The sequence below is a fragment of the Accipiter gentilis genome, chromosome Z (assembly GCF_929443795.1).
Source record: "Accipiter gentilis chromosome Z, bAccGen1.1, whole genome shotgun sequence".
Classification (NCBI taxonomy): domain Eukaryota; kingdom Metazoa; phylum Chordata; class Aves; order Accipitriformes; family Accipitridae; genus Astur; species Astur gentilis.
This window is the reverse complement of record NC_064919.1, coordinates 32406856-32536444: the sequence shown is the minus strand read 5'-3', so window position 1 is coordinate 32536444 and position 129589 is coordinate 32406856. Positions and strand designations below refer to the sequence as shown.

The 129589-nt window shown below is 41.3% G+C and overlaps 1 protein-coding gene across 14 annotated transcripts; it reads left to right on the top strand.

Moving 5' to 3' along the window:
- The first annotated feature begins 43885 nt into the window (after positions 1-43885).
- On the top strand, positions 43886-105933 carry PCGF3 (polycomb group ring finger 3). 14 transcript variants are annotated; one of them, XM_049796385.1, is made up of 11 exons: positions 59930-62656; positions 65471-65703; positions 76024-76066; positions 83121-83238; positions 89999-90095; positions 92380-92435; positions 93390-93500; positions 93968-94056; positions 95320-95457; positions 97460-97540; positions 99851-105584. In XM_049796385.1, exons 4-11 carry the CDS (start codon positions 83130-83132, stop codon positions 99896-99898), a joined length of 729 nt encoding a protein of 242 aa, XP_049652342.1. In that variant the 5' UTR covers positions 59930-62656; positions 65471-65703; positions 76024-76066; positions 83121-83129; the 3' UTR covers positions 99899-105584. The 14 variants fall into 14 exon arrangements, with proteins under 14 accessions (XP_049652346.1, XP_049652345.1, XP_049652342.1 ...); XM_049796392.1 differs by lacking the exon at positions 59930-62656 and adding an exon at positions 95976-96013 and having other exon boundaries at positions 62688-65703; positions 99851-105933; XM_049796382.1 differs by lacking the exon at positions 59930-62656 and adding an exon at positions 62690-64006.
- Positions 105934-129589: the final 23656 nt, after the last annotated feature.

Genomic DNA, 129589 nt, shown 5'->3' with positions numbered 1-129589 from the left:
GGAAAGCCAAAGCTCAGCTGGAGTTTCAACTTGCATGTCAAGGGTAGCAAGAAGAGTTTCAACTGCTAAATTAGCGGTAAAAGGCTGAAAAAGGAAAATGGCAGACAGTTACTCAATAGACTGGGTGATTTAGTGAGACTGGACACAAACAAACCTAAGGAACTCAATGCTTTCTTTAACTTAATCTTCACCAGGAAGGTCTCGCAGGCCTCACGGCCTGGGATTCATGGAGTGGAAGGATGACCACCATTGGTATGTGAGTAAGGGATTGCTGGAGAAAACTTGATTCATACAAGTCCATAGAACCAGAAGGGCTGTGTCCAAAGATGCTGAGAGAGCTGGCTGATGCCACAGCAAGACCACTTTTGATCATCTTTGAGAGGCCATGGATACCCCTGCCAACTGGAGAAATTTTGCACCTATATTCAAAAAGCACTCAAAGGACAGCCCAGGCAACTGCAGGTTGTCCAGTCTCACTTCAGTCCCTTGAACCAAGTTCTTTTGGATGATATTTCCTGGCATTATGGTCTGAATATTATGGTTTTGTTGCAAATATTCTGATAAAGAAATCAAAATTTAATCACATAGAAGAGTTAGGTTTGATTAAGAAGTAAAATTGTGAAGCATAATGTATAGGATTGGTAAGTTTGAAATGTAGCCATAGAAACTTTAGGAACTGTGTTATGTGTGACTATAGGAACCTTAATATTGTTGAAGTCTGAAATAGCTAACCATAGAAACCTCACCAGGAAGTTACTGGTTTTTCTATGTTTTGTTTCAAGAAACTAAGGACACTGTCATGGACACCAGTTATGCTGCTTGGAAACCCCTTACCTTTCCCATCTCAATTTGAGTATCAAAGATTCCAATCAGTAGAGCTAAGTGAAATTGGCCAATGATTGTTTTTAAATAAGAATATTGATAAGGTTATATAATCAAAGGACCAATCATTATAAAGGTTAAATTTAAGAGCAAGCATAGTATGCATTTTTATGTGAAGAGCTTATGTAACAATGACCTGACAGAAAAAGTCTGTAAAAACCGATGGATTTTGATACTAAGTTGGACACGCCTTTGGAGGAGGCCTCAGTCCCCAGTGCTGCAATAAATGAAGTGCTTGCTTCTTAACTTCACATTGGTGTTAAGGAGTTTTATTCTGGATTTTGGTAACAGTTTGAACATTATAGTCTGGATGGGTAGCCAACTGGATGGGTAAAGTACTGGTTGGATTGCATCAGAGGGCTGTGGTTAATTGGTTGTACTCTATCTGAAGGCTGTACCAATTCCCTACTGTCCTGGGTTCTGCTGAGATAGAGTTAATATTTACAGGAACCTGGGAGGTGGGGGCATAGCCGGGGCAGCTGACCTGAACTAGCCCAGGAGCTATTCCATACCATGGGACATCATGCTCAGTATGTAAATGGGGAGCGGGCCGGGGGGTGGTCTCTGTTTTCGGTGGGGGAAGTGGCGGAGCGTCGGGTCCCGGGTGGTGAGCAGTTGCACTGTGCATCACTCTTTTTGTATACTTTTTCATTAGTACCGTTGTTGTAGTTGTATTTTCTTTGTGTTTGTCCCAGTAAACTGCCTTTATCTCAACCCTCGAGGTTCCAGTTTCTTTTTCTTTTCTCTCCTCCGTCTCCTCCCCATCCCACCGGAGGGGGGCGGAGGAGTGAGCGAGCGGCTGCGTGGTTGTTACCGGCTGGGCTGAAACCACGACACCTACTTATCCAAGCTTGTCTGCTGATATGTCTCCGTTTTACCTGAATACTGAGATGGTCTGTTCTTGCACTTGGTTGAAGTTTCAGAGACCTCGTCACTTCTGGAGACAGTGATAGAGTGAAAGGCTGCTTGTTCCCCTGCTGTGCACTGAAAGAGGCAGGGAACAAGATGTCCTGAGCTGTAGAACTAAGAAGCCAGATACCTTAGGGGTGCACCTTTGGGTTGACTAGCATTGAGTAAGTTGCAACCTTTCATCATAGTTGGGGCATTATTAATATCCCCCTGCTGCATGGATTATCCGCTTGTTGCTGACACTGCAGGTTTTCTATGCCAGGGAGCTAATAGGTTCTTCTCTCTCTTCATCCAGAGATTTCCGTGAAACTGTAGGATCTTTGCTGGTTTTGAGAAGGCTGTCCCTCTGACAAGTTCCATTAAAACTCACTAGCATTAAAAAAAAAAAAAGGAATGGGAAGGAAATAGGCAGATGTACTAGTTTTGTGCATTCCTTACTATGTAAGGAGCCCAAGTTAAAATGGTACCTGAAAGTGTAATTAAAGAACATGCAGGCTCATTACATGCAGAGTCCATTTAAGAGGGTGGAGGTGGAATTAGCATTGCTCCAACAATTTTAATTCTGGCATTTTGTAATGTTTTAATGTTTAAATTAGCAAGACCTGATAAATTTTAATTCTACAAAAGTATAGTGAAAACTGCTGTTGTTACAGAAATGGGTACACCATCCACTGCTGTTCTATCTCTTGGCCTGGTATTAGAAGCATAAGGAGAATTCCCCAGGGAATCATAGATTTTGGTTAACCTTTTAACGCTAATTAAAGTGTGTAATTTTATGGTTGCTGGCAGAGAGGTCTCCAAAGACATTCTGCATACCTGGAGGCCGCATCCTGTTTGTTTTCACAGTGCACACTGGAAGGTGAATTGGAAGAAACCAGTAAAATCTTCATTTCCAAGACTGTCATGATGCAAGTCTAAGACCCTTCATGGAACAGGAGATCATACATTAAAAAAAAAAAAAAAAAAAAAAAGGAAACATCTGTTAAATGCACAGAACAAACCGGTGCAAAAGATCTCCCAGTTTGCAAGAGACGATTGCGTACACAAGTTCCACATTACTGGCAGGTATGGAGAGGGAACAGGAATGCAGAAGTCACTGCACTGGCATGTTTGCAGACTGTTGAACCAGAAACTTTCCTCCAGACGTAAAGATTAGTTGCTCACTGGGCCAAACAGAGCAAAATGGGCCAGTCAAATTAGAAAAGTATGCATGCAAAATGCATGTCCAAAATCCTGGGTAGCAAACCAGTTGTCCAGGGTCTGATTCTCTTCACAGCAAGGCAGTTCCAGGGAATGGTTACTCTTGTTCCCATCTCTGGCAGTTGTGAGCCTGGAAAACCAAGATGTCCCCTAAGAGAACTGCAAGCAGCTGACAGATGTTGAGGGAGCAAACAGTCATCTCTGCCACTCTGAACACCAGTGAAGACTAAGACTAGTCGATTACGCAGTCTTATCTCTGAGTATTCTACAGCATACAGTTTGTCTACACTTGGCTCACTCCTCCCTGTGAGGATGTTCCTTCTTCCAAGGCAAAGTACAGATTTGTCATTGTAGCTGTAACTATTTCTGCAAATGGGTGGACCCAACTCTTCAATAAGACTTTTCTGGCTACAATAAATTACATGTGCTTAGAAAGTTCTGCTTGTGGATTCCATGAAAGTGAGGTAAAACACACTCCTCATTGCTGCTATCTGTGCTGCTAGTCTTTTCTGAAGCCTAAGATAACTCAGTGAAGGACTTAAAACATTACTTGATATTTTAAAGTGTTTTCTTATTTTGGTGTTTAGTTGTCCTTGAGCCAGGTTTTTTCCATTTATGTCTATAACAAACTTACCCACTCACATAAGACAAGAGAGTGGAATTATCAATATGCCTGCACAAAAATGAATTGTTCATGCACTGACAGCTCCATTAGTGCGTTATAGGATGAATCTTTCAAGAAGAGAAATGGAAATAATATTTTATTTTATTTTATTTTATTTTATTTATTTTATTATTTTCCATATGGAAAACATAATCAATTTCATGGCTTTGCAAACATGGGTAGCTGAAGCTATTTTAGAATCATTATATCTGACCATATTTCATGCTTCACTTAAAATATGTGAGTGCAAAATCCAAACAAAGTAGATGTCCAATTTTCATTTTGAAGCAAAAGGAAATTTTAACATTTAGCTTCCCTGGTGCAAGCATTGTCTTCGTTCTTGTTTTTCAAATATTTCTTCGCCAGCCCAAGTGTGGCTCACCCAGTCAGCAGCATCGCCCGCGCGCTGTGTGGCGGCTCCTTGTCCCGCAAAGGGCGGACCTGTCCCGAGGAAGGGCGGCTACCCGCCTTCCCCCCCCCCCCCCCCCCCCCCCCCCCCCGGCCCTTGCTGCGCTCCGGTCCGCTCCGCCTGCGCCCGGCGTGCTGGAGCAGCAGCAAAACCCACAGAGAGTTGTTGGCTAGCCAAGAAGGCATGGTGGGACCGCTGTGAGACAGGCAGCACTAGCCACTGGTGCAGCATGCTGCTCCCCGGCCGCACAGTCGGCTTTGCTCTGTACCCCCGACTTCTGTTCTTAGGTCATTCTAACCACAAAGCTTTTCTAGCTTCCTCCTCTCCCATTTTTTTCTTTTTTTCTCTTTTTCCTATTGTAAGCTTTTTAAACCATCTTCCTCTTCCACATCAGCAATGAGGGCTCTAGCATTACCGTATTTTCACAGCTCCTGCTCATTCTTACTTGCTATGCTGGTGCACAGCCACAGCTAGTATAACATCCTTGCTTCATCCTCAGTACAAGGATGGTGTCCCATTCTAAAGTCATCAGAGGTGTCCTCAACACACAAGCAGCTGCTGCTATATTGCAGGCATGGTGCTAATGAGGCAAGCCAAGGCAGTCTTTTTCTCAAAAACATTCCTGGATTTATTCTTTGTTCTCTGCACAAAGAAATGTGTTATATGGGAGCTAAAGAATGGAGCAAGGATCCACATACTGTAAACAATATAGGATGTCTGATGGTCCCAGAAAGCAACTGCTGTGAGTCTAGGTGCACTGCAGCCAAGATGAAGCTGAGAAGAGATGCTCAGTGCCAGAAGTAAGCTATCCAGATAAAGCATGCAAGGAACTTTGTTAAATCTGCTTTGCAGGGATGCTGTGCAAGGACCATATGATTACAATTATTACATATCATAACACATCATTGTTCATATTCCCAGAAAGCAGTGATGCCTGTGGACAGTGGCTCCCTATTCTGCATTTCACTCTCTCTTTCTCTCTCTCTCCCCTTCCTCTGGCCTTTCCCTTCTTTCTGCAAGACAAAAAAAAAGTTGGATGGTTTATCTGTGCCTCTGCTGCATGTTTGGTCATCTTAGTTCAATTTCTGGTGTTTGGAAGACTTGTTTTGTGGTAATCGCAATTTCTCTTCAGTGCAATTTACCATGTGATTGGGTGCATACTCTCTTTCATACTCTTTCAGCTGGACGTTTACCTGGAATGGAATTCCCTTCCCAAACATTATTTAAAAAATCAAAGAGAATGTTGCCATTTCTGATTGCTAATAACTACAGAGAAGTTCTCAAAACTATTTTTTTTTTCCTTTCAGTAGTCAGATTCACTAATGCATTCTTTCTGCTTTATACCACTTTGCAGATGTAGAGAGCAGCTACAATACGCAGGCTGCTGAGGAGTATGTAGGCTGACAGAGGATTTTAGACAAGTCTATGCAAAGGACTATAAGCACATTTCCCTGTCTTCTGTTTTGCTTCCATCTCTGCATGCTCAAAATATCCAGCATGGGACTTCTTAATCCCTCTGCAGGACAACACACAGGACACACAGTATGTTCACACACCCACACCCATGGAGGCATGCATGTTTACTTTACTCCTGTCAGTTTGTGTAATTGCAAAAGAGAAAATCAATATTTTTATTACATAGTGGCTGCAGGAAGTGGCACGTGAAAACTTCAGACATGTCCAGACATCCTGTTTAAGAGTAGTCTTGGTCTTTCTTTTGTTTCTGAAATAGCTGTTGACCAGAAGTGACCAGTAAACATAAAGGGAACCAGCTGGGCCCTAAACCAGCCTAGAAAGATGAGAAATGGCACAGTGACTGTATTTTGTCATGCATATTTTCAACACTAATGAAAATGAGAGCTAGCAAGTATTTGGGAAAGAAGCACTGTTTTCCCTAGTACTGCACTAGAAGACCCTACACTTTGCCAGGGGAAAAATCTGTGATATGTATGAGTAACTCTTGAGTGGTCATTTACTGATAACTCTACCAGAGTGCACACTGGGAACAGCGTGTCACAAACGGTTTGTAAAAAGGATGTCTCAAACAACTCGAGCAGAACACCCTGTGAGAGGGAAACTAGGAGAGAGAGACAGAACTAGCTCTGTGGAAGTGGGGTGGTGGGCCGCTTCTCTCTTACTTTCTTTGTTGTTGCCCAGAGACAGAAATTGTCTGACTGTGCAGGTGCAAACCAGAAAAGATGAGAAACTTCTGGAACAACCAATTGTGCAGGCATAAGAAAAACTATATGAAACCAACACCACACCTCTGCCTTTGTTGCCCAATCACCCATGGATGAAGCTTGCTACTCTACAACAATGTGGGATCCAAGGGTGGTGATACTTCCCCTTTCTTTACCCTCTTCTCTCCTCTTTCTCTTCCCTTTTGCTTTTCTCTTTCTCTTCTTTCTTCCTCTTCCTCTCTTTCTCTTTCTCTTTCTCTTTCTCTTCCTGCTCTCTTCTTCTCACATGTATTCATGTATATAAGTTTTATACAAATTGTAACCTGTTAGGAGAATAGCCTCATTGCCAAAGTGCCTTTACTCGCTTGCTAAAAGTTATCAGTTAATCGTTGCCAAGTTGTCCTCGTTCATTCACTAAAGTTGTCAGTTAATGAAGTTACTAGCAAAGTTGTTCCTCTAAGTCATTGTTGTGACTTGACCCACCCCACAGCTCTGCTGAGCAGAGACTGGCTCTTCTCCCTTTATGCGGGCTGTCAGGGAATCCAAAAGATTCACCCCCTTCGTGGAACAAGACACAGTGTTGTGCAAAAAGGGGGCCAAACAGTATACTTGGGACAAAAACCTACTACTTAAAGCACTACATTTCAGAATGAAATTGAACTCAGTTTATATTATTTCCCTATGGAATTATAAAAAAAATCTTTACGGAGAAAATATAGGATAGTTTTGGGGGAAAAGCTGCACTTCATTTTGCGAACTTTGCACACTCGTATAAAAATTTCTTATTCTGGATTTAGTATTTCCCTAATATAATATGATGTTATTCAGCAGAAAGAATCACTCAAGGTTCTCCTTTTGTTCCCCACCTCCCCTGCAACTTATTTCCAAATGTTTTTTGTTACACTACAACAACTTCCTCCTTTCCCCTCTCCTTTTTTCCCTATCAGACATATGTATTTTTCTGTGCTGACTGTAAGGCACAAGAAGTTACAGCTCTGTTTAGCTGGAAACTGCATGCTTCATCTTTCTGAGTAAGGGCTGTCCCTTTGTTGTGTTTTGTTTGTTTTTTTTTTTATTATATGAGGTTTTACTGCAGACTACACTCCTTTTTTTTTTTTTTCATTGCTAAAGGAGTGGTCTCTTCAGTGTTTTAATATTCTTGCATGAGAGGCTGTTCTGAGCCTTTTTAGAAGAGTTTGCTGTGGAAAAGGGGGTTATGCATTCATGCTATCTGCATGTATCCATTTTCTTAGTCCCTCTTTGACAACTTTCATATTTGCTTCAGTCATGCTGAATGGAAGGGTGGAAATCCCAATAAGTTTGATGTCTTATAAATTTTGTAAAACTTGCTATCTAGGAAGATAGAACACTGGTACTGTGTGTAAGAGAAGGCAGAAGGAGGTCAGGTACTGTCTCTTCTTGCCAGCTCCCCAAAGGCTCAGAAGTAGGAGCAGGCTGGGCAGCTGGTACCCTGATTCCTGTTCCGAGCCAGCCACAGCATACACTGCCTCTTGACCCCCTGTCCACTCAACCCAAAAGACCTCAGGGTCATGGGAGGCACTCTAAGTGTTAGAGGGAGACCAAAAGAAGAGATTAATATGACAGAGTGGGCACTAGACAGAAACCCATGGAAAATACAGCTTCTGAAGAAAGAACAATTTGTTTGGATTTTTATTACACCGGCCCAGAAAGTAAAAACCAGCTGCTTAAAAAACATGCCTATTTTCTTCATGCTTTTTCCAGTCTTAATGATTCTTGGTTCACAGGATCACAGAGTTGCTAAGAAAAATGTGTGGGATGTAGTTTAGGTCTTTCTTACTTTATTAGACTAAGATTGTATTTCACTAAGTACCTTTTTTTGTGTTCGCATGTTGAACTTCACAGTTACATCCCACCTTAAGCAAATACCCAGTTCTTGTTTCAAGGCATAATTAACAGATCTGAAGGTGGAATTATTTTATAGAGATCCCAGTTGTTATACTTTGGAATTCCCTTTATGGCCCTAAGGAATCACTGAAGTTTCTCTTGATGCTATAGAGCCTAAACTCACATCAGAAATTAACCACCCAGAGGCTGATTCGTTTTCTGTTCTGTGTTGTCACACATGCTAGTATAGCTGAAAATGCAATTACACTATTTAAGTGTTAAATAACAGCACAAGTTTTTAAATTCAGAATTGTTACAGATAATTTTGAATACTTATAGGGAATAATCAGCATCTGTATAAATGGTGGGGTTTTTACATCCTGTGGCTTCAGACTAGGAAGGTGGAATAATCATTTGACTTCAAAAACCTGATAGACTGCATAGTTTGCAATAATTCTAAGTCATAGACCTGAATGCATTTTTTATGCCAGGAGAAATCTCATTCAGATTTAACTGTCATTATGGTCTTTACACGTGCTCAGGAAATACGTTATAGTGTTACACAGAGACATCATAAGGAGTTGTTCATACAAAGAGCATGGGATAAACTTCATAGCACAGAGGCCAGTAAAGATAATCCATGTAGAACTGATTGCTTGTAAAAAAAATGTAAATTGTGAGAGCAAAGCCAATGCAGTCAGCTGTTCAGGCTGATGTTTCAATGCATTATGCTGACTCATTACTAATGCAAAGAAAAAAAACCATAAATCCAGCTGTGCATTTCCACATGGAGCACACCATCAACTGCATTTTTAGATGGGCTCCCTTGCTGACTGAAAGGTTTCCAGTAAGATCTTAATTTTTTAATGTAAATGGAGAAGTGTACACACGCATTTCATAAAGGTGAGGTTGCTTACTATTCACCTATGCACTCAGAAAATTAATAACACTGTTGGGAAAAAAGCGTGCCCTTATGTTTCTTATGTTAGAAGTACTGGGAATTACAGCAGAATCTCCTGTTGTCTCCTGAGACACCAGATTCTCACAGTGGAAGAGGTGGCTTCCTGCTGACAATCAATCAAGCTGTTCTCCTCTGCTTTGCCTCCAAGAACAGTCAGTATGAGCTGCACAGTAAAACCGTTTAGTCTGCCTAGTTACTGAACAGTCAACAGGGCACAAGGAATTTTGTTCGTCAAGGTAAGCTTTCAATTTGACACTGAAATCCAGAAAAAGGCCCGACAAAAAAAATTGAGTGGTGAAGGCTGCATCTTAAATTTCACTTTCTCCTCCATGACTTCCTTTATTTCTTGCCCCCCAGTTAGGGCAGAGATGATATTTGCAATGAGATGTAAACTATTGTTTTCTACAAGAGGCTGAGAGGCTCCCTGGGACTTCGCTTCACCACAGAATGCTCATAGGCTTTCCTTGCAGTCAGCTGCTGTACACTCAGCACTTATGACACTGGTGCAATTTATTTAGATCCTGGGACTGGGGTTAAGGTCCTAGCTTCTGATATCTGTTTTTTAATACATATAGGCCAGGTTTTCTCCCCTGAGCCCTGCTATATCTATAGCAAACTGCATGTGTTATTGTAAAAGCAAAGACTGTCCAATAAGGCTTCCCTCTATATTGGAATGAATATTTCAAAAGCCAGCTCTCTGCAACTTAGCTATACAACCTTTCTCCCATATTTTCATTTTCCTAAGGGGAGGTATCTTGCATAAGACTTGTTGATATCATTCTTAAAACCAAAGGCATTCATAATTCAAACTCCAGCTCATTTTCTTGTTTGTCCTCTGACTATTTTATAGCAGAGTTGGCAGCTTGAAGGGTAGATCTATTATGCTAATTCTATAGTAAAAAGTCCAATTAACTTTCCTACCTTTGTTTAAGTTCAACATCTAGGTTCACTTAGATAAAAAGGTTCATAGTAAAACAATCACTGAATCTCTCTAGGAGCTTTTCAAACATGTATTTAGGTCCTACATTAATAGTCCATGTTCTTTTCTTTAATCTGGTTCGAATTTGACAGACGAGCACCATTTCAAGTGACAGTGTATTAACTAATTAGGGAAAGAAAAGATTAGGTAGAATAATATCACTGAACAGCTAGATAATGTCCAATGCTTAAACTAGAGTAACTATTTTGAAGTTAATAGTGAACAAACCATGAATGGAGATACCTATTATGATGAAGCTCATTGATAGGGGAAAGTAGATAAAACATAACAGCAAGGACTGCTCCTTACTGAGAATGTGCATGGGGCACAAACAACAAGCACTGCCCAAACCAAAGATTCTCATGCTCTGTGATGTTGGGTAATGCTTTGCCTTTCTTCTGGATGCTTTCTCCTGCTATGGCTTGCTCTGGATCCCAGGGTGAAATGCACTAATGGCTTACCTTGGAAATAGCTTGAACAGCTGCAGAATAAGAGTCAGTCACATACTAGCAGTCAATTCCCCTTTGACCTGTAGCTCTAAGGCACATCAGAAGTACCACAATTTAACTAATCTCACTAATAACACAGGGAAATACATACCACACACACTGGAGGGCAACTGCTAGGCTAAAACTAATTTGCATGAAATTATAGGAATTTTTCCATAGCACCAGTGTGAAAAGAAACACTATTTTATCATGTTTGTCACATGTTGCTGATGTTAAATGTCTGGGGAAAAACATTTGGTGGAATCTGCCCAATTATCAAGGCGAAAACATCTGATAGAGGTGAGTTGGTTTTTATTAAGCCATAGAAGGTTCTGATGGCAAGTTGCCTCCCTCTTTGCTGGAGTACTTTCCATCTATTTGTGCAGACATTGGGAACTAAGGTCTCTAGCCTGTTGCAGGGTTACTGCTTCAGAAATGGGGAGAAAAGCTTCCCAAATCTGCTGCTGCATCCCCTCTGCAGAGCATGATGAAAGGTTTGGCTTGTACTTAAAACCAGGAGCAAAAGCACATTTCAAAATAATGAATCCTTTTGTACAGCAAAGTACCTAACTATCTCCAACAAATCCTCCTAAAAAAAAGGCTTCTAACAAGATAATTCACAGGCCTGGCAGCCAAGTGAGCAAGAACCATTAAATGGAAAAATGCCTATTATAAAACTCTGCTCTATCCTGAGCAAACTGGGAAAAGAGCAACTTTCAGACAATAGCACATCTGGTATGACAACATGGTTCATAAAATCCTTTTGCAGACAATGCAACAATAGCAAAACATGAACAGGCTTTTGGCCTAGTGGTCAGCCCTACATTTGCCTGACCTAAACATTCACTAATTAAGAAGAGCTAATCCCTACCCTGCCCAATTTTCCCCAATGCTACCCAAATGGTAAATCACTCATTTAAGAAAAATAAAATGTGAACTTTATCATTGCCTCCTGGTCTCCAAGCTTTTAGGCTTTCTTCATTTGATTTCCACATTTTTTCTGGAAGACTGGAATTTTACTCCTGCATTTTCGAGAGGTCTTTTCAGTGAAAAGTTGACATTTATGTACAGTCATTCAGTACTGTGAGATCTAGATCTCATTGCAGAGAGATCTGGACTGCAATAGAGTATGGAAACCCCAATCCCCGTTCACAGCAGTCTCTGCATTGTCCAATATGTTTTCCCTTGTGGGTCTTTTTACCCAGACTCACACTTAGCATAAAATTTGACAATGTATAGTTGCCCTACCCACATCTCTAAATCACTCGGTGTTCAGGAATTTTGTCTTTTCTATTTAATCTGAGTCAGCAGCTGAATTATGTTTGTTCAATTTATGTCCAGCAAGAATGACTTGTTAGGCTAATATTTTTTTAAGCATTCTTTTGAACACAGTTTGCATAGAAGGCAGAATGACAAGATATTTTTGTTGCAAGAACATTAAAGAACATAATAAATGAGATCAGCCATGTTCAGATCATTTGTACATATAATCTGTAAAATTGCTCTTTAAAATAACTTCAGGGTAGGAATGTATTTGTTCACATTAACAATGTCCTAAAGGGTATGGAAAATGAACTGAGACTCATGTCAGCTCCTTCTATGCCAAACTGAATGTTCTGCCTCTGACCTGCAGCCTGTTTTTCCTGCTGGTAGTTTGCTGGGGGTGCGTATGGAAGGATGTCTGGAGCATGGAAATGTTATTACAAAGGCAAGTCAGGGCTCCCAAAACCAGGGCTCACAAAGCCTGTGGTGTTTGGAAGGGTTTCTCATGTTTATCACACTGGCTGCACTTGCGCTTCTTGTCAATGGTCCTCCCAGGACAGTGCAGGTAGCTCTGGGCCATGCATCGTGCTGCCTGTGAGCCTGTGGACTTTTATCTTCCCTGCCTTGTCAACATATCCCATGTACTGACAGTAGCTATTTCACTGAGGCCAGCTGAAGGCTGAATCTGTACAAAGGGCTTCCTCCCATATGCAGTGATAGCAAGCAACGAGTTCCTCAAGAACTGCTTCTTCAGCACCAAGCATAGTTTCTCTTGTGCCATAACAATGTAAAAGCTACTCTCATTGCCAGCACAGGACTTCAGAGAAGCAGCCTGTGTCCCCTGAAAGACACCTCTATTCCACCTCAGGTGGGAGCTTCTCAGCTTGGGTCTCCTTGATCCCCCAGGTGAGGCCAGGGAATGCATGGGGCTTCAGCCTGGCGGTGAGCGTCTCACCATTTTCACACAGTCTTCAGCTTTCTTCTCAGTGCAAGCTCCTACCAAGTGACTTCAGCCTGGCAGGAAATGCTTCATCTTCTTCCCCTCAGCCTGCTGGTAGGCTTCTTGCTGGGTTCTGGTGTAGAGCAGGAGCAGGAGTAAGGAGCTGGGACCTCCTGACCTGGTGTTTGACTGGGGCCCTGCCCTGCGTGGGGAGGAGGGCTGTCTCAGGGTGGCTGCTGACAGCATCTCCTTATTGCCACGGTAGGGATCACAGAATCACAGAGCCACGGAAGGGCTGAGGCCTCTGGAGATCACCTGGTCCAAACCCCCTGTTTCAGCAGGGCCACTGAGAGCCAGTTGCTCAGGTAAGTAGTGAGAGTGAGCTGCAACTAATTGCTGCGAGTGTTTATATCACGCAGGGTGTCGTGGTTTCAGCCCGGCCGGTAACAAAGGACCACGCAGCCGCTCGCTCACTCCTCCGCCCCCCTCCGGTGGGATGGGGAGGAGACGGAGGAGAGAAAAGGAAAAAGAAACTGGAACTTCGAGGGTTGAGATAAAGGCAGTTTACTGGGACAAACACAAAGAGATTACAACAACAACAACGGCACTAATGAAAAAGTATACAAAAAGAGTGATGCACAGTGCAACTGCTCACCACCCGGGACCCGACGCTCCGCCACTTCCCCCACCGAAAACAGAGACCACCCCCCGGCCCGCTCCCCATTTATATACTGAGCATGATGTCCCATGGTATGGAATAGCTCCTTGGCTAGTTCAGGTCAGCTGCCCCGGCTATGCCCCCCACCTCCCAGGTTCCTGTAAAAATTAACTCTATCCCAGCTGAACCCAGGACATTATCCACCCCTTATTCTATACCATCTACATCATGCCCAGATCTTACATTTTTTTCCCAATCAACCACTACTACTTTCCTTGTCTGATATATAAGTATATGGACTCCACCCCCCGACCTTGCACACACACACACACGGTGTTCCTTTAGCCTATGGGCTATCCCTCTAATGTGTCCATCAATTTTGGGGCTCTATCTGTTGTAACAGTTCTTCAGGATAACAGAGAGATGGTGTGAGATGTTGGGTTGTTGTATGCTGCCTCTGGAACTTGTGGCTAGTACATTTGGTGCAACTCATGCCCTTGGTCTGCAGGTCGAAGATGTTGATCTTGAGGAAATTGCTGGGTGCCAGTTCAAGTTCTATCGCTGTTGTACTTGGCTCAGTTTCAAAAGTCCATCCTGTAGTCATTTGGATAATTCTCACAATAATACCCTTGATATGGCATACAGACAGATACAATGACATGCATTGGCAGGTTATTTAGCAGTTAAATATCATACAGCCCAATTCACTGGCTATTCTCTCCCAAAATCAAATCTCCCTGAGGTACACATCGAACTTCCCCATCCTTCTGCATCACCCACCAGGTGTACCCAGGTCCTTGAGCAAAAACAACCCCTTGAATGGGTTTGCCTCTGCTTAAGGGAGGACTAACCCAGACTGTCTTTCCTAACATACTCCTCATGCGCATTACAGGGACTTTATCCCCTTCTACAGTATGTGGAACTCTTGGTTGGGTGGGGCCAGCCTGATTGGCGGATCCTCTAATATTAACTAACCAGGTGGCTTTTGTTAAATGTGTATCCCAATGCTTGAAAGTTCCACCCCCCATAGCTCTCAATGTAGTTTTCAGTAGTCCATTGTATCGTTCAATTTTTCCGGAGGCCGGTGAGTGATAAGGGATGTGATACACCCACTCAATGCCATGTTCTTTGGCCCAGGTGTCCACGAGGTTGTTTCGGAAGTGAGTCCCGTTGTCCAACTCGATTCTTTCTGGGGTGCCATGTTGCCATAAAATTTTCTCTTCAAGGCCCAGGATAGTGTTCTGGGCAGTGGCATGGGACACAGGGTATGTTTCCAGCCATCCAGTGGTTGCTTCCACCATTGTAAGCACGTGGCACTTGCCTTGGCGTGTTCGTGGGAGTGTGATATAGTCAATCTGCCAGGCCTCCCACTGTTTATATTTCAGCCATCGGCCTCCATGCAACAGGGGTTTTTGCTGCTTGGCTTGCTTAATTGCAGCACATGTTTCACATTCATGGATGACCTGTGCGATAGTGTCCATGGTCAAGTCCACCCCTCGATCTCGAGCCCATCTATATGTTGCATCTCTTCCCTGATGGCCTGAGGTATCGTGGGCCCACTGAGCCATAAATAGCTCACCCCTACGTTGCCAGTCCAGGTCCACCTGAGACACTTCAGTCTTGGCGGCCTGATCCACCTGTTGGTTGTTTCGATGTTCTTCAGTGGACTGACCCTTGGGTACGTGAGCATCTACTTGACGTACTTTTAGCAATAGCTTCTCTATCCGAACAGTGATATCTTGCCACAGTGCGGCAGCCCAGATGGGTTTACCTCTGCGCTGCCAGTTGCTCTGCTTCCATTGCTGTAAACACCCCCACAGGGCATTTGCCACCACCCATGAGTCAGTATAGAGATAGAGCACTGGCCACTTTTCTCTTTCAGCAATGTCTAATGCTAGCTGGATGGCATTCACCTCTGCAAACTGACTCGATTCACCGTCTCCTTCAGCAGTTTCTGCGACTAGTTGTGTAGGACTCCATACAGCAGCCTTCCACCTCCGATGTTTTCCCACAATGCAACAGGACCCATCAGTGAACAGGGAATATTGCCTCTCAATTTCTGGCAGTTTATTATACAGTGGGGCTTCTTCAGCCCGTGTCACCTCTTCCTCTGGCGACATTCCAAAATCTTTGCCTTCTGGCCAGTCCGTGATCACTTCTAACATTTCTGGGCGACTGGGGTTTCCTATGCGAGCTCGCTGTGTGATCAGTGCGATCCACTTACTCCACGTGCTGTCAGTCGTGTGATGCGTAGAGGAAACTTTCCCTTTGAACATCCAGCCCAGCACTGGCAGTCGGGGTGCTAAGAAGAGCTGTGTTTCAGTACAAACCACTTCTGGGGCGGCTTGAACTCCTTCATATGCTGCCAAGATCTCTTTTTCAGTTGGAGTATAGCGAGCCTCGGATCCTCGATATCCCCGACTCCAAAACCCCAGAGGTCGGCCACGGGTGTCCCCAGGTGCTTTCTGCCAAAGGCTCCAGGTAGGGCCATTCTCCCCAGCTGCAGCGTAGAGCATATTTTTAATATCTTGTCCTGTCCGGACTGGCCCAAGAGCTACTGCGTGAACAATCTCCTGCTTAATCTGTTCAAAGGCTTGTCGTTGCTCAGGCCCCCATTTAAAATCGTTCTTCTTCAGAGTAACTTGGTAGAGAGGGCTTACAATTTGACTGTAATTTGGAATATGCATTCTCCAAAAACCCACAACACCTAAGAAAACCTGTGTTTCCTTTTTATTAGTCGGTGAGGACATAGCTGCTATTTTGTTGATGATGTCCACAGGGATCTGACGACGCCCATCTTGCCATTTTATTCCTAAGAACTGGATCTCCTGCGCAGGTCCCTTGACCTTACTTTCTGTTATGGCAAAACCAGCCTTCAAAAGGATTTGGATTATTTTCTTCCCTTTCTCAAAAACTTCTTCTGTCGTGTTTCCCCATATGATGATGTCATCAATATATTGCAGGTGCTCTGGAGCTTTACCTTTTTCTAGTGCAGCCTGGATCAGTCCATGGCAAATGGTGGGGCTGTGTTTCCACCCCTGGGGCAGTCGATTCCAGGTGTACTGGACGCCCCTCCAAGTGAAAGCAAACTGAGGCCTGCACTCCTCTGCCAAAGGAATGGAGAAAAATGCATTAGCAATGTCAATTGTGGCATACCACTTAGCTGCCTTTGATTCCAGTTCATATTGAAGCTCTAACATATCTGGTACAGCAGCGCTCAGCGGTGGCGTGACTTCATTCAGCCCACGATAATCTACTGTCAGTCTCCATTCCCCATTAGATTTCTGCACGGGCCATATGGGACTATTAAAGGGTGAGTGAGTCTTGCTGATCACTCCTTGGCTCTCCAATTGGCAAATCAGCTTATGGATGGGGATCGGGGAGTCTCGGTTGGTGCGATATTGTCATCGGTGCACCGTCGTGGTAGCAGTTGGCACCTGTTGTTCTTCAACCTTCAGCAACCCCACAACCGAAGGGTCTTGGGAGAGACCCGGCAGGGTAGACAGTTGTTCAGTCTCCTCCGTCTCCAATGCAGCTATACCAAAGGCCCAACGGTACCCTTTTGGGTCCTTGAAATACCCCCTCCTGAGATAATCTATACCAAGGATGCACAGGACCTCTGGGCCAGTCGCAATGGGGTGTTTATGCCACTCATTCCCAGTTAGACTCATTTCAGCTTCCAATACGGTTAGCTCTTGGGATCCCCCTGTCACACCAGAGATACAGATGGGTTCTGCCCCTTTATAACTTGATGGCATTAGGGTACATTGTGCACCAGTGTCCACTAGAGCCTTATATTCCTGTGGGTCTGATGTGCCAGGCCATCGAATCCACACTGTCCAGTAGACTCGGTTGTCCTTCTCCTCCACCTGGCTGGAGGCAGGGCCCCTCTAATCCTGGTTAGAATATCCATTACTCACTTTCTGCACACATGAATCAGAAGTCCCTTCAAGGGCATCAGAAATGAGATCAGCCCATCTACTGCGTCTGGGGGACTGCTCACGGGAAACTGGAGCAGCAGTTTTCCAAGAAGAATTCTCTTTTCTGGTTGCTTTTTCTCGCAACTCCTGTACCCGTGCATCCAAGACTGAGGTAGGTTTTCCATCCCACTTCCTCATGTCCTCTCCATGGTCACGCAGGTAAAAGCACAGGTTAGCCCATCGTGTGTACTTTCTCTCTCCTCTCTCTTGGGCAGAGGAACGCTTACTCCCAATAACTGCGATGTGGGCCTGTACAGGTGAGGAGGAGGACAGATCTACTTTGAATTGCTGGAACTCTCGGGACAACTCCTCTATGGCTGAGACACAGGCCCGTAGGGAGGAAGAGAGACTTCCCTCGTATTGCTGGAGTTGGACAGCCAATTCATCCACCGTTTGTCCGTAGCCTTCTCTCCAGGACATTACTGCCAATGAGTTGGCATAGGTTGGTGGTGCACTTCATAGAAACTTCCGCCACATGGGTTGTGTGCATTGGACTTCATTTGGATCTGTGGGTGACTGTGCATTTTCTGGATCATTATAAATCACCTCCAGCACGGCTAATTCTCTCCTGTACTGGATACCTCTCTCCATGGTGGTCCACTTGCCTTGGTGACATGTAACTTCATCCCTGAAGGGGTATCTTTCCTTTACACCTAACAGAAGTCGCCTCCAGAGGCTGAGGATTTGTGTTTTTCTCCCAATCGCCTTATCGATGCCCCCTTCCCTAGACAGACATCCCAACTGCTTGGCTTCCTTACCTTCTAATTCCACACTAGTAGCCCCGCTATCCCAGCATCGGAGCATCCAGGTAACAATGTGCTCACCTGGGTGGTGGCTAAAATCTTTTCGCATGTCACGCAACTCACTCATGGATAGAGATCGGGTAATTATTTCAGGTTCTGCCTCTACCTCCTGTTCTCGCGATGACCCTGGTTCATCTTCATCTCTTGCTAAGCGAACTGATTTCTTTGTGTGTTTCTTTTTCTGTACAGGGGCGACTGATACTGGCACAGGTTGGTTCTCTGGTTTAGCTGAAGTGTCTGTCACTGGGGTAGGGGTAGTCACGGTACCTGTTGTCGGGGTAGGGGCAGCCACGGTGCTTGTCGTTGGGGTAGGGGCAGCCACGGTGTCTGTTGTCGGGGTTGGGGTAGCCACGGTGCCTGTTGTTCTGTTTTCCATCTTTTCTCCCTGAGGGTGCTGCCTAGTATCAAGCAGTGTTTGGTAGATACTGGCCAGGGCCCAGCACAGTGTAGTGAGTTGTGTGTCTCTGGGTTAGCCACAGCATTTTTCTTTCAAATATTCTGTCACTTCATGAGCGTTCTGTAATTGTTCGGGAGTGAACTTCCAAGTCACTGGCGGTGAGAAGTTCTCTAGATACCTGCCCATATCCTCCCACATGCTGTGCCACCCATGAGTATCCAGCTTTGGGGGAGATCTCTGAGTGGTACTCTTAAAGAGCGTTTTTGTAGCCCTAAACAAGACCTGAAAAATATTCAGGAGGCATAGCACTAACAGCACACTGGCTTGCGCATCCCAAGGATATTCAAAATTCTCAAAAGCTGTTGTAATTAGTCGGAAGGAGAAAAGGGAGGTGAACGGACGGGGGGAGGTATCCCCCCCTAATTTCCCCATGGATTGGGTGTAATTCCCAATAAAATCCGACAGAAGGTGCCCGAAGTATGGAAATGTTATCACTGCCTCATACAGATACCAGCCTAACCTCATGACCAGTGATGTAATCATTTCATAAGTCGACATTGCCCAGTACAGCAAAACGATAATCCCAATCACTTTCCCAGAGATGAGATACGCAACTACAGGCAATACATAGAGCGTATAAGAGCTTACAAAACGCCACCATGTAAACAAATGAAACAACATTGTGACTAACATCTATATATCTAAGAAATGCGTTTGGCAAATTTGTTCCAACACGCTCTGGCCAGATCTGTCGTTATCTCAACCCTTCTGCCCCACGTTGGGCGCCAAAAAGGACTGTCGTGGTTTCAGCCCGGCCGGTAACAAAGGACCACGCAGCCGCTCGCTCACTCCTCCGCCCCCCTCCGGTGGGATGGGGTGGAGACCGAGGAGAGAAAAGAAAAAAAAAACCTGGAACCTCGAGGGTTGAGATAAAGGCAGTTTACTGGGACAAACACAAAGAAAATACAACTACAACAACGGTACTAATGAAAAAGTATACAAAAAGAGTGATGCACAGTGCAACTCACCACCCGGGACCCGACGCTCCGCCACTTCCCCCACCGAAAACAGAGACCACCCCCCGGCCCGCTCGCCATTTACATACTGAGCATGATGTCCCATGGTATGGAATAGCTCCTGGGCTAGTTCAGGTCAGCTGCCCCGGCTATGCCCCCACCTCCCAGGTTCCTGTAAAAATTAACTCTATCCCAGCTGAACCCAGGACATAGGGTCTGCAAACTCTCTGCAATTAAAGGCACCTAGTGGCTCCCAGACCAGTGTTAAACATCTTGCAGACAGTAATTATACGAGGTTTCTCACTTTCCCATCATATGGGAACTGGCACAGTAGATTTGCGAGCAATAATCTCTTGCTGCTCAAAGGAAAGCACCGGTCTTGTTCTCCTCTAGGGTTGTTTGCAAGTACCTCTTATTTAAAATGATTACAGTAGGGCTGAGTTTGACCCTTGGGGTTTACTCTGCTAAAATGGTTGATTTTAGTTTTTCAAATTCAGATCTTACTTAAGCTACTTAGAATGCAATTGTAACTGATCATCTTTGAAATCAAGCTCCAAATCCAAGAAGAATTTATTTAAAGAATCTGAAATAATTTCTAGACATTTTTATGTCTAAAGTTTAATCTGTGTTTTTGAGAGACAAGTTTTAAAGACATATTTAGATAAATTTTTTAGTCCTGAAAATAATTCATTTAAATCGAAATGGATAGCTTTTAGATCATTTTACAGAGGCAAGTCTCTGTGCAGTTTGTGAAAGGTAGTTATAAAAATGTGAACTAAAAGACTTTTAGTGACGTTTAAGAATTAGTACGTTGTGTATAGATGTCCCAAGGTGGCAATGTTAGGCAGCCTTTCAGTTGTTTTCTGTTGCACAATAGAACCCTTTGTCCTAGGCAGACAGGCAGTGGAACAATATTCATTTTATTATGCAAGACTCTGGATCACTATTTCACACATCAGCATCTGCCAGTAACGAAAACCAAAATGAGTAAGTGCAATTATTTAGGGGGTGTCATAGCACAGAATAGGTAACAAGCATAAACCTATCACTTTTTTTCCTCTTATGAGGCCAAAGAGAATCAGACTGAACTTTAGGTATGAGACAGTAGAAAGGAACACATCTACTCCCGCATCCCTTGAGGAGAGTTTTAAACAGCATTCCCCTGCAGGGCTGGCACAGTGTTAGGAGCTCTTCTATACACCTTGTTCTGTGTCATTCACACTTTGCTGTCTCTTACTGGAAAAATCAATGTCTTGTGCACACCAGCTTCTGACCCAAGAATTCCCCTCTCAAACCCAGGGGGGAACGAACGCCACTGCTTCACAAAGCCCCAAAAGATTCAGCTGCCTAACACTGCTTCTGTGCCACCTCATCCCAATTATACGGATCTTTACCCTTGCATTAGCACCACTGAGCCTGACTGTATCTGGGGATCTGTGTTCAGTTTGGGCTTCCCAGAGCAGGGCAGCCATTCTCTCAATGGAAAAAGTTCAGCAGATACCACGGAGATGAGGAAGGTGCTGGAGCACAGCGCGTCTGGAAAGAGGCGGAGAGAAAGGCCTTTGTTCAGTCTGGAGACAAGAAGGGAAGGGAGGACTCTTTTGGAAGTCTTCAACTTCATTGGGGTGGGGGAACAGAAAGGAAAGAATCAGACTCTTCTCAGAGGTGTGGAGCACCAAAGACACCCACCAGAGACAAAAGGAGCCCCGTTTTCCACCAGGAGGATTCTTGACCCAGGAAGAGAGAGCCAGAGAAGCCATGGGATCTCCACTCTTGTGGATCTTCCCAACTCTATTGGACAAGGCCTGTGGCAGCCTCGCACTCCTTTAAGCTCCATGGCTAGTGATGTGGCAAGTGGTGGGTCACAGACCTCCATAGGTCCCTTGTGAACAAAATTATTTTACAGTACTATCTCACAGCTGCCTGAACATTGCTTCAGCTCTACTTATTTTCCTGAAATATCCTCTGCAACATGTTGATGTTCCAGAACTAACAGGGGTAGTACTCAGTGTGCTGGCTGAATCTACTCCTTGGAGAACAAGTAAATATAGGCAAGAGGAGATAATTTGTTGTGAGGCTTCTTTGCTCTGAAGCTGTAGTACTGGTGACAACCACCTTGGCCTCAGGTCATCAAATATATTTCTACTGCCTCTTCTCCATCAAACTATGAACCCTGAATTTATCCTGATCTGAAAAGTCATTAGTTTTAAAAAAGAGACTTTTAACATGTCATGTTACAGCCCGGCAAATAAGGTGGGATTCATCTAGGTATAAAGCTTTAAGAAAGCCTTACAGGAGGAAAGGGCGTCTGGGAACTCTATAAATAAACCTAGATGATGCCTTGTCTACTGGGGAGGGGTGAGAAAAGTTGATGGCAGAAACCGTAGTGGCAGCACCAGGTACCAGCAAGTAGAAAGGGCTAATGGTCTACCCCAGGGAGAAAAATGGGACAAGAAGAAGGTGTTACTTGAGAAAAAAAAGCAAGGAAAGGGACAGAGCTGAGATCTAACATGAGTATATGTATTCAGTTTGTCAAAAAAAGGGAATACTGTAAGCTTGGCTTGCTCAGAACATGAAGGTTCTTCAGAGGAAATCAGCACAGAGCTAAGGGATAATGTGTTTCCCTTTACAGACAGCTCTTCTAAGAAATATTATGTGGTTTATATCTAGATATAGACTTTGGAATTATTTTCTATTTCCTGGGTCTGAGCCTTGTGTCACATGATTTGCCTTTGCTTCCTTAGTAACATAAACTCAATGTGCATGCTGAAAAATATGAGCTGTGATGTTTTCCTAATAAGAAGCTGAAAATACAGCCTTTGTATTCCTCTGGTATCCAGCTTCACAAATGTGCCCACTGTTTCTTCTTCTTTTCTGCCTGTTGCATGAGAAATACTGGGAAAAAAAGTGTTGTAGTCACAGAGCTGTACTTGGGAGTCCAAGAGCCCTCAGTACTTCAGCTCCAAATTTCTACGTGGCTGAGACAGTCTTTCTCTCTGTATTTTTGTTTTTGGGGTTTTTGGGTTTGTTTTTTTTTATATGTTTGAAACACCTTCTTGCTCCTTTTAAAGTATACTCAGCTTCCCCAGAGATCAGGCTGCTTCAGGAACCAGGACTCCACCATTAACATTTCTTATTTCTATAGTCTAAATGTGGTGCTGCACTGGTCACCATAGAAATACCCTATCACTGTGAGTCTTTCATGCATTTCACATCAAGCAAAAACATTTCTCAATTTTCTTTTTTAAATCTGAACTGCAGTAAGCTAATCCACAAATCTCTTGGCATGATCACACTTAATCACTGTCATTGCTTTGTAGAAGCCTGGCACTTTTGTTTATCCTGTGTTTGCAGTTTGCTCCTCGATACTGAGGCTAGCTTGGAATGAGGGAAGAGAGAAAGGTGGAACAGCACCTTCCATGCCCTCAAACTCTTGCCCACTCAGGGTTGCAAAAGCTTGTGGAAGTCCTATGCCACTGAAATAATTCTGCAGCCTGCAGATCCTCCCCCATGTGCTTGGAAATGAGGCACAGATGGAGCTGTTCTGTCAATGGGGATTACATACTGGGGGAGAGTGGCTAAATACAAGAACCCTGTCAGTATTTAAACCCACTCACTGGAGGCTCATGGGGTGAGTGGGAGGAAAAGAACATGGGGAAGAGCTGCGACATCCCAGCTCTGGGCTAGGTCCTGTCCCAGATGAGGAAGCACAGCTCGAGAGGCTGTCTCCTGACCACAGACAGAGGAGTACCTCTGGAAACCCACAGTGGAAATGGATTTCTTAGCATCGCTAGGAAGGCCATAAGTAGATTTTCAGTGAGGGAAAGACAGTGAGGAAAAGAAGTCAAAAGATGCATGTTTTCTGCCTGCACAGAGTGCAAGTTACAACCCAGGGACCCAAAAGGATCAGATCAGGTGGAAGTAACTTCTGTCTTTCCCTACTGTTCCCTGCAGAGCCGTTTCTTCACAGCTCCTGTTTTCAGGGCACAATAACTCCTGCATGCTGCACCACTTGAAGGCTACACATGCTACTAAACCAGGATGTACCGAAAATCTTTGTGTGAGAATTTCTCCTCTTCAAAGGAGAATCATGCACTATTTTGTATTCAGGAGAGTTTCAGGGTTTTCAGTGTCCATCTGGTGTTAGATATGGGGCTAACAAGGAGGAAATTTTGAGGCCACTTACTCAAGCGTAGGTCTCTTAGCTCTTGCAGAATGTTTTTACTGCTATGCTTTTTAAACTATAGTTGAGCACTATATGTATTTCAGATAATATGGTAATTGAGCTGGTATTATTGGCCTAACAGGGTATTTTAACAAAGGGCTGGATGGCTGCTCAGTACGCAAATGCTATAATGACACTGAACTCTGGAAAGACAAAAGCACCCATATGGGAACTGTATATTGCAGCATGCAATAAATCTTTGAATTACCCAGTGTTATACAAGCCAAGTTGAATCTTTAAATAAATGGGTATAGATTAACCATTAGAGATTTATCTTCAGTAAACCACTAAATTCTAACCTGCAGCACTCAACAGAATTCTCTTTGCCAGAGATTTGGGCTCCACAGTGGGACTCCACAGTGCACCCTCACCCGCATCCCACCAAAGTGAAAGGTTCTCCTGTGGTAATTTGCTGCGGGGCCCACCTCTAACTGTGGAGGCTAGAACAGCTGTAGTCCTGTGCTTGGATGGTCCCAACACTGTCCTCAGTCCATGCAACAGCCCATTGAGCAGACTGCCCACTTCAATAGACTGGAGGTAAATGAGAAGATTTACCTCTCTTTACATATAATGAAAATTTAATTTAAATGTCTTAAGCAGAGATTTAGGTACAAAACTTTGTATTCACAAACCTGTTTAGGTTGACGTTAGTGGCTGAACCTGATTTCACAGAGTGGTGGCTAAAGAAGCCATATAATTGGTGTTAGTCCTGTTAACTGCTCACCTTCTCCAAAGTCCTTTATTGTCAGCCTGTTTTTCCCCCAGGTTAACAGTGAGGACTAACTCTCCATAAAGATCAAAACAGTGCTAATAAGCTAGCACTTGAGGTACAAAGAAGGCAGAAAAATGTTAGGGAAAAATTCAAGGTTTCAAAGCAGGCTAGCACAACGCTTTGTAATTCAGAACTGCTTGCGGTTTTATTCAAGCAGCCTAAGCAATCCTCTTTGTTCTCAGAGAAACATGGCACTCTTTCACTCAAGCCAAAAACATTAGGGAACCTAAAATGGGGTTTAAGAATGGTAGTAGGTTGCTAACTTAGTTTTTCTTCCTGTGAAAAAAAATAAATATTGAAGACCAAAATATTTTAAAAGGGACTAAAGGTATTAAAAAACCAAAACCAGATGCCTGACTTTTAGAGTGAGCATGCAATACTTTCTGTACTGCACCTCTTCAAAACACCCCAAATCATTAGTCACTGGTGAATAACATCATCTTCAGAGTGCACAGAAGGGATAAATATGTTCCTGTCCATGACTGGGGATCTCAGCAGACCAAGATTCATTAATCAGCACTGCTTTTTCCTCAAGGAAAATGACAGCACTTCTAAATTTTATCTGCAGTTTTCATAATGTGTGGGTGATTTGGCTGACTCATTAGCCCCGGGGGGAGATTGTTAATCAGTGGATGACTGCTATGTGTACCACAAAGCCATGATTCAGATTTGCTCCTTTATGGGAATGCCTGATTGAAATAAATTGCATGTCTTACATTAAGCTGTAGTATACTCATTTTGATCCTTGCTTTTCTAAGAAACATGGCTTATATAAACAGTCCCTGTCTTTTCTCTGCCTTCCCAAAATCTTTGCTTTCCCTTGCCAATCTCCAAAAAATTCATCAATAAAGTAGTAAACTCAGTCTCTAGTTGTCAAAAGGTTTGTGACAGCAAGTGTCTGGTTCAGGAGACACCATATTACTGCAGCCCTCTTGAGAGAGAGACTTGCAGTCCTTACTAAACCTTCATGGAAGAAGAGGTACAGGAGCCAGGGCTTCACTTTCCCTGTTATATCCAGTGAGTGCATGACAGCGGGAGGCAGGTTCTCCTCCTGTGCACCATTGTGGCCACTACAGAATAGTTTTTACATATGCAATTACAGATCTCCAGAGGAATTACTTGTATTTTTTCCACTCAGAATGTTGATTTATTTCTATTTTTTGTTTTGATGCAAATAGTTCTTCTACATCCCAGTATGCAGTTACAGAACAGGACAGATACTGCAGGTGTGAAGGGGACTAAGAGGAGGCAGTTAGTAGAGTTTATCCAAGTCTTAGGTTCCCCAGTATAAACTACTGTTAAAAAATTATCTTAGTCACGAGCCTGAAAGTATTGCAGGGCTTTGTACACAGAGCTGGACAAAGGCTAGCTGAGTGCCCCAATTGGCAATTCCTTAACTAAAGCTGTTTCAAAGAAAACTGGAAAAGCTCAGCCCAGAAATCTCTGAGCTTTATAGTGGCTGGCTTTTAGAAGATGTCCCACATGCTGAAATGTCCTTTCAAAATTGGATGTAAATTCACAGCTTCAGCTGTACCATAGTGCAGCACTGGGAAGTAAAAAAGAAAGCAATACACTAGTGTCAATTTGGAAATGCAATCCAAATCCAACAACCCGTGTGGCTTTAGGTCATGGCACATAACCTTATGCCACTGCCACAGTACCTCTGGGGCTCAGTCACAGGTCACATGCCAAACAGAAGGGGAAACATCCATTTCATTTCACCTACCAATGCTTTCAAACTGCATGCAAGAAAGGAGTGTGTGTGCAGTATGGATACCTGAAAGTGATAAATAGGGAATCAGCTTTTATGTATAGGTACTACATTTTCTGTAAAACTTAAGAAAAAAACATCCAAAAATCATATGCTGTCTCCTTCACTTTCTCTTTTCCTCCCCTTCTATGGACTTTCACAACCGTTTGTATTAACTCTTTCCCCTTCCTCTCCAATATTCTTCCTCCCTTAGTATTAATTTGTGCTTATTTTTTCCCTGCTTAGTTTGCCTACCAGATCTCAGGGTGCGCATGTCCCAGCCTCCTCTCACACAGCCCATTGCTTTGCTCATGGTTGGTCCTCCTCACTCCCTGCAGGTGTGGGTCCATTAATTTGCCACTCCTCCACATGTCTGCCTCCCTGCACTCCTTATTGTTTGCTTCTTCACCCCTTCTTCCTTAGTCTTCTGTGGTTTTGGCCACTTCTTTCCTTCTTTCTTGTTCCCCATAAGTGGCTGAGGCTCCTGTACACTCCTGATCTCTCTCCAGCTTTCCTCCCTTCTTTCTGGTTAGCAAGTGTTCCTTATCTCCCCTTGGAGAAACCCAGACCCAACTTGTAGGGTTTTTCACTTGTATTGGGTTTATGTGACAAGGTTTTGGTAGCAGAGGTGTTGTAGGGGGGCTTTTGTGAGGAGAGGCCATTGCTGCTCTGTGCCAGACCTACCACAGGGCACAGCTCAGCCCCTCAGTCAAGATGGTGGCACCTCAGGGATGAAGTACTTAAGAAAGGGCCACAAAGGCAAGGAAGGAAAGGGAAAAAAAAAGTGTGAGAAACAGCCCTGCAGACACCAAGGTCAGTGAAGGAGGTGGAGGAGTGGTCCAGATGCTGGAGCAGATATTTGTCTGCAGCCCATGGAGAAGGTCATGGCAGAGCAGGTTGTCCCCCACCAGCCCAAGGAGGACTATGGTGGAGCAGATATCCATCCTCCAGCCCATGGAGGACCCCACATTGCAGTAGCTGGAGATGCCCTGAAGGAAGCTGCTGCAGCCTGTGGAAAGCCCACAACAGAGCAGACTCCTGGGAGAAGCTGTGACCCATGGCAAGGACCACATGCAGAAGCAGGTTTTCTGGCAAAAGCTGCAGCCCTTGGGAGACCCACACTGGAGCAGTCTGTTCCTCAAGGACTGTACCCTGTGGAGAGGATCCATGTTGGAGCAGTTCATGAAAGGCTTTATCCCATGGGAGGAACCCCATGCTGGAATAGGGGAACAGTGTGTGGAGGAATAGGGGAACAGCATAAAGGAAGTGTTATGCATCAACCACAATCCCCATTCCCTGTTATTCTGTGTGGCTGGGGTGAGAGGAGGTAGAGGAGTTGGCAGTGAAGGAATGAAGTTGAGGCTAAGAAGAAGGGGTAGGGTGAGGAAAAAGTGTTTTACTGTTTTCTTTGTTTCTTACCATCCTATTCTATAATTGGCAATAAATTTATACAGTTTTCACCAATTTGAATCTGTTTTGCTTGTGATAGTAACTGGTAAGCAAATTCCCTGCCCTTATCTTAATGCATGAACTTTTCCATCTTATTTTCTCACCCTGTTCTGTTGGTGAGGGGAAGTAAGAGAGCAGCTGGGTGGGAGCCTGGCAGCCAGCTAAGATCAAACCCACACATCACTCTTCACTGGGCATCTTCTCTTGCCCAGTTCCTGTAACTAGACTATCAGCCCTGTGCACTCCTGTTTTTTTCTTCACCACAGCTGTCCTCCACGCTTTCCTCAATGTTTTTCTCCTTTGTCCCCAGCACTTTCTGGTACTTCACTACTTGAATGCTGATTTGCTTTTTGTTTTTGGGATGCTGTCACTGTCCCATCCTGACATGGCACTGCAACTCTAACCATGTGGGTATATCCATGCTCAGCCTGTCTTGCACTGTTAGTTCTCTGCCCTAGCAAATCCAGGAACCAGCCAACTTCTGAAATCTGGTTTGAACTTGACCTTAACATCCATTCTACCTTCTTTGATGTAACAAAATTCCCCTACACTATCCCCACTCACTATAATCCCATGCTCACACCTATTGTTTAGCTTCCTCCTGCTCCCCTGGGTAAGTGGCTGCCTTATTGTGCCCTTAGACACTAACAGCCAAGCACAAGGGAAAAGGCATCACAAGCAGCTTCTCCTAGCCGCTACAGGAGGTGATGTCTATCAGCAATCCTGCTTGATGCTGACTGCTCTATCTGTAGAAAGCAGTTATGGGCAAGCTGACACCACTCTGTGAAGACAGTCTCATCCTGATCATGATTGGGCTGCATTACCTTAGGGAAATGGATGAATACATTCCCATACCACATATATATTCAGGAGTTCTTTAGCATCAGTGAGGCAAGAGACCTAGCTTTACCTCAGCCTCCTTGGCAAAAGTGATCATAGCACATCCACATTAGAAATAAGGGCAGTAATTGTCCTAAGCAAAGAGAAACTTGGTTTGCTCATCCCTCCAAATGAGCTTGCTCCTTTGAAATCCTGTTTAGTGAGTACTACAAACACGTTAGCTTGGCTAGTCCTTTCAGGCCAATGCAAGACATAAATAAGGCAATGCTTCAAGACTTATCTATGCTGGAATGAAACAGTGCATAAACTAACTTGCCCTGCTGGGAGGAGGGATGACTCCTCATAGCATCTTTCCAGGCAAAATGATGTTGACACTATAAAAAGTGGCAACTGATACTCTGTTTTGGAGGAGGGAGGGAAGGTTGATACAGTGGAGGAGAACTGGGAAATTGTGTCTTGTCTGGAAAAGATATCACCTGAGATCTCTCCTACCCATAGGTGATGAAGTTTCTGCTACAATCCTCTGTATTTTATTTGGCAGTTGCCAAGCCCTTGATATGTAATAACCTGTGAGCCTTTTCCATACCTCTTGGCCATATGAGTATCTTCCACCTTATTATGTAAGCTTCCAGGACTCCAGTTTTCAGATCTGTCTTTGGAGACATGGGCTGTCAGTGGAGCCCGGCGGTGGCTCAGAATTCATTTTAGGACATGGTTTCTAATCCCTCCTAACCTTCTGCTTGGTTTAGCAGCTGGTTCTGCTGGACTTCAACCTTCTCCCATGGCTTCTAGTTAGGTCTGTCCCTTTGTTGTCTTACTGATTTGTTATTTCCCCAGAGAAGTCCTCACAGCCATCAATGGAAACACTGATGTTTATCTCCATCGTCACTAATAAATTGTCAGTAAGTCTTGTGGCTGTGGCAGCTTGTCCAGGTTGCCTGTGGTATGCAGTGGATGGTTCCGGCTATATTTCTTCAGTAGCTTGAAGGTTTGGGGAGACATGCATTAGCAGGTACACCTCTTGATGATCAGCCCTAGGTCTCTGTACCATTTGGGGAAGCATTTTTTTGTTCTCCTACATTATCTAAAATCTCACCCAGAGTTGAGGTCTTACAAATTATTTTAATTTGTCTCATTGTCCTAAGGGTAATAAACCCTAGGAAACTGAGGGAAGCCCACCGACAGCCTCCAAAGATAATCTTTTCCTCCTCAAACCCTTTTCTATTTGCAGAACTACAAAGCCTGATGTAGGGTCTTGGAACACATAAACTTATAAAAGCAGACCTGTTCTTTCAACCTGAAATGTACACATTGAAACAGAGCTGTCCTTAAAAGACAATGAGGCTGAAAAACTTCAGCTTGTATTCTGTCTGAGAATATTTCAAAAGCATTTTATGTTGAAGCAGGTAACTTATCTAGCATCTGATCTGTGACCTAACATGTCCACTGACAATTGTGCTCCCATTCAAAAAGACCAGCAAGTGACGACTCTGCACAACTGCTTTTGAGGCTGAAGCTGAAGCATCCTTGAGGAACTGTTGGATATACTACATGTTGGTGCAGTGGCAAGCAGAACTTACCAAAGCTCTGGCTGCAATCAAAGTATTAAACAAACATAAATTTTCCTTAGTTTCAAGTCATTGTATGTGTCCTGATGAAAACATAGTGTGGTGTGCAAACCTCTCACAAAGCAGAATTTAAGTATGAGGAAAATAAGGAAGAGCAAGGAAGAAAGAAGAAAAATGTTTGAAATAAACTTCTTGAGGAAAAGTAAGCATGGCGTTGGTTTTGAGGTGTGCATTACTTGACAAAGTGGTTGGCCTGGTTTATAATATTGTCTATTTGAGTTCAGGGAGTGGATTGTAGGAAACCTGTCCATGACTTTGGTGTGAGTTCTTATTTTTCCAGTGGTGCAGACAGAAAATGTACAACTACTTAATAATTTAAATATAAAACCCACCATGATTTTTGTTGCCTTGAGTAATATATCTTCCTGCAGGGCTGACATGAACAAGCAGACAGCATAGATGGTTCTGCTGAGGGCAAGGTTCTGCAAGGGGTGGCAAATACGGAGATGGATGGCTGTGAGTGTATGCAGATAAAATGGTGGCCAGCCCTGCCTTCCAGCTTCAACCCTGCTTCTGCACCAGAAATTATTTCTCCCTTACCAAGGATGGCCAGCCGACATGCCCATTTGCTTCTGGTCTGCAGGTATTAACCGTACTGACCTAAACTAGGAAGCTGTTCAGAAAGTGGGCAATGTGTACTGTTCCCATAGGTTGTGAGTAGGCACCAAGGTTTAGTACCATTAAAGCCCTTTGTTAGGAGAACAACAATTTTTTAAAACTTTTGTATGGTTATACATAACCTTGAGCCAGCCTTGTCTCCTAGATATAGAACAGAACTGTTATTTTTTTGTTATGTATTTAAATGTCTGAAGTAATACTGTTAAATAAAGAGTTGGGCAGATATAAAAAGGAGGTAAAATGGTGCCAGCTTGAAAATCAGACTACCATAACTAAACTGTATTTAGTACTTTGAAAAGCAACTTTTATTATCTTTTCATCCTTCACTTCTGTTTAGTTTTCTTGGTTGACTGGGTGGTAGGTGGGATGGTTGATATATAGTATTCCCTTGTGGTAGTCACCTGTTTTCTGTTTTCCCCTCATTCTTCATAGAATGAAGCATTTTCTGACTTACAAGATAATTTGGACCCAGTTTCTTGTCTGTGAAATGTGGAGCTGGTGTGATTTCTACCTCTTGCCTGAGCTCAGGAAAAAAAAAAATAATTCTGATGCTCTGGCCAACCCTTCTTCCTCTTAGAAGGGGCAATTGTTCATTTAAATGGTTTGAAGGCATTGCTGGAATCCTGACTCCTGCTTACCTGCCCACCAACCCTGCAAAATTCCTAGGATGGTCTGACTCTTTGGCCCATACTTTTTTTAATCTTGCTGAGTCCTAAAAATTGAAATACTTTCAAAATGTTGCCAAGGACAAAAATGGCATGCTAGAGAGTGACACTCATTTGACTGGTAGTGTTCAAGGCAGAGGCAAAATATTTGTCCATTTAATTGTTAGATCTAAGAATCCAGAACCCCTCTATCTCCCTCTTTCTGTAGTTCAGGGGTTCCCAAATTATATGTCCTAGTAGTGGTATGCAAACCATTTCAGAGTAGCATCCTGCCCCAACAGACTGCAGCCTTCTCCCCCATGGTCACTTAGTAGTATCTCAGAAAAGCTTGGAAACCTTTGATCAGACTAATGTGGTCTCTTCAGACAGGCTGAATGAAAGATCAGTCATTCTTCCTCCTCCTCATCTAGCTGAGAGGTGGAGGCACAGAAGAAGAAGTAGAGCCAGAATGATAGAGGAGATTTGTGGAAATGCTGAGATTTCGATCTGGGTGTGCCTCAATTGCTGATCTACTGTTTCTTTCTTCGGGAGAGACTGTCCTTTCCCTCTTGGGTACATGGCAGCAGGGCTCTACTTGACTTAGCAATCAGAGAACCTTAAATGCAAGCTCCCAAGCATGGTAGCTGTGTCATCTCTGCAAAGAAACTCACCACTGCAGATTTCACCCTGCTTTGTGCTCGGGGCGAAGGCTTCCTCCTGCTCTCTGCCTTCCGTGCCAAGTCCCTGGAGCCCATAAAGATTCAGGGAAGGCTCAAACTCTGCAGGACCTTAAGTTGCAAATAAGTTTATGGAATGACTGGACCTTGTCCTTAATTACCTCTCACTTGTCTGTGTATTTTCAGAAAATATTTTTCTTAAAGAATAAGGAGAAATACTACACAGTAGCAGATGATGGGGAGATGGAGGAACCAGGTAAAGATTTATGACTATGTTCTGTGGTAATAAAGAATAGTACAGTCCAAACACTTCCAGTGTTAATATCTACAAGAGATTTGCCTTGACTTGAGATGTCCAAGACTGCCTTTGCACAATTATCCCACAAAAGTATTGGCTTCAAGACATCAATACCCCATCCCAAAGAAATAGCTACTTTGGGAACTTACTTACACTCAGCATTAAACATTTATCTCTGTCTCCAGGCTACATCTCTTCCTCCTTCCCAGGTAAAGTAGTAAGTATGAACTATTCCAAGTAAACACCATAAAAGCAGGGCACTTTGGTTCCCCTGTGAGACAAGACCATGAGGATCAAACAGAAAGAAATTGACTTACAATAAACCAAAGTGCCTTGTTTTCACTGTGGGAAGGTAGAGTTATTTTTCACTGGGCCACATTAATTAACTGGATGTTAAATTATAAAAAGTGCTTCCTAGGTGTGGTTACAGTTCTTGCTAAGTCCAGGTCACTATCAAGCTGGTTTAAAACATCCTGTTTCCCCTTCACATAGAAACATCTGAATCCTTTCCAGTCCTGGGAGCCTCTGCCTAAAGTTGAGTGTTTCATATGCTCCTGGGGAGCCTTGTGATAATTAGGTGGTGGTGTAAGTAGTTTCTGCTTTGAGAAAGGCTGTGTGATGCAGACCCAGCTATTGAATGGAATGGCTCAGACTATATCCTCTGTGTCACTTAGCACGGAAGGTCTCACAGAATCCCTGCACCCCTTTGGACACAGTCGCAATGGGAAGTCACAGCCCACCCCATCTAGAGCTGCTCCATTTCAGGACATGGTTCCCCAAGCCTGCAGGTGCAGCTTATTCTTGCCACACTCAAGTCCAGCCATCTGATGCAGCTTATCATAACATAGCTATTTTCATAATGGACTATGACTATTTCTTCAGAGTGAGGTGGCTGTTGGTTGTGCTTGGTGTAATAGGAATATGTTAGTCTCACAAATAGGTGTGATTACAAGTTGAACATATGAATTGCTGAGGTCTTAATGGTAGTAAATGAGTCTTCTTGAACTTTCTTTTCTCCCTCTGTCTTTCTCCTGATTCCTAGATCAACAGCATGCTTCACCTCAAAGGCTGCAGCAGCATCCTGAAACATTTGCCTTGTAGTACATCAGCAGAACCTTCTCAGCTATTGACATTGATCTGACAAGCTTTAGCATATCATCAGGATGTCCCCATGTTTTTTTCTGCCACAAGAAAGCTGATCCTAAATTTATAAATCTTGTGAAGGTCTTTCCTGACTAACTGTCTAACTCCATGTAGATGAGTATACTCCAAGAGAGAATACTTACCAGGGAGAATGCCTTCTGATAGTATACTGGACATCATCCAGATAATTCCAGGACAATTTATAAATCTCTTGTAATACCATTGTGCAAAATGCTCTAGAGGAACCTTCAGAGAAATGGAACGCTTAGGGAGGAAAGTCCAGGGAGGCTCAGGAAAAGCCTAAAAAGGAGTCTATCAAAGGCCACAGGAATCCCCAGCCATGCTGGAGATCACAGCATAGGCTATATGTCTTCCCATGGAAGGAAGGATGTGCCACTTCAGTCCACAACACAACAGGTGATACAGATCTCTAGTTATTGTTGAGCATATTGGGGATAAAGCTTCTGTATTAGTAAGACTACTATAATAAGCAGCAAAAATGGTTTGTGCTGACTGAGCCAATGTAACAAAAGAAAATTGGCTGGTTTTATTTTAAAGTTGTGTTTTAAAAGATACTATTAAGAAACCTGAAGCAAGTTTCTCTTTAGAAATGGAGAACCACCTAGCAGATCAAACTGGAATTACATAATCAGGGGAATTCAGAAAGAGAGAAATAAAAAAGGTAGAAGAAAAGTAGAGGGACATTGTACATATTAATCCCTTTACAGTGCAGTGATTTACGCCACAGCAAGGGAAATTCCAGTGAGACCTGATCACATTAAATGTGAAGCTAAAATTAGATGCTTGCAAAAGCAAATCAGGATGCAAGAATCAAACATAGCTGCTGTATATGCAGGAAGAGACAGAAAACTTGACTGGGAGCCGTCACAGATGATCTCTGTGGGCTAACAGGTTTGAATTGTTCACTGAAATTACTTTAATCACAGAAGTAAGGGCTATTGTCACCCCACAAAATATAGTTCCATGTAATTGCTAAATGGTTTCTGTCTTGGAAATCTACGTAGAAGCAACTGGTGATTATACTAAGTTCATGTAAAGTGAAGTGCTGATGAAGGCTGTTTTGAAACAGGACAGTTCCCTGGAGAATGCACTCTAGTCCTTGGAGCGTCCCTTTCCTGGGCCCCATAAGACCCTGCTGTTGTCCCCACTGCATCAGTTCCACTTTCAGGACTATGGGCTCTTCTCACTGACTGAGGTACTTGAGCAGTACTGGCTTCCTTCACTGCATGCAGCCAAGACACTCAGTTGCTTTAAAGACAGTTCCAGAGGCTCATCAGGGCTCCTGAGGGGACATGCAGCACGAAATGCAAACAGACAAGATCAACACTCCCGTATTAGTCACTTGTGTGGACCTGTTCTCACTTCCTCCCTCCCTCCCTCTCTTGTTGTCTGATGTAATTGAAGGAACTTTGTTGACTGAAAAAAATACATATTCAGTCACTCAAGAGATTCCCAGATGACATTATGGCTGATGTTCTGCCTGCTCCTTCATTTATAACTGTTCATTCCAGCTGAAGAGTGCTGTCTGAGGTGTCCTCTTGCCTACATGACCCTGAGGAAACATATTACATGCTGCATGACTGCACTCCACCTGCTCTTTCAAGGGAGACCCAATTAGGATTCATGGTATTCCATTCTGTGAAATAAGTGTTTTAAAGGGGAGAACTAGATATCTGAATATGCCTCTTTATCTCTTAACTCATGCCCTTCTTAGATAATGCAACTCTTTTAAGAACCGTTACTTGAAATTTCAGTCAGGATCCACAGAAATGTCAGTGATCAGTGAACAAGAAGTGACTGGTAACTGTACCTGACTCTATAAGTATATAGTGTACATGGCACAGTTTGTGTAAAGGAATATTTGTCTTATCACAATATGTATATGGTGGAAAAAAATCCAAATCTTAAATATATATGTACATGATATGCTTGAGTTGGAAGAAAAATGAACCTCCTTGTTTTCCTGGGTAATCTTAACAAATAAAATCCATCTGCCTAAAGACAGATTTTACCCCAGAAAAAACCCCTGCAAATACTGGAAATCAGCAAAGCTCTATTATAGGTTGGTTTTGGTCAGCAGTGGATGGCCAATATCCAAGTCAGAGAGGCTACTTTCTCCCTGTTTGGAGGAACCACAGCCAGAACTGGTCATATACAGAAAACTACTTGGAGTAGCAGGTGGACCATGAATTACACACTGTCCTATAACCAGTACTGTGACTTGCAAAACATGTGGAGGGTTGAAGGTATGCATGGGACAACACAGTAGCAGACAAATGTGAGCAGGGTGGATACATACAGCTGCATCCACTTGGTTAACATGGTTTCTAAGCCTGTCAGGTTTATGTGTAGGTCTTGCAGCAACCTGTTGGAAAAAGAAGTCAGGAACCCGAAGAGATGCAAGCCAAGCATGCCTTGTACAAAGTGTGCCTTGGCTCATCACACTAAATAGGTAGCATTCTGCCAAGTTTCATTATGGTGTCATTGCATCTTGCAGCTCAGTTTCATATCAAAGCTGCAACTCAGATTAGAAGAGAAAAATCCCCAAGAGAAAGGACATATGTACTGCATTCCAATAGCCTGGAGCCCACCTGCTTAAAATCCCTTACCCCTGCAATTTAGTAGCAGCACATGCTGGTAAATCAAGAAGAAATTTTCTGAGCCCTTTTTCCAAATGTCCATCACTTCCTCCTGTAGCGTGTTCCTCTTCCCAGTATTTACTTCTGATCTTCCATCTCTGTTTTTGATTTTGTACAGGTTCTCTGGGAGCATATCTGAAACTGAATTGCTGGAATTTAAGTGGTGATGGTTTCTACATGTGCAGGCAATCAAAAATCTCACCACTGTTCTGTATATATATAGTCTGGTATGTTAGCAGCCAAATGATAACTGATGGTCATAAGGAACTGCACTGGTCAGGAAAGCAACTTCCTCCTCAGCTTTAATGCAGTAACTACAGCTGTTGGTCAAAGGGACAACACATTGATTTGCAAAATGCAGTAGGTTCTTGACAGCTTTCCTCTTACTGGAACAAGCTCCAAGTTCTGAGAATGGAACATTCCAGATGCAGAACTTCTGGGAACTGAGTGTGGGTTTTTGTTTTGCTTCTCCCTGCCATCCCCTGCCCCCTGTGTAAATCTCATCATTTAACAGTAAGGATATAGCTGAGGCTTTTTGTGTTTAAAAAAAACACCTTGAAGGGATCTAAGCTGTGTTTATGTAAGCCAGCTAGTGGTAACAGATACTTATTTCCTGAGTCACTAAATCCCTCTCTATTTCCACTTTTCTATCTAATGCTCATCTTTGAAGCACTAGGAGGTCTTCTGGGGAGGAAGAATACATAACCAGAAGTTTCTAATCGCTAGTTAACAGTTGCTGACATGCTCACCAATAGTTTCGCTTACCAGTGGGAATATTTGTAAGCCTAGAACTACATTAAGTGGCTGATATTTGCTAAAATAGTGTCTTTCATCTTTTCCAAATGATTGCTGAATCAGTTTGTCTTGTACAGTTGAGTGGATTTGGCCAGAGGGGTTAATGAACCTGATTTATTTGAGTTTGACACTAGAGAGAAAACCAGGGATTTTTTTGCCATGGGAAATGGAGGAATTTGAAAGCTGAGTAACAGTGATGATCGAAGAGCTCAGGTGGGCTGGAATGACTAAGGGTATAGTTAAATATCTGTCTCTTGGGCTTAAATCTCTATGGGGTTTATGGTATCCTTCAGTCATAAAAAAATGCTGCAGATCAGAATAGGGATAAAACTGTTCAGCTAGAGGCTGAGACAGCATGCCTTGTCAATTCTACAGCAGGGACAACATGAGAAAGATATCAACTCCCCCAAACCCAAAGATTAAAGATTATTGAAAGAAATAGAAGTATCTTACTGCTTTACAGACGAAGGAGGTTGCATAACAGTTACAGAGTTAAAAACTGTTAAAGATTATGCTTAAACTAAAGTAAATCTATAACAAAATGTTGATTAATACTTTGGAATGCATCTGAAATTTGTGGGGCAGAGAACCTCCAAGTTGCCTTTGATTTACAGCTCCCCAGCATAAGATTTGTATGACAGACTGTACTTCCCCGTTTGTCATAGTGTTTCTGGGAGACTGTGGGTCCCAAGTCAGATTTGTGTCAATAAACTGCACCTCTGGGTTTGTACATATTAGAGCAAAGCATCTGGATGGTGAAAGCAGATCTTGTTAAAGGTGCTTTCCTGAAGGAAGGCAAGGTGTCTGTCTGTCTTGGAAAGAAACGGCTGGTCTTTTGAAGAGATAGAAAGGTCTATTGGGGCAGAAAACAAGGAAAGCTGTGGCAAATAAACACAAAAGTCTGCAAGCCCAAAACTTAGGATGCAAAATGAGGGGAAAAGTGGTTACTTAGTCAAGAGAAGACTGACTGGAGGTTATGCCAGATATGTCACAAGTATTTGCAGAGACAAAGGGTATGAACTGCTTTGCCTGCTAAAATCATAGCAGGAAAAGCAAGGTCAAAAACTGGGAAATACTTTCTAACAATTGACCAACAAAGAAAGGCTAGGTTGTCAAACCTATTTGAAAACCTCAGAGGACAGACACTGTATGTCTTCACGGCTCACCTGTCAGAAGCTTACACAATACAGATAGCATTGATCATATCCTTTGGTAGATCAAATGACCTTTCATGGTCTTACCTCATCCTCCTAGCAAATGGTTTGGGAAAGGGGGAGGAAGAGAGCTTGAAGCACATAAAGGGGGCTTAATGGTAGTATGAGAAAGGCCACTTAGCAAACAGTTCATACTGAGCCATCTGGAGCTGCATGACATGGCATACACTGGCTACACGAAACATACCTTTCATCTGCTTCAGCCGTTTCACTACTGAAGCAACAGATGTCCTTTAGTCAGTTCCTCCAGTTGATTGGCCTGTTGCCCATGCAGTTGTGTCCTCAGGAGATGCAAAATTATATCTCCTCCTGTAGAAGACCTCTAGGTGTTTGTTTTTAAATGAGAGGATTAACAGGCTACATGTCTGAAGCCAGGAGTTACTTGTGGTAAAAGTGACATTCAGAAGATTGGTTCCCAGTGGTTCCTCAGCAAGAATGAAGTTATCATTCAGTCATTGGGATGTTCCTGCAGAACCTACAATGTAAGAATGGCAGTGTTTGATCTTGTGTTAAATAGAGGAAGCAAGACAGTCTGCTCTACCTGACCCTCCTTTGAGCAGGGAGGCTGTCCTGGGTGATCTCCAAAGGTCCCTTCCAATCTCATCCATTCTTTAATACTACCATAAAATGCTGTGCACCATCTCTTTATTGTTAAGAGACTTCTCTGGTCATTAGCAGAAGAATGGAGGCTTATGTGGCTGGAAACACCACAGAGTCAGTCAGAAATGTCAGTGGTGTCTCCCCAAGATTTTAAAAATCATTATTCCATTCTGAAAATATCATGACTGACTTAATGCTAGAACAGCATTGGTATATAATTCCGTTGTTATTAAAACACTTGAAGCATGGTCACGTTGTCTAAGCATTTCTCTAAATCTCCATGTTGTACAAGTTTGTAAAATAAATCTGGATATTCTTGCATGAACAGGAACTTGCATCTTGCATCTGCAGGAACTGAAACTTTAAATTAAATGCATGCTAACTTTGCAAAGTTGGTGATGAGGAATGTTTTATACTCTTGATGCAAAGGTTCAGTGTGGGCTAATGCAATACAATGCAGGCCTGTAATATACATGCATTTGAGGGAAATGTGGTACATGTGTGTGCAGATATCCACAAAAGAAACTTGACAGTGTAAAAGGTGTAGAAAAGGAGATGTCAAAATATAGGATTTTACATATGTATCTATAACTATGTATATGTATACCTATATAAATGTATGTATAGTGTGTCTGTTCTGAAGTGATCATTTTGTGCTGCTAATGCCAAAATCTTGTAGACACTTCCCATAAGAATAGGTTACTCAAATGATTAGTGCATGGTATATTCACCCAGAAGACAAACGTTGGTGAATGTTTGGGTTCTTTGATTTTAGGTTGCAGGATGTTTGGAGCCCAGCTCTGAGATCTTTGGTTACTACTACAGTGCTTTGCTTGCCATTTGACGTGAATAAAGAAATCTAAGTGCTGATTTATCACTGGGAAAGACTGAGTGTGAAAGGCGGTGATTAGAAATCATCTAAGTTTTCAGTTGCAACTAACAGGTAGGTACTGTACTCAGAGAGGCAATAATTAGTGAGGGCCTGTTGGGAGCTAAAAGCAGCCAAGGTGAAAGATGAAGCGTGGAAAAAGCAGCCAACAGTTCACTGACAAAGTTTAGTCACCTAGATCAGCCTATTCCTACATCATCTAAAAGGCAATGTTGTTCTTGAGCAGTCTGAGGAGGTTGCTCTGGCTTCCCAGGATGATTCAACCATTTTAGATACTCTTTCATCTGTTAATCTAAACTTTCCTGGACAATTTTGATTTCTCTGCTTGACAGTTAATCCCAGAATTACAGAAACATTTAGATGGGAAGGGACATCCAGATGCCTCTAGTACTACTTCTTCCTTAAAGGAGAGCTTTGTCCAGCCTGGTCTTGAAAACCTCCAAAGATGCACACTGCACAGCCTCTCCAGGAAACCTCTTCCAAAGTTTAACTATCCTCATGTTGATCTTTTTTTGTTTGTTTGTTGTTTTCTGTCCTATCAGAATCTTCCCTGATTCACTTTATTCCCACCGTCTTTCATTCTCCTGCCATTTGCCTCACTGAAGTCTGGCTCCACTTGCCTACAGTGACCCCCTTGTAAGTGTTGAAAACTGCTATCAGGTCCCTGTGGAGCCATCTCTTCTCCAGGCTGAACTATTCCTGTTCCCTCAGCTCCTCCTTGCAGGACGTGTTCTCCAGACCCGCTACTACCCTGCTGGCCTCTGCTGGACTTTATTAAGTTTATTGGTATCTTTCTCATATTGGTGCACCCAAAACTTGATGCACTATGTCAGACTCAGCATGTTCTAACAAGTACCATGTAAAGAGGAACAATCATGTCCCCCAGTGTACTGGCCTGTTGCTACATCCCAAAGTGCTGTTAATTCTCATCAGTGACAGGGCACACTGGTTGCTCATGTTTAGCCTATTGTTCCCAAGAATTCACAAAGTGTTTTCAACAGACCTGCCTTCCAGCTAGTCAGTAGTCACACCCCAGCCTGTACTGCTACAGGAAATTAAGTCTGTTCCAGGTGCACAATTTTGCATTTGTTGAATTTTATTCCTACAGCCTGTTTAGGTCCCTCCTAATGACAGCCCTGTCCTCAGGCGTATAGACTGCTCTTCCAGTTTGGTGTCCACAGACTTATTTCTGAGTGTCCACGTCATTAGCAAAGATATTAAACAGGTCCCAGGGAAAACCACTGAAGAACTTCATGCTGTCACCAGCTTTCAGACAGAATACAACCCATTAACCACAATTCTTTCAGACCAACAATCCAGCCAATATTTTACCCATCCAATAGTTCACCCATCCAGGCCATAATGTCCTAATGTGGGGCAACAATATTGTGGGAGACTGTACCAAAAGCCTTGCTAAAGTCTAAGTATACAACATCCACCACATTCCTAGCATCCACAAAACCAGTCATTTCATCACAGAAGACAATCAGATTGGTCCACCCTGATTTACTTTTGGTAAGACAGGTTATTCTCCTTCATGTGTTCAGAAATGGCATGGGTGGACTTATTCCATGATTCTCTCAGGGACCAAAGTGAGGCTGTTGTTCCCTGAACTATCTTTCTTGCTGTTTCCAAAGATGGGTGAAGTATTTACCATTCTCCAGTACTGGGCGACTCCCATAGTCACCATGATCTTGCAAAGGTAATGGAGAGAGAGTAGCCTTGCAATGGTATCAAGAGACTCTCTCAGCACCCTTAGATGCAACCAGTCTAGTCCACATACCTACAGAATCGATATAGCTCTATTTCACTGGAAAGGAACTGAGCAACTACTCTAAATACTAGTTCTCAACTTTGCTGTTTGTAAACACTGTATTATGGTCAGTCTTAAACTAGAATAATTTTCTCATATATTTGCCTACTTTGTGCTTTACTACTGTTCAAGAAAATATCCTCTTTTATTGGGTTTCTAGCCATTACCATTAATGTGTTCAGGCTGACCAATAACTTTTCACTGTTAGAAGTCCTAAAGAAGACGATGAACTTCTTTTACCTGAAATGTTTGGGGTTTTTTTCCTGTCAAGAGGTCTCAGATAGATTCTCTTCCATGAATTGTTTTAGCTAGGAGATACATGCTTCCAGAAGCCAGAGCTTCAATTTACCTGTGTTCATGTTATGCTTTTGTTTGTGTGAAAACTGTGAGGACTAACACATGTAAAGCTCACAGAAAGAATCCTTTAAATGCTATTTCTAGTTCCTCCTGAGTTATTCTCTGAAATTCTGTAGTTTGATCATAGTTCACTGGCTACAAAGCTAACAACAGGTTTCACTTCTCTCCTAATACTAAGAGCTGCAATTCAGACAAGGCACTCATAACTACTCAGTTATGATCTTAGATACTCTAGCCACTGGCTAAGCTTGTATTTCAGAAATATCACTTATAGGCTAACACATTATTTAATGGCATTGCCAAAGGCTTTAGAACTGATGTTAGGGTAATGAGGTTGGAAACAGAGCAAACTATTGCCTTGGCTCTCAGGGTCACAGCAATCTTGTCACAAGGGGTATATTAAAGTAGATTAATTGTTTGAGTAGGCATGGCCATATCATCTTGCTTCAGGTACCATCTTCTAAAAAATATCTGTAGTAAGAGAAAAGCAAACCCCATAGAATCTGGCCTTAACAGTTAATGGTTTTCCCAATCTGTAGTGTTTGGCTCTGGAAACATTAGGAACAACAACAACAAAAGCCTGCATCCAGAATATAATTTCACGCACATTCTCATAGTTTGTTACTTTTGCTTCTGGCTACCTGAACTGCAACTCCAGAAGCCAGACAGAAGGCCCCATTACTTTCTAGGATATATGTCTGTAAGCAAAGGCCCATGCAAAGTCATTTGTGGTTAAAGTGAAAACAGAATTTAAATTTCTGACAGACAGGATGCATCCATTTAACCACACAACCCTTTAAGCTAAACAGAGCAAATCTACAGTTCTGGCGTATTTCCTATTAAAGCAGGCTTAGCTTCTAGATAACGTAGCTCCTACACACAAGCACAGACCCCAAAGTCTTGGTACATGATAAAGGCTTAGTGGTTTTTTGGACAAGGAGGAAAACATCTTCTAGGGCTGTGCTATGTCAGACAGCTCATTTCCAGTTGCATTCTCAGACAAGGTGGAAGACTGTCTTATGGCTCATTCTTGCTTGTCAGAAGGAAAGAAAGAAGGGAATATGCAGGTATTTTAAAGCATTACATTCAAAATATGTGCATAATTGGGAACATAAAGCTTGTTCTGGTGTCTTAAGCGTTTGGACAGGTGAATTTCTAAGTACTTGTCTTTCCAACCCTGGCATTCAGCCACTTGGTGTGAAGTTGAACTTGGCACGGCCTTCCCAAGCTTTATGCGTGCTCCTTGACCGAAGACCTCACAGCTTTCAACTCTCAGGATGCCAAAATCCTCAGTTACATTTGTTGCGAGTGTCTGAGCCACCTGCAATTTGCCAGCAAGCTGCGTGTCTTGCCACCAGCGCTCCCAGCTCCTATTCAAGTTTCCGTGCTGACTGCTTAAAAAGACACCTGATGTGCTTTTGAGGAAAACCTTGAGACAGCTTGGAGCAACGAAGGGCCTTACCCTGCCGAAAATTCAGTCACCTCCATTAACCTCACCCTGCTCCCAAGTTCAACTCATTTGTCAAGGCTGGGCACCCCAGGGACCCGGCCAGCCCCCCTTGGCCCTGCCTCCCGGTACGGCCGCAGCCTGCTGACGGGTGGCACAGGCAGCCCGCTGGCCACCGCGCCCGCGCCCGGACCCCGCCCCCGGACCCCGCCCCGCCCTGGCACGCGCGCGCGGCGGGGGGTGGGGGTGGGGGAGGGCGCGTGGGCCAGCCCCGCTCCTCGGGGGAGGGGGCGGCCGGAGCCTTGGCCGGGTGAGCCCCCCGCGCGCATGCGCCCGGAGCGCGGCGGCGCCCCCGCTCGGCTCCATTCGGGCCGCACTCGGCTATTTCCGCCTCTTTGTTTTAAACTCCGGGCCGAGCCTTTTAATTTTACTCTCCTTCCTCCCCCCCCCTTTTTATTTTTTTAATTTTTTTTTTTTTTTTTTTTTTTTGCGGGTGAGGAGAAGAAGGGCTGGTGTTTCCCTCTGTCTCGCGTTACCTCGCTCGCATCCTCTGCTTTCTCTCTGCAGTGGCGCCCGGAGAAGGACGGGCCGGGGAGCAGAGGATCGGTGGTGGGGAGCAACCCCCCCCAGCCCCGTGAAGCGACCGCATCCCTCCCCCGCCAACGGACACGGCGCCGCTCCTCCCCCGTCAGGTCAGTCCGTGGCCGCGGCGTTGCGTGGGGTGGTGTGGGGGTCCGCCGGTAGCGGGGCGGAGGTCCCGGCCTTCCCCCGCCCCGCTGTGGGGCTGCGGGCTGGATGAGGCCCGGCGAGGGTCTTGGGGACAGGGCGGGCCTGCCCCCCCCGGTGTTTGCGGCGGGGGGCTGCGGGTGGGCCTTCCGGCACGGGCGGGGGTGGGGGAGGGTGCGGAGCGAGGGTCTTCGCTGCCCCGCGGGCCTTGTGGCTTCCAGGTGTCCGGGGTTTTTGGGGGGTGTACCGATGTGCTATGCTTGAACTTCCCGTGCTGCAGCAAGCACGCTGTATCCTCGGGGAGGGTGGCGGTGTTAATAGGGGAGATTGGATTTTGTGGGGGGTTCCCCTCCCCAGAAACCCCTCCCGGAGCAGGGAGTCTTCCGTGGGCCCGGGGAGCGTCTGTCCTTGTCCTTCTGTCTGTCTGGACAACTGCCCCCCCGCCCCAGGGGAAGGTGGCTCTTGTCTTCTGGGGGAAAGGAAACCGCCCCCCCCCCCCCCCCCCCATCCCTTCCTACCCCCGAGCAGAGTTGGCTGTTGTGTGGAAGGGCCCGGGACTGGCAGCTCAGCCGCGGGCAAGGCCGTGGTGCCTGTGGGGAGCGGGGTGGATGGAGCTGTACCTCGTTGTCCCTGAATGCTTCCTCCCCTTCAGGGGTGGGTTTGCGGACCTCCAAAATGCCACGGCTTTGGGAGAAAAAAGGGTCGCTTTGAGGAGCGGGGTGGCGGTTGGTAGCGGTGGAGATGCCGTTTCCAGTAAGCTAGAGAATAGAGGGGACATGCCCCTGTGCAGGTGTGTGTGGCTTCGGTGCTGTGTATCTAAGTGGCATATGGCCTTTTAAGTCTTGTGAGAAGTAGGAAGTGAAGTGGGACTCGTAGGTAAAATATAGAAAACTTGTGGTCTGAGTTGTTTTAAGGTGTCAGCATATTTATTTATTAATTTGATATTACAAAATTCTGATTGTTTTCTCGACCACTGAGTTTTAGTGAGTTGTCATGCTGTCAGATTTGGTTCTATTAAGTTAGTCTCGTTTAGTCTGAAAGTGTCAGGCATTGCTTCAGAGTGCCCTGTGTGGAAAGTTTAGCATGTCCTGAAGTTAATAAGTCTCACAGGAGGCTTGATGATTATGGTTTATGAAGTACTTGGATGTTCTTTTGTTACTTCACGTTTGATTTTTTATTTTCTTTTTTTTAATTGTTGCAAACTATCACTCTATGCATGCTTTGTGTCAAATTAGTTTAGCTGTTTCCTGCCTTCTGTATGAAATGTGTGCCTCTGAGAAATCAGTTCAAGAAATTCTGTTGTATTATCTGTGTTATATACTCTGGAATGTTCTTCTGGAAATACTTTGTTTGGTGTTTTTCAAAATACTGCTACATAATTGTTTTCCAGAGTTTCATGGAAGAATTAAGTTTGTGGATGAAAAGGTTTGAATTTAAAAAAGACACAACAAACAAAACGGTTGAGATGAACCTTATGTTTAAGGAGCATCCCATGTATGTATCTTCCATTGTAAAATGGTTTCCTTTATAAAGCATGAACAACTAGGCATATGGTGAATAAGTTATTATTGTTGGGTAGCATACTTGTGAACTTTATGTTCATTCTTTTAGTGGCAGATCAGATGAGAATCTGAACTGTGATACTTATCGTGTCTCATAAAGGTCCTCTGCAATTCATATAATTCTTTGGTTGGTGAGAAGGTGAATAGAAATAGAAACCTTGTACCATTCCAGTAGCTCTGCTGTTTCGATGTAAGTTGTACTTGTAGATACTTCATAATGTGTTTAAAATACAGAACCTGTGCAGAACTGAAGGTACTTGGTGAGACCACGCAGGATGCATTAGAAAAGGGTCAGGCGGTTTTCTAAAGAGATACATGGGGTACTGCAACAGAAAGCTTGGAAATAAATAAATTTTAAAGCATTTTGTAAGTCACTTTTTGAGCAAAATCTGTTTGATTTCTTTATGTGGGCTGATCTAGCCAGCTTGATCTTGTTACTCTGCTGTCACCATAGAAAATCAAGACTGAATGCTTCTAAATGCTGTTTTAAAGTCAACTAAGAGATTGTAACTATGGTTGCCTAATACTAATGCCTAGAATGGCAGAAATTAATTACCATGCTATGAAAGACTTCTACTAAGAGACTGTAAAGTACAGATTCTAGTTGCTGCAGCTGCCCGACCTACTCTTACTTCTCCTGACTACCTACATGATTTAGAGGAGGTCATATCTAAGCTTTGTATTTGAGATACAGGTAAGCTTTCTTGTCAAGAACCATTCTACATTTGCTTTAATAGCTTCCATTTTCTTTTGCCCATATGACTGTTTAATCTAGGCAGCCTTTTTAGCTTTTGTCAGGTAATGATCTCCCAGGACTGAAATAATTTCAGATTAAATTCCTAAACTCTCTGGGAAACTCGGTAAGTAGAAGTATTTCCATTGAAGCTCTAAGCTAGATATGACCTACAAAGTGGATGTGGACATGATGTTTTGAAAAGCATGCAGGTTGATAGTGTTCCACTTTTCAGCTACTGTCATAAGAGATGATACCAGTTTACAAGAAGTGTAATGAGATACTGTATGCTATAAAATAAACATTTTCTCTATTTTTTTGCTTGGGAACTACTGTGTACTACTGTTGGTACACATGAGGAAGTAGAGTTACTAAATGGAAGCTTTTATTGATAATGGTATTTGGAGATGCAGTGGATTTAAGGCTGTTGGCATTCCTGAGGGTTTAGTAGTTTAAACTCTGTTCTCTTTTTGTCATTGCTAGTAAAGTTGTTTAATGATGGTTGAAATTACTCTGATTTGCTAGGTTAGGTATGTTTAGAGGAAATGTAGAGAAAACCTCAAAACTGCTCAGGGCAGTTGGATTGGAATAGGTTAAAAGCCAGGCAGAAGCTGTCTGTCTTATAGCTTAGGCAAGACTTGTTTTGAAGCTCTGTCTTGAAGTAAATTTATAGTTTTGCATTCCTTGCACCTCCCTTTTTGAAATGCAAGCTTGCTGTATTAGGCTTTAAGTGTAGCTAATACGTGAAAGTCATAAATACAATAAAAGGGAAGAAAGAAAGGGGTTATCTGCATTAAAAGCAGTCTTTGCTATTGTGGTATGTAACACAGTTTCACTGCTAACTGAAGACACACTGTAAACAGTGTTTGTTCTATAATGGCTCTAAAGAGCCAAGAAAAAACTTGCTGCTCCTATCTGAATTAGATTTTCTCAAGTTAATTTGACTGAATAAGTGCATCTATATTTAAATCAACAGACTATGAAAGTGAAATACTCAGCGTGGTGAGCAGTAGTGAGATTGAAAGCCTTATTTGCTGTTGAAAGTTTAATTGAAGTTTGATACTGTAGAGACCTGAAGTCCTGCAATCGTATTGCAGAGCCAGCATTGTAGGAAGGAATATAGCAGCAGTGAGTTGATCAATGATACTATTTTCCCTTTTTTCTTTTTCTTTCTTTTCTTTCCTTAATCAGAAACAGTACTTTATACTAGGAGCTTCGTATTTTACGTAGGAACTTCAGGGTCTTTCTAGTCCTTTGTCAAACATAGCGTGTATTATTCAAAAGTGGGGGGAATGGCAAAGTATGATGAACTCAAATTACTTGTTCTTTGTGCCAAAAGATGACTGCTCTCACAGTTATGACTGCCTCTTTTTCAAATCACAGTTTTAAGCTGATGGAGCCAGTGGGGGAAATTGTTGAGGTGGTGGGGGGGGAGAACTGGAGATAATAGAGGTATGTGTGTTGGCATTACTACAATGCAGGGTAAGACTAAGGAAGAAATATGCAACTGTGAGGAAAACCATTTTTTTTTGGTAGTTTTGCTGCTAGTGGAAGAACTTATTTAAACTAGCTCTACCATTATTTTCCATCTCTCTGCAAATTGGCAAGAAGGAGACATTATTATCCCTACAGACATATATTTAGGTTGACGTTAGCAGATAACTATTTTGTATCCTGACCTTGTGACTAGCAATAACATAGAAGTATATCTACATTAAAAGGGCTTGTGGTTTGGTGGCAATAAGAATCCTTCTTGTATGAAACTGAGGCTATCCTTATTGTTGGAAACTAAGGATATCTTTGCTTTGTGAATAGCATAAATTAATTTTGATTTAAGGTAGGAAACATTCTGTGTATATTGTATGTTGGCGAGAACGTACTGTGCTGTATTTGCTTAATTAAGATAGGAAAGTTATTTTTTCAGATTGCCAGAATGAGTATCGTGTTATTGCTGACTTGCAAGTGGCATCTTGTCAAGTTTTTCAGGTTTAGTTAAGAACTTTCTTTTCACTCTCTGCATAACTAGATAGTCAGTGATACTATCTTTAGTTGATTATTATATAATCATTGTGATGTTACTGGATATAATGCAAATCTTGTGTGAACTATGTGTGATGTTATGCCAGAACAGGTTGTCTCAGCTATCTTCTCTTGCAACGTGCATGCAAACGTTATATTAATGTTTGTAACCATAAATTTCATTTATTCATGAAAACATGTAAGCATTGACAGTGCAGTGTTTGCCAATTTTTTGTCAGGTAACATGTTGTGCTGTACAGCTTTTTCTAGTTTGTGACCTGAAAGAACAAGTTGAAAGGTACAATACAACTGACTAACTTATATATTCTTTATGAATAATTGTCTATGACATTTTGTTGTATCTGAACTATTAGTTTTAGTACGCAGATTGGCATAGTGAAAGCCATAGGTCAGTTGATTACTTAGTTGAAGGACGTTGCCAAATTTATTTTACTTTAGTAGACAAGATGTTTATTTTTATTATAACAAATCTATTTTTTGTACTGAGCAGTGGCAATCAGCAGAACTTATTTGAGGAATGAGATTATATTTTTTTTGTAATGTAGTGGCATGCTTTGTTCTTTCAGAGTGACTTTTCCCAAAAATCGTTTTGACATAGAGACATTTGTGAGTTAAAAGTTGTGTATGGATTGAGATCTTATCTTAGCTCTGTGTTGCAGATGATTGTATTTCATACTGTTCCATTGTGATAATAATTGGGTTTTGTTTCATTTATATTTTTTTCCGAAAATATAAAGTATGTTCTAGACACAAGAACACTGATCTTGATTTGAGGATTCAAAATAGGCAAGAGGTAAGGGAATTTTTTATATGCTTGTTTAAGTACCGAATCATGCACACAGCTGAAAATACATATGCCCCTGTTTCTAAATCAAAGTATTTATATTTCAGACTCTAATTTTTGTTAAACCTGTATCTATTAAAGATACTTCTAACACTATTTATGCACTTTAAGAGAGTGCTAACACACTGTAATCATATCAGTCCTTTTAATGCATGAAATACTTTTCTTTCCATCTTTGAATTATTCCTTTTTTCTAAGGTGTGGACCCCAAACCAGTGTTTGTCTGATTGTTTCTGTCTGCGCTTATGAAAGCCCCACAGTTGTAGTGCTACAGTGAAGGGATTCCCTTAATCTTTCTTGCTTTAGCACTATACTAGTTGGCTGTTTCCTGACTGTTTTTCAAGCTTTACTGAATCTTTTTCAAGGAAAAGCAAGCATAACACCACCACTTGTTAAATGCTCACTTAGAATTTCTTACCCACAAGTGCAAGTTGCTCTTGCCCTATGCAGAAGCCTGCACTTGCAGAAAAGCTCTTTTGTGTTGCTGGGCAACAGTGTAGTAAAAAATTATGCTCTGTGAGTGAAATCCATCAGGTTTAAAGATGAATATTTACCTTTTTTAGGACCAGTTGCATGGATTTATTTGCATGGATTTATTTCATTTGTTGAATGAAGTAACTAAACTGCCTTTTCCTGTAGCAGTTTCCTAAGGCTGATTGCAAAGTAGCCTTGCATCTTAAATCAATTTATGCTTTAATGTCCTGCTTTTTGTATTGGGTTGCTATAAGATGATAATTAATTCACAGGTGTTTAGTTAAAATCTTGGTAAAGGAAAGTTCTTTGATCTATGCTTATACTGTTCTCAGGCAAATTGTGAAGAAATGCCCAATATTTTTGTATTTTTTTTCCTGGAAAATCCTTTCTTCTTTCCCAACCATCTTTTCTCAGCGTGTTTGGATTTCATAAATTATCATTACCTTACCTTGAATCTGTACTTTTAAATTCTGAAGTTCATTGCTACCATCTATGTCTATTCCTGCAGTGAAATATAAAATCGAGTCCATTTGAAATACTGTGGTAATACCTTATTTTACCAGAAGTTTCAGTCTAACTGTTGCTGAGCAGGAGCAGTTTAATTGAAAGGTGCTTTTTAGTAACATTTATCTTGGTTAACAGTAGCGTTATGCTTGGTGGCACGAGAGTGAGTAGTGTATGTGCATAACAATTTATTATTCTTGTGTTTCTAATCTTCTATTTCTTGACTGGCTAGAATGAGGTAGAAGTCCCTCTCAAGATCAGATCATTCTGTAACAATTTCAGAAGAGACTTGTGTTTATATTAATAAAATGCTTCATTCGTACTTCTTATTTCAACCGCTGTCCATAAGAAAACTAGTCTAGATTTGTATAGGCTTATATCTGAGGTAGCATAAATGGCACTGGACCAGATAAGAAGCCTTCTGGGTAACTAGTGGAGCTAATTTTCTTCGGTTCAGATTCTCACATGTGAGATTCTTTCAAGACTTGACAGAAGTTACCAGAAGCAGTCTGTGTGTGTTGATCGAAGTGGTATTAAATGAATTTTGGCACTTGAAGATTTTATTTTGTTAATATCTTCAAAATATGTAAGTATAAAAAGGACTGTATTAGTTGCAGTCATTTTTAGTGCAACTCTTTAGGCATAGTCTTAGATGCTACCACCAGAAATTGTTTAGCAGGAATATGTTTGCTCTAATCTGTAACAGTTACTCAAATTATGTAAGGTTATCATGCCCAGATGATAATAGCTCATGGGTTGTGTGATTATGATTTTATGACTAAAAATGGCTTGAATTTGGACAAAGTGTTACAGATACAGAGAGGATAATGCCTTGTTTTGTTTTGTTGTGTTTTTTTTTGGACAAAAATATGTTTTACCCTGGCCTTTTTTCTTTTTTACTGAAGTTAACAATGCAATGGGACACAAGAAAGTGTAGGACTAACTCTGTATATAAGCCATTCTGTGATCAAGTATGTAAATGGATTATGGTTTTACAAATTAAGTATTTTTGCTACTTTGGGAAGGGGAAGTACATTCTGTCCCCATGTTTTAGTTCCTCGCTCCATAACTCCTCCACATGGGTCAGATGACTTGCCTAGTGGGACTTGAGGTAGGCTTCCAAAGCCACTGCTCTGTCAGGGCGTTTGTTCTCCCATCACAAGCATGAGTCGACACTGAATTGAATCTCTGGAGGTGATTGGAAAGTGTCATGGGGATTTATTTTCTCTTTAGAATGTGGAAATGCAGAGTATAAGGATAAGTGAAAAGATTCCAGATTCCTCTTCTGTAGCCTCCATTATTAGGCCTGATGTTACTGTAAGATATATTTGCTGGAAGAGTGAAGACAAGGGAAAAATGAGCTGCTTTTGCTTATCCCCAAGATTCCTTAGCCACTTATTTCTTCCCATGATAAGTAACCTTTTTTCAAGTTAACCATCAGTTATCGCCATCTGCAGACATTGACAATTTTAGCATGCAAATGAAAAAAAAAAAAAATTTCAGCTCGCTCTCCTCCCAGCCTTAATCCAAAACCAAAAGAATGAACTTTTTTTCCCCCTGAAATTACTTTTTCAAATGCTCACAGTGTATGAAGAGGTCTACACATCGTACATCCTAAGAGAAAAAGTATTTCAGATGCCCAGGATTTTCTGTGTGGAGTTCACTGTGAGACAGGGTCTGTTCTGTCCTTGTCAGCCAAACTTTTAATGATACATATTTCTTGTGAGGTATTTTATTAAGTTGTGTTGTAAAGAATGGAGGGAAAGAGTGTCAGTGAAGATGTCATCTATTTAAACAACGTATTACATCTTAATTAATGTTTGTAAGTTACTTTCATTGTCCCTTATGCCATAGTTTGGTCTCCAAAAGCAATTCTTGGTGAATTGCAGAGAGGAACGAAATCAAAGCCTGTAGCTACTGCTAGTAGGTTGCAGTAGTTAACAGCTTGCACTGAAAGACTGTTTCTTCCCTTTTTACTCTACATGTCATACATCCACCTAGTGTTTGAAATTTGTTGTAGGTAGCAATAAGGGTCTGTGAAAGTGATTTTGCCTTTAAAAATTCCTGGGAGGAGACTTCACATGTGCCTGGAATGCAATTATTATGATACATAGCAAAGGTAGTGCTTGTTTATTTACTTATTTATTTCTTGCATGGACTGTCAGATGCTGTTTATGCTGAACCTTTTCAGAGAATATTTTCTTGCTACAGTTTGTGTTTAGTTTGTACAAATGTGCAGCTGAGGAGTTTTGTTGGTAATGGCCATCTCTTTAAATGGTAATTGTCAATTATGTGGTAATTCTGTAAGTTCAGTATGTTTTTAATGATCGATACCTTTTTGTATAGAATGAATGAAAGATTGATATAAAAAGCTCTAGCTCATGGATGACTTGCCACTGCTTTCTTTGTAACTTGCTGCTTTCTGATCTGCTGCTGTAGATTAGAAAGATTCTGCAGTGTATCATAGAATCATTATGTCGTTGTGAAGTGCTGTTGTGAATGCCTGACTCCTCACAGCATAAAAGCCACTGAGTGATTACTTGTCTGTTTTCATACTAGTTTTCTACATTGCTGTCTCTTTTAAAAACAAACAAAAAAACCCCACCAAAAAAGTTGGTCTACTGATACATTCGTCTACTGATTTTATTTTTTATTAAGTCTGTTACTTTGTTTCATCTGTTAGTGTTGTCTTTGTTTACTTGAAGTTGGAAAGAGCTAGCTGCTTAGCTATTGTTTTTTGTTTCCATTTCTTTATTTTCACCAACAATCTTGCCATACCTACAAAAGCTGACATCTGTACTTGTTTTAAGGGATTCTGAGGAGTTTTGTGCAAAGATCTAATACAGAGCATGTCTTCAACTTGTTCATGGACTAAAACTAAACTATCTCAGAGGCTGTAGAGTACCATTAATCACCATGACTGGATAAGGGACAGCAATTTAACTTCTGTACAAAGATGTGTCTTCTATACTTATGACTCTGGAGAGACAGACTTGAGCATATGACAAAATGACTATGTACAGATCTGGGAAGGGAAGCTTCTGTTCAGGAGGTAGTTAATTTCTCTTGCTAGCTGGAGTATGTGAAGCTTGTGTTAGTGCTGCAGCAGGTGCTGAGTAAGTTGTAGTAAGGGAAACTGGTAATTGCTTACTTTCTCTAAGATTCTTTTAAGCAGTTGGTATTTGGCAGTTTAGAGAACGTTTTCATGGCTAATTCCTTATTAAAGTGTAGATGTTACTGAACATAAGAAGGGAAATGCAGACCATCGTTTTGGGAGATCTTACTAATGTATGCTGTAAGAACAGCACTTGAGAATTATGGCTGACAGTCAAGTTGATCGATCTAGCTCTCATTCCACCTGCCTTTTTTCTGAAGAGTTTCCCCTTGCTCTTCAACTACATTGAGCCTGTACTGGCATAAAGCTGCCTTCATCCATGGCTTGTGCTAATATTCTATACTGTGAAAATAAGCACCTTGATGTATAAGGAATTTTTGCTTCTAGGTGTCCTTCTCTAGCAAGGAGGGTGGACAGTTGCAGCAAGTAATTTCTAAAACCACAGAAATGAGGCTCTCAAAGCCTTTACACAAGTGAAACTAGTCTCATGGTGAGACTATTTTGTTGCCTTAATTTAGACCTTTCAGCTCCTGCCTACTGCCGAGCAACTTTTCTCTGTTTTAAATAAAATAGCAGAAGCCAGGTCACAGGTCACAGCAGTGATCAGGTCACAGCAAAGAATTCAGTTTTATAAATGCTGAATCTTCTCATGCTATTGTTTGCCACTGGATTTCTCTGTCAAGAATCCTTGTTCATTAAACCGGTGTCGTGTTGCAGCGTTAGGACTGACAGACAAGATAGTGATTTTGTAATGGTGTTGCTCTTCTTTTTGGTCAGAGTTTGCAGAACTCCCTATTAATAATGGCTTTGATGCAAGATTTAGAATGACTGAATGATACTCCATATGTTCTATGAGGTTTTCTTGAACTGTGACACATTATTAGATTATGCAGTGAAAAAATGTCTTAACAATTAAATTTTGGAACATGGCCAGTGAAACATCAAAAAAACCCCAAACAAACAAAACGCACCAACAAAATAAAAAAAGGTTTGATAATTGTAGGTATCTTTTTCTGTGAAGTGTCATTTCTTTGTGGAAGATAATGCATGTTTTTGTATCAGTAGACATTTAACTTCTTCTGTCCCTTCCTACACACATGCAGAACACTGGATCTAATGATGATGATGAGGAAATTAAAATTAATGGAATGTGAGGGCTTTAAAGGTATAATTTTTTCTACAAGTGTAAGTTTTCAAAGACTGTTATGCTGTTGAGAATGTTGTGAACCTTTTTGAGCTGGAAATTTAGAGTGTTCTTCAATCATTTGCAATGGCGTTGAGTGGGAAAGGATGGTTGTTCCAGTTCTTAAATGATAAAAATCCCACCCCCCAGAAAAACCACTAAAAAAAAAACAAACTGTGGTGAGTTAGACAGGTACTTGAGACTGCTGGTTTCTGCACTCTTTACTTGAAAATGTAGTACTTGTTTTACATAAGTAAACATAGCAGTCTAAGGAAATTTCAGAGATACCAGGCTTCGGTTGTTGTCTGAAAAGCAGATGCGTTTCCCGGTGTGCAATGAGCCAATAACTACACACTCAGGAGAGACATTATATCATATTTGCACAAAGATGGGTCCTAGGTGGTAATTCCACAAAGCTAGCACACCACACCGAAGAAAAAGAATGTATTTATTCTGTTACGTGATTACTAAAAACCTGCCTAAATTTACATTCATTGGTTAGTAGTCACCATCTCATCTACTATTGGCCAGTTATAATTAAATTAGCATTGTTTGCTATGTAGATTAGCACACATGCTCCTTGCAGGTGTGTGGGGGGCAAGTTCTTCCAGCCTGGAACTGAGTCGCACATCGTGATCTCCCCCTGCCACCTTTACCTTTCCCCCAGTTCATGCTTCTTTGGCAATCATCTGGCCTTTGGCACCTTCTGGAGCAGAATGTTTTTTTTTATCAGTCACATCTTAATTAGGTGCAGTTATCCTTAACGTTTCTTTTCTCTCTGATGGACCTTGAGTATTCTTGCCAAGTTGGCAGTGCACACACAGAATCCTCAAAACATCAGGGCCTAGTTGTTCCAGGGTGTCCTTACTCTATGAATGCCAACTGTGTGCCTTTCTGATTACAGCCTTACTTTTTAATTTGATATATACAAAATACATCTTGCATAAAATAGTCAAACTGTTTTAAATCTCCGAGTTATTCTTCAACAACGTCACTGTAATGATTTCATTAAGTCTACCTAAAGTGTGAGGTGGAATCTTTCTTGTATGCAATGTGACTGATCCCAAACACAAGCATCTTAAGATAAGTTCAGAACTTCCAGCCTACGAGAAACATGGGTGATGAAATTTAGTTGTGAATATCTTCTCTGTTTTGGTAAAACACACTTTGAAACCTCTGTGCTGCCTGCTGCTTCTAATGGCTGAAGTTATTGTACTTAATTGCTGAAAAGCTGTAAAGGTAAAAAACTGTTAAGATGGCCCGGTTAGAATATCAGTAGCTTAGGGCTACTCTTCATGTTCTTGTTCTTTTTTAGTATGGTAAGGGTGGCATGTCAAAATAAGCCAAGAGCTGCAAAAGCTAGAATTACTGTATTGGAAGAATGTTTTTTGTGCTTATTGCATAAGTGCAGTTTTTTTCTCTGTCCTTATAGTCTATTTCATTATAAATGGGAAAGAATTAAAAAAAAAACAAAACAAACAAACAAAACCCAAGAAACAAACAAAAAAACCCCCCAAACCACCACACAGTAAACTAGATTACACTTTGATGTTTAATTTTCTCTTTTTTTTCCAGGAGAATAACCTTTCTTTTCTTCCCCCTTTGTTCAAACTATTTTTCAGTTTCCTTTCTATTACCTGTTGAATGTTGCCAGTTCTTTCCTAACTCTTCTAAACTATTCATTCTTCTACTACAAGTATACGTGCTATTGTCACTCTAATCACAGTCTTCATTTTAAGTGAGTGCTGTTTATATTGAAGCCTATTCTCAGTCGGTTTGAGTGAAGTTTACACTGGTACAACAGGAGAAAAGAAGAGTTCACCTGAAACACACTTGTTTTGTCCAGGTTGCTGGTTTTTCCCTGCGTTTGTACTCTTGACAAGTGCCTATTCATTGCCTTTGATTCTGCAGAGGGCAGATGGCCCTAAGGGTTTTTTGCACAGCTGTGGAATAGAGGGCCTCTAAGTGTCTTGGCAGTTCAGCTGCTTCATTGCAGGTTGATGGAAATGCCTTCTGGGCCTTCAGCACAGTGGCTGGCTGTCCACTGTCTTTCAAGGGGAATTTGTCATGTGTAATGGATGATACTTGAATGAAAGACTTACCATGAGAAATGTGTGCTGCATGAGGCCTATTGGGCTGACACTAAAGAAGGGTCTGCTAGAGTAAGAGCCAATGCTGCTTCATGACAAGTGCACCTTCTCTAATAAGTGATGATTTTCTTGTGGTATTTTAGTATGGCTATCACTGGTGGAAGGGGAAGGAGAGAGGAAGATAGCAAACAAGCAGCAGTGTAGCTTGGCTTAAAGTTAGGTAACATAACTCGGGCTAGAAGCGTCATGGTGGGATTTGAAAAGTTCCATGCTACTGTTGCAATCAAAATAGTTTTTCACAATATGTTTATCTTGTAAGGCATTAAAACTGAAATTTTTGATTGAAATACTGTAACACATAACTGAAGTACTGTAGATTTCTTCCTAAAAGCACCTGGAAAGATAGAATTGGCTACTTTAGATATTAGTCTCTAGTGTCATAAGCATACTCAACTGAAGATTAATTTTGTTTTAAAAATATTTAACTTTAAACTTTAAAGAGTCCCTAGTATTTCATTTATGCTAAAGATTCTACTCAGCAAAGAAGTAGAAATGACAATTCATGTCTCATGGAAAACTTGAAACTTTTGGCTTTAGTCTGTTCAGCTCAGGACTAGTACATTTTGGTAGTTTACTTGACACAGTCCAAGGTATTTAGTGAAGCAAATAGCAAGTCCTCATAACAGAGAAGTCGGATGTTACTGTGTTGTCTCCAAATATTAGGTCTGTTGTGTTCCTGCTTATTAAAAATAATCAAGCCTTTTGCAGGTAAAATGCTGTTGCATTTGATTAGGTTGTCTTGACTTGTACAGTCAGTTTTAACAATGAGAAGTGCACTGATGCTGGTTTTTATCCCTTGTTGAGTGTTTCTGTACTTTGAAACTTTTTGGCAAGTATAATTGTATCTTAGCTTACTTTTGGACTGAATCATCTCTTTGAATGGGCTGGGTGTGTGGTCAGACTGGTGTGTTTGTTCAAGTAAAGGGGCAGATGTGCATAGCAGAGTGAGAACTGTGGAATAGAAACACAGCAGGCCAGAACTGGTTTGGCACAGGATGTTGTCTGAGTCCTTGATTAAGCTGGTGGAGCTCAGGATGCAGGTAGACTAGACTTCACAAGTTGTTTTGGCGCTGTCATATTCTTCCCATTATGCTGAGCCAGGCAGTGTTTGAAATCCAAAAATGAATGAGAACTTGTCAAGAAAACTGGCTCTGTTCTGCAGTGCTATTTGCTATTGCTCAGAATTTGTCATAAAGGGTGTCAGTGCAAGTGATCTGCGTGTCTCTCCTCTCCTATTGTACTTGAGGTCTTAAAGTGATGATGAGCAGTTGCAACAGGTGTTTCCTATAAAACTTTGAAAATGGTCACTATAAAAACAGATTCTATTTAATTTGTGTTAACATCTAGTTAAAAGAAAGTTGTCATGTGCCTTGCATAATGCCAGAGTTCTCTGCTAGTTATACTCACTGTACTTTGTATCCTCTAAACATAAAGAACTTGCAGAATACCGTCTGCTGTAAAATTAGCAGTGTTGTCTAAATTTGATCCAATGCTTCAACCCTGTACAATTTTCATTTTTAACATCAGTTGGATTTATGCTGTGAAGACTCAAATCTAACTGTTTCTCTTAAGTTCAGAATGTCTAGCAGTGCACACTCCTTCATATTGAACAAAGTGAAATGCTTTTAAAGATAACGAGGGGAAATTGCTTGGTTACTTGAAAAATATGCCACAGTAGTGATGTAAAGTATATTTTTTAGATTATGATGCCAGCCTGTTGCAGGTATATTGACAAAGAATTACAAGCTATTGGAGTAAACTTCGGAGATTGTAATTTTTTTTTCTGCTGGCAGTGATTGACAAGTGTAGCTTTATTCCAACTGTTAATGGGTTGATGTATTATTGAAATGATTTATATGTCTCCTTTTTAAGAAAAAGGAAGTTTTTAATAGCACATTGTACCGTATTTTTTAACAGAGGGAAATCTGGCAGTCTTTGGAAGTAACATGTACAAGCCTCTGGTGCTTTTGTTCTATTGTAACACCTGCAAGTCCCAGCTCTGATGGTTCTGATTTTGTATTGCATTCTTGTATCCCTTCCTCAATGTTTTCACTTTAACAAATGTATTTTGAGAGAGGAAAAAAAAAGAAAAAAGAGGGAAAAACTTGTCAAAACTTAAGTTTAAAGACTTCAAGGTAATAATTGGGGCAATCAAATCCCAGAAGATATGGAGGACTGGTTTTGGTGGAAAGAAGAAAAGCTTTTCTGCTCTGTTGATTAAAATCCTGCTATATAATTTAATACTAAATAAAAAATGCTAACTATTCAGGTTTGTTTTTACATTTGTAGTCAATTGAAAGGCTAGGATTGTGTCTGGGGTAAAACTGCAGCAGCAGGAGTTCAAAGGAGACTAGATAACTGTGCTACATCGTTGGTTCAATTTGTATCTGAAAGGTGGAGGTTAGAACAATAGGAGAAGTGTGAGCAGAGTGCATCTTAAAGCCCTCCTGGGGTTTCAAGAACAAAAGAAGAAGGATCATGCAAGCTCCTTTTAATTTGTGTTGCATGGTTTATGGGTAGCTAACTTCATGTAAGTTACTGGGTGTACATTTGAATCCAGAAAGAATACAGAACACATACTAACCATTTGCAAGGTATGGGGCAATTCTAGCAACGTTTCCTCTTCTTCTGTAGTAGCAGCAGAGAGACAATTATTGGACACATCAGTGAAGTCGAAAGCTTTGATCACTGAATTTTTTTAACCAAAGGCACGGTCAAGTAATTTTTCAGATCCTTTAAAATCTTTCAAGCTTTTTTGGCTTAATTAACCATCAGGTGCTGTAATCTGGGCTTAAACTACGTGGGGATGTTAAAAAGAAAAGTGACTGCTCATAAAATATGCCTTCAGTTGAGTTGTAGCACCTTCCCCGTTCTTACCTGCTGGTAGCTTGTGGCTTCTCACTGCGGATTTCCATTTAAACAGCCACTGTTTATGGGGCTGCCAGTGTGTCTGGAGCAGTAAGTGGAGTCAGGCGACTGAAAACCTAAATTTTTAAAGGCCTTTTACTAAATACCAAGGGGAATTGTCTTTGGTTCCTATATGAAGATTCTTTATCATCGCTCTTTCAAAAATAGGTGATATTTGCATGAGAGTGGGGAAAATTGTGGTTTCCGATGGCGATCTGTAACTGCTTCAGATAAAAGGTATAAAAATCCTGGTACTCAAGTTACCTACCAACAATACCTTTTCTTTGTCTTTGTTAATAAGTTGTTGGTTTCTGGGGTTGTAGAATCACATATAACATTTTATGTAACTAGATGTTTTCATTGTAGGATTAGGATTTTTCAACAGTGGAAGTTAAAACATATGTATGTAAGGGGAAGAATGAAGTGGAAATGTAACAGGATTTCAGAGTATTGACAGATACATTGAATGCTTGCTGTTCCTCACTATTGGAATACTTCTGCAACTCAAAACCAGTGAAAGCAGCTGTGTGAAAATGGTTTCTGTGGAGGGTAAGGTACCAGCTGGCCTTAAATGCAAACTTGTAGAGGTTTGCACATAATAGTCTGGTGAGTTTTAAAAACTCTGTCATCCCTGTTAACAGATGAATGCAAAAATTATGAAAGATACTTGCTTGTCCTATGATTCTTTGTATTTAATACCCTCCCCCCCACGATGGTACTCGGTCTGCTGGGGTGTGTAAAAGGAGGGCATAAAATTCTTGGTAATAAAATTTCATCTTAGCTTTCTCTAAATGGGCTTAGTATTGTGGTGATAATGGACATTGTGGTTAAGTACCACATCTCTAATTTCAGTGATGTTGAGTACAAGCAGAGCAAACAAAACCAGTGAAAGATACCAAATTTTAAAAGAGTTTTGAGGTTTCCAGAACCTTTTTGTCTTGCCCTTTCCCTTCCCTCTGCTTTTCTGCTGCTGATTCCTACTCCATCCACTATATTACTTGCCTCAGAGGTTAAAAGGAGGAAGTGATTGTGAAGGCTGGGTTGAAGATGAGAGGATCCTGCTTCCCTTAATAGCTGGTGCTGCAGGTGCAATGGAACTTGAAATTTTCATGGTGTTGCAGTAGAGTCACCTCATATGCTCTCAGTATGCACGTCTCCAGAGATGCTGCTGCTCATGGCTGATCTTTTGCCAAAGACACCTTTCCTCCAAAGATGAAGAACTTCAGTACTGGTTCTAAAGTTTGGAGTTCTGATGCTGGTGGTTGGCATCTGGTGCTAACAGTGATTCAGTATCTTAGGTCTGAAACTTGCCTGGCTGGCTAGGTGCCTCTTAGTGACTGATGTAGGAAAAGTCAATTAACTCTATCCTGTCTTAAATGATAGAAATTCACAATACTAAATGTTCCTGTATTTTTGTGGTAGTATGTTTACTGCCATTTTAAATGACCATTCAAGAAACCTAGCAAAGTTTAATCAATGTTTTTTTCTTTCTGAGGTTTACAGTCTAGCTTTATGATATTAATACACACAACCAATAAAATTTAGGAACTCTGACTGTAGTACGCTGCTTTTGAGATGGCTACTTTATTTGAGGGAAAAAAACCCCAAACCACCATATAAACAACCTTCCTTCCTCCAATAACTTAATATGCTTCAAGAAATAATAGAAAATTATTTTTAGCCCCTCTTAAAGTACTCTGAGAATTGGATTAATCTTGCATTTTGTACACTTTTGGCTAGTTAAATGAATGCATGATTTTTGTAATTAATGTTTCTTTCTCTGGGGTGAGTGCTTTTGCCAATCAATAGTCAGCTTTTTTGTTTTCCATTTTACATCTTTATATTTTACTTTTATTTTCCCCCTTTTTCTTTTGTAATATAGCCGCAGTCATTTGCATTAGTTCCAATGACTTCCGAGTATTGATTTTAACACATTGTGGTACAATGAAACCTGTATGGAAATTTCTAAGCTCAAGGTAGATCACTGTAACTGCACTTAAGGTAGCTTTTTAAATTAATACCCTGATTGAAAGAAAACTGAAAAGCTATGAAAAAATTCTCATATCATGTATTCTGATCATGTTTTATTTCTGATAAGAGATGCCTGCCATCTGTTGCCACTTGAAAAGCATCCTATTGCTGTATTATGAGAATGTGATGTCTTCCATAATTACACTTGCCAATGTGTCTTGGGTGGATGTAATACATATTTATCCCTTGCCTTACTCTGTATGAAGAGTTGAGGCAGTAGAAAAAGTGAAAGAGAAAGGATGTGGGGAATAACACACTGGGGCTGACCGTTGTGATGGTAGGTGGGAAGCAATCAAGTAAGTAGGCCAGGTTGCATTTAGTGTGTATATACATTTTGCTTACTTTAAAAATCTGCTATTCTCTTACTTTTTACTCTTATTGCTCCTCTTCCTAAACGGAACCTTCTAAAATGCCAGCTCTGATTTAGTATTGATGCTTTATACATATTCATATAAGGCAATTTTCAATCATCATTGTTTGAAGTCAGGAAAACCTTAGTCTTGCATTTCTTTGCACTGCGTTTGCTTTCACCTTCAGAGCTGAAGGCAGCTAATGCCAAAATCTGTCTCCAGCTTGATAGAAGCAGGGTGCTTAATTTCTGCGCTCTTTTGAATTTTCATTTGTACATTTAAAGTATGCTTTCATTTTCTTTCCTTATGTATACTCCTGCAACAAAACTCTATAGCGGGCTTCTACACGAAAGATTTGAAGATGTTACAAGTAGTCTTTACAAGAGGGGATTAATAATGGATGCACTGCAAATCAAAGAATTGAAGGTATGGCGTAGTTTGCATTCATTGGTCTGCAGTTGGCATACTGAGAAGGAAGAACACATATTTATTGTCATCTTTGAGTTTGCTGTGACCTTGCTGTATCAGGGGCTCCATCTTAGAGAAACATTAAAAGTCTGAAGTATTGTCTGGATCATTTAGTTAACTTTGCTGATGTGTCCGCCATCTCCCGCTGTCTCTAGGTAAGTAAACAAGGCTTCTGATTACCTACATTAACTGAAGTGTAAGACTATTACAGATATTTGGGAATGTTTTTCTAAAGTCCTCCTAAACTTAGCTCTTACATAGTTTATGCATGTGTTTTCTTTCCATAGTATGTGTTTAGCTTAAATAAATAACTCTTTCTGCTCTCTCCTTATAAGTAGCAGTCATACTGTCCTCTCAGGCCAGGATGTGATAGGGGAATATAGGAAGGGCAGAGGTTTTTTTTCATTCACACCGTTCTAATTGTGATAACCCTTCCTGGTATTTAGTCCAGTTTCATACCATTCTTCCTTAATGTGTTCAACTAGAATTGAATATTATTTCAGAAAGTGTTTCACCAATGGCTTACAAAATTGCACTGACAGCAGACTGTGGCTATTGAAACTAACCTGTGACACATTCTGGGTTAATATATATATCTGATCATGGCTGCAGTACATATTGCTAATGTTTGAAACTTGTGCTTTCAACACGTTTGGATGGAAGGCACTGTATATGGGGTATTTTATATTACTAAGTCATGGTGACTATGAATTCAGACCTACTATGAACCTAATAAAGCTCAACATTTACAGAAACTGAAATATGAGTCTCAATGCAGGGATGACATCCTTCTTATTTGCAATGTTATATTATGCTAATGGGTAGACAAAGATGTAGATGAGTTTTTAAAGTACAGTAAAATACTGCATATTACAACTCTCTACTCTTTTGTCTTTTTATTGGCAAACTGGTATTTATTGTATTTAGTTGTTGTTATTCAAGGAAAAACAGTTAATTATTTACTTGATTTTCAAAGTGTCTTCCTTAATGTAGTGCTTTATAAGCATCTGTTGTCAGGTGAAAAGTTAAAGAAAATAAATAACTGCCATAATTTGGGTATTTGTATATCTCTCTTGCTGCAGATGCTTTGAGGGATTAGTTGTCTGATCATTTTTAGCTAAAATTTAGCAAGCAGGTAGTAGTTGTTTGACTGTTCAGGACCCTAATACAGTCAGTTTTAATACAGACTCCAAATCTAAGTAATGTATGAGAGAAAATATTTAAATAAAAACTTAGAGTAAAATGTCTTAGTATCCAGCCCTGGTATGACACCTGTGTGTCGGTAACTTTGTAACTAGTAACTTTGATTTTTTTATGATTAGATGCCAAACTGAGATAGAATGCTTTGTTGTTTTTTTTGTTTGTTTGGTTTTTTTTTAATATAGTTAACATTTTGATAGTACTTTTGTGAATTTTTGAAGAAAGTTAATTCCTGTAACAGCTGGGAGGAGGCGGTGTTTGATGTTCCTCATTCTTCTCTGCAAAATGAAATGACGGAAAATAAGGTACCAAAATCTGTGTGAAGAGGCATAGGACCTGGTTTTGAATCACTTGGTTGTCAATTGCATTGCTATTTCTTCTGCCTTGCTGAAGTCCTTTTTTCCTCATTATGTCTTTTACTAATAACGTGCAAGACAGAAATTTTGAAGTGTCATCTTTGCTGTTTTGACAACTTACTCCAGGGCATAATTCATTTTGTGTAGACAGAAAGAGGTGTTTTATGGAAAATTATTGGATAGATCAGTCCCTCATTATACCATAACAGGTAAGTACGTGGGGTGAATAAAGATTGAATAGGTAGATCTAATACTACTATGTCCTGATTATTACTTCTACTTTATCTCAAACTTTTGTGTCACTCTTTACATGTCATTTATTAACAGTGGTGTCTTGTATTTTGCATTGAAATGAATGAGACCTGTGTAAAAGTGAATGTGTTTTGCTTTGGGGTGGACATTTCTTAAGGTACCTTAGTGCAACTGTTAGTAATGTTGTGACTACACCCCAAGTAGTTTAGCTTGTTAGTCAAGTCTCCTCAAAAAAGACCAAGTACTCTTGAACATAATGGATCAAAGAAATGAGTAGTACATGGTCATTTTCAGAGGATGTGTTTATGAAAGTGATGTGATATTAGAGTCTCTTCTTTTTTTTTATTACCTGATGGCTGACGTTGACATTAATCATGATCTGACTTCTCTAAAATAATGTGACAGACTTTATTTCAAAGAAGTTGGCTAAAGATCACTTTATTCTTACTTCGCTTGACTTGTCTAGTCACCAACTACTCTTTGACTTTTGATCATGAATTAAATTCTTAAAAACTTAAGAGTAATGTGTAATGACTGCTGAATAGTAACAATTTCTGACTTAAAAATCTGACTAGTGTAAAACCCATCACGGAAGCAATCTCTAGGGTAGTAATATTGAAGATCGAGTTATACTTACTACATACAGGCAATTTTACTACAGAAATATTCAGGCAGATCTTAGTTTGGTTGCTAGGTGGTTGCAGGGAGGGAGAGAAAAAACATCTCGCTCATCTATCTAGTTATGGAACCAAGATTAGAGATTTAAAAAACCCAACAAAACAAAACTAAAACAACCCTTCCAGTTACCAGCTCACATAGTCAGTTTAAAACTGGGTTCATGAGCTTTGGGGTTTATTTTAAATTTTCACCAGTATTCTTGTGGGGTTAGTAGTACTCTTGTATTAATTAAAACTTCTTAGATGTCTGTCTTGAAGGGGCTTTTACTTGCTGTCCAGAAAGTAAGATGGGGGTTTTTTTGTTGTTCTTTTTTGTTGGTTCTTGAGAACAGTGCTTAAAAGAAATAGACTTGGGAATATTTCAGAGAGAAAAATGTGATAGCAGTCTGGAGCTTTAGGTACTGTTCTGTTCCGGTTGTCCTTCTCTTTTCACATTCCCTTTTGCTTAGTTGTGTGACTCTGGCTTTGTGAATGTCTTTTGTAGGCCAAGTGTTCTTGATGCCAGGAGGCAGTACCTCTGACACATTCAAGATACGGGGAAGAAATAAATAACTTGCCTGCAGCTTATGAAGTTATACCTTCTAAAGAAAGTTCCTGATCTATTAGGGAACAGTGAAGTGTCTCAGCACTCCCATGCTCCTTCTCTCCCCCTCCCCCCCCCAATATTGGAGTATGTAAGAACAAAGGCATGGTGACTTTCTAATCCCTTCATGAAAGGTAAGCACGTTCTGATAATATAAGTTTTATATACGCTTTGTGATATCCTAGTTTTTATCTTGATGGACCCACTTAGTGGATGATGGAAAGGTTGCGGATGTTATCTACCTAGACTTCAGTAAAGCTTTTGACACTATTTCCCATGTCATTCTCCTGGAGAAACTGGCTGCTTGTGGCTTGGATGGGCATATGCTTTGGTGGGTAAAAAACTGGCTAGATGTCTGAGCTGAAAGAGCGGTGGTGAGTGGAGTTAAATCCAGCTGGTGGCTGGTCACAAGTGGTGTTCCCCAGGGCTCAGTATTGGGGCCAGTTCTGTGAAATATCTTTATCAATGATCTGGATGAGAGGATTGAGTGTGCCCTCAGTAAGCTTGTAGACAACACCAAGTTGGGTGGGAGTGTTGATCTGCTGGAGGGTAGGAAGGCTCTGCAGAGGGATTTGGACAGGCTGGATCGATGGGCCGAGGCCAATTGTCTGAGATTCAGCAAGGCTAAGTGCCAGGTCCTGCACTTGGGTCACAACAACCCCATGCAGCACTACAGGCTTGGGGAAGAGTGGCTGGAAGGCTGCCTGGCAGAAAAGGGCCTGGGGTGTTGGTCAACAGCCAGCTGAATATGAGCCAGCAGTGTGCCCAGGTGGTCAAGAAGGCCAATAGCATCCTGACTTGTGTCAGAAATAGTGTGGCCAGCAGGAGCAGGGAAGCGATTGTCCCTTTGTACTTGGCACTGGTGAGACCACACCTGAATACTGTGTTCAGCTCTGGGCCACTCATTGCAAGAAAGACATTAAGGTGCTGGACCATGTCCAAAGAAGGGCAATGAAACTGGTGAAGGCTCTAGAGAACAAGTCTTACAAGGAGTGGCTGAAGGAACTGGGGTTGCCTAGTCTAGAGAAAAGGAGGCTGAGGGGAGACCTTATTGCACTCTACAACTACCTGAAAGGAGGTTGTGGCAAGGTGGGTGTTGGTCTCTTCTCCCATGTGACAAGGATAGGACAAGAGGAAATGGCCTCAAGTTGTGCCAGGGAGGTTTAGATTGGATATTAGGAAAAATTTCTTCACCAAAAGGGTAATCAAGCATTGGAACAGGCTGCCCAGAGAAGTGGTTGAGTCACCATCCCTGGAGGTATTTTAAAGATGTATGGATGTAGTGCTTAGGGACATGGTTTAGTGGTGGACTTGGTGGTGTTAGGTTAACATTGTGTTAGGTTGGACTCAATGATCTTAAAGGCCCTTTCCAACCTAAATGATTCCATGATTCTATGGTCTTTAGTGAAATTAACTTAAACCTGTGTTTTGAAATAGCGATTATGAAGGAACTGAGATTGGGTTGTAATTGGCTAGAAGCTCAACTAGTGGACAATGTTGTGTTGGCTGTAAGAATCAAGTTGTTAAGTCACACTTAGTTGTGGCAGGCAGGCAAGTCCCTGAAAGAAATGTTAGGGTAGTGGCTTACCTGAATAATTATGTGCACTTTGTGCTGTGTAATTGAAATGGTTAGGTGGTTAAACCCATTTTTTTTCTAGTAGTAAAGGCAGCTAGTGTTTTACATGTGATAATAAATAAAGGCTCTTTATTCTAAATGTCATATTTTAAGATAACATGAACTTCAAGAAGCTATATTCTTCCTTCATGCTTCCAGTTTCCAATACACAGAGTAAATGATAGCATGGCTGAGTTAAAGTCTTTGGAGGTTCACCCTATGCTTAAGTATATTTGTTAGACTATTCTGGATTTGGAGGAGGAGGGAGATAGTCTTTCATCTAGCTTTAACTGGATTTAAAAAATACATATGATGACTTCCAGGCATGATGACTGTTGTGTTTTTTAATTGGGACAAACTCTAAATATTAAGGGGACTTCACAAAATGTTAATTTAGCAGATTTTTCCAGTGGATTTCCTTAAGGGATCATCTGCACTATCTTAGACCTGAGCACACAGAAGTAAAGTTACACTACTTGGTCGTGCATGTATGTTTGTCTTCTTTTCTGAACTGCAGCTGAAGTATGTATCTAATTGTCAGCAGTTTACTCTGGCATTCATATGTTCCACAAGCATTGCTGTGAGAGACTAAAAGGGATAACTGTTTCTAAGCATGCAGTAGAATGCCCTATATTGATAGGTCTGGTACAGACAAAATAATACTTGCTCATTGGCAAGCTGAGAAATAACTTCTTGGAAGAAGAACTCCTCCTGGTGAGTGTCCATCCTGTGTTCTGCACCCTCTGATTAAGTATTTCCCTTTTGCAGGGCAGAACAACAGCTTACGCTTACTTTGCTTAGAATCATAGAACCATAGAACAGTTTGGGTTGGAAGGGACCTTAAAAGATCATCTAGTCCAATCCCTCTGCCATGGGCAGCAACATCTTTCACTAGATCAGGTTGCTCAAAGCCCCTGACCCTGGACACTTCCAGGGATGGGGCATCCACAGCTTCTCTGGGCAGCCTGTTCCAGTGTCTCACCACCCTTGTAAAACTTTCTTCCTTATATCCAATCTAAAGCTACCGTCCTTCAGTTTAAAACTATTGCCTTTTGTCTTGTCACTGCAGGCCCCAGTAACAAGTCTCTCTCCATCTTTCTCATAAGCCCCCTTTGAATACTGAAAGGCCACAATAAGGTTTCCCCAGAGAAGTTGCTTCTCCAGGCTGAACAACCCCAACTCTCTCAGCCCTTGCTTATAGGAGAGGTGTTTCATCCCTCTGATAATTTTTGTGGCCCTTATCTGGACCTGCTCTAACAGGTCCATGTCTTTCTTTTACTGGGGGACACAGAGCTGTACTCTACAAACGTATGCGTTACTCAGGGTGGGGTGTCATGAGAGTGAAGTAGGTGGGGAGAATCACCTCCTTTGATTTGCTGGCCATGCTTCTTTTTATGCAGCCCAGGATACAATTGGCTTTCTGGGCTGCAGGCATGCATTGCCGGCTCATGTCCAATTTTCTTCTCATCAGTATCACCAAGTCCTTCTTTCCTGGGTTGCTCTTGATCCCTTCATCCCTCAGCCTGGATTGATATGGGGGATTTCCCTGACCTAGGTACAGGACCTTGCACTTGGCCTTGTTGAGCTTCATGAGGTTCACATTGGCCCACTCCTCAAACCTAGCAAGGTCCCTTCTGTCAAGCTTATCAACTACACCACTCATCTTGGTGTCATCCACAAACTTGATGAGAGTGCACTCAATCCCACTATGTCAGTGATGAAGATACTGTGATGGTCTAACAAATTGTAGCCAATGTCTCAAACATTTGTTAAAGAACTTTGGTGGAGAAGATGGCCTCTGTAAAAGTGCAGGAGTTGTATGAACAGGAAAATGGGGCTGGAGGAGAAGGCCCCATGGGGGGTGGGACTGTGCTTCTCCAAAGCCACACTTCCTTATCTTAAGCAACCATGAGAAGCAGCACAATGTATGTGCCGGAAGGAAAGGTCAGACAATGGTCATGCCTGCAGGGAGGGAGAAGCAACTCCCTGATGATGCCCCCCCAAGCCCACCAACCCCTTTCCAGAGAATCCCAGCAATGTGAACTGTGCATGGCGAGACCACTGACTCATTTCTGGAACGTTCCTGAGCTCACACTGCACTTGCTCAATGATGACAAATCCCCACCTACAGGGGTGGACCCTTTAGTATAAAAGAAGGGAGGAGGAGGTCTTAGTCTGCCCTCTGGAACTGGACCTCTAGGCTGGCTGGACCAATGCTGGACCCAGGACTGGTGAAATCCTTTTCTTTTCTCTTTCTTCCTCTCTCTCTCTCTCCACAGCCCGCTACGCCCCACCCCTCCCAACAGTCCCTACACCTCATCCTTTTAAACATAAAACTGTTGACCAAGTCTGGGACTAGGAGTGGATCTAGCTGCCTCTGGGCTCTTCTTTGAGAAGAAGTCTAGAAGGCAAGGGGGTCCACTCTGAACCTCGTGTCTCAATGGGAGGGCTCTCATTTTCTTGTTCTTTTTTCCATTTCTTTTTCTATACCTCCCTTCTCCTTTCAAATAGTGGCTTAGTGACATGATGCAAGGTTCATATTGATAAGTTCACTTGTACTTGGGCAAGGTTAGCTTGGTTGAATAAATGTTGATTGTTGTTGAACTCCCTGGTGTCATTTCACCTCAATTCTGACAAAGGAAATCCACAAACCTGCGTCATCCCAACCTTGGGATGCGACACACACTGGGTAGTACTGGTCCCAGTACAGACCCTTGGGGGACACCACTCATTACTGGCTTCCACATGAACATTGAGCCATTGACTGTAACTCTTCGGAGGGCCATCCAGCCAATTCTTTATCCATCTAACAGTCCATCCATCAAACCCATCTCTCTCCAATTTAGTTGGAACGTGCTTCGGTGAACATGATTGGAGACACCTATTAGGTTACTTGGTAAAGCTCATCTATACACCCACAAAGGAGTGCAAAGAGGCAATGGTGGGAGAGATGGGATAACGATACCCTGCCTAACTACTTGCAGGAGCTATCAGCTTGTCAAAGGCCCACCTCCACAAGCCCAGAGAAGCACCAGGGCACAATGGCAGGCAGGGAACCCAAATAGAGGACTTGGAGAAGGGCACACCCCATCAGGTGTGTAACCTAACCAGGGCTGCTGTCCTTGGAAAGCCATCAGCCCCATTGTCCAGACATGACATCCATGACCATGACACAATGCCTGAGTGCCTTTTGGACTCAGGGCTGGAGGTGTTACTGCCAGGGGTATGGGACGTATGGGGTGCAGGGGAAGAGCATTTTGGGATTGCAAAGGACTTATGGGATGTTTCATGGAGGAGCAAAAGGCAGGGGAAGAGGGGCATTTAGGTGATTTGGGGAGGAACAAACACAGGAAAACAGAAGGGCAAGGGGCTTTAGAAGACCAGGCATGTGTAAGTAGTTGGCTGGTCAGTACATGTGTCTGGCCATGCCCTGTGTCTCCTCGGTGCAGTCTGTCTTACTTTCTCAAAATCCTTTCTAACTCCTTCCTGGGTGAGGGGTGTTCTGTTCAGTGTGCTTGTGTGTCTGTGGGGGCTTGAGTGTCAGCAGCTGCAAGTCAGACCATGGGTCGGAGGTCCTGGAGTGCCAGCAACTGGAGAGACTGGCATGAGCGGACTTAAATGCCAGCAACAGGAGTGGGACCTCAGGTCACTGAGGCCCATGCGTCCATTGTGCCAGGAACTGGAGCAAGTGAGGGTCTGGGTATTGCAGCTGGAGTGGGACTGCAGGACAGGGGCAATGTGTGCCTGACTGCCAGCAGGTGGAGAGACTGGAGTGAGTGAAACCAAGTGCCAGATGCTGGAGTAGGACCAGGGGTCAGAAGCCTGTGTGTCCCTAGTGCCAGTAATTACAGTGAGTGAGTGAGCATTAGTGAAGAGCAAGCCAGGCTAGCCTGCATGTAGGTGAAGTGGCCAGGTGTGTGCCTCTCTAGTGGGGAGGCTGGAGGAGGAGGTGGCTGTTGGAGTGACCAGGTGAGTCCGGCTGGCTGCCATGGACACTGTAGGACCTGGGGATCTCTAAGGGTGGGAGTCCTGGTGAATGTGAGGCTCTAAGGGCAAGACCACAGGGGACTGGCTACTGGGAGACCAGTGGCGTGAGTCAGCCATTGGTGTGTATGTGTGCCTGGGTGTCTCTGAAGGTGTGAGGCCATGGTGGGGGTAGTTTGAGGGGAACTACTGGGGGAGCAGGAGAGTCCCAGCAAGCTCTGTGTTCGCATGTGTGTGCACAGACCCCAGGCAGTCTATAGCAGCATCTGGAGTGGGGCAGTGGCCTCAGGCATGTATGTCCAGGTGACAGTAATTGTGGAGACTGGGGTCCAGGGGACAGCTACTGGGCAGACTGGGGGTCTGAGTCCAGCTGCTGGGTGCATCCACCTTGCACCTGTAAGTATGTACTCTCACTAGAGGACCTCCATTCTGCTCAGCCATAGAGGGGAGCAAGGTGAGGCTGTTGGTGCTGTTTGTGTTCATGTGTTTGCTGTTTGTATCTGTCTTGGTTGATCTGTTGTCACTGGCTGTGTTGTGTATGTGTTGTATATGTGTGGTCTGTGCATGTGTGCCTACTGGAAATACAGGCTCGGCTTCACTACTAGTTGTATCTGGGGGCTAGGAGGTGCTGCAGCGTTGCATCTTGGGTTGCCAGGTGCAGCCTGATTTTCCCTTAAGTCTGCTTTGGTGCTCTGCCTTTCACCTCCACCATGTTCACCAGTGGAGAAATCAATCATCGCCCTTGAATCTTTTCAGAGGAGAAGAACAAATCCTGTAAGTAGGCTAAAAGGTAAAGTGGCTTTCCTTACAAGAGTATTGTAATAGAGGATGGCACTTATTGGTGTAAGTAATATTAGATGATTTAAAATCCTTCTTTGGGACCAATTGTGTATTAGTTTTTAGTAGTGTTTTAGCCATGTAACAATGAGGCAAATACTCAGAAAAGTGAAGGAAGTAGCATACTATTCTTGCAGGCCATCTCTATTTTTTCTGAGATGATGAAAAATTAATACCCTAATTTCCACTGGAACTGGAGAAACCCAACCTGTTGTTTAGTTCATATGTGATGTGATCTCTGCACATTGCTCAGCACACCCATGAAACGTGCACAGAACTGAAATGCAGTATTCCACTCATCAGAAGATAAACCTAAAATAACCTGTCCCCCTGAACAAATGCATTGGAAGCATGCTGCTCTCTGTATCCTGGGGGTAGTTCTGATTTCACAATGATGTCAAAATACTATGTACTGATTCAAATTAACTGCATGCTGTGTTTGTGCTCAGTAGATCTTTGTTTTAAGAAGACAGAGACAACAAATGTGTAAAGGCTGTTTTTAATTTCTTCTGTTTGGGTGGGGGGAGTGTGTCCTTTTTCTGTGTTATTAAGATGTATACCTGCTTTATTGAAGTTAGGGCACTGGTGCCATCTGGTGGTGTTAGTACATTCCTACAAATGGGAAAAACGATTTGTGAGGAGTTCCACTGAGGTGTGAGAAGTTTCTGGCATGATACTAAAAAGAGTACATGGATACATTTGCTGCCTTACCATATAATTATGTGGTTGAAGTAAGTCATAAAAGCCTGCACATGGGCTGTTAACCATAACTTGGCTTGCTAAAGCAAATTTAAATCTATAGCCATATTTTTTTCTGCTCAACAAAATGGTTTGGGTTTAGTAGTTTATTTTACTAAATAGTGCTTTGCAAACACAACATAAAGAATTTTATTGAAGTTTACAATATTTGAAAGCTCAATCTGGAAGAAGAATTTATTTTGTTATTGCATTTTGCTAAACCCAGCACAACCTTCTCACTGCTAGTATGTTTGAAGTTACTGTTCTCTTTAAGTAGATGGCTACATTAAATTTGAAAGTAAAAATTCAACAACATAAACCTGACAACAGTTGAAATAAACGACTTTGACATTTGAAGCTAAAGCAAACACAAATACTGTTTTCTTTATCCTTCCATCTCTTAAAAAAGGTGTTCTGCATCTTAAGTTGTTTACCTGAGGTAATGTCCTCATCGTTCTGTAGAGTACTGTATAGGCTTTATTGACCTTGTTAGCAATGACAGTAGAACTACAACTACTTCTTCAGTTGTCTTGAAATAAATTTCTAACACTCAAATATCTTGCCTTGTGATGGAAAGATTTGCAGAAGTGCAAGGTACTTAATATTATGTTGGTGTTTTTTTTTAATTTGTTTCACTTCACTATAATTCTTTTGATTTGTTGCAGGTCAGCATGATATTATTCTAATAAGTTACTGCTAAATTAATTTCCTTATGGAGCAGAGGTCTGTCTGTTCAGCCATTAACAATTTATATCTTTGTATTGCAATTGGCTACAGTAACAGGCTATTTTTATGTTTTAATCCAGCTAGTTGAAGAGACACTTCAGTTGCATCATGCTGAAAGCGTGAATGAGATTTCCCTTTAACCAGGCATTAGTTCTCTAGTTACATGGTTATGTTCACCGTGTTAGGAGCCTTTTTTGGATCCTATCTTGATGGAATGAGGTGTTTGCAGGCCTGTTCAGCTAATGTAGATTGTGGAATTAGATGGAAACAGCTGTTAAAATTGAAAATACTTAATAGTATTTAAGAATTTAATATTAATGTTTAAATTAATATTTTAATAGTTAATTTATCAATATTTATTTTATGTCTTTGAGAATAATTAAACTGGCTGCCATAGCAAGGACTGTCTTTTTTTCTACAGTTTAATTTAACTAGCTGTAGACCTAGGTTTGTCTAATGGGTTTCATCTGCATGCAGCTATAAAGAAAAGCATGTGAGGCTTATGCTTGGCATAAACCAGGCCATCATAAGCATCAGATTTGAAAATTTTCTTTCTTACACTAAGTTTCGGGTCTGAGTAAAGTTCCATTGTGTAATGTTTTGTCTTTAGAGCTGTGACTTTCCCTTTAATGACACTGTCCTTGTGAATTGAGGTATACCTGCTGCTTCTATTACTGTTGTCATTAAGCTTTCAGTGCTATATGACCTTAGTACCTTTCAGTAATTATTCAGCAAAATCACTAGCATTTGCCACATAGAACTTTTTTTCTCAGGCTCTCTCCACTGTGACCATTACATTTCTTTTTAATTAATATTATTATGCTATATTCCAGCAAAAGAAAAATATATGTGCTTATCCTTTTAAAATAGAGCAAGGTTGTAATTGTTTGTAAATCTTTCAGGCATTCTCTTCAGTTCTGGATTTGTACCTGGTAAGAGTAACTTCGTGTTTTGCTTTACAAAGCTGGGTGGTACAAACGAGAGTTACAGTTTGTTAATCTGTCAAGTTACCAAGAGCAGTCATAGCAGTTGAACAGTCCTTTGAAGAAAATCCATTTAGGAATATTGGTACTCACTTTGGACTTGTTAGTGTGCAGGATGTAGAGTGGTCCACTTGCCTAGTCTCTAACAACTGTCTAGATACAAAATGAACAGAATTTCCTTGTCTTTAGATTTTATAGTGCATCACTATCTTCCTGTAACCAGAACATGAAGAATATGGTGGTGATTTAGGACCAACTTGGTTGTTGGCTTTTTCCTCACAAGTTGAATGCCACTTTCTTCTTCCAGCTGAACCAAAATGTTAGCTTGTTCTCTTCAGTAACAGTGAGGGAAGATGCATGACAATTCCTATTGAAAGACTGTTACTCAGAAGTTTATGTTCTGATGTGCTTTTGCAATGGTGATAAGCCTCTGACTTGGTTTCTTCAGAAGCAGTGTCATTGACTGCTCTGTTCTCCACATTTTGCTGCAGAAATAGATCTTTTTTTGTGGCAAATGCTTTCTGGAGTTTCTTGTCTTGTCTATATGAGGGGCTTTCCATCCTTAGTGAGGACTTTTTTGTGGGTTCCAACAAAACAGCATCTTGTGCAACTGCATTGCTTTCACTTAGTAGTAATTATTTCTCTGAATGCAGTCCTATGACATTCATCTTTATTTGCATTGTACGGAGGTTCTTGCCTAGTGCTATCGTTAATATCTCGTTATATCATTGTATTTATGATTCCCTTAGCACTGTAAGAGTGAAGTCAGTAACTACAGGCTATGCCTTTGATTTTTTTGGAGCAAGAAGACGGAAGTCGTAGTACTCTTTACTCATCTCTGTAACATCTGAGTATTTCCTGTGTGAATCAACTTAAGAAAAATTGCCGCCTTCTGTCAAGCTAATCTATTCATGTGAGATTATCCTTTGGCTAAAGGTGATGCAAAGGGGTTCTTGGTGTTTTGTGTTGTTTTGGTTGTTTTGGGTTTTTTTGTATAATTTTATTTTGGAAAATATCTAGGGATTCTGGAAATAGGAATTATTTCCTTGAAAGTATTTTTGGAAACTTAAACTACAAAGAGCAGATTACTTGCAAATATAGCTTTCAAACTGAGAAAAATAGTCATCTGGCTATGGATCTCCAATCCCAAATCTTTTCTTTTCTTACAGACTGATCACTATCTAGTCCATAGGTTGTGGTTCAAGGTTTCTGCTTATTTCTTTGGTTATTTTCCCTGTCATTTGTGAAGATAATGAATTTCTTTTCATTTTACGATCGCATTGTGAGAGGACTACTTGAATTTTTTTGAGTAATCTTCCTTGTCTATTTGTGTCCTTTCATAGGAGACTGTATTATATCCCCCCCTCCTCCCGCCCCGAGGATCTAATTTTGGCAGTCTTTTCACTCTTTATTTTTCTTACTCAGAAGTGCCTGTCCCGCTGTTATCTTAAATTAATATAGATACTTAGATACTGATAGGTCAATTTAAGGAGCTAAGTATTTCTTTGTGGCAGCTGCATATTGAGGAATTTTGGATGTTAACTTTCAGACTATTTTTTCTGTCTTTTCAGGTCTCTGGATGGCAGACTTTGAAAAGAAACGCTGTTTTAAGAGGTATGCCTTATGTAGGCCAAAATATTCCTGATTAGTGTATATGTAAATGATAAGGCCATACTTCTAAGGAGTCCCTCTGCTGATCCTCTCTGTAAGCTTGCATGACTAATAGTTTTCCATGCTGAAATCTCTCTGAAAGGTGAAAGCTTGTACAGAGACATTCAGGGTTGTCTTATTGGTGACACAGTTTTAGTAGAGAGATCTGTAATACATTGCTTACCTTTTTGCTTGATCATCTTAATAGAATGCTGCTTTAGTGGATGAAGTAGAGCATGAACAAAATCAGTTGACTATCTGACATGTGCATATCCCCTGCCAACCTCTCCTGACTCTGTGTGCGTGTGGTTTGGTTTATTTGCTTGGGTTTTTTTAATTGGGAATATAGTCTGGAGGCCTCTGTAATTGTCTTTACTCGCTTCCTCCTGGTGTGATACAAGATTTACCAGGTAGTGAAAGGCTGACACTCTGCCAACAGTGTGGTATAAAATAATGTCAGCTGGAACCAAGATGAAGAAATACTGATCTTTGTACAAGTGGTCATCTTTGTGTATTAGCTGGATGTGTGGAACATTTTATGTGTTTGGAGTTTTATGTTCCAGCACTTAAAGGGACTGCCTCTTCTCTCGCCATTGTTGGTATGTTGTTTCTGAATGATTCATTGCTTTATAGCTGTTAGGAAAGCAGACTCTTCAAAAGTGAATTGGAGAGCTCTTCTATTATGTCTCCCATCCATTTTAGGACTCATAAATGGCAGATATTAGGAAAGTAGGCTTTGTTTGTCCAAGAGGAAGATTGGTCTAACCCAGTCTTTTCAGGGCTCTTGTTCTTTCAATCTTTTTTTTTTAAACAGGACCTCTTATTTTTTTTAGGCATGTTTCAGGTCTCCAAAACTTTAGAAGGTTTCCTATTTCTCTAAAGCAGTACAGTGCTGATTTGTTTTGTTCTGACTCAAAAATAATTCCCAGTGTGAAGTACTAACAACTTGGGTTAAAAGTGGCTTTTCAGCTATTGACTGAGATTTGGGTGTTGCTGGTTCTTATACTGTGTTTACAAAGGTCCTAAAGAAAATGATGCTAAGAATAAGGGAAGAGATTGCTATTTTCAACAGACCTGTGGACAGACGTCAAGAAGCTGGTGCTGTACTATACTATTCCTGGAGATACACACTTGTAGGATGAGAGGCTTTGCACTCAAGTTGCAACACAGGACATTCCTATGAGACATAGGAGCACTTTTTGCCAGTGAGGGTGGTCAGACCCTGGAACAGGTTGCCTAGAGAGGCTGTGGAATCTCCATTCTTGGTTTTCTGAATAGAGCAGGAATGGGCCCACAGCAACTCGTTTTAAGTAGGCCTACTTTGAGTGCAAGGTTGGATTAGAGCAGTTTGGAGGTTACTTCTGATCTACATTATCCTATGAATCTATGTAACCTGCTGAGGGGCCACTTTTTTGTGTTTACGTTTCCTGTAAAAACATGTGAGGTTCAGGTTGGTGTGTTTTGTTGTGTGTTGGGGTTTTTTTTTCAAAAAAAGCATCTATATTTGAGAAGTGTTTTGTGATAACGGAACTGAGGAGTTAAGAGTAACTTCTTCCTATTCCAGCAACATGGTTTTCAGGGAAAGGGATTATGCTTTGGCTCTGGTGTTCGCTTGTTGGCTAGGTAAAGTGTGAGAAACTTTAATTTTTTTATCAAATGTCACTGTTCATTCAGTGGATTGAGAATCTCAGAAAGTTATCTACAGTTCTTACAGTTTATTTGAGATTGCTTGCTGTAGTAGGTTACTAATTAAGCAGGTAACTTTGTGTAGAAGAGCTAATGAACTGCTGTGTCATACAGATTTGCCTTGCTTGGCTTTGGCTTCCTCAAAACTGAATAAGGTAGGATATTTCCGTTGTCTGCTAATGTCATAGGGATTTGATAGGAGCTGAAGGTTTGCAGTGTTCAACTGTGGAAAAGGGGCTATTGGATTTGGAAAATGACATTGTAAATGTCCAGTTTCTGGTCTGTCCTCTGAAGTTGCCTGCTTTTATATAGGATGATAACTTTCTTTGAGAATTCTGCTTCTGAAGTTGGCTGCGATCCTGTGAAAGATTCAGAAGTTCTTATGCATGCATCTTCTACACAGTGACTGATAGGTCACATTACAAAATAAGGCAATTCAAATAGTCTGAGTTTATTGTAGAGGTTTGCTTTTCATACTAACTCCTGTGCAGTCTAGTGAGTTTGTAAAGTCTCTGTAACAGAGAAGCTTAATTTGGAGATATGTTTTTGTTTTGTTTTGATTTTTGAAATTTTATGCAAGAAGGCATTAGCCTAGCTGGTGCTTTGGAAAAGTAAACTTATCGTCCCCTCCTATTACTACTTCAGGCTGGTGTGTATGCTAACCTCAACCTCATTCTGCCAGATTTCTTTTTAAAGCAACCAATTTTAGATGTTGAGATCATGCTAACTTCATTGAATTGTTGTCTATGTAATTATGACTGTTGCTTGAAGTACTCAATGAGCAGCTTGAGAGCGGTCAAACAGTAAGAAATTCAGCTTGTCTATCACATGAGTAGTCAAAGGTAGTGTAATAGTGTAGTAAGTTCGTAAGATAATTCAGGTTGGAAAAGACATCAGGCAATCATGTAATCCAACTGCTCAAATCAGAGTAAGGTATGAGGTCAGACCAGGTTGCTCAGTGCTTTATCCAGTTGTCTGAACATTTACGTGCTCTTAAGCTGGAAGCTTACTTGGGAATGTGTATTCAGAGATGGTTTTGGACTCTTGGTTTTCTTTTTAAGGTTAGATTACTTGTTTTGGAAGTTTCTGAATTCACTTTTAGCTTTCTTTTCAATGTATCACTGCTTAAGAGATGGGAAGATGAGATTCGTGGGAGATACCACCTGGAGTTCAGATTTGGGAAAATCTCATTCCTTTTTTCAAACGGACAGTATTAAAGGGAAACCTGGGTTTGCCTAGAAGAGAGAAAAATAGGTTGGTTAAACCAAGCTGGCTAATCTTGGAAGTTCTTAGACAAACTTCATGTTTTGGACATTGTGTAATCTTGCTGTTTAGTTCCAGTTTGTATGAGATTACTAACACGGATTAATTGCATGTGCAGAAACTTGTCAGTAGTCTAAGCAGAAGGATGTCACTTAATTCAGAATTGTTCAGAGAAATCCAGCAGCTGGTAAACATGCTTTTCCTCCCTTCTTTATGTTACTACATGTTAATATGGTAAAAGTAGCTCTTTGAGAGTGCTACCTAAATAGTAAAAACAGATGCTGAGACTTCTGAAGGATACTGAGATTTTCTCAAGATAGATGTCATCTTGATTTCATGGAAGCCTAGCAGTTAAAAAAACCTCAACAACCCTAAACTAGGTTTTCAGTTGCTTGGCTGATAAATAATATTTAAACTGAAATTTGCAAGTTGATTAGAGTGATATACAATCTTAATTTTTAATAAATAGATTTTTAATTCGTTACTGTACTTGTAATGTTGAAATAACGTGTAGCCTTATAATAAGTGAGGTGGAGTTAAGATGATATAGAAATAAGGCTTGGGGTTTTATTTATAATATGCTTGTCAGCATTAATGTCTTGGAAATGCTTTATACTTTCTGTTTGCTTCTAATCTTCAGATCTGATCCACACTTTATCCCCTATAGCAGTGTACTTCAGTGTATATATCGTTCTTTGAAAACTATATTTGGTGTGGTTTTTGTTGGGGTGATAAGAACTTGGCTGTCTTGTATGATGAAAGTGACTTTTAACTTTTGTTTGGCAGTAGGCTCTAGGAATATGGGAGTGTTAGGACTCCTTCCCAAGAGCTGATGTGTGGTTCAAATAGACTAGTACCCTTTCTGAGTTGATAGTTGTTTACATATTCCAGATAGGAACATGGAAGACATCCTGTATTAGCCACCTACCTGCATGGAGAGTTTCTTCCTAAGTGTTGTGAATGGTAGCTTAGCTTGCTATTTTGTAGTATGACTGTGCATCCTTTTCAAATACATTAATAAGGATAAAAAAGTGGTTGATGGTAACATTTGCAATTATGTTATTTATTTCTCTCTGAAGTGATACAGAACAGAGAGGTGATGAATATGGAATTTACATTTTTAATTTGTTGATGCTATTAATGTGAGGCTGTAACATTAGTCCTTCTATTTCTTCTTTATATATATCAGTAGTTTTGCTGCTAATTTTTTTTTTTCCCCTCTGGGAAGCAATTCAAGTTGTCTCAAAGTCTGAGTCGTTAAATATGTTGTCTAACTGAACTGACATCTTGGTAATATGCCATTTTGTTTCTAGCTCCTCCCTTCCATACTAAATAGAGATGAACTGGTCTGGTGGTTTTTGTTTTGTTTTGTTTTTTTAAAATATATTTAATGAGGCTTCCTGTTGTTACAGGTTAACTGTTTTGAAAAATGAGAGGCTTTCCAATTTTCTTGTTTTTCCTGAGACTAGAGGACACAGGTCTCAATTGCACAAGATGCAGGCTAAAGTGGAGTCTGATACTGACAGACTGCTTACAGACCTTAAATGTTGCATTGATTATTGAGATTCAAGCTGTGTTGAAGCTATCTGTCTGGGCCTCTGCATACGCAGAGAAGAGACCATTCTCTTGCTTTAGCAGCTGCAAGATAGCAGTGTGGGCCAGGCCTTCTGGAGAAATCTCCTCCTGTAGGTTTTGTCTTGTTTTGAAACATTGTCTAATGCACTGGAAAAACCTGTTCCCATTCTGCTGCTGCTTCCAATAGTTCCCATTTTCTTTTCTTTAAACATCTAATGAGAGGTTTTTTCTGTCATTCTTGAAAGATGTATAAAATTTTCATAAGATTGATTTGACAGGCTTTCTGTGGATATTCTAGAAGACATGTATTTTTCCATTGCCAAGAAGTATACGATTTTTTTTCCCATTCAGTCAGTGAAGTGTGTATTATCTTTGCTATCCTTTTTTTCTGGCACAATGGGCTTTATTACTATTTTGTAGTATTTCTACCTTCTTCATTGTATGGTTCATTCATTGTTCTCATAGTATTACACCCCATCTGAACTGTTTTTTGTTTGTTGCAGGTTTTTTTTTTTGTTTTTTGTTTTTTGTTTTTTTAGTGACAGTGCTTGTCTACTGTAGTGGGGAAAAACTGTCATGCTTTTTTTAGAAAATAAATAATTCCTTGCTTCAGTTTTCACTGTAATATTTTTGGCTCTTCTGCCTTATTAGTGCTTGGATTCAGTCTGTGGTGATCCTGAACACCTTTTTCTGATTTCCTGCCTAGGCAAGTAACTAGAGTTGTATTGATATTGCTTTTTTAAGCACCTTTGTATCTTAATTTCTCTTTTGCCTGTCATGAATTATGTTTTCCAATATACTGACTTTCTATTTAATTGGTGGTTGTAAGCTGTCTCTTGAACTCTTCTTAAAGAGTGATGTTAAATAGCTTTTCCCCTGTGCCATAGAAATGTACTTCATACAGTAGCTTCTTTAACTGGAGACCTCATGCACTAACTTCCAAAAGTTTAATATGTGGCTGGTTTTCAGTTGGTAGAAATAAATGTAAAATAAAATTTAGAGAATTAATTCAGTTTCCTAGTATAGATTCTGACCTATTTTGTGTACTGCAAAACCAAGTTGTGCTATCATTCTTCTGTAATGGCTAGACACTAGCTTAATTAAGAAATCTCAAATACCATTAAAAAAAAAGTTTTATTTTTGTGTCATTTACTACTTAGCCATGAAAACTGGAAGGCTTCCTAGTCATTTTTGTACAGGACAATGCAGATTTTAACTGGTGGCTGTTGGATGTGCTTTTCCATAGGTTATAATGGAATATAAAGTACTTTTTTGGTGCTGCTATAGTTCAGATTAGTGTGAAAGTTTGCCTTTTGATAGTTCTTTTTGCTTAGTACCACTTCATTAAAGACAGAAGAAGAATCTGACAAATTAAATTGAACATCAGACAACCTTGTTATGGTATTTCTGTGTGAAATTTGGAGAACGTGTGTCACCTTTCCAATTCTGAAATGTATTCCAAACTAAGCTAGATGGAAACTAGTTTTTGAGAGCCAGGGACAGTAAAATCACTGCAATGCAAAGCGTAATTCAGTGACTTCTGCAGTGCAGGGACCAAATGTAATAGGTTGTAAGCCAGTTCAGCCTGCTCTGTTAATGAACTCGAATGCTGTAAACTTCTGGTAACAGTACAATTTTCTTTTCAATATATTTTGAAAAATAAAATATAGCTCTATTTAAAAGGTAACAGTTTGTCTGTGAAGGTATGGGCTTTGTGTGGTGTTTTCTCTAAAGCCAGTTAGGGTTACTGCAAAAAACATTAAATGAGCCGTTTCATTTTTAATTTCTGCTTTTTCTTCCTTTTAATGATGGCTATGCCATCCGTTGCTCTGAAGAGAGAAAAACTTTCTAGTTCAAGTTTCTTAGTAGAATAAACTGCAGCTCTGCCAATAAGACTATTTCAGTCTGTAATGTTCTTTAACTTGAGTTTAAATAAAATGGGATTTCAGAAGGTTTACTGATCAGTTCCATTATTGAGACACGGCTTCAAAATTATGCTTAACCATACTGGCACAAGCAAACACTTAAAAGTGTGGTTAAACCTACTATGCCAAATCAGACCTAGTTATTTTGACTTTTCAATTGTCAAAGTGCTTTCCATTCTCAAATCACTTTGAGGATTTTCTCTCTCCATGTTTTTGTGCATTTTTTTCTATTACTAGACTGAATGTGATGACTTAAACCACTACAATAGTAGGGTTTCACCTTAAACCCAAGTCCCCTGGTTGGTAAAGGAACTTATTAATAGCATGCTAGAACAACTGTTTTCTATGCTATTGAAATTTTAACTTGCAAAATGGTGTGGGTTTTACCCTGTTTCACTTCTGTGAAGTCCTTTAAAAGTTAATGCTATCATTGTGCATGTATGTGTGCACGCGCATATACAATGTATTAGAGCCTAAAGCTGTTAGGGTTAATTCTAGTTAATCATTTATTCCCAATGACTTTTACCTGATCACTACAGCTGTGTTACTTTGATATGTTTTTTCTGCAGACACCAAAGATGCTAACGAGAAAGATTAAGCTTTGGGACATTAATGCCCATATAACCTGTCGTCTGTGCAATGGATACCTGATTGATGCTACTACTGTAACAGAATGCTTACATACTTGTAAGTAGAAGTATAATTAAGTTAAAGAAATACGTTTGGTTTTTTTTTAATTTGATGTGCAACATGTTTTAGTGGTTTTTAGTTGAAATTAAAAAGTGCATCAGCCAAAATAATGCATGCTTTACTAGACATTGCTTTTTTTAACAGATGACTTGCTGTTTTAACAAAGCAAATGAGGAGAACATTAAAGCTGTACTGCACAAACTTGAAGCCATATACAATTAGTGGTGACGTATGCTTTCAAGAATGCAGTCTGTCTTCCTGCTAAAGGAATGTGGAAGTCCTAGTTCTCTTCTTTGACAGTTGACATAGCATATGTTCTCCACCTGGAGCCTTACAAATGTCTCTTGCTCTCCTGTTCCTCTGCAGAAAGCAGCCATCGTTTATTGATAAAGAATAAGTATGTTGTATTGTACCCTAGAAATAAGCTTTTGTTCCATAGTATTGTGATGAGGTAGTTGTTTGTTGTTACATTGCTTTGTGAATTTCTAATTAAACATCAGTAAAGTATGCCCTAGTACCTTGTAGAGCCTTAGGCTTCCAGAAAACTGAAAGTGTAAGTGCATCCTAGTATCTTTGTTGTTGACATTGTGGGATGTAGGAGTGCTAGGGTTTGCATTATTCTGATGGAAACCTTACAGATAGCACAGTTCCAACTAAAGATTCAGAAAGATTCCTTCTGAGAGGTACCTTTTTAGTCCAAAGTGGTAACTCCAAAACTATTTTCTGTCTTGAATCTGTTCTGATCCACAGTTTCCTTTGCTAAAGTAGGTATCAGCTGATGAACTAACATGCAGTTCAGAAGTCGTGCTGTAGTGACGTTAAATACCCTCTGTAGCAGCCACATTGATGGCTTTACTCCTTACATTACAGCGTTTTACCAAAAGTACTTTTTCTAGCTGTGTCTTCAGAATCCCTGCAATTTACCAACATGTCCTTGTCACCCAGGAGCTTCCATTTGTCCAGTTTTATCTGTCCAGAGCTTAGAATATAATTTGTTTTGTTTATATGCACCTGTATTGATCTATTAAATAGCATTTGTCATGCAGCTTCAAACATTGTGTTTTAAAATGCTTCTGTCATGGTGTTTTATTCTGATAAAGCTAGTATGTTGTTTGAATATCTCAATGACTCATAGCCCTAAACGTTCATGGAAGGGAATTACTTGGTGGCAGTGGCTTCATCTCCACAAAACAAAAATTTCAGTGGACTTATTCTTCATCTAAAATGTTTTACAAAGGGAAAATACAATGCTCATGATTTGTCAGAGATTATGTGTTCCACTGTATTTCATTTCACTTACAAGTTCTGTTCATCATCAACTTTAATAAGCTTGTTGTTCTTGTCATGCTTCCATGTCATTTTGATTATTCTCATGTCTCTTCTGCATCTGTTTCACATCTTAATTTCCATAGTGTTCTTTTTGGAGTGTAGAGATCCTTAACCTAGACTTAGTTTTTGCCCCAGGTTCTTTACTGCTGATATTAACAAGATTGTATACAAAACCAGTATTATAACAAGTTAACATTGCTGACATAGAGCTAGTGGGTCATTTTTCATTGTTCTTGAAGAAAAACCCAACAAAGAAACTCCCCAAAACAAACCACAAAAACCCTTCAGCTGACATCTACACCATTCTCATATTTGCTTATGGAGGAAATTTTTAGATTAATCCACAGTGCTATAGTGCTTGCTTGAAAAGCTAGGGAATGCTCCTTGCTAGCTTCTGCTTCTGTTTCCTTTTTTAAAATTTTTTTCTTTTTCTACACCCCCTCCCCCCTCCCCCCCCCCCCCCCACTTGTGGCTTGTCCCTCCCTTATTTTGACAGTTTATATTTTCAGAATACTGCTTCAATGTGTGTCCTGTAGAATTACAGTTTTCTGAGAAGAGGCACACAGCCCTGTCTTTTTAAAAAAACTTTATACATGTTGGCATTGTTTGTATTGTGTACATTAATGCTAATAATATATGTTCATGGAAAAACATCCTTGCGAAATCTATCCTGAAAGTGCCCTCTCTGTTGAGATAGTGAATTCTCTGCTGAATTATATCACTTTGAAATTTTCTTTCTGTTTCTACTCAGAAATGCACAGTTTTCTTATCTTTCTCATTTTTCTTTAATTTCCTGTCCTTCAGCCATTCAGAGGCTCTTCACTTCAGTGGTAAATGTAGTTCTTGAGTCCTTTGAGTGTCATTTGGAGGATCAGGGCCAGTCCCTTGGAGTGACACGGCCAACTTCCTTTGTAAAACAGAATTGAGGGGAAACCAAGCTTTTTGCTCCCTTTCCTACTTGTTTCTTTGTTGTATCTTTAGTTTGTTGAAGACAGGCAGGCCTATAAGTCAGTAGACACAAAATTCCTTAGTAGTAGTAACTCAGTGTTCAGTCTTTTGTGGTTTACATCTGTTTCTTGATTGGAATTCTAGGTTAGCAGATATATGCAGGTCTTGTTAACCTTTCACATTTGTAATTTGAGTTTCATTAGCGTTTATGTGTGAAAGCTGTCTTTGCATGTTATGAAAGGGAAAGCCTTGTATGTTATGAAAGGTATTGAGGGTGCATGGGGACAATGAAAGTCCAACTGTATTTCTTGAACTAGATATAGAAATGAAAAAAGTCAAGAAGAGGGAAACTGTTTTAAAAAAAACAAAAACAAGTGAGGATTAACCTTGTCTGTTCTTTTCTAATAAATGTTCTCTGATACATTTAAGTGTACTGCAAAAGTAACCAGGAAATGTACATCTCAGTTCAGGCTTACAGTCAGTGCCCAAGTATCTGCGTAAATGGAGATTGGAGACTTTGGAAATTCCATGTAATTGAAAAACTCTAGTAATAGTATTGTTTCAGACACTAGAATGGTTCCCATATTGGCTGTCCCATACTCCTAGGACTTCCAGCTTCAGGAGAGTTTATTAATCCCAACTTGACCCTGTGAAAAAAGAACCAATCTAGAAGACTGTAGCACCCTTCATAAGCTATCTAGTTGCATTTATTTGGATGCTGTGCTGATACTAATAAACCTGCTAGAACCTGAGCCGACTAGTGACAAGTTCAGTTTAGGAGTTAGTACATACCTAGTCCAAACTGGAAGGTGTACTGAGATGGGATGTTGTTTTAGAAGGTATCGTAGAATGGTTTGGGTTGGAAGGGACCTTTAAAGGTCATCTAATCTAACCACACTGGGATGTGCAGGGACTTCTTCAACTAAATCAGGTTGCTGAGAGCCTGACCTTGAACATTTCCAGGGATAGGGCATCTACTACGTCTCTGGGCAATCTGTTCCAGTGTTTCACCATGCTCATCATAAACAATTTCTTCCTTATATCGAGTCTGAATCTACCCTTTTTTAGTTTAAAACCATTATGCCTTGTCCTACTGCAACAGGCCCTGCTAAAAAGTGTGTCCCCATCTTTCTTATAAGCCCTCTTTAAGTATTGAAAGGCCTCAGTAAGAGCCTTCTCTTCTCTATGCTGAACAACCCCAATTCTCTCAGCCTTTCTTCAGAGGAGAGGTGTTCCATCCTTCTGATCATTTTTGTGGCCCTCCTCTGAACCCGCTCTAACAGGTCCATGTCTTTTTTGTACTGAGGGCTCCAGAGCTGGGTGCAGTACCCCAGGTGGGGTCTCACCAGTGCAGAGTAGAGGGAGAGAATCACATCCTTTGACCTGCTGGCCACACTTTTATGCAGCCCAGGATACAGTTGACTTTCTGGGCTGTTAGTGCACATTCCTGGCTCCTATCCAGCTTTTTCATCCATCAGAACCCCTAAGTCCCTTTCTGCAGGGCTGCTCTCAATCCCTTCATTCCCCAGCCTGTATTGATACTGGGGGTTGCCCTGACCCAGGTGCAGGAACTTGCACTTGGCCTTGTTGAACCTCATGAGGTTTACATGGGCCCACTTCTTGAGTTTGTCCACGTCCCTCTGGATGGCATCCCGTCCCTCAGGTGTGTCAACAGCACCACTCAGCTTGGAGTTGTCTGCAAACTTGCTGAGGGTGCACTTGATCCACTGTCTATGTCACTGAAGATGACAGTACTGGTCCCAATATGGACCCCTGAATGACACCACTTGTCACTGATCTCCATCTGGACATTGAGCCATTGACCACTGTTCTCTGGACACAACCATGCAGCCAATTCCTTATCCACGGAATAGTCCATCCATCAAATCCATATGTCTCCAGTTTAGAGAGAAGGATGTTGTGGGGTACCATGTCAAAGGCCTTACAGAAGTCTAGATAGATGCCATCTGTAGCTCTTCCCTTGTCCACTGATGTAGTCACTCCATTGTAGAAGGCCCCTAGGTTGGTCAGGTAAAAATTGTCCTTGGTGAAGACATGCTGACTGTCTCTAACCACCTCCTTATCCTCCATGTGCCTTAGCATAGCTTCTAGGAGGCTGTGTTCTATGATCTTCCCAGAGGTGAGGCAGACAGGTTGGTAGTTCCCAGGATCCTCTCTTTCTAACCTTTTTAAAATGGGTGTAATATTTCCCTTTTTCCAGTCACCAGGAGCTTCATCTGACTGCTATGACTATGATAGAAAGTGTCTTGGCAACTACATCAGCTAATTCCCTCAGGACTCTAGGACGCATCTCGTCAGGTCCTCAGGTGGTCATGAACCTGATCATCTCTTACAGTGGGGACTTACAATTCTAGACTTTGCTCCCCCAGTTCCTGCCTTGAGGTCCATCCACTCGAGAGGTGTGGGAAGAGAGATTGCCAGCAAAGACTGGGGCATAGAAGTTGTTGAGTACCTCAGCGTTCTCCTCGTCTCTGTTGTTACCAGTTTGCTGGTCACGTTTATTGTGGAGAGTACACATTCTTTGACCTTTCTTTTCTGGCTGACATACCTATAGAAGCCCTTCTTACTCTTCGCGTCCTTTGCCAAGTTCAGCTCCAGCTGCGCCTTGGCCTTCCTGACACCCTCCCTACACGAGTGGGCAACATCCCTATACTCTTCCCAGGATACCTTTGGCTACTTCCACTGTCAGGTTCTGCTTTCATTGACTTGGTAAGACTGGGGTTTGGCTTCACTTCTGCAAATGGATCTACTGCTCTAGCACTCCACTGGCACACACTGCTGTGCGATACCTGTGCTTAATGTGCAAAGCCATGAGGCTTGGTCTAACCTCTGCAACAGTTAGACAGCAATAGTACTGTTATCCTAAGTGTGTAAATACAATGCAGAATGCAAACTTACTATGCTTCATTTGCTGCTGCACAATTTTTTTGGTATTAACAGGCGTTTATTTAATTGTATTATGTCCTGGTTTTGGCTGGGATAGAGTTATTTTTCTTTCTAGTAGCTGGTATAGTGTTAGGTTTTGGGTTTAGTATGAGAATAATGTTGATAACATACTGTTGTTGTTGGTAAGTAGTATACTAAGTCAAGGATTTTTCAGCTTCTCATGCCCAGCCAGCAAGAAGGCTGGAAGGGCACAAGAAGTTGTGAGGGGACACAGCCAGGACAGCTGACCCAAACTGACCAAAGGGATATTCCATACCATGTGATGTCATGCCCAGTATATAAACTGGGGGGAGTTGGCCTGGGGGTGAATCGCTGCTTGGGAATTAACTGGGCATCGGTCAGCAAGTGGAAAGCAATTGCACTGTACATCACTTGTTCTGTATATTCTAATTATTGTTATTGTTATTGTCATTTTATTATTGTTATTATTTTCTTCCTTTCTGTCCTATTCCCCCATCCCACTGGATGGGGGAGGAAGTGAGTGAGCAGCTGTGTGGCACTTAGCTGCGGCTGAGGTTAAACCATGACATATTATCATCTTGTCTGAGAGGTAGATGGCACTATAGTTACAGAAATAGTTTCATTTTATGTGATAAGAACAAGTGCCTTAGCACCAAGGTTACATGAACTGCTGCTGTTCAAGAAAAAGCCACCCCCCCTCCCCCTTTTTTTTTCTCTCTACATTCTTGAGTTGTAACTTCAAGTAAGTCAGGATATCATGTAGTAGTGTATGTTTTGAGCAGTGGGGTTTTTTTGGGGGGGAGGGAAGCGGGCAGACACGGGACACAAGGAAAGCGTAAATGGTTTACTTTGAAAGAAATATGGGTGATTTTGTGTATGTATGGAAACAGTTCCGAAAGCATGGAGCTTTATAATGAGTGACTGTTTTAGCAACTTCTACCAGGGCATTTTATAAATACTGAAGGTCTGTGCCCATGCAGGTTTTTTCTTCTGATGGAAGTTTAACTGTAGTGTACTCTGTGAAATGTAGAATTAAAATAGCACCTGCATATCCACTTTTTGAAAGTTCTCTGTTCTTTTAAAAAAAGCATCCAACTTTTCAATAATTTTTTTGTGTTGGGTTAATTGCCACCGTACACTTTACTTCTGTATGTCGCCATGGATAAAGCGAATAGGCTTAGTATCTTAATGGCATACAGCTCTTGTAATATCATCTGTGCAAGCAGAACAGTGCAAGCAATATGATGTTGGCCTGCTAGAAATTACTGTTCTGGTGAATTCTGGAGTGGGATTCTGTGTTGTGTGCTTTATTAGGAAGACTCTGGCTAGGTACAGATGCCTTAATTCTAGTGCACTACTTCCCTGTGTCAAGAACATCAATTAAAGATATCGGAAACTGCATTCTGCATGATTAGATGTCATGTTTACATGATGTTAAAAATGAACTTTGTGTAAATTTCAGTAAGGTGCATTTCTGTGACTGTATGAAAACAAACTTTTTTTTATTATGCTTCTTCTATTTCTTTTTAATTATGAATGTCCTTGTTACCAGTCTGTAGAAGCTGCCTAGTGAAATATTTGGAGGAAAACAATACCTGTCCAACCTGTAGAATTGTTATACATCAGAGCCACCCGTTACAGTATATTGGGTAAGTGCGAAAGTAAAAGTGCAACTAGCTTCACTCTAGACTTCTAGCCTCTGTAATACAGCACAGCTTTTTCCTAAATTTTCTTACTTGTTTATCACCGTGTGACCTGGTTTTGGCTGGGGTAGAGTTAAATTTCTTTCTAGTAGCTGGTATAGTGATAGGTTTTGGATTTAGTCTTGAGAACAATGGTGATAACACACTGATGTTGCTGTTCTTGCTAAGTAGTGTTTATACTAAGTCAAGGATTTTTCAGCTTCTCATGCCCAGCCAGCAAGAAAGCTGGAGGGGCACAAGAAGTTGGGAGGGACACAGCCAGGACAGCTGACCCAAACTGACCAAAGGGATATTCCATACCATGTGATGTTATGCCCAGTATATAAACTGGGGGGAGCTGGCCTGGGGGGTGAATCGCTGCTTGGGAATTAACTGGGCCTTGGTTGGTGAGTGGTGAGCAATTGCATTTTCCAACTCTTGTTTTGTATATTCCAATTCTTTTAGTAGTAGTAGTAGTGTAATTTTATTATTGTTATTATTAATTTCTCATTATTATTTATATGTCTCCTATCTCACATTTCTGAATCCTGTTAAATTCTCACCTCTAATCTAATAGTCATGGCTGATTTACTCATTTATGCTGAAATATTTTTGGAGATGTTCCTGCAATCCTTATGTGACACTTGAATATCCCAGCCTGTGCAAATGGCATTGCTACTGGTTGAAATGACATGAATTTAGCAATAATGGTATTTTGATTCTTCTTATAGTGCTACTTGAAAGATTGTAATGGTCCATTGTAAATCTCTTGATTTGTCACTGGTTTTGTACTTGTTCACTGGTCTCCATTGCTGTGAAATGCTCATGTCAGGTGATGAGAAGCCTGGGACTAGTATTGTAAGCCTCTTCTATTTAAATCAGATTCAGGATTTGGTATTGCAAGCTCTATTGGAGTAATGACCTTGCAGCAGCTGAGACAGACATTCAAAATGTTTCTAATTTTATTTATCAATTGGAATTTAGGGTAATACTTTGTTTCTTTTAGTCAGTGACTTATTTTAGACTAAAACAGATTTTTTTCTATGTGAGCTGGGAATTAAAGCTTAGAATCTTAACCAATCCTGCTGCTCCAGTTCCAGTAGGATTATTACCTTTTCTTTTATTTGACCCTATACAGGCTTCTGAGCTACATAACCTTGCTCACAGTTAAAATGTTGGCTTTTAAGAACAAAGTAAAATTTTATTGTTGTGGTCTTTTTCTGTGAACCATTCTCTTGCATTGTTGGAGAAGCCTAGTAAAGATAATGAAGTAGTCTAGTGTACTGGTTTCAGCTGCGATAGAGTTAATTGTCTTCCTAGTAGCTGGTATAGTGCTGTGTTTTTGAGTTGGGTATGAGAAGAATCTTGATAACACTGATGTTTTCAGTTGTTGCTAAGTAATGTTTAGTCTAAAGTCAAGGATTTTCCAGTTTCTGATGCCCAGCCAGCAAGAAGGCTGGAGGGACACAAGAAGTTGGGAGGGGACACTGCCAGGGCAGCTGACCCAAAGTGGCCTATGGGGTATTCCATACCATGTGATGTCACATCTAGTATGTAAACTAAGGGGAGTGGGGATGCGGGGAATGCTGCTTGGGAGCTAACTGGGCGTCAGCTGGCGGGTGGTGAGCAATTCCGTTGTGCATCATTTGTACATTCCAATCCTTTCATTATTACTGTTGTCATTTTATTAGTGTTATCATTATCATTATTAGTTTCTTCTTTTCTGTTCTATTAAACTGTTCTTATCTCAACCCATGAGTTTTACTTTTTTTTTTTGTTTTGATTCTCTCCGCCATCCAACTGGGTGAGGGGGGAAGTGAGTGGGTGGCTGCGTGGTGCTTAGTTGCTGGCTGGGGTTAAACCACAACATCTAGAAATATGAGAGATGAGTCTGTAAGAAACAGACTATCCTTGATTCTTTAGTAATAAAAATGAGTTTACCTCAAAATTGTCAAAGAATTTTGAGATTTGGTGACATACTCTCCTTGATGCAGGAGGCCATGTTCCATCTTTGACATGTCCAAGACTATTCCTCACACTTCCATTGGGTTTTTGTCTCAGCCTGTACTTTTTCATAATTTGTTTCACATTACTGTCCTCTCGTTTGACATAAATACTGATTCGAGAATTGAAATTCTTCTTAGGTGAATTTAGAGATTTTACATCAATTAAGTACTAGAACTTTTTTAAGAGAAATGTTTTGAATCAAGATGGTTGACTTAAACTTTTGATTTTGTTTTTTTTTTGCTAGTCATGACAGAACAATGCAAGATATTGTTTACAAACTTGTGCCAGGCCTCCAAGAAGGTAAGTTGTGGTATGACCTTGTTTAGAGGTCATTTTGCACATACTTCTTTAACACTTAAAAAAAAAAAAAGTTTCAGGTGTTGAAAATGGTGGAGGAGGAAATGAGGAGAAATACAATGGAAAACCGTATTCCTTCATTTGTGTCATTTCTAGTAATTAGTTTAATGTCATACCTGTACTAGCAGCAATTGGGGGTGGCAGTGGTGGGAGGAAAGATGTGATATTTCTTTGGAAAGTAGTATTATGTAAAGCAGAATAGTAGTTCAGCCTTTGAATGCGGGCACACTGTAACTCTCATTTGTTCTTGTTAAACTGTGTACTTAAACCTGTTATGCCAGCATTCTAAAATTCTCAGAGGTAGAATGTACTGCAGAACAGGTTTCAGTTTCAGTGAAGTTTCTGCTACTGTGAGACTCATTTCTTAGCAGGTAACTTTCAATTTGTGTTTTCATGATCCTCTTCGAGACTGGATCTGTTCAATTAAAGAAGTACGTTACAGTAATTGCTCAGTAATTTTTTTGTCTTAATGTATGTTACAACTTTCATTTAAATAGAGTATTTTAATCTATTTAAGCTGCAAAAGCAGAACATTCTCAAACATCAGTAAGATTAAGTAGATTATTTAAAAATTATTTATAGCATATTGAAAACCAGAACTGTAAATAAAAATTCAAAACCAACGGTTTGACTGAAATATTGTGGGAGGAATTCAAAATAAGGAATAGTGCTTTAATTACTATCTCATTCTAATAGGAATGGTGTAGTAGTAGCTATACAGATGAAATCTGAAAAATGAGGCATGAACAATAGCAGAGATAGAAGAGCAGTAAATACTGACAATACCACTACTTGTTAGCAAGCCTGTTTCACTTAAGAAGGAAGGGATTTGGAGTAACTTCGTAAATATTGCATTAGAACTTTATTACAGGGATTAATATTTACAATTTTAAACAGCGGAAATGAAAAAGCAAAGGGAGTTTTATCACAAACTGGGCATGGAAGTTCCAGGGGACATCAAAGGGGAGACATGTTCTACAAAACAGCACCTAGATTCCCATCGAAATGGTAAATGGTCCTTTATTTATTTTGTCTTGGGTGGGTGATGGCTAGTAAATTGATGAACAGACCTGTTGGAGGTATGTGTCTAGTTGGGTTATTACAGTCACGATTGTTTTATAGCACAATACAGCGAGTGTAGGATTGTGGCTTTGTCCCTTATTTGTGTACAGAATCTTTGTTTTTAGTTGGTCATAGCATATTACACTTAGCGGAGGAGATCTCCATAGTAGTGCCTACATGGGGGCTCTGTGAAATTATGCAGCTTCAGGGCTGCTAGCAGTTGAAGTGAAGGTTGCTCTCTGTATGCATTCCTGTCTTTCATGTGTGAGGCTAGTGTTGCCTAAGCAGATAAGCACAATTAGGGAAAAGCAAAGTTTATTCTATATTGCAGTCCTGAACTGTGCTGTTTTAATCAAATTAGCATTACAAGCTGCTGCTGTGTGTTATCCCATATATCTGGTTTCTTGTGTAAGGTGAAACTAAAACAGATGAAAATTCAAACAAAGAAACTTCAGAGGAAAAACAGGAAGAAGATAATGACTACCACCGAAGTGATGAACAGGTGAGCTCATAGTGCATGTTTTAATTTTATCCTATATTTCAGTTTCAGTGCTTTGGTAAGCTAACGAGAAAAATAACTGTTTCAAGATGTTTTTTCTGTCCTCTGATACAAACAATGCAGTGTTGACCAAGGCTTTTGTGTAAGCATGAGTTTCTTCTTTGGGTTTTGGCAGGTATGGAGAATACACTGAAGACGTTTGCCTTGAGATTTGATAATTCTGTTTGTTTATGATTTTCCAAAGTATTATTTGCTTTCAAAACAAAATTCAGGTTATTTGCGCCCCCCCCCCCCCCCCCCCCCCCCCTCCCTGCTGAAGGACCGTATTCCAGTGTTGTTGTGTTACATTGAGCTGAATGTGTATCAATAATTATGAACAAAACCTTTTACACTCCTTCTAACTTAATAGTTGTTTTGTTTTAAACCTCTACACATACCATAAAAATAGTATGAAAGCTGGGAAGTTCATCAGTAAGTTTTAAAGTGAAAGCATGCTTGAAAGTGAAGTCTCCTTCTGCGATAAATAAGCCATCCCTTTTATGTTTTCATGTTATGTGTGTCCAGACTAAATTAAACTCGGATTAATTTTCTTTTCAATTATAATGTAAGGGAACTTTCAAAGGGATTGTACCTAGTACTAGATCCTCTTAGTGCATAAAGTAAATCTTCACAAAAAGCTTAGACTAAGTAACGAATAGCTGGATAAGAAAAGAAGTGAGAATTGAAGCATAGAAATTAGAGGGACCTTTGGGGGGATGATCTTTAGAATTTTAACAATTTGCTATGTCATTTGTCTCCATTCTTTTTAAACTTTAAATTCTCTCTTAAAATTGTTAAAATTCTGTTTTGAACTGTCATTAGCAGTTGCATTAAAAGCAAGAAGTTACGTTAAAAGCAATCATTAAAAAATGGCAATGGTATTCTTACTGTGTATCTTACTCCAGCTTTTGACATAGGGTCCTGTTGAGCTATTCGCAGCCTTTGAATTTGGACTGGAGCAGCCTTGTTCCAACATCAAAAATTCATTCTTGAACTTTTTTGTCTAGATTTATTTTGGTTGCAGTAGTGCTTACCACTAAACCAACAAGATGTTAGAAAATGTGAGGGGTTTTTTAATAGGACTACAGGCATTTCAGTTTAAGGAATACTAACTAGTACTGTACGTTTTCACTTTTCTGTATTAATAAAAACTGCTTATGGGATACATAATGAAGACTGCAGAAAATTGTTCCAGCCAACCCTGACTGTTTTTGCTTTTTCCTGAAGGTAAGCATCTGCTTGGAATGCAATAGCAGCAAATTGCGTGGACTGAAACGAAAATGGATTCGTTGCTCAGCACAAGCAACAGTCTTGCATCTAAAGAAGTTCATTGCCAAAAAACTTAACCTTTCTTCTTTTAATGAGGTAATATTTTAATTTTTTTAAATGATTTTGCAGGTATCAAAACCTTACGAAAAGTGTGGGATTGTTCCTTTGCAAAGGAACATCTTTTTGTCTGATTTTATTTTCAGAAAACAGAAGCATATACTGTTTCTTGAATTACATGTTATGCAGCCATTTTCTTGTCCTTTCTTGGGTCTATACAGGACTTGCCATTTAGTTTGCAGTGCATCTTTTTATGTCCGTATACAAATTGTTGAGCTAAAAGGCTTGGTTATGTGCTTCCACATGTGTTGAAATGGACTCTAGCAAGGTGCTTTGTTTGACAGCTTGTAGTCAGGTACACCCCACCCTTTCAGAGATTTCATGGTCAGTGCCGGGGACAGACAGTAACAAACACTTTAACACTACTGAAGCCCAGTTTAAGAGAAAGCACCACAAATATTTTGTCCCTTTTTATGCTCTCAGCGAAGCTCAATCTGAAGTTGCTGCCTACCATGACCAGAGTGTTATTAGATACCTACTTTTCCCTTCCTTTGCAGGGAATACTTGGAATCATGGGAAGAATTTATGGTGAAAGGTACAGAAAAAAAGCAATTCTTTGCACTTCCCCTAGTTCAGATTCAAAATTAAGTGGCGAACATACAAATGCAGGCTCTGTTTACCACTTTGCTGGCTCTTGGTCATAGTCTGTAGACGTCTCAATTGACTCTCAGCTTGACATCTCCCAACCTCACATTATGTCACTCACTGAATTTAATTAAGACTTTTAATTCAAATCCGACAACTGCTTTCCAGTCCAATATGTCAACACCTTTCTGCTGAAACTTTTCAACAGCCAGTTTGCATCTGTATCACTCTTCCTTCCCAGCTTCTGTACACTTCAAACCAACGCCTGTCTTATGTTTGCAGTATGTCCCCAAACTCTGCTAGTCTTCCTGAAACAAAACTGTATCTTCTGTCTCGTCCTCAGCTAGCTTGGAAGTGGTTGACTCCTGGCTGTAGCCCAGCAGTAACATAGCTACCATCACTGTGTGAAGGGGGTTATTTCTTTGTCTGTTGTGTTTAAGCCCTCTGTTCTGCTGTGCTAGTCTGTGATTTAACAACCTGCTTGGCTTTTACTGAAGGAACAAACTTTCAGGAGTACTGTTTATTTTTTTGTGATCCCTCCCTACCTTCTTAAAGAGTACATGAATTGTGGTGTAATCAGTGTACCAGTACCAAGTAACAGGTACATAGTAGAAGGATTTAAGCTTGTGGGCACTTGGTTGATTGCTATAGACTATTGCAGGTTTGAGTTACTGCCAATTAGATAAGTCATGTAAGTGGACTGCATGCACATTCAGGTCTTTCTGGGCTGTGTGGTAAAGCATTGTTAATATAACCTTGGTGGAACTTACTGTTTTAATGCATGTTCCCTGTTGTAGTTTATGTTCAGCTATTACAGTTCATTTGATTAGTAGTTGTATGATCCTCATGTTTTTGTTTTTATATCCTCACTGTTTCTAATACCAAGATCTTTAAACACTGAGAAAAGTAAAAATAGCTGTTGAGTATCTGCAGAAACCCCATAAATATAATATATGAGGGAGGTGGCAGGCAGTTTTTTAAAAAAATGTATCCTTATAGCAGAAAGCCACCTGGCTGGTGTTAAGTAAAAAATTTTCATAGTATGTTAAATAACAGAGCTGTCTTTGAGATTTGTGAATTATGTCTCCTTAATCATTTTATTTGGCCTTTTTAAAAGCATGGAAAGCTTTTAGGAAGGGCATTAGTACTGTTCAAGAAGCCAACTCAGTTAAGTCCCGTTCATACAATATTTCCTGGTCTTTCAGCATTTTATGTTGAGAAAAGACATTCTCTTTTCTTTCGTTGCTACTGGTTTTTTGCAGAATGACTGCAAGATGAACAGTTCCAGTGTCTTCAGAGAAAAAAAAAATCTTGTCAAACATTTGTAGTATTATCTGAAATACATTGTTTCATGCACTGTGTCCCAATGAATTAACTGTCATCTTTGTTTTGTCAGCTGGACATATTATGCAATGAAGAGATTCTTGGCAAGGACCACACACTCAAGTTTGTAGTTGTTACTAGATGGAGATTTAAGGTATGATACAGTGGTTCTAAGTAAATCACGTAGTGGCCAAATAAAATGTTTATAAAATAGGTGTCATTTGGAACTGTACTGCAGTAACTGCAAACTCAATAAAAAGATACTTTAGTAAATACCTAATACAGCATCCTTAAACACCAAGTATTAATTTTGTTTCTAAGAAGATAAAACTGTTCAGTTTTGGGCCTACTGTGTTCAGTTTTGGGCCCCTCACTACAGAAAAGACATTGAGGTGCTGGAGTGTGTCCAGAGAAGGGCAACGAAGCTGGTGAGGGGTCTGGAGCACAAGTCTTATGAGGAGCAGCTGAGGGAACTGAGGTTGTTTAGTCTGGAGAAAAGGAGGCTCAGGGGAGACCTTGTAGCCCTCTACAACTACCTGAAAGGAGGTTGTAGTGAGGTGGGTGCTGGTGTCTTCTGTCAGGTGGCTGGAGATAGGACAAGAGGAAATGGCCTCAAATTGTGGCAGGGGAGGTATAGAGTGGATATTAGAAAAAATTTCTTTACTGAAAGGGTCGTTAGGCTTTGGAATAGGCTGCCCAGGGAAGTGGTGGTGTCACCATCACTGGAGGTATTCAAAAAGCGCATAGACAAGGCACTTCAGGACATGGTTTAATAGGCATGGTTGATGGTTGGACTCTACTATCTTAAAGGTCTTTTCCAACCTAAACAATTCTGTGATTCTATGAAGGAAAGGGAAATTAAGTATTAACTGCTAGGGAAGAGGGAACACTGCAACTGTCAAATTGTTACCAAGTCTGACAAAGGAAGGGGAAGCCACGAGAAAGTACTGTTTTTAGCTATTTCAGGTAAAACTGGTTTTAATCCACGTAGGTGGGGAAATTGATTGTGATGCAGAAAAGGCAGAAATTTTCAACACAGTTCTCTTCTGTAGATCAAGAAGGCTGTTTTACGTCTAAAAGAGAGGCAGTAATTTAAATGCTTGTCTGCCGTAGTTAAGAAAACTTCTAGCAGCATTTAGTAGGCACAAACAAGGCTGGTTAAAAATGTTTGAGTACATCTTTGACTTGCTTATTGTGGTTTCTTTAAACAACTTCCGTGAAACTGAATAGTAAACAGGGGGGCATTCATTCTGAGTATTAGTTATCACATTAGTAATGGCAGCTCAAGTGAAATGGGTGTAAAAATTAATTGCAAAATGGAACACTCAGGAGGCAAGTCACACCTACAGGGTATGTGTATTTGGGGATATTTGAACTAGGAATTAGTATTCATACTGGACAAACAACACTGTTCAAGCTTACAGTGACTGAAGTAGAACCACTTGATGGCTGTGGATGCATATCTAGAAGAGGTGCAGGTGGGAGTGGGGAAACGTTTTTCTGTCTGTGTAGAAAAATAATTAACTTGCATAAGAGTTACAGGATAGAAGTCAATCATCAGTCTTTGAAATGTAGAGAGGTCAGTAAGGGGATTCCTACTGCAGTCTGTTTTGTATGATGCTCCTGAATGACCTGGAAAGGAATTTGAGTAGTGCAGTAACAGCGCACTGAACTGTGGTTATTTAGGATAGCGAAGACAGATTGACAAAGGATTGAAGAAAGCCTTTACAGTTCTGAGTGACAGGTGATTAATGAGCACCTTAAGTTCAACATAGGTAAATATAAAAGGATACAAAGCAAATGTTAGGGACTGGGGCGTAGGGGTGAGGAAGAGAACCAAAGAGCAGCATCAAATTGATGTGCATCTGTACAAGTCCACTATTCACCTTTATCATGAAAATCTATGCATGTGAGTCACATGGAAAGGGGAACTGTAAATTGACTTCTCAAGTGAAAGAGGTGGGGGATGTAAAACAAAAGTGGGAGGTGGGAGGTCCAGAAGAAACAAGAGAAAGCAGTTCTTAACATGAGACACAGAACTCCTTGGTGCAGGATGTTGAGGATGTTGAAAGTTTACCTATTCATAAAAAAGCAATGGATACAGTCACAGAAGAGGAATCAAGTGAGACCTGTTAAATATGAAATACCACATGCTCTCATGCTGCTCTCTAGACATCATGTGTATTGCTTCCTTACTGGGAATGGGTTTTCCAGGTTAAACAGACCTCGTAGAACTAATCTTAAGGTGATCAGCTCCTGAGACAAACAGGAGAGGGTTCTTCATCTCTTGTTTGAGCTCCACAGATGAAATTGCATCTTGTCTTTGCCTTGGTGAAATTTTGACAGGGCAGATAGCTACTCTGATAGTTTAGTTAAGCTTTTGTTTATGAAACAAAAGTTTTACCTGCTGAACAGATTAGTTCTGGTTTTGTTTCTTAACTTACCTGATATTTCTGTCTTGCAGAAAGCACCTCTACTGCTACATTACAGACCCAAAATGGACTTGCTGTAAGAGAAACTTTATTGTCCTTCTGGACAGAGTTTTTTGCAGAGACTATCATCTGGCACCTTCTTAGTGCATCACTAATCACGTGACACAAACCAGCCAAGTAATTTTGGAAGACTAGGGCTTTCATAGTGGACTGTCCTTCTGAATATTTCTTCTAGGGACGTGTTACCTAGATTTCTGGACAGAAAATATTTATACTTTTTTTGTACGGAAGAAAGAAGTTGCAACTCAACAAGACACTACCAGCACTAAGTTTACAGATGCTGAAAACACTTCACAGTTCCATGTAGCTCAGCCTGATTTATCTCTTACACAGTAATAAGTTAGAATGTTGTGAGGTGATTTAAAAATGTTGCTTTTGACACCAAGTTGCATTTAGTTACTTTTCACATTCTGAATCTTTAAAAACTATATTTTTGCAAAGTGTTCTTGTCTTATATAGTATGCCTGATTGCATTGGCTTTATTCAAGTTATTCTGTAGAACATTGAACATACCTAATGATATAGTGACTGGTGATAATTTATTATGCTGCATTGAAAACTTCTCAAAATCTGGGAAACCAATAAGTTTGTCATTACTGCCCAGTTATTGCTCCCCCTCATTTTGTGGTTTAGTAAAGTTTTGACACTCCCTTATGCATGTTGATTTGGTAAGATTAATAGAAATAATTTCAGTTGATTTTAATGTGCCCTGATATTTTGCTGTGGCAATTGCACCACATAATGACAAATACTCAAAAGAGCTAGATTTCTGAACTTCTTAACAAATAAACATTTCTTATGTAGTTGTGGCTTGCAGAAATCAGTTTTTAATTTAGAGAGAATTTGCTTTCACTAGCTATTGAAACACTGGCTCTTGGGCAACTTTGGGTGATATTGCACAGTTTTAATTTCACTGATTAAAAATTCCTCAGATCATTATAAGCAGCTGTAGATTTCCTTTAGCTGTTTTCTTACAAAACCATAGCATTTTCTTTAGCGCAGTTCCTAGCTGTTGGGGGGGTGGGGAGTGGTGCGGGTCAGACAAGATTATTTTAGCACCTTCTGGCCTTAACTGATAATTCTGCTTGCATCAGCTGTAATGGATGCAAGGTAATCCACACGTGCGTATGTATGCGTGCGTGCATACATCTATACACACATATAACTATGTTGTGTTATAGAATGCAACTTCAATAACACTTGGCAGGGTTCACTGCACTTTCTGTAAGGCTTTTTGAAATAGTTAGCTTTTTAAAAACAGTAGTTGAAAGTGATTTCTGCAAGCTGTATACAGTATAGCATATATAGCGTGATTGTGAGAGTATTTGTCTGGCACAGGTGTCAAGTCACTGAAAACAGGCTATGCCATATTACTGGTAGCTGGAAATAGTTAACCTCCTGATTGTTGGAAGAGTTCTCCAGTCAGCTGAAAAAGCTAGTTGCTCTTCCTGTTATTAAACCCTGTATTTTTTGATAAATTGTCTTTGGATAAGAAAAAAAAGTTTTCCTGTAACTGCCCTGCTTCCTTTAGGTGTGCTCCTTCCCCTTTTCTGCTAGAAAGTATAACTTGTTACTCAGTAACAGGAAGCTGCTAACTGCAAGAGGTTTAACCAAGCATTTTAAATCCTCTTCCTCTTCTTGAGTTTTCAAAGCATCACATTCCTCAGCATGTGTCCCACAAGTTCCTTTTTCAGAGTCTTCAGTCCTCCTTTTTCAGCCCTGCTGCTGCAGAAGGGGTGCTCCAACTTGTGTTTACCTTTGAAAACAGGTTTCCTCATTTTTAATCACAGTCACAGATGTGAATGGGAAGGAAATCAAGAAGTATGCGAGCAGGGAATAAAAGGGAGCATACCGAGCTGTGGAGAGGGAAAGAGCAGCCACACAAAGGCCAAAAAGGGCTGCTGTCCTTGCAGATGAGGGTATAGGATAGCTGCATTTGAGTGTTTGGGTTATGCAGAGCTCTACATCTGGGCTGGGTGGCTGGGTTTGGGGTGGGAGGGATGGTCTGTGTGCATGCATAGAAGCAATGGAATTGAACTTGGCTCTGGTTTTGTCTTACTGTTCATGGACTCAGATGTCTGTATTTAGCTTTTTTTCTGTCTTTAACATTACTTGAACTGGCAGAAGAGAACGAACGACATCATGGGTCTACCACCTTTATAATCTTCTAATGAAACAGTGAATGCAGGTGGTATGGATGTTTACACAAACTGACCTCCTGGGCTTTTCTGGAGCTACTTATGTGGTTGTTACTGTCCTAGTGTAAATAAGTAACTGGCTGTAGCCACTGAGGCACTGAAAATATGAACAGCGCTGTAAGTGTCCACCCTCTGTGCACCCTGAGTATACAGACACTGGCTGCACCTGATGTAGACGTAAAATTAAAGCTGCCAGACAGCATTCTGATTAACCACCTTAATCAGGATATATATATACACACACATAAAAAATATATATATATCTTTATGTGAGATCTGTCTACCTCAGACTGTGTGTGTACTGCAGAAACTCTTTGTATGACTAGATATTGATGCAGTTCTGTAAAAGTACATTGGGGTTTTAGTACTTTCCTGTGTACTTGTGCAACTGAGAAATTAGTTACGAGCATGCAAGTTCAGAAGCCTTTCAAATCTATCTCTTGCTGTAACAATCTACAGTACAGAACATACATTTATAACCATCTTTAGAATCACTTGAATTTGTTACGGTGCTATCAATAGATTGAAAACTCTGTTTATACCTGTATGGATACATAAATTCAAGCCAGTATTAATACCTACAGCTGTTTTTTCTGCTCATCATTGTGTGTAACTGCTTTTGCCATGTGTTTAATCTGATAAAACCTCACCAGTAAAAAGAAAAAAAAAATACAAACCCACCCAGTTATTTTTCTAAATCACATGTCACAACATCTTTGCTACAGAGATTCTTTCCCTCAGGAGGCATGTGACTGTGTCTGGACCATATGTTTATTTCCTTTAGCCTTACTAGAAGACTACGATGCAATTGAATTAAGGTCAGAGGGAGGTCTTCTTTGGGTCAGAGCCTTGTTTCACTTCTGTGAAGCTTAAGAGACAGTTAATTTATATCATTAGTGTTGAGCAAAATAACCGTGATACTGTTCAAAGTTGGACTAAGAGTGGACTCAGCATAGGTAACTCTTAGTCCTAGTGAGATCATGTTAGTTTATTTTGGCTTTCATGAAGATGCCAATACTGTGAAGTAGTTTTCACAATTGCTTATGCTGGTAAATAATTGCAGTAAAGAAGTATCTTGTTGCATTATCCTCAGCAGCAATGAGACTGATGAATCACCCACGCTCAGAGTCTCATTAAATATAGTTTCATTAAAAATAGAGAATTCAGATAGAATATATAATATTGAATTTAAATAAGATTTGGGGGTTTAAATTTTAACTTTATAAAATTATTTATTCTATTTTAATCCTTCTGTCTTATTTTACCATCCAAGTATTTTTGGTTTCGGTGGTCCAGCTTTATTTACGGGCATATAAAATGGAATTGTAAGATGTTTTTACAAGCTTCTTCCTTTTACATTGAGTTTGAGTAGCTTTTATTTGTATGTTTTTGTTTTGTATGGATAAAGAGCATTACACTTTTGTGCAATAGGTTTGAAACATGCATTTATTAGGCATATGTTTAAATTGTAAATGTAGCATCTACTTACCATTAAATTTAAAAGGAACGTAGATGGTTTTTCTCACTGTTCAAATGGGGTTTTATTTGGGGCTATTATTTGGGGGGGGGTGTGTGTTTTCTGATTTGTTCTTTTTTTTTATTATTTTAAGAGTGAAGTGTGGGATTTAAATTTGTCTAAGTACAAGACCTATCTGTCAGCAATATTTTAAAATAAATGATCTTTCAAGAAACCTTAATGTGAATTGTGGAAACAATTGGCAAGACTTGCAGCCTATCCGAAAATGTTTTGTGCCATTGTTATGTCTGGTATATTTGTGTACCATCAAACCTGGGAATATTTATTTTTATTGGTTGTGCAATAGTATATATACACAACACTATCACCTCTGGGGATATGGGACCATAAAAAATATCAGACTACAACTATGATGGTGCTATTTTTTTCCAATAGACTATGAGCCTTGGAAAGTTTATCTGGCTCTTATTGTCTTTATAACAACATAGTTAGTCCTAGAGATTCATTGAGGTTTTTTTTCTACTGGATGATAAACATAACCAGACAATTAGCCTATTTTACAGCATTATGTGTCTTACCATTGAACTAAATATAGTAGGAGAAAGCCAACCAGTCTGTACATCAGCAAGATGAATCTTAATAAGTACGTAAAATGCATTTTGTACAGAAGGCTTGACTGTACAGAAAAATCAAATTTCTGTATTTCCTCAGGTAATCACTTCAGTTTGGATGTTTCACTGGAAATGTTAATGCAACCTACACTTCAGTTAGTCCACCTAAAGTTGATAAGAAGGCAAAAAAATTGTCCCATACACTAGATTCTCTATGTAAGATATAACTAACTGTAACTGAGGTCTTGAGATCTGTTGTTGAAATAAGAAGTTGCAGAGAGAACAACATTAAGGAACATGGAACAATGCTTCAATCTCTGCTTTAATCAAGACTTGCAATCAGTACAGACATTTTGTAGGAACTTGCATCTTGTGGCAAGTCAACGGTAATGTTTTACTGTGGAGTTATGGTTTATTTATATACAAATTAAAGCTCTGGTCCTGTTATTTGATCCACATTTGATCATCCTTAAGGCTTCTTGGAAATCTTTCGAAGCCACAGTGACCTGTCCAGATCCTAGTGGTAGGGTAGGAACTAAATGTCCAATTCTATGAACACTTACATTGGTAACTTGATTAATAACCTGGATGGTTCAACAGAAACCAGTGGGACCATTCATGCAAATGGTTAGGTATGGCTGAAGGAAGAAGCCCTGATTTTTGAATATTGATGTTCCAATATTTATTTTTATTTGAAACTCAAAGCATTGGTTTAATGGAATCTTGAATTCAAGTGACTAATCTGGACAAAAGGAGAGTTTGTTCTTTCCTTCTGCAACAAGATTATGTTATGGTTAAGGGACAGTAAGCCAGTGCAACCACTAAGCCTTTATCCTCAACATGGCATAATAAAGATTCTGGAACTGTCGCAGTGTAAAACCATATTTTTGGCTTAGCTTCATTTGAAAGTTTACAATTTTTTACGCTTTGTGTTGCTGTGTAATTTTTGTAATATTGGTGGCTAGTTTTGTCTGAATAAACCTTTTGGGATTATTGCTTAATGTTTTGATTTTATGATAGTGAAGCTTGTATCCAGTGTTTTGCCAATTAATATTATATGCTTGTTAATAAAAGCAGAGAAACTAACTGAAATACTGTCACGCTGGAAATTATTGTCCCACTTTTCCCCAAGAACAGAAGGAACTAGCTGTCATATCATAGCACTGAACAAACAGTGTGACTGAAACAGTGGTGGTGTGGCATTGCATTGTCATAAACAGTCTTTTACTCCAAACACAGTATCTACATACAGTAATGCAAATCTAGCTTGTGAACTGCTCTGTACATACTGAGGGCAGGAAGGGCTTTTATTCCTGCTATTGGCTTGTTAGGAACTGCCAACAACTATGGGCTGGTTTGAAGTCAGGTTTTTATTAATACATGTATTTCTTATTTGCACTGATAATACCAATATATAATTGTCCTGAGGAAATTAGGCATTTGTCAGTTACTAGCTTCATCTAAATACCAGCATAAGAGACTTATCCCAGAAAGGTCCCTTTGTTAAGCTTCATTTTGTTAATGCTCTCATTATTAGTGGTTCTAACACTTCCCTGAATTTTGTACTACCAGTTGTTTCCACCAATCTGTGAACTAACCAGTGATGGGCCTAGCTCAGCCTGCTGCTTTCCTTCTTGCATTTTCAGCAATTATTACAGGAGTCTAGAGGAGATGTGCTCGAACAGAGGGGTTCTGTTTCATGGGAGCATGATTACAGATTTTCTGACCCCTGTAAATGCTGGAGTAGTTACGAGGTGACAGAAGCTTTCTTCTATGCAAGCAGAAGTACATAGTCAGTGCTGTACACAAGTTGTGATCTCTTTAATTGGCACAGACATCATGAAGAAAATGCTCAGGTTTAGCAGGAGAAGTGACATTTATACCTCACTTCAGGAATGATTAAAGCACCACCATCAGCACCTGTTGTGAATATGACCTTTGCAATGGTTGTGGCAAAAATTGTTTTGTAAGTCAATGTTTTGTAATGTCCCATGTAAAATATACTTGTAGGAATTCAGACTCTTCTCTGGCTTTGATTTGGACAGAAAAAAATAACTTCTTTGACATTTTATCTTTTATTACCACTACTTTGTGTTAATTTGAAATGAGTCATTTAAAACTAGACTGCAAAACAGGGAAAACCTAAACAGAAATACATTATGGAATTGAACTAACTCCCCTCATTACCTGAACGTGGTACTAATCTAATAAATAAGAGTAAGAACAGTTCCAGTTTGACTGAAATTCCCAAGCCTCACAACACGAAATTGTGCTAATAGTTCTGTTAGCTAGCCTTGAAAGCATAAACCTGCCCTGCAGCTAATAGCAGCCAACTGCGTGTTTTTCCCCAGAGGTAATTCAATGTGAGCAAGGTCTAACCAATATTTCGTATTTTATATGTAACTGATTTTTCTTATTCCATTGATTGAGTATTCTGCTGTAAAAATCAGTACTTACAAGCAGAATATTTCTTTTTGTGCAATAACTTCCTCGGGGTTTCCTTGAGATTGGAGCAGTCAGAAAAAATAATTCATTTTAATGGAATATGTGAACTTAAGACAAATAAATTCAGCTGTTTAAACCCTGGTGTAGGGTTACAGCAATGGAAGCAGAGCAACTGGCAGGACAGAGGTACTAAGAGGAGCTGTGTTTCAGTACCAACCACTTCTGAGGCAGCTCGAACTCCTTCATATGCTGCCAATATCTCTATGCTGCAGCTGGAGAGAATGGCCCTACCTGGAGCCTCTGGCAGAAAGCACCTGGGGACACCCAAGGCCAAGTCACTCAGGATTAAATTGATCTCAACTCAGTTAAGCTAAATCCAGTACCACATCTGAGTAAGTGTCTGAATAGAGGTATAATGCAATGCAGCTTTCTATGCACCCTCATGTAAAAAGTTCCTGCATGTCTTTAACTTCTAACATGGACCTCATTTAGCATTTTCTTTTCTTGAATTTTTTTCCCCCAAGCTTCCTTTTGATTAGCTTTTCTGTGACAAATTCAAGCAGTGACCTGGCCTTAGTGGAGAAGAAAGTTTTTAAGAGTACTCTGAGAGATTCCCCCACTAACAGTAGGATGTGGGTCACATCTATCTAAACATGTCTAGTCTTTCACATGACAATATTCTTGGACTTGTACTGTCACTGTGTAGAGATGTTGTATTGATGGGTTTGAATTAGACATGTCGGTGCTTGTATGTTGTGTGTAATGATTGTATTTTTATGTATCCAGACATATACCATATCTGTGAAAATAAGAACAGAAGAAAAATCCAAGCAACTAGCTTCAATAGGAAGACTGACTGGATGGTTTCTATGAGGGGGTGCTGTCCTTACAGCCTTGCCTCTTGTTTTTGGCCTCTGCCTGTAGCATGTAATTTTTCCTTTGCACACCTGAGGGAAGGGAAGCTTCATTTTCATGAAGGTTGTTAAGGCTATTTATTTATTTTCTCCTTTGATGCAAAAGCGCACTGTCCCTTGCCTGAGTTTTGACGCCTTCATTCAACAGAACACAAAGCCTTTTATTCTGGATGCTCTAAGGCTGCACCATATGAAGGTCTCCATTGCTGTTGTGAAAAATGCTGACTGCTGATGCAGCAAATAATGTCTACTTCTGGGCTGTTCTACTAGTTCTCAGCAGGCTGCAGAGCAGTATTTCTGCTTTGGTATATTTCGTAATACAGATTATTCTCTAAATGCTTTTGTTTTCCCACTTCAGCTGGTTACAAAGACATTGCTTAAATGGATTGTGACAGCATAACTTGGATTATTGTTTTAAATGTGTTTTGCTCATTTCTGAGAGAGCCTGGAAAGAGACTGATAGTAGAGTGGTGAACCTGAATGTCAAGTAGAATTGTATCCTCTGGTCCTGCTTTCACATCCTGTGGAAAAGATTCCTTTCTCTGCTTCATTTCAACCTTACAGACCACAGCTGCAATATCCGAGACATGATGCTTTCGACTGCGTCCTATGCTTAGCTTTGAGGCTTTCTCTGGATTTTATAGCAGCAGTGGGCATTGCTTGAAAATGCTGGTTTGAAACAAAGATACTGAGTAGTTGTTTCTGGACCCTCTGCCACTGGCACCTCAACAGATAATGTGTGCTCTGACTTGAGGACAACTGGCTTCTCATTCTGGAGAAAGTCTCTTCCCATAGAAAACAAGCAGTCCCAAGTCTGCGTGCATTTTGATATGACAGGGACTGCTTCACCATCGCTCTTGTCAGGAGATTTCAGGATTAGAGGATCCTCATGTTCAGACAAGGTTTACATAGTTCTACTCTGGATCACGAAGTCTTACAGAAACTTTGCTAGTTTTAGTCAGAATGGCCGGAAGCTAAATGGAAAGAGTTGCTAGCAGGCAAGTTTGGATTCTGTGATGGGCAACTGTGATATCTCACATTGCCCTGCAGAAAGCTCTGTTCTGAGTTTGACTGCTCAGTGTTTAATAGTGCCTTGGTTAAGTTAAAACAGAATTGCATAAGGCAGACATTCACATGGGCATGCTGAGAAAGAAAAATAGGGAAACGAGAACTTCGATATGAAGCATAGCTAAGTGGTGCAGATGACAGTTCAGCTTTCTGCTTTGTGCTAGGAGCCGGAGGTGCTTGGTGCAGTGGTTCTCCACACGGCAAGTGCTAGTGCCCTGCTGTGACAAGGAAGCCCAACACTGCAGAGGGGGTGTGAGATGCAAAGGCACCTTAAAAGCACAGCTCTGTGTTTCTTACACAGTGCAGAGATCACCTGGTGGCTGGTCTCTGAGGCACCTATGTCCTTGCTGGCCAAAGCACCGGCATGTTCCTGTAGATTTTAATTGCCAGGGGTACAGTTTAATCTGCGTGTATGACTGTCCCAGAAAAACAAGAGACCTTCCTCGCGTAGGTGCCTGCTGTCATGCAGTGCCTGGTTAGAGCAGGGTCAGGCATCCACATGTGTGTCTTTGCTTCAACAACTGCCTCGCTTCAAGGCAAAATTCCTCCCTGATCACACTGGATTGCAGCCCACAGGCTTTTGCAGCCAAGCAGCCACCTCACTCAGTTTTCCCAAGGGCAGCATGGAATAAGCATCTTGCTGCTAAACAAATGCTGAATGAAAATGTTCTGTGGCATTCCGAGTAGCTGTGGGACAGAGCATGGCCCATGCAACTGCCAGTTGTAAGTGATGGGGTGTTTGGGAAGAAGAGGCAGTCAGATGCAGGAAAGCTAGTCATGATCAGTTTCGTTTGTACGAATTGCATACATAGGTACTGGTAACAGTACAAGTGACTTACAGTTGTCTGCTTTTGGTGATTGGAATTGGGAGCAGAGGCTGGTTTTATTATTAATGAATTATTGTCCACAGTTCATGGAAAGAGGTAGGAATTGCATGTAGACTAACGCACTAAGTGCCTTGAAAATACAAAATGCAATTATTGTGGCTGTGGAGCTGAAAGAACAGCTGTTTGTTACATACTAATAATAGGCTTAATCTGAAGGCTGTTTGTTATCTGTCAAAAAAACCCCAGAATTCTACAGGAGGTTCTGAAGACCATCAGGAAGGGGGAGCTGACTGGGAAACATTGAAGCTGTGCTTGGACAACATAAAAAGCACAGGGTTCACAGGGGGTACTTGGGATGACTGAGAAGTCTATGCATTGTATGTGTGTAATTAGCTAATTGGAGAAGCGCACAATGGAAGAGACTAGTAGGGAAATGCCTGCAGTACATGAGGGTATTTGGATTTTGTATTGAATATCTCTTAATTTTCCGTTGCATGTTGCTGGGTGCTGAGCATGTCCTGGTGACCCAACTGCCCTAATGCAGAAGCTAGTGCAAGAAGACCAGTATTGAGTCATGTGACTGTGAGGGAGTCTTGGTTAGAAACTCTGAGGTGGCCAATCACAGCTGTTGGGGAAGAAGCTGTGTGCTGGGGTGTTCCAGGGTCATTGGAGCACCTCTGTGGTGATGAAACAAACAGTGGGAGAGGCAAGCCCTGAAGTAACAAGAAGGGCATCCAAAGATGGGGACAACACATAGCTTGATGAATGGCCACTGGCCAGACAGCATCAGGGCAGAGAAGCCGTATCTTTCAGAGAATGGCCATGACACAGCATCAAAGTGACAGCTAGGGTGCAGTCATTAACAGACAAGTCAATGGTTCATCTATCCATCTGTTCTCTGACAGATTAGTTTTATCAAAGATGCATGCAGCTATGCTAAACTTAGCACTGATGCATGCATAGCCATTGTCAGCTAGAACCCACCCATCTGCTGGCAGGGACTCATCGGTGTCTTTGGAGCACTGTGCTGACAGATTACAACATGATAGCAGACTCAGCTTCTGCAGTCAAAGTGCTTATAGGTTTACACCATGTTTAAGCTCCTTGCTCGTTCCACCTTTTGTAAGTCTTCTTGGTCCTGGACTCCAGAAACAGCTCTGTTTATTTTAGAAATGGACTTTCCTGCCTTAACTGCAATTTTTCTTTATCTGTCAAAGAACACTTTGGTTGGCTTTCCCTTATCTCCTTCTGTTTTACTTTAGAGAATCTTGTATCACGCAATGGCAGCTCCTTTCAAAGATTTTTTTGTCTGGTTCATTTGGGGATTATTAATGGTAACAGGACAGTGTTGGACTGCTCAGCTGACAAGAAACCCACCGTGGGAGCAAGCAGTTGGGCCAAGGCATGGTGGATCCGTACTCTGAACTACAGCACAGAAGCAGTTAGAAATTCCCTTGTAACTATAGGGTCTAGACATCTGCAGAGAAGTGGATGGGGTAGGTGGTGGCTGCAGATAATCTGATGCACACCAGTGACAGTTAATTTTGTCACATGTACACTGGGTTGTATGCCAAGACATCTTTTTTTGCCATAAGAATTGTAATTCAGGAAGCCTCTTGGTTTTGTCCTCCACCATGCCTTAAGCCCAGCTTCTTGCTTAATGGGCATGAAAGCTGAGCTGTATGAGCTATTGGCTTTCCTTGAAGGTCACACATCTGTTTTTTGTCTTACTGTGCAAAAGGGTTTCCATTCCAAAACTGTATTCCTTGTCAGCTGGTGATCCATTTGCAGCTTGCTTTATAACAGCAAAACATATCCATGCTATATAGCAAAAGAACCACATGCTGAACAGCACTCTGCTCACAAAACTGTTTGTTTTCAGTGTTGCTTCCATGTAGCACAGCCAGATTTCAGGCTTAGTGACGCTTGTTGAATACTCTCAGCTTCCTCTGTCAATATTGGAGAAAAGCTCTCTTTAGCTGCCATTCTTTAACATCCTTATGCAGTCCTGCTGTTGGGGTTAGTCAGTGTTTATCCTCATCTTTCTTAATCTGCTGCTAAATTGATCAGTGCAGTCCAGCCTGGAAAGCTGTGCTCAATTCTGCCTCTGTTCAGAATTAAATAAAGATGAACAAAAATCCTCTTGGCGCAAAAGTGATTCAGTTTTGCTGCTGTGGGTGTGCAGAATATCAGGAGAAGTAGTAGAGGAGAGCAGGTTGCAGGCCTTGCCCACTTCTCATGTTGGAAAGACTGGGCAGTCTTTCCTTGCATGGATGATGATGAAGAACATTTTCAGCCGCATGTGGGGCAGTCAGACTTTGTGGTTATTCTGCAGAGGTAATGACTGCCAACCTAGGATTAACCATCCATCACACAGCTTTTGTGTTTCAGGAACAAAGCAGTTGCCTGGCTTTTATCTGGAGATAATCAACTAGGTAACCACAGAGAGGAAGTGCCAGAGCCAGGGATGGACGCCATTTCCTTCATCAGTTGGCCCAATTATCTTACTGTCACCATTCCTCAGGGTGCTGGGAACACACCACCACCTGTTTTTCCTGCTGCCTGATGCCATTTTGAATAAGCTATTGTCTTGTTTTGCACCTGTGACCCTGAAGCTTATAAAATATGCAGAGAAGTGAGGGCTGGGCAGGCAGGTGCTGCAACACAAAAATGCTGCTGGCCTTAAGGGGATATGTGTTTTGTCTCATGACTCAAGCACCATCAAGTTCCCTCAGCCTTAGTATTGTTTTTATTACTAATCCTTAAATCAGGTACCTTTTTTTTTTGTGCCCCCCCCCCCTTTTTTTTTTCATTTTGAAGCTAGATTATGAAATTTCCAAGGCATTTTGAATAAACTTGATTTAAAACCTCCACCTACTTTGTAGGGAAGGGGAAGCGAATTAATTTTGAAACACTCCTGGGCATGCCTATGTTAAATTTTTCCAGTGAAATACCTTGGCAGTGCACCTGCCTGTTCTTGAGGTCCTGGAGCATTTTAAAGAAATCTATTTGCTGTCACCTAAATGCAATCCTTTGTGCAAGAAAAGCCTTGGAGAGAAAGCTGTGAATAATGCTTGATAATCCCAAGGCTGTGTATGGGACATTGGGAACTGGAACACAACTGCTCAAAGGAGCTCACAGCTGATGTAAACCGTCTGATGTGGAGATGAGGGGTGTTGTTTCTCAGCCTACCTGGCAATTCCTTCCATGGTGCACTTCTGTGGCATTCAACTTTAGGGTGTTAATGGCTTTTCTGGTTCCTGTACAAACTAATTTCAAACTGTTTGTGAGAAAGCACTCCACATTTCTCCTGTCCTCACCCTCACCTGGGGTCTTTTCTCCCATGCTTGGGCATCTGCCAATGCTGGATGTGGAGAGGATCAACTGTCTGGAGCAGTACTTTCTTTCACGTTTCTGACTGAAGGACTCCCAGACAATGTTTTCAAGTAGAGGTATTGGCGTCACACAGGAGTTTATGTTGCCTGTCACGCAGAGGGCACAGGCACTTAACCAGTTGAGTTTCAGGGCAAAATGGCTATTGCCTTCATATTCTAAAGCTCTACTACAGACCCTTTGCCTATTTCAACTTTTGTGTTTCATGTCAGAGATTTACAAATGTAGAAAAGTTCTGAGGGTTTTTTTTGGTATGCTTTTGCATACAAAGTAGTATTTAAAGGGCTCAAGGCAACAGCTCTAGGAGAGCAGGGGAATATGGGTGGTCGACACCTGGGATTCTTGTATTTACCATTCGCGGGCCTCTCCAGAGCAATATTTTATTGAAAAATTTCCAATATGTTATTACATTAACACAGAAAAGATGTCATAGTACAGCGAGAGACGAGGAAAATATCCTTTTACTGGGCTGCACAACTGATTGGAGGTCTAAGTCAGGAGAGTCCTGGAGCTCTGGATCATTTTGGAGCTCCTTCCAGGCTTTCGTGGGCTTTCTGGAACATAAACTAAAGCTGAAAAATATGCACTCTTTGCAGGATGATGTCTTTTAACTGCTTTGTGCCTGAAGGAACCAGCACTGTATGCAGAATAGTGCATGCTGATATAATGAAATATTTCAAGGGCACTTCAGAGGGCCGGACTGGTTATAAACAGTACCAGAGGAAGCTATGTGAAAGTCACATAAACCGCTTCTAAAAATCTCTGCAGGGAGGTATTTTTAATACTCACCCACTGCAGTTTCATTACCACCATGTATCTTACATTTGGAGAAAGACAGAGATGATGTTCTCCAAATATTTGTAGTACCCTAAGAAACAATGCATGCAAGTGATTAAATACTCATGGTGTCCCTTCACATTCCAGTATTTCTTTTTTAAGCTTGCAGCTGACCATTGCCTGTCTTAGAGAGACACTGGAGGACTGCAGGATTCTGTGAGACTTCACAGCTAATATCTGAAGTAAATTAACTGTTGTCCCTAGGAAACGTTCAATGTAGATGTCTGCAGTGCACTCAGCTATGGGAAGACAGTAGCAATTCCTGGGAATTGCAAAGTGGTGAATTTTATTTAACTTCTGGAGGCATATTTGGAGCAACGAGAACATAGTAGAAGGCTGTAAAATTCAGGAGGCTAATCTAGCAATACATTAGCTTTGCAATGAGTAGAGATTCTCCCATCTGTCCTGGGGAGCTAGCTGGGGACATTTGAAGCATGCTGTAGCTTGGTAGCTGTTAAGCAGATTTAGTCAAGAAGAGTAAATGGAGGATTTGGAACTTGTTGGGGTGCTCCCAAAACGGTTACTGTAACTTTCCTCGGATATGAACAAACTTTGAAAGGAGAATATCAGATTTTCTCATGGTTCAAGTACCCTCACTTTCAGACCTAGGACTTTAGCCCATTACAGTAGGGAAAGCTGGATTCCTGTACTGATTCCTGCCAAGGACAACATGTCTAGTCCACATCCTAGCTTTTCTTACAAATCAGTGGTTGAACAAGTGCAGTTGTTCAATTAAACCGGGAAGTGGCACTGTTGGAAAGCAATGAGAAGCCAAGTCTGCTCTGCAGCGGCCGTATAGGCAAATTCACAGACTGATAATCTGATGGGACAGTGTGGTGGAGCATATGTCTTAATTGCCAAGGCTGCGAGTTACCTTTATGTGTCACTGCATGAATTCTGAATCAGAATGCTCTGGGCGTGTCGCTTCCAAGCTTTAGCAAAAGGCATGTAATGCCAGAAAGACTCACTGGTTTCTTCCACTTTTTGCCCTTTAGTACCTCTCCCAGAGCACAGATAATTCGGAAGGTTCCTTCCTGCAGTGCCTTTGAAAGGCTTTTCCCGTGTTAGAAGCTGCAACACAGAGATGGCATGTGAATATCCCAGGTTGTTCGCTTAAGGCCTCACTTCTTCTGGAAAGCTTTTTTGTCTTTGCAAAAAAATCAGAACTGTCAGGAATGCTCATGAGGGACTGACACCTGCAAAATTAAAGATGTGTCTTGTGTTTTGCACCGTGATCTGGTGGTGCAGTCCAGTACTATTACAAGTGAGATGCAACATGGCACTGCCACATCTGCAGAGCATCAGACACTGACTTAGATTCTTTCTGAGAGAGAGAGGAGATTCTGCTTCAGCCCCAGGTCACATTTATTTCACAGCTTCTCCTTTTGCAGGCCACTGGGATAAGCCTTAGCATTCTTCAAATCAATCAAACACCAGTCATCTCCATTGGTCATCTCTGTTCACGGCCTGTTTGATCTCTCCCTGTAGCTTGACGGTAAACAGCCAACACATACCTGCTAGAGGGAAGGCACCGGTAGATTGGCCATAGCACAGCTTTTGAACTGTGGAGTCACCTGCTGTATTTCTTAGTGACTCTGAGGCCACTCACAGCAGTGCTTTTTCTGAGTAACCAGTTAGCTAAATTGCAGAAGGAATTGTCCTTTTATCCTTTCCTCCCTTTGCCTTGCCTTTCAGACAACTATGCTCTAGGCAATGCTGTGCTTTGATAAGCCAACTGACATGTGGCTACTTCAGATTTTCAGCAGAAAACAGGCCTTTGACTTGTGCAGTTGCCCAGCAGCCTGGTGCCATCAGCAGCCAGTGTCACCGTGCAGAGAGCTCTAGGGCCTGGGCTAGCAGGCAGGTGCAGGAGGATCGAAGGCTGAGTAAAACTCCTCTGTCATTACAGATTTGCATCTTCTTCATTCCACGAAGACTGTGCTTTTCAGACTGTGGCCACAAAGACTTAAGGTGCCTCAGTGGAGTCTAACAGAAGTAACCCGGGAGCTTTGTATGTGCACTGGCATTGCTGATAGATTTCTCCCATGTCCCTGCGCATTCTGGTTAGTGTTGGCTCTCTGAGTGTGTGGAAGTAGACAGGTAAATCTGTCCTAATGAGTCTGAAGTATCACTGGCATGAGCATCTTTTCTGAACTTGGTTTCTAGGTCATTTCATTCATTCAAATCTGCTGTAGTATCATCATGGGTTATTTGAACAAAAAAATTGTGTTGGATTTCTTTTAGAAAGCCAGCTGAAACTGATAGCTCAGCACCCAAACAGTTTCAGTATTACTATTTCTTCTGCATTCCCCGACCTGCCAAGTACTAACTGCTACTGAGAATTTCTGACCTGAGCTGTAGTAGTAAACATGTATTTCTTTTGGCAGCCTATAGCTGTTTTTTAAATTAAGATAAGCAAATGATACAAGCGTTTCTGAGTAATATATTGAGTTCTCAAAAAATTATCCTTTTCTTTTGGATCAACTTATTAAATAAAACACCTTTTGTTAAGCAAAAAGGTGGTCCAAAAGAGAAAGCCCATCATTTAGCTTTCAGTGATTAGCTTAGCTTCTAGTTCTTTCAAAATCTTCAGTCCTTCTTGCCACATATCCACCCGTTACAGTTCTCACAAGAATCCTCACAGCTCCTCTTGAGAGAGCAGCATGTTTAATGAGATACACGTATAATGGCAGTGTAGTGACTCGCACTACACTTTTCACACCCATACAACCTCCTCCGGATGACGCATTTTCAGTGCACGAGGCATTTCAGGCCTGGCAAAGTTGTTACACAGGAATTACCTTATCCAGTTCTGGGGAAACGCTGCAGTCCCGGACTTTCCCCTCGGCGCCGGAACAAGACTACTTTCTTACAAGACCCCTCCTTCTCCACCTGCCTTACACCCACCCGGCTCACCGTAAGCTTCACCGCGGACAAAACCGCCGTGCTTTCCTTGAACTTTAACAGCCCCGACCAACCCCGTCCGACCCAGAACGTGGAAGCGAACGCCTTTCGAACGGCGAAATCCAAACGCCCTGCCCCGGGTGGCTGCCCCGCCACCGGCCTGGCCTCGGGGGGAGCGGGGAGCCATCGGCCTCTCGCGCCGCCCGGTGGCGCTCGCGCGCTGCCCGCCTCCGCCCCGCTGCCGGGCGCGACGGCGCAGGGGCGCGGGGCACAGGGGGCCGGCGGCGGGGCCGCGGCGGGCCGACGGCGGCGAGACTCGCCGGCGGGGCGTTGCTCACGCTGTGAGCCTTGGGTGCTGCTTTCGGAGGGCTTGGCTGGCGGGACTCCTGGGAGGGCGGCGAGGTGCCTTCCGTCAGCTCTGATTCGCAGCGCGAACCGGGCCAGCTGGCAAAATTACCCCAAATACTCCAGCATCGATCAGTGGTTTTGTTCCTCGCTTAAATGCCATTCCTTCATTTTGCAGACCACGGCCTTAAATTCAAACTGCAGTAATGTAATTAGGGTGGGTGATGATGATGATAACAATAACACCAACAATAATAATTAATAATACCACCCCTACAAATATTCAGGAAATGTCTATTCTGTGCAGTGCTACAGAACGTACTAAAATATCTGTTAATTCAATGCAGAATAAAGTTTATTAATCTAGACTTAATTTAGTTTCCTGCAAACTTGCTGCATATGTACCTTTTTTGAGAGTGCAAGTCCTTGTCTCATTGCTTTTTTTAATGCAGAGAATGTCACTGCACATTTCCCAGCTATCTTCTTTCATGTAACTCCTTTATACCTTTGCTTAGTCTGCTTCCAGAAGTCAGGTCAAAAAAGTGAATTACAGCTGCCCCCAGGAGAGCCAGGTTTTACCTTGAAATGCATGCCAAAATGAGTTTTCTGCAAGTGGTCTGATAAGTGTGTTCTTTTTTAATTAAACTTTTTAGCCTACTGAGACCAAGGCAGTCATGCAGATGATTTTGTGCAGGGGAAAGTACCACTACATATTTTGATTTGTCTTCTTATTTCTCTGTGGTTTATTACAGTTACATGCCTTGGAAAAATTGAGTATTGGAATAGGTAATTCTTAATGTACTGCCAAGCTCTAGAAAATTAGTGGAAATATCTGGTTTTTACAAAAAGTTACACTAGACTTTGAACTAAAGCATACAGCTCCTAGACTTTCAGAGAAAACATTTTTCTCTGGCTATGAATAGTGTTTGTCTGCTCTTCTATGTCCTTGTATAGAATTTGCAATAGAATGGATGGGATCCTCACATTGTCTACGAAGCTTGTCTGCATCTCAGCCTGGACAAGAGACAGAGAAAGAAGCTTACAGATTGGAAGGAAAAATCTTTTCTGCTTTTGACCATCAGACTGATTTGGGGCAGAAATAACCACTCTTTACTAAGTTTGCAAACTCGGTAAGTACTGGTGAAGAGTTTTGAGTGCTGTTGTTCGGAGCCCTGTTTCCTCACCAGACAAATGCATAAAAAGATTGGTCACAGTGAGGATTAATGGGGGACAAGTGTTTGAGCTGTTGACAGCTCTCTGCTGGCGGAGAGAGAGAGCATATCATTATGACAGAATAAATTTAAAAGTTATGGGGAAGTGATATCCCTGTCACACATCTGCATGTACGTTCTCTTCAGCAGATCATGAATTTTACAGACGGGTCTAGTCTTGTGGGGTGGCTCTGAGCAAGATACTATATTTCACACATCTTTGGCTATTGCTTGATGGATCCTTGGCTTGGAGCACCTGAAATCCCAACATGGCTTTTGGCTAAGAGAGCAATTCAGTGATGTCAGCCTTGGCTGAGCAGCATGGTCTAACCTGCAGCAATCTGCAGTGGGGCATTCCAGCAGCCTCTTATTCCATCTCCAGAAAGACAGCAAGGTTGTTTCCACATCACAGAGAAGCCTTGCTGCAGGAATGGCTGGACACATCACTAGCTCTGGCTAGGGAAATTGACCCCAGTGGGGACAGAAAAGACTTGTGGCGAGGGGGAGAGGAACATCCTTTGGGTCCAGCTGTGCTAAAACATGAATTGCTTCTTTGCTCTGAATCCACAGAAGCTTTGTCAAGCACAGTAAGCAAACTATGTTCCTTTGGACTGGTACAGAATGAAATCCTTCCAACATCTGCAGGCTGAGGGACAAAGGGTCAGACACTAACACTGCACACACTTAGCTCTGACTGGCTTTGAATTTCACATTCCCCCTCACACTCCTACCCTTCCATGCTGAGGAAGTAAGAAAGATGTTAATTAACATCTTGTACGGAAACAGCCCTTTCCACCTTATGGAGACATGGCTGCCATTGGTATTCTTCAGGTCTGCAGGACCAGCCTGCGAGCCAGAGGCTGGGAAGAGGTTTCTGAGGAAGCTGTCGCAAGGCCCTGCCTGCCTGCTTCTCTGTCTTAGTGGGTAACAGATTGCATCCCAGTGGGTAACAGATTGCATTCCAGTCCAAAAGAAGATTTCATAGCAGTGTAACCTGGAATGATGCCTGGTATGCAGCCTAACAGTTGGAGCCACAAGCTCTATGATCCCTCTCGCAAACATTTTGGTTAGTCACCAGCAGCTCTGTTCTGCATGTGTAAGTCTCCTGAGACCAAGAAGTTTGGAGAGGGCTGCCTGGGATGGCTCTCCTGGAACTGGGCAAGGGGAGGTAGACAGAAGGCTACTTGGAAATCTTGATAGCCGTATCAACAGGCAAGAACTTTAATCACCAAACTCGAGCAGACATTTTCCTCTCCCTGACAAGGACCCTAACGCAGCAGGCTGATCCCTCAGATTCGTTGTGCAACATAGGTGTGCAAGGCAGCATTATGGATGAGGACAGATAACTACACATTTCACTGATAACTCTGTAGGGGGGCTTCAGAAGACCTCTCATCATTTGGCCTGTGCAAGTTTGTAATTCTTTGGTCTGGTAAGTGAATTTCATTTGTGATCATGCTGATCAGATCTGCTTGAATGTGCTTCCCTCCCACTTCTGGAAGGTAGAAACTGAGAGGGAGAAAAGGAAATTTTCCTGGTGCTAGAAGAAGTAAAGATTTCAGCCTCCCTATAACCTGTGCTATGCATGGTCCATCACTGCTAACACAAGGCAGCATAAAGTGCACCTGAAAATGGAAGTAAAAGAGATGGAGAGACTGCTAAAGACCTCAGCTGCTTACAGAATCCACTTCTGCTTTAAGCCTGTCTCTGGCACAAGCTGAAACAATCTAAGTGGAAGACTTTGAAACTTCTAGTGGAAATGGGGTGCATAGCAAGAGGGAAGACAGTTTGATTTGTGGTCAGACTACAGCCTGAAATCACTCATAAGACATGGAACCTGTGCACTTTGAGGTTTAGGCAGATTGAGCACTTTTTTCTTTAGAGGAAAGAGTGAATAAGAGGACAATAGCATTGTTTGATTGCAGTAATTACAAACCTTAGAAAATGGCTGTAGCTCAGTTAGGATGTTGATGAACCCACTGGAACAGCTCTGTTCTGAGTTGGTTAGTACAGTGTGCCATAGCCGATTCTTGGCAGGATTACAATTATATTGCTTCTAATTATGTCCACCTTTTGACATTATTGATTTTGGCAGGTGCTAGTATTCCAGCATGCTAGGATCTATGATTATAATCTTTAATTAGATAGGTTTGCACATGGCCTAGAAAACATGCTGCAAAAACATCAGTGTTCCCGAAGTTATTTAACCCTGTAAATTATTCCTTCCTCCAGCTTTTAGCTCTACTTCCTTCACGTTCTGTACCCCCTTCTGTAAGATACTATGCAATGACAACATTTAACAGGTCAGGGAAGCAAGTTATAGTCCACAGTTAGACTATAGTTATATACTTATCTAACTATAGGTCAATAGCTGTAGTAAGTTACCATTGCAACTTGTGCTTATCCACCAGTTAAAACAATTTCAACTTCAGCTTTAGATGGGACATAAGAACAGAGAACCATTTGGAACTTGCTAATGGGCTCTGGCAGATCTGAAACCCTCGTCCTGTTGCTGAGGTGGGTAGTGCTTTGATCCTCATAGAAGCTTTACAGTTTTGTCAGCCTAAGAAGGCAAGTTCAACTGACCTGAGTTAGACCAAATGTCTGGCCCTGGCCCTGATCCGCAACTGATGCCAAGAGACGTGTAAAAATGGGTCAAGCAGGATTCTTTCCTAGCACTCTCTCCTGGGCTCTTGCAGATGGCAGATCTAAGTTAGCTGCCCTGGACTTTTACTGGTAAATTTCTCCAGGTTTCTTTTTGAACTTGTGTAAACCTCTAGCATCCTGTAGCAGAGAGTCACACAGACGAACTATGTGTTTCGAAACTCACCTCTTTTCATTTGTTTTGAACATATCACAGATAGATTAATTTTTTGTCCCCAACTTTTTACCAGAGGAGACAGTTGAACTAGTTTTTCCTGGTTGCTCTCTCTGAGATTCTTGTCATTTCATGTAGCTCCCCTTGATTCTGTGTCATAACAGTCTGCAGCCAATGTCATAATCCCCTTCCTCTGTTCCAACCATTTTGGGGGGATATTCCTTAGGCAGAAGCTGTCTTAGACATCTTATCATCCCTCTTGACATCTTGGAACCTTTTGTAAATCCATCATATTTTCCTGAGTGCCAGAAAAAAAATGGTACAGAGCATTCAAGTTTTATTCTTTTGTACAGGAGGATAATGATAAGGTTCTCTCCAAGGTCTTCTACCGCTTTTGTAATAATTCTGAATATGTGATGTTTTTGACTACTGCTCAGCACAGGGCTGGTGTTTTTGATGTATCATCACCCAAGATCTCATTCCTGTGTGGTTATGATTAGCTCAGACACCATCATTTTGTACATGAAATCGATGGCATTTTTATTCCCACCCATGTACATCACTTTATGCTTATCTATGTAGAATTTAATCTGCTATTTTATTGCCTAGTCACTCAGTATTACCAGAAAATTATGCAAAGTTGGTTCTTGTCTGGATAAGTCTGATTAGGCTAGTGAAGTCTCTGGCCTCTCTACTTCTCTCCTGACCTTTTACAGCTTATCTGAGACTGTTGAACAGCAAAGGTCACTAACACACATGTCTCTGGAGATTTTCCTGTTGGAAAAATTTACTGCTTTCTCCTACTCTTTATCTCTTCTCTTCTAACCATTTATTTAAGTCTGTTTGAGGACTTTATCCCCAGTTGTGGTGGTGTTTGGTAGGTGCAGAACTACTCTGGCAGACAGAAAAAATAAAAGGTAGCAGTGCAAGCTTGTGTTTGTATAGCTAATTCTCTCCTTGTGCACAAGCAAACACATGCTTGGGAGATGTGACTCGGCTATTAATTGCAGAGTTGCATCAAGAATAGTTTTTACATTCACCTTTGCTCATCATTACTGCTTATCCCATCTGCCCAAAGACTGCCTCAGTTGTTCTTGCCCTCCAGGACTGCTTCCAGCAGCTGCTGTTCAGCGAACAGTACATCTTGTGTGAAACCTTCCTGTATCATTCTTGCCCCAAGAATACAACATTAAACTTTTCTCATAGTACAAAACTTGGCCAAAAGCCTAGTGCAATCATCAGAAGTAATAGCAGAAAATTTTCCTTTTAGGTGTAACTAATAGAGTGAAGGATTCATTATACTAGAGGCTATACAGGCAAGAAAAAGTAATGAATGCTACCTTGAAAAGCTTGTGGCCTAGACATGCATTTACTATTCAATACCTTGTGATGATTTCTGTGTTGATATAAGAGAAAAATGGTAACCTTGTCTCCAGATCACAAGAGCTTCCAAAGTCCTAAAATGTAATGCTGTGAATTCCCCCCTCTCCAAAGCTGTTATCACTGATTCTATAATTTTCTACTCAGTTTTCAACAGTGTTGCTCTCATAGTAACAAAGGCATTTTCCTTTAGGTGACTGAAAAAGAGTTGTAAAAGCACCATAAATCTTTCCTCTGTATATTCATTAAATGACCAGTGTACATGTACAGATGTATTAAGATCCACGCCCCACACCCTCCACCAAAAGTCATTCTTAAGGTCAACATAAGAATGTTTAGGTACCGGATTATTCTTTCTCTGTAGAGTAGGGTTGACTTTCTCTAAAGATGTTGGATGGTGCTAAAATGATGAATCCACAGTCACAGCCTTTTCATGACAGCATCTGCTCTTTTGCAATTCCCAAGCCTCTGAGAATTAATAAGCTGAACCACAGTTCTTCATAGGGACCTCTGTGATGGTAGTCAGACTCACAGTTTCCATTACTCCCTCCATGACAAGGCCCTATGACATCCTGGAAACAGATGTAGAAATGCACTTGATTTGGCACACCTCTTCATCTCCCTTGTTTTAAGAACTGCGTTGTGCTGTGTTGGTTTGAATTAGCAGCATGTGATTCAGAATGGCCTTATTGCTCTTCTTCTTGCAGTGCTCACGTAAGCAATATAGGGCAGCCTCTGTGTGTTGTTGCGACACAAAGAAAAGGGCAAATGCTACAGAGGTGAAAAGAGATTATAAAGAAAAACTGCTGTGGTGCATGCACCAGCAAGTGGAGTCTGTAAATTGGAGAAGAGGATTATGAAGTCCTTTCAAAGATGCACCATCTAATACTCAGGAGAAAAATACTTCTAGCCTCTTCTGTGTTTTAATCAAATGGAAACTGGGAACCTTTGAAAGCACAGGGGCAAAGCCAGCCAAAGTGCAAAACCTGTATCTGACAAGAGTGTTATAGAGTAGGTGTTCACCAACCGGGAAAGATTCTGTTCTTTTGGGCCATCCCATGTCATATCCCACTTGGAAAAAAATAGTTGGAGAGTTGTTTGGGAAAAAAAATAAATCTTTTCAGCCATATACATATCAATGGGAAAAATGTGTGTACTTCCCAAAGCTTTCTGAAATTCATATAAACCATCTGAAAGAACTGGTAAAAAGGTCTTTGAGCCTACTTCTGTTGTAGATGAAAACCCAGATGCTGATGGATGATATGCAGCAAGTTTCAGCAAAGCACTGGAAATCCTTCTTCAAAAGCTTCATTGTCTCTAGATGCCAGGAGCTGGAGTCTCTCCTAATGTGTCTGAAAACTGTGAACCAGAAGTTGTCAGGTTGTGCCATGGGAGAGGCAAGCCATAAGCATGGTGCTTTCTGCTGGCTCTCTGTTGACAGAACTTCACGCTGAACAGAAACAAATGCGGCCTCCTGGCCCTGACTGCAACACTCTTGAAGTGCCTTGTCCATATGCTCAGCTTGCTTGATTATACGTGAGGAGAAAAAAGTATTTGCAAAATTCAGTAAGATTGTTATTGCCTTAAAACAGTACTTTTCCAGCAGATGGGCAGTAAGGGCTCCACTTGACTGTTCCAAAAGTTTGTGCGCAGCTGATAGAGGAAACTGGACAACCTGAAGAGGGCCAGGGACAAAAAGAGAGACTTTTCTGGGGATGCTGTGGGAGTCTTTCAGCTCGGGAAGCTACTGACAGTGGTTGGCAACATGGCCGGAGAAATGGATGTCCCTCTGCTAGAAAAGCAGTGTTTACAAACGCTTTTCTTCAGTCTGTCTCCAGTGGCAGAATTTTGCTCAGTCCTAAGGTGACTTAGTTGATTATCTTTCTGTTCTGGTAGCACAGCACTGGAACTGAGCATCTTAGGGTGCTCACTAGCAAGAAAAGGGATGCTGCTTCTCATCAGATTTTTGCTCTTTTGGGATTGCATTATGGCCTGCAATACTGCATTTCCTGAGAGCTGCCCCTGAGAGGGTAGCTTCCCATGCTCCTTTCCTGTGAGGTCTGTGGGGGATCTTTTGGAGAGAAGGGAGAGCAATGGGTTGCTCGACTCATGCAGCTGTTTCCCAGTTAGTGTGTTAGAGGAAATAAGTGCAGCAAGCAGCATTTGCTGCACTGCCAAAGACCTGTCCTTATAAAGGCTTTAAGTCAGCATGTGCAAAGCAGCAAATGAGTTGATAGACTTTATCACCTGGGCAGTACCTTTGTGAAAGAACCGACACTGTGAAAGTTGCTGTTCTTCCAAGTGAAAGGACTTGAGTAATCACAATCCATGTGCAGTGTGTGTTTTTGTCCATCCGTAGCCAATGTTGCTTCTTTCAAAACATGCTGGGTAAGTGCTTCAGAGCCAATTGAGTTTTGCAAGCACATGGCAGTTTGTGGGTTTGAAGAGAACCTAGAAGGCCAAAGTACGTTGTGATTTACAGCAGTTATGCATATTCAAATTTTGATACAAGCCGCAGTCTAGCTTTCTAATGCCAGCATCTGTTGCCCTGCGAAATTTTAAGTGCCTGTTGCACTGTAAACTAAGAGGGATCAGTCTCTTTGTGAAAAATGTTTTTTGAAATTAGAGACTAAGGAAGCCAAAATGAGAAACTCCTTGTGTCCATGGTATTATCCTGGAATCAAGCTAAACTCCAGCTGCAAGTGAAAACCTGCTGGGTTGTGATTTTTTTTCTTGCAATATAAGGAGCTTAACTTGTCAGTGGTGACATCAGTTGTACACAGAAGTGCTTGAGTGGGTTTTGTGTAAAGCAGTTTTCTTAATTTGGTGTTCTTTCTGTGAAATATTTCCCCCTTTCTCTATGTCACTGTGTTGGGTTTGTGTGGTGGGGTTTTAGTAGCGGGGCAGGGGGCTGTAGGGGTGGCTCCTGTGAGAAGCTGACAGAAGCTTCCCCGGCTCCAAGTTGGACTCACCTCTGGCCAAGGCCAACCCAATCAGCAATGGTGGTAGTGCCTCTAGGAGAACAGATTTAAGAAGGGGAACCTGCAGTGGGGGAGGAGACTGGAATGTGAGAGAAACCCCTCTGCAGACAGCATGAAGACAGTGAAGAAGGAGGGGGAGGAGGTGTGCCAGAGGAGGGGATGCCCCTGCAGCCCATGGTGAGATGGCAGTCTGTCCCCCCCCAGCCCATGGAGGGGAGCGGGGGAGCAGATGCCCACCTGCAGCCTGGGGAGGACCCCATGCCCCCGAAGATGGCCGTGACTCCATGGGAAAGCCTGCTCTGGAGCAGCGTGTGCCTGCCTGGAGGACTGCAGGCTGTGGGAAGGACCCATGCTGGAGAAGTTCATGGACAACTGTCTGCTGTGGGAGGGACTTGACGGTGGAGCAGGGGAAGAGTGAGGAGTGAGGAGTCCTCCGCCCTGAGGAGGAAGGAGCAGCAGAGACAAGGTGTGGCGAGCTGACCCCAACTCCCATTCCCCATCCCCCTGTGCTGCTGAGGGGAGGAGGTAGAGAAAATCGGGAGTGGAGTTGAGCCTGGGAAGGAGGGAGGGGTGAGGGGAAGATGTTTTAAGACTTGGGTTTACTTGTTATCCTGTTTTGATTTGACTGGTAACAAATTATATTTCTTTTCTTTTTTTTTCACAAGTTGAGCCTGTCTTTTGTCTGTGCCATAAGTAGTGAGTGATCCCTCCCTGTCCTTGTCTCGACCCATGAGCTTTTCTTTATATTTTCTCCTCATCCCACTTCGGGGCATGAGGAGTGAGTGAGTGGCTTTGTGGTGCTTTGTTACTGGCTGGGCTTAAGCCTCAACAGTCACTAAAGGGTGTTTTGAGATTGTAGGGAGGAAGGCTTCAGAAGGGCTGGGCTGTAGCAGTCTGTGGGGAAGGAGGTGGGGCAAAGTCATGCCATAGGCAGAGTTAGAGGGATCATCTTGTGCGGACTTGAAGAAGGGCTTATGTAACTCTGGGTCTTCCTCAAGAACTGGTGTTCTGCAACACCTTTTTTTCCTGCCTTGTGGGAATTTTCACTGCTCCCCCCGCCCCTACTTCCTGGCTCAGAACAAAAGGTTAGGTCTAAAAATAAACCATCAGCCTCTCTGCACACAGAAATTTTAAAAAGGAGAAATGAACTTGGTACTAAAACTGATTTAGAAATATTTTTAAAACAAAAATCATAAACCTGCTGTTTTCTTAAAAAAGTCTTTGTGGGGACCATTGGCAGAAATCGAGCTTTTACCACAGGCTGCAAGCTGAGGACTCTTTCTGGGTGTATTTTTCCTTCTCTGGAATCCACTGTTCACTCCAACACTTGTGTTTGGCTGGCTGATCCCATGGGACTAGTTCTGTAGTACTTCCCCTTTGGCTAGTTGATGCAATTGTTGATTAATCTGTTATTGGTCTTCCTTAAGACTTGCATCAATTTTCTCATCAGGAAATGAAGAGATTCCCCCTCAGCCTCATCACTGGCAATGATTTATATTTTTTTTTTAATATTTTCCCTGAATTTTATGTTTTGGATGGGTCTGCCTTGTGCCATGTGCGTGTGCAGAGGGGGAGGTACTACCTCCTTTCCCAGCTGCCTTTTCCATGCTGTCTTTCTGGGGACATACAACCTGTTTTATTTTCATTCATCTGCTTTTCTTATGCAAGTTCCTTTTCCTACAGATTTTCCAGCCTCACCAGGATTCTCCTCATTTCTCATCACACTGGCCCAGTGGTGATTCCCAAAGGATAATTTCAAAGGTGTTGACCCTGTCATGAGACAGTCGGGGTAAGTTGCACAGGTGACGTGCATGCCCCTTTGTGTTGAGTTTTGCCAGCTGACTGCCTCTTGCTAAGTGGAGTCAAGCCTCCACAGCCGCTGTTCACACCAGTGAGGCATCATCTTCAGGAAGCCCTGTGAAAGCTTTCCACTACCATTAGCAGAGCATCAGGGTACTAGATTTCCCCTGCAGTGCCCCCTCAAGCAAGCAGGTGGCTTTGAGGTATGAAGCTGTGAGAGAGGCATTAACATTCAGTTACGTGGTCCATGTTTCCACATCTAGATTTTTGAGTCAGCTTACACTGGTGAAGGAATTCCTGCCTTTACCAGTAAACTGTGTCCCTCCTGGCTTAACTCCCTTACAACTCACCAAAGGACAAAGATATCTGCTAGCAAGTGGTCCTTCCTAACCCCAAACTGTACGTTCTTCTCTCACCTTAATTTTTAAAATATTATATTTTACCTGTTAGATGTATGCTGAGAGAAGACAGCACCTGTGAACACCTGGTCTGTCTTTCATCATGTATGACATACAAAAAAAGGCATAAAAGGCCTGTGAGCGGTTGTACAGAGATTTCCCCAGATAATTTGTGTATCATTCTGGTAATGTTTTGTTCAGCACCTCCAGGATTTTAAAGGGTTAGAGGGAGGTCAGAACATGTGTAAAGTTGTTCCATTCTCATTCAGTTGAAGTTCTACAGTTTGGTATTTGGCAGAGAATAGATGTAGACATATACTTATGACTGAAAACTTTTCTGGCACCAGAGCAGGTCAAATTTTATACAGGAGAAGTGTGAACAACACATGATGTTCTAAACCCATTTGCTACATACTTGGTAAAGGGTGTTTCTTTTGTCTTGCAATTTCTCTGTTAAGGAACATTTGAAAAAATTCTGTACTTCCCGAAATAGTTATCTTCAATTCTTAGAAATAAAGGAATGGAAGAATGGTGTTCTGCTTGCTTTCCCACAGGTGGTTTATGAAACTGAACAGTCTCAGTTGGTTCCTTCTAGATGAAATTTGCTATAACCTAAAGCGAAGGCTGCAACGTTTTATGGACAGCCAGGGAAGATCTCAGCAGAGTACATTGGTAAACATAATTATACTGTCCATTGCTTATTACAGTGTTTACCAATGCAGCTAGTGTGCTTTAATGTTGATGTGTCTCAGTACTATCTGATATTTAAACTTCTGTTTACTTCTTTTGCAATCTGTCTTATACTGCAGCAAAATTTATGTCAGTGCTTGTGCTTGTAACTTTACAGTCAGTGAGATGCAGCTCATAAATTTCCAAATAGAATGTAACAAAGCTTGTCAGAATCAACAGTCCTGTCACAACTAAAGTGGTCACGGAGAGATCATCTTCAGGATGTGCGCCATTTGTTCAAGAGAGCTCTGGAAACTGAAGGGAGAAAAAAGTAACAGATATTAATTGCTCTGTGTACTCTGTACAAAGCCCTGCCTAGGCATTTGTGTTTTATGATGTCTGTCGTGAGAGATTCCATTGTAAAAATTGAAGTATTTCCTTTTCTGAAGGAAAATTCAGTCAGTCTGGAAGATGAGAAGATCTCTTGGTCTTCCTCCAGTTCAGTCTCCTAGTTTTGTGTGCCAAGTATCTTAAACAGCATTTAGTATCTGTGAATTGGAGATGGAGCTTGGATTCATAATGAATTTGGATCTGAAAATAGATTTTTGAAGTGAACTGGCATTTTTTTCTAATGCAGAAATATGACAAGGAAGAGCTGCTGGCAATGGTCGATGCTTGCACCAGTAAAGTGAGTGAAGATGAGTGTCTGGCCCTTTAACGTAAAATGTTCTTCCTGTCAGTCAAATATTTGAGAAAGGATGGTCCTAGTTTGTGACCAGTGTTTGTGTCTCTAGCTCTCATGCATAGTTGAGGAAGGTGTCCCACTTCCTTACCTCTGCAATTTAGTGCAGTCTTGTGAAGGACAGGGTACCTTCTCAAAGTCTGACACTTCATGTCCTCTTCTGGTTCCCAGGCTCAGCCTGCTGATGAGTTTCTCTGTGGGCTTGTCTCTGGGTACTACAGTAGCAGGCCAACAGTGTCAGCACGTGTCAGCACGTGCCTTGTGGAATGATGCTAAAGCTGCCAGCATTTGCTGCAAATGTCTGGCCTCTGCTTTGAGACTTTACTGTGGGACAGAAATCCAAATATGCATCATTCAGCAATTTCGAGTACCTTGGTAAACAATTATACTGTCTATTGCTTGGTATATTGCTCCAAAGGAAGAAATCCCCATTCTGCTGTGAGGAGGAAAACCACTCAAGCAGAAAAATGAATTTTGTAGAACAAAGAAAGCTACAAAAAGGGAAATCTTCTCTGAGTACTGCTGCACAGAAAGGAATTTAAAGATAGGTTCTTCAGCTATAGCGAATAACAAAACTATCTGCATCCCTTTCCTCTGCTTCCACCAAGTTTTCAATTTATCAGAGATCAAAGGCTTATGTCACGTCTGAGTACTCTGTGGTGGGCTTTTCTTGCCCTTGTGCTGGGCTGACCT

Coding starts and splice junctions, on each gene's coding strand:
- PCGF3 (XM_049796379.1), top strand. CDS start 83,106: ATGTTTTTTCTGCAGACACCAAAGATGCTAACGAGAAAGATTAAGCTT. Junction 90,096..92,379: donor CACCCGTTACAGTATATTGG/GTAAGTGCGAAA, acceptor TTTTTTTGCTAG/TCATGACAGAACAATGCAAG. Junction 95,458..97,459: donor ACCTTTCTTCTTTTAATGAG/GTAATATTTTAA, acceptor TTGTTTTGTCAG/CTGGACATATTATGCAATGA.